At 40.7% G+C, this 144,179-nt stretch overlaps 2 pseudogenes; both read right to left on the bottom strand.

Annotated features, from left to right (window-relative positions):
* Window positions 1–36,450: 36,450 nt before the first annotated feature.
* LOC142451565 (septin-14-like) lies at window positions 36,451–138,048 on the bottom strand (annotated as a pseudogene).
* Window positions 45,734–45,894, bottom strand: LOC142451985 (U2 spliceosomal RNA; annotated as a pseudogene).
* Window positions 138,049–144,179: the final 6,131 nt, after the last annotated feature.

Genomic DNA, 144,179 nt, shown 5'->3' with positions numbered 1-144,179 from the left:
AAGCCCATCTGTAGGCGATTGTAAATCTTTATGGGACCAGAAAGCCTCACCTTTCCCTCTTAGAGTGGATGGTGGTTTCAAAGTGTTGCCCAGTATGTAACCCACTACACCACTCCCAGAGTCTTCAAATCAATGACCTCATAGCTGAGACACAGAAAGTTGGGGTGCATAGTGCCCAATGTTACAGAGTAAAGGCAAGGGGGAAATCAAGATATGGGTCTGAACAGTTGAACAAGACATTGATATGCCTTGGCAATGAATATTGTCTCTAAAAGTAAGAGGATACTACGTACTATTTTAAGCTAATTATAAAGATCTAGTGGACACCGTAGATAAGCGATGCAAAAGTGGGTCAGAGGTCAGTTGGGTGGCTATGTATTTTCAGTGGTCCAGGTGATGTGCTATGAATGTCTTCAGTAGGGTAGCAGTAGTGGAACAGAGATCAATGGTCAAATTCTAGAGTTACTAAAAACATCAAACCTGTAGGTCTTGGAAACTACTTGATTGTGAGAAGTGGTAGAGAAGCAGTAATCAGTCATGACAGCCAGATGTTTGGCTGGACAATTGAATTGTTGGTGATCAAATTGCTGGTTTTAGTGCTCAAATCCTGGGGGACTTCATAGAGTTCAATTCTTAGGGGCAAGTGGCAGTTGTTCAAAGACTGCACTCAATCCTTGCAGATGACTAATTGCTTTACACTTTCCCTCCAGTAATATATACATATAGATGACTCCTTTCTCCTTAAACTTTTCATTATACTTTTCTACACAAATTGAAAGTAAACATATTTAAGATTCACTATCACATCATTCAGTTGATTGGTGTACCCTCTTCAGTGTAGGGTGAAAAAGTTATAGGCTGATAGCCTATCAGTAGCCATTTGGAATTTTTAAAATATATAAGAGATTAAAATGTTCTTTCCATCAGCATCTCTGGAATAATGATCTCTGGTTTAGTTATGGTTTTCTGTGATTCCAGCTAACTGGTCAAAATTTAAAAGTAAAATTTCAAAACTTTGCGGAACTTAAACTATTTCTCAGACATGCTGTTAGGTATCCTTAATTAGGGTCTATGCTGCTAATCTTCAAAGAACATCCCACTGCTAAGCTGGTGCAGAGGGCTCAGCATTGTTGTGCTCACCATAAGGTTAGCAGTTCAAATCTACCAGCTGCTCACAGAGAAAAAGATCTAGTCTTGGAATCTCTGTGGAACAATCCTGCTCTCTCCTTAACAGGTCACTGAGAGTCCGGATGGACTCCAGGACAATTGACGAAGCAGCATAGCCATTTACCTGCTTAATAAGATTCCAGGAGGACGGAAAGTCCCTAGTGCACTCAATTATCTTTCTTTCTGGACTAAGGATCGCTGGTGGTACAGTGGTTAAGTCCTGGGCTGCTAACTCGACAAGCCATGATCGGAACACACTAATCACTCTGCAGGAAAAGATGTGGCTGTCTGTTTTTTTGTTTTTGTTTTTCAAAGATGTCAACCTTGGAAATGGGGGCAGTTTTACGCTGATAAAATTACTATGAGTTGAAATTGAATTGATAGCAAGAGGTTTGGACTAAGAACCATTTCTGCCTAGTCTGAATGCCTTTGCAAAAGTCACTTGCAAAACGGGATGTTACAGTGGAAAGCTCTCCAACCTCACAGCCAGAATATGAAACTTAAAAATCAAGTCATCCAATGTGACCAAAGGAAAGTCCCTGACCCTCCCGGAGATTAATTTTACTCGTTTTAGAAATAATTTGCCCATCTTCCCTACCACTCAAATGGTTTGTAAAGTTACAAAATGAAGGACGATTGGGGAAGCACTCTCTACTTTCATAATTTTTCATGGTTTCCATACCACTTACAGCCACTGCTGTCATATTACAATTCATTTCATTAGATAATATGGTGGGGGGATTATTCCAGAAGCTATTCCTTAAATGTAGCTGGAATGACAGTTAATTGGCTTAATAATATTTAGTGATTTTGTTCTACCTTTTTTGCCATTCAATAGATTTTTCAGTTTCAGTTTTGTTTTGTTTTTTAATAAATCATTTTATTGGGCCTCTGAGGTCTCTCAGCACACAAGCTAGTATGCTTCTTCAATGTGGGCTTTGTTGCTTCCCTGCTAGATGGCCACTTGTTTATCTTCAGGCCTTTAAGACCCCAGATGCTATATCTTGTTATAGCCAGACACTATCGGCTTTCTTTACCTCATTAGCTTACACACCCATTTTGTCTTCAGCGAGCATGTCAGGTAGGTGAGCATCACAGAATGCCAGGTTATTAGACCACTCCTGGCAGGAATGTTCTTGCATTAAGGGAGGACTTGAGTAGAGGGGCCCAATGCCTACCTGCTACCTTAATACTAAACATATAAATTTTTGTACATAGACCTATATCCCTATCACTTATATTTACATATGCACATACCAATGTTTATACCTCTATGAATGTCTTTTGCCTCCTGTTTCCTCTACTTCATTTTACTTTCCTCCTGTCCCACTATCATGTTCGGCCTTCCTTTGGCTCTCCAGCAGGCGTTCTCTGCCCTCCTCAGCATCTCTTGTTGTACCCTTGTCCCTGGGTCTGCTGGCTCCCACCTCCTTTTCCCCCACCTCCTCCTCTCCTATGTCCACCCCAGCACCATCAGTTCCACTGTTTTCTCCTCGGGCCTGTTTATCCTGCCTATCTTACATACACAGACATGAAAGGGAAAAAGCCTCTAATTCCAGGTCTGTTTGCTGACCCTTATGGTTTTCCAATTGGGTCTGCTGAGGTGCCAAGCTCTGAACCCCAAGTCTGAAATCTATTTTGGGGATTCCTCGGGTACTTTATTACTTTACTCCCCTTGCTGCTCTATTGCACTCCCTTTGTGCTGTACCCTGGAGTGTGTGTTGGGGTGGGGGTGGAGGCAGACTAGGAACAGTCCTCACACTGTGTCTCCAATGCTGCTCCCTGCTGCTCTGTGGGTGAGTAAGAGGACGTGGTGTCTCGTGGTCAGGCCAGTCTCTCTGTGCATTGGCTGCTCTGAGCAGAAATATCATCCTCAAGGCTTGGTGGGCCAGGATGCCTCTCTCTCTCTTTTCCTCTTAGTTTGCTCCCATGTGGTCTGGGCAGACCTGCCACTTCCCCGGGTTGTGCTGTCCTCTGTCGTGCTTTCTTGTGGGGAAAGGGGGTCCACATAGCTGGAGTAGGGGCTGGCCCACAGACCTCTCTGTTAGCTCACTGCTTCATGCGGGTATGTTGTCCTCAAGGCTTGGCACGCCAGTTTGAGGTCTGGTCCCCTTCTCCCTTTTCTATGGAGACATAAACAATATCCTCCCCAGGGGTAGATTAGTGCCATTCCCCCTCCTGCCTTTGTGGCCACCCCTTTCCTTTATGTTGGCATGCCGCATGCATCATTTGGCATGGTCTGTCCCCTGCCTGTGTGCCTATCCCTCAACCTGTAAATGATGCATTCGTTTTCTTCGGTAACCACTGTGTTGATTGGACCTATCTCCGTGGACTCATGCTGGACTTATCCTTTTGTGCTTGGCTAACTTCGCTTTGATTTCCTTAAAATCTTCCCTTGCAACAATGTGCTCCATGCGTTCATCACTGTTTTTCAGATGCATAGTGCTCCATTGTGTGTCTGTGCCAGAGTTTTCGAATCCATTCATCTACTGATGGAAATTTAGGTGGTTTCTAGATCTTTATGATTATGAATTGTGCCTCAATAAACATTGGAGCACAGCTGACTGGTTGCAGTCTATTTCTTACTTCTTCTGTGTATGTGATAGTTACATAATCTTGTGTCGATTTAAGGATTCAGAGTGAAGGGGTGAAATCTAGCCTGTCAAGCAGGTCATAGTTTGATTACTCATTTAGAGGCACTAAGGAGATAAATAGCTCACTGAAGACAGGACACATGCTCAGTCCCTGTGAAACATTCTTGTTGACAAGCCACATGGAGACAGACTGATGACAGCTAGAGCCACAGAGCTAGAGAAACCACGTGGAGACCCCTGCCAGTGCTGAGATACTTACACTATCACTGGATCCACAAGACTTTCCAACCACTGACCTGTGACCATCCTGCATTCAGTATCATTGCATGTGTTTTGTGAGTCTGAGGAGGACTTTATAGATAGGTATCAAACATATGGGCTAATATCGGACTTATGGACTTGATCTGGGCTGGGATACTTTCTCAATATTCAATTGCTCTTATATAAAAGCTCTTTCTGATACACATATGAGTGTATTGCTGGATGTTTCTATAGTCTACCTTGACTAAAACAGGGTATATGCCCAATAGGGGTATGGTTGGGTCATAAGGTAGCTTTCCATTTGCTTCAGATCTAGCCAGATCATTTTCCACAGAGGCTGTATGTATCTACAAGTCCACCAGCAGTGGAGGAGAGTTCTTATCTCACCATATCCCCTCCAACATTTATTGCCCTCTGATTTTTTTAATTGGGCTACCCTTACGGTGTTAGGTGGTATCTCATAGGTGTTTTGATTTGCATTTCTCTGACAGCTAAGGATCGGCAGAATTTTCTCGTATGTTTACTGGCCACTTGGGTCTCCTCCCTAGTGAAACTTCTGTTCAGGTCTTTTGCCCACCTCCTCAGAGGGTTCTGTGAAATGTTCTTGGGCTATTAGGGTATTGTAGATTTTAGTGAAAAGCCCTTTGTCTGATGTGTCATTGCTAAAGATCTCCCAGTCTGTGAGTTCTATTACTCTCTTTGTGAAGTCTTTCAATGCACACAGATATTTTACCCCCTTGTCAATTTCAGTTCCGGGGTGTGTGTGTGTGTGTGTGTGTGTGTGTGTGTACTTCCCCATTTCAGTTAGCCTATATATTCCATGTCAAGGTTCTCAGGTTTGTCTGGATTCCTTCATTGAAGGCTTTAATAGTCTGGGGTTTTACTTTGAGGGCTGTGATCCACCTTGAGTATTTTCTTGTACATGGGGGAGGTAAGGATCTTGCTTCATTTTGCTGCATGTAAATGTCCATTTTTTCGAGTACCGCTTGTTGAAGAAGGCATCCATTTGATGTCTTGGGGCCCTTATCGAAGATCAGTTGTCTATATGCTGCTGGTTCTATTTCTTGATTTTCTGTTCTTTTCCATTGGTCTGAGTAACTGGCCTTGTACCAGTTGGTTTACTGTCTCGATCATTGCATAGAACCTGGGGTTTTTAAAGCTTACAAAAAGCCATCCAGGCCATAACAATTGGTCTCTATTTACCTGAAGCAACAGAGAAAGGAGAAAAGCCAGGAATAGGATGTGAGAGGTGTGACTTATTGCCGCCAGAAGCACTACCCTCTTTCCATGAGATCAGGAGACTTGGATGGTGCAGGGCTATCATTTCTCCTTAGCATTTTATCTTAGTGCACCACATTTTTATGCTTGAAAATTCAATTGTGGGTTGTCTTATTTCTCTGTATCAAAAATCTATACACAGAAAGCACTGTATAGCCGATTATATCAGATGTAGTTAGGTTAAATATAGTAACTTATCATTAAATCTCCCTTTTGACCCATTTTAAAGTTGGTTCAGTACTTATTGTTTTCTGCTCTCTTTTCTACTGAGGTTTTCCCTCTATTTTGTCTAGTAAATATTGTAGAACTTTTTAGTTTGTTTTTTGCTTCCTGTTTGTGTTTTGTATGGTTTTCTGTATATGAGATCCAGGAGAGGTAAATCTATAGAGACAGTAATGGGATTAATAATTACCTAGGTCGCAAGTGAGTTTGGGAAGGAATTGGGAGTTAATGATTATTAGAGGAAAATGTTCTGAAATGGATCATGGTGATGACTGCACAGCTCTTCTTAATATGACTGAAGATTAAATTGTATGAAGATGTGAAATATATGCCAATAAAACTTTAGAAAAATAAATTGATCATAAAATAGCCCAACACAGCAAATGAGATCATAGCTAATTTATACAGAGAATGGCAAAGCAAGAAGACTCTACAGAACTAGGGAACATATTAACAAATTTTACTTTTAGAATATTCGGCGTATAAAAGACCATAAAAATGTAAGCACCGTGGAAACCTTATCTAGGTAGCAAGGATACTTTTATGAATTGTCACAATATCATAGTCGAATGAAAATGCCTTGAAGTCATCTGAAAAGTCATTCTGAGAATCATTCTGCCTGAAATCCATGGGGTGCCTGCCAGTCCAAAGCCCTGAGTAAGATCAGTCAAATTAGTAAGCAATCGGTTGTTAAGTATGATATTGATTATTTGTATTCATCCAGAGGCACCTTGGAAGAAAAACTTGGTAATCCACTTCCAAAAAAATCAGCCATTGGAAGTTACTCCAATAATGAGTTTACTCTAATAATCACTGGACTGACATGAATAATTGATTCCACTGCAACGATTTTTCCTATTTGTCATTTTTGTTCACTTATGTTGGAGACAGAAGAACTAAAGGAGGTGCATGTTTCAGAAGAAACCAGAGAAAGAAGGTGAAAAATGATGATGGTGGAATATTTGACTTTCCCTCTACTGACTGCATTGGTCAGGAATAGACATTTGGACAGACTCGTGTGGAGAAACTGTGGCTGCTTCATCAGAGCCCTCTGCTAAGGCACAGTATTGCTTTATTCATCTATATGTGTACGGATCCTTGGGAATTGAAAGCAGGGACTAGAAAATTCATTACCCAATATCAAATTGCCACTGGAACTACCAGAGAAAGAGAAGAGGGTTTTTTGGTTTGTTTGTAGTTTTTTTGGTTTGGTTTCTGTTTTCCCTTTTCTAGCCACCAGATGGGAAATTGCCACATCCCAAACGCTTTGGCAGCTAAGATGGTATAATTTGAAGACAGAGGCATATCTCCAGACACCAGTGCCAATGGCAGTCAGTTTTAAGTTGCTGAAGGATCTCTCACTGTTGGCAATGAAAACTAGTAGGGCAAAAAGAATTGCTCTTTAGTGTCCTGCTTCAAGTGGTGCCCAGGGCATGGGTTTTATTCTCGAGACCTCTCTTTGGAGAGCAGGGAGTCAGTGATCAAAGGATCATGTGGCAACAATTCCTTACTGATGATAGAACACATGATAGAAATGATGGCTTGGGGAGGTGAGTTCAGAACACACGGGTGTTGCAAACTATACTTGTTCTCATCCATACGTCTCATCCATCCATTCTTAGTTCTCTCAGAACAGGCTGAATTTTGCTAGAGAGGTAAGAATAGCCTGATTCTCAGACTTGAGAGATAAGAAAGATGTCCAGGAAAATCCATTCCTAGCTAAGGGGACAGGAAACAGTTTTTACACCAGAGCAGAATCCAGCAGAGATCATTTTTCTCTTTGGCGATAAAAGATAATTTTACAAAGTGATAGAAAACCTGAAGAAAAATCTATCAATGAAGTCTCGCAGTTAAAGATATCCTGACAAAGAAAAACAGAGATTGAAAACAATGAAATGCCATTATTAAGGACTGGTGAGTTGCAAATAGAAATATCAATTAAAAGGCTTGATTAAATCACATTGGAGAAACACAACATATAAATATTTTATAAAGTGTTTCAAGTACAAGGGTAAAAGAGCAAAAATTTGAGTTTTAATCACCCCCTCAAATAATATTCAAGATTACTTATTTTTCCAAAATATATCATTGCAATCTATGTAAAAAACTATGCCACGTGTCATTGTTAAAATATATATATATGTAATCAAACTGGTGAACCACTGTTTTAGCAAGAAACAAATTTTGAAAGTAGGCTGCAGAAACAGCATAACAAAACTAAACAAAAGAATAATTAAAAATTTAGAGGGCAAAGAAAGTTGTAGAAAATTATTAAGTTTTATAAGGTAGGCAAAACCTATTAGATATAAAGGGAGAAGTAGGCAAATCTACTGTTATAGTTGAAAACCTCAGCATCCCCCTATAAATAATTGACAGATGCTGCAGGCAGAAAATCAGTAAGGATACAGTTGAACTGAATAGCACCATTAATTAATTGCTTATAATTGGCATCTAAAAATTATTTTATCCAACATCATGAAGCACATTCTCCTCAAACTCTCATGGAATGTTCATTCACCTAGATAAATCACTATCAGCCATAAAACACAGCTTAATATGCATAGAATAATAGAAACAATACAAAACATGCTCTCTCACTATACTGGAATTAAACTAGAAATTAATAATTCCTAGTTCAGACAACTAGAAAAATTCAAAATATTTGGAAGCTAAACAAGCCACTTCTGAAGAGTACATGGTTCAAAGAAGTCTCTAAAAGACTAAAAAGTATTTTGAACTAAGTGAGCATGAAAACACATCCTATCAAAATTTGTATAATGTAGAACAATACTTGGGGAGATTTTGCAAAGAAGTGTATGTATATATGATAAAGCTCAAAATATCTAAATTCAATGTTCTAAACTTCTACCTGCAGTGAAAGATGTCGAAGCCACATCTGACCTCTGGTTACACAGGGAGAAGAAAAATACATCTCTGCATCTGCCCCCGGCTGATTGCCACACAGAAGGGATCAGACACCCCTCTTCCTTTACCCTATTCTGACACCCCCTGTTCTCCCCACAGGGCTCTACTTTTACTCTGGGTTCAATAGCCCAATATAATAGCCAAACTGAACTCACAAACACTGCTCATGATTGCGGAGAATGATTAGGGAAATAAACAGGTTACCACAAACTATGATCAAAAAGCATTAAGAATGCAGTCTTTGGTCCACAGCAACACCTCTAACCAGTAGTCAAGTCTCTTTATCTTCAGTCTCTCATCAGTGTGGTGCCTTAGCTTCTGCCTCTGAAGCCTACAGGCTGCTCCAGGTGACTGTCTCACAGCCTCAGCAGGGAATACCCTAGGCTCAGCTCCATGGGCCTCCTTTGTTCTAAGCCCACGGTCAGTCTCTGTCCCTCTGCCTCTGGTCTCCGTGTTGGATGGGCTGCCATTTCAGGCAAGGACAGGTCTTGAATGTGCTCCACTGGTGGCTCTTTTTGCTTGATGTTCTTTGGACGATTATCTCTGCGCTTCTGACATGGCTCTCTTAACACAGAGGAATGGCAAACAAAACTGACCAAGTCCCTCGAGGAGTGTTTCACACACTTATTTGCATAGTTGCACCCAATTTTTTGGTGGGAGTTTTAGAGACATGGATAGAGAACCCATATTACGAAATTTGACTTCATCACACTCCCCTAAGAAACTAATGGGGGAAAAGATGATTACATCTAAATTAAGTGGAAGAAAAATACAGCAATACCTTGGTTGTTGAGCTAGATTCACTCCAAATTTGTGATCAAACATTTAAAAAGTTCAAGAGGCAAACATTTTTCTGATAAGAAATCATGGAAAACCAAATTATTGGCTCCAAAATCACACTGATAAATTCATTTTTCAGGACGTTAACAGAAAGTTGTGGAAATACCCCCTTAGACATCTAGGTTGTGGAAATACCCCCTTAGACATCTTCGCACAATAAATACAGTGCATTATATATCAAAACATAAGACAGACAATAAAAGGAACTTATTTTGCATTCAGTTTTGCTGTTCAACAACCTGTGGGTTTTCTGAATGCCACATTCACATGGGCTTCACTTTAAAATCCCAGCAGCATTTAAAATCCCACACAACAATAGAGGGAGCCTATCTTTCACAGGCATGTGGCCTGGCAATGCTTCTTCCTCTTTCGTAATGAAGAGTCTATTGGACATCCCCCTAAATCATAGTTGGACATCTGCTGGGGAACACACCCTCAGCCTGTACATATTCAGCAAATTCAGTCGCAATTTATCAGCTTCATCTTTACTTGCACTCCCCTCTTCTCCATGCATCCCTGCCCTGTGGATGTCTGTTCTCTGAGTTTTTCAGAACAGCCGTGGCTGCCCTTCAACGCGTCCAGTTGCTCAGCACTCCCTCCTGCAATACTTTCCATTCCTTCCCTCTGGACCACTGGCTGGCACCATCAAATGGTTTCTGATTCGTCCAAATTAACAGTGACTTTCATCCTCTTCAATGGTCTGGGTTCTTTGCCTCATGGGTATCAATTTCACACCGTTCACTACATTAGCCACTTCAACCACATTTTTTTCATTTAAAAATGTTGATAATGTTGACTTGTATTCAGCCGCCAAAGCAGAGAAGCAGCAGCCCGATCCAAACTTCGTAATGATTTTTTTTTCTCTCTTTAACTAGATTGTGGTTCTCACACTTTTCCTCTTAACTTTTGTTCCTGGTATTACTGGCTTTCTTTGGCGACATGATCACGATATTTTATGCAGAAAAGGCACAAAGCACGCACAGTGACCAATGTGTTGAAGCACTAGCACAAGCACCCTCAGTGGTCTGAAGCAGACCAGTGATTCGACTCAAGGGTCGCCCCTCTGTTTCACTCACCCTTTGGTTGACTATGGAGCAAAATTACAAACAAAGAGGAGATTTTTTTTTTTCTAAATTGTGGGATTATAAAGAGACTTTTCCCTAGCTTTGCCTCCCCCAAAGACATGCCAAACATTAGGGGCTTTTTGCTAACATATGGGGGGAGGTCAGATGCTTATAGACATCCTCCCTGGAGGCAGTCAGTCACCAGATTACATAGGCCCCACTCCCTGCTGTTAAGAACAATGGTCTACTTCTCTCTAGAGGCCTGCAGTCATTGATTTGATTCCTGTAGGTGGAGTTTACACCCTACTGATAATTGAGCCAGGAAACAGGTCAAACCAGCTTGATGACATCCAAAGTTAAGCTGCCATCCTGAATTTAGGATCCACCCATCTTGTCATATGTGTACCCCAATCCTTCCTCTTCCTATTGCATGTATGTCCCTAGATTGCCCCCCCCCCATTGCTGTATGACCTATAGTGCAACCCCTTCCTGTGATGTATGTCTTTACCTGTAATTAGTGGGCTCGCACACCCCCAAAGATATATAGGCCTAGGTTAGCAATAAAGATCCCTTTCTCGGCTCCTCCCTTGGCCTCTCACTGGCTCCCCCTTTCCTCTCCCATCCTCGCTCCCCTGTTCCCCTTCCACTTGTCCTCCTTCCCCTCCCCCTCTCTCCACATGGGCCACCAAGCAGGGCTGAGGTGAGCATTGCTACTAGGAAATGTGTCTGACTCCATTATTTCAATCTCTCTTCTATCTCTCATGCTCTCAATGACTTTAATATAATATTTATACTTCTCAACCATACAATTGTGCCTATCTAACCCATGATTAGTGGTGGAAGCTGGCATCCCTTCCAACCACACTAAATTTCCTGGAAAGTTTGAGCTTAGAGCCATTCAACAACTGAGTTATTGCTGTACAGAATAAAAGAGCACAAATGAATGAAATTTAAACCAAAAAGTTAATAGAGAAAATCAGTAAAACTACTGGCCAGGCTAGCCGAGAGAAAATGATAGCTGACACAAATTACTAATTTCAAACTGAAAGAGGTGCCATCACAACTGGCCCATGGGCATTTAAAAGACAATAAGGAAATATTCTGAACAACTCTATTCTCACACATTCAATAATTTAGATGAAATTATCCAACTCCTTGAAAGACCAAAACCATCACAGTTCACACAAGGAAAAATAGATCATCTGAATATAGCTTGTACCCACCCACCTTTTAAATTGAGACAACAGAAACAACAGAAAACACTAGGTCTAGGGCATTAAATGTTGAATTCTACCAAATATTTAATGATCCCAATCCTCTAATCTCTTCCCAAGAACAGAAGCTAAGAGACTACTTTCTAATTTATTTCATGAGATTAGCATCTAGCATTACCCTTGAAACAAAAGCAGATATATACAATACTAGTAAGGAAAATGCAAACCATTAGCTTTCATAAACATAGTTACAAAAATCCCCAACAAATTATTACCAAATCAACACTTCTTATATTTGTTCATGGAAAAGACAATGCCAAATGCAGGTGACATCTCCACAACTTGAACAAGGTAAATGATGACGCTGAGGAGGACAGAAGAATAAGCGATGTCTTTGGTAAAGAGTAAAGCATATACAATTTGGCATCAACCACAACCAAAAATGTGTCTGGTTGCAGAAGTAGATATTTATGTATATGTAGATGTCAGATGCTGTCACTTGAGTCAGTTCCAATTCATAGCAACCTTATGTCCAACAGAACCAAACACCACCAGTCCTGCCCTGTCCTCACAATTGCTCTTAAGTTTAAGCCCCTGGTGCTGCCATGTGTCAACCCAGCTTCTCAAGGGCCCTCTTCTTTTGGACTGTCCCTCTACCAAACATGATGTCTATTTCCAGAGACAATTCTCCCCGGATAACATGTGCAACGTATATGAGACAAAGTGTCGCTATCCTTGCCTCTCAGGAGTATTCTTCCCCAGCACTGCATTTCAACTACTTGGATTCCTTTTTAATTTTCCTTATCCAATGTCCAACTTTCACATGCATCGGGGGTAATTGAAAGTACCATGACTTGTGTCAGGTGCACTTTAGTCCTAAAAGTGATATTGAATTTCAACACTTTAGGAGAACTTGTGCAGCAGATTTAGCCTGTGAAATGCACCCTTTGATCTCTTGATTTACCCAATGCAATGCTTCATGAGCATTAATTGTGTATCCAAGCAGGATGAAATCGTTGACAACTTGAATCTTTTTTTTTTCCCCATTTATGATGATTTTACCTCTTAGTCCAGCGGGGAGGATTTGGGTTTTCTTTCCATTGAGTTGCAATCCACACTGAAGGCTGCAATCATGGATCCTCCTCAACAAGTGCAAGCCCCCCTCACTTTCAGGGATCAAGGTTGTGCCATCTGCACATCTCTGGTTGCTAAGAAGCCTTCCTCCAATGCTGATGCCCCATTCTTCTTCATGTAATCCAGCTCCTCTGGCGGTTTCCACAGCACACAGGTTGAACAGAATTGTGAAAAGACACAGCCCAGACCCACACCTCTCTCTATGTTCAACCACGCAGTATTCTCATGCAGTCATGTGTGGATAGGAAGGCACATGTGAGTGCATGTGTAAGTGTGTGAGTGCATGTGTAAGTGTGTGAGTGCATGTGTAAGTGTGTGAGTGCATGTGTAATTGTACGCATTTATTGTTGTTAAACACCGCTGAATTAAGCACTGACTCCTAGCCACCCTGTGAAAAACAGAGTCCAACACTACCTGGTTTGACAGCGCCTCCCAATTGTTCTTAAGTTTGAACCCATTGTTGTGGTCATTGTGTCAATCTATCTCATTGAAGGCCTTCCCCTTCCGCCACTGCCCCACTTTTTTCTCACCTTCTACAGGCTTATCTGTGAATGTGCATGCGTGTGTGTCTGTGTGTGTGCGTGTTGCAAAGAACGCAGGGAGCATAATTATAGATACCTCCCAGTGATAACTAAATACCTGCTAGGGTTGGTTCCCTGGGTTAGAAGAACTAGGACCATAGCCTCGTGAAGCAATGCAATCAATGGGCATGATGTCGTTTGTAAAGTTCTACACTCTCATTTGACTTGTAGCGTCTGCAGTCTGAAAACTTGAGAACAGACATCTAAGAGCAAACTACTAGTCTCTGCTCATTTAGAGGAAGAAACACAGGAAACCAAATACTCAAAGACAACAGGAGGAATAGCCCAGATGGAACATGGCCTCTTCTACCCTGAGACCAGTTCTCCCTGGCAATATTGTTTTTTATATGACCTAGTGAGAAATGAGAAGTCTCACAAAATCATCGATATGCCACCAAATGGTCAACAGTTACCCTAAAGCAAAAATTAAGAAGGGATGGGAGGGAAAATGGAATGCTAGATTAATGGAAATACAAAAGAATGGAAGTAATTAAAATGTCGGCTGTTATGGAAAATGTAATCAATGTCACTAACAATATGTATTGAAGTTATTAAGTGGGAATCTAATATACTGGGTAAACTTTCACCAAAAGCACAACAGGATATTATTTTTTCAATTAGAAAATCAAATGTAATAACATAAAAGAATTAGACACATAACCAAATGGAAATTATTCCAATTATGCAAAGCGGTTCAGCACCTAAAAGACAATCTATTAAAAAATTAATAGTTTGAACTTCTTTAAAAGTTTTTTCATAAGGCATTATGAGGATAACAACATCTAAAATAGTGGAAACAGTGCCAGTTCCTTCCTACCCTAAAACAAAACACAATATATATGAGAAATATATGCATGTCTGAACAATATGCGTATGTCTAATATACTTGTACAGTAGAACCCCAGACCTCGATGCTAAACCGTTCTAGAAGGAGCATGGAGATGTGATGTAGTCAAATCCAAATCAATTTTTCCCATAAGAAATAAGTGAAAACAGATGAATCCATGCTCAACCACCAAGTTTTTACCCTAACCTTGCCTTTTTACACAAAACATTGCACAGAAATTTCAAAGTAAGTAAGTTCAGAGTTAAAGGATATAATTTAAATAAGGAAGACAACATTTAAAACGTTTTTAACACCTACAGTTTGGCCCAACCTTGAGATTGATGAGGATCTGGATCTGTGGACACGGATGTGGAGAGGAGGGATGGAGAGAGTCATTGTTTGGAAGGGGAATGCAAACAATGGCTTTTGGATTTTAGCTACTTTTCAGGAGTTTAGCTGCTTTTAGGTGCTTTTCAGGAAATTTTCCCCTTCTTTGCCTTTTTTAACTAAGACCTAGCTGGTTTTTCTTAAAAAATAAAAAATTTTTTTTTAATCTGTCTAATGGGGTCAGCTGTTGGCATTTCCTGAACTGTTTTCTTAAAGGATTTACTAAATTATCAACAATATGGATAACACAATTAACCAGTTCCTTATCATGATGACTCTTTCTTAAAAAAAAACTTTTTCTTAGGATGCTTTTTAAATGTAAAAACAGTACAAAAAGCCACAAAAACTAAGAAAATTATAGCAATGTGCTTGGAACACAGCTGCAAAAGGTTTAAACATCTTGTACTAACAACGCAAACTAACGCTGAGTGACCCAAATACAAACTGGTTTTGTTTACAAAAATCATGTGCTCGGGTAGATTCTGATGTTTTGTTTGAGCTCCGATGCAAAACTTTTGGGTCAAAATCAAATTATGCCGAGTACTGATGCGGTCGAGTAATGAGGTCTACTGTATAATGTATACATAGACGGGAACTTCAAAAAGGTTGTGCAGGGGGGGAACCTTTAATCCTTTAATCCATTACCTTTTAGTTCCCCTTTTCTGCAAACTTTGTGAAGCTTCCTCCTAAGAGAAAGCAGAGGAAATACAGAATAACAACACAGGCATGTACTTATTTGCATGCATTGATACTTTGGAACGTGACACCGTAGGGCCAAGCGCACATGTGAAAGTCACCGTTGTGGTGGTTTGGGCACAGCTTTTACCTTCCCCGAGGGAGATCTTGGGTTCATTCATGACCAATGCATCTCATTTGTAGTCGCTGCACATCATTCAGTGAAGGACTGTGTGTTGCGACGGCACTGACCAAGCTTCTGCATAGCTTCCAAACTAAAATAGTCTAGGAAGAAAGGTCTGGTGACCTCCTTCTAAAACTCAGCCAGTGCAAACCCCTCTGCCTCTCAGTGGTCTGACCTGCTCAATGACACGTGTCCCCCTGCTGTGCACAGAGTCACGGTGAATTCAAAGTAATCAGCAGGCATGGGCAACAGCCTGTGTGAGGTGTGCTAAATAGTTTACTGCTCTGCTTACCTTCATGAAAAATCACAGAAAGTATAGCCCTGTGGGAGCAAGTTACAGAGTAGGCAAATCTCTTTGCTATGACTATGTGCAGATGTGAGCATGTGTTTCATAAGGAGAAGCTTTATCATGGCGTGGAGGAAAAAATAAATAAATAAATAACATTAAATGCTATCACATGTGAGACAGGTATACGCTGTTATAGCTCAATAGCTTTTAACTCTTCACTCTCTGTATCACTTACTACTCGCGATGTCCACCAAGTTGTAAAAACTGATGGCCTAAGCAGAAAGTTGTCATAATAATACTGAGGGTTTCTGGGGAAGATCTGATGTCACAAATAAATTTTTATGACAATGATAAACAGAGACTTTTATCAGTGGTTAGTTTTAAGTCAATAGGGGAAAACTTTGAAGTTTTAACATTTTATTAAACTTAACATTATATTATTTATATTAGACACTGTCTCCTATGAACAGTTTCAGTGACTTAGAAATTAAGATGCTGATATCCATTAATACTTTGCTCAATCTAATAGATCTGATTCTCCATTTCAAATACTGCCCCTAGCTCACCATATACTGTTGATAATTAACTTTAGAGACTTTAAGAAACATAAAAGCTTATTAAATGCCTATTCATATATTTTTCATGATTATTGCTATATCATTATTGGCAGCATGATGACCATAAATCAAATGTACTCAAGCTATTCTCCCTCCCAAATGAAGTCCTTGTGGCCCCACTGTTTAAAGTAGGATACCTGGTAAAGAAGATCAAGGTACAAAAGTAAATTAACTTAGCATTACCTATACATCCCCTACTGGTATAATGAACTGGTTAAATAGCTTTTTGACTATGTTTACAATACTTTAAAGTTCTAGGAATATCTTCTTATTGAACCAGACACACGAATCAACAGTAATCCTTATTCCCAAACTTCTAGAACTCTTGGGAACAAAGGGTGACATATCATTGAACATAGCTTTGCATAAAAATATTAGAATAGAAGGTAATCTAAGAGAATTATCTGATTTATAACATTCAATCAGATTATAACATTCAAGCATTACCAAGGCATTTCCACTGAGTTCAATGCTCCGATAGCACAGCCAAGAAATGTACACACCATCAATGGTTATCACCAAAATGCACAAAGAAAAGACACCCCTGCCACAACCCTCCCCTTGCACATCCTGCTGTCCTTCTGCCACCAACCTTAGATGCATTACACTTGATGCGCTCTTGTTGTGTGCGTCATTTTAAATTGAGCGTGAAGGGATTTGTAGCTCTGCTGATAACCTTATATAGAGGCCGCTTGCCATTTATTCCTTTTGTGGATTTTTCTCCCCCCACCCCCACCCCCCAAAATTCTGTTTTTGGTTGTTTCTTTTCCTGATTGAGTCAGCACACTCATGAGTTTGGGACTTTGAGCTGGTTAATATTCATGATGCATGAAAAAACTCACGAGTCTATACTGTGTGACCTGAACCACGTAACGTTGCGTGCTTAGCTGTTTAGATACACACAAGGATACAGAAAGACAAGTCAAACTGTAACTATGGAGTCAATCAGCAAAATAACTTTGGAGCCTTTTGTGTGCTTTGCTTTTTGTTGTTTGCTTTTCAATTTCTATAATGCATAAAACAATTCTTGAAGAGGAAAAAAATGTTACTTGCATTGAGTCCACATTGCCTGTAGAATAAAGGTAACTTGATGACAAATAAATAAATAAATAGGTGTTCGTTTCTATTATTCTAATCATGCCCCACCTTGAATAGATTAAAGTTCCTCCTTTAAAATACAAAACCAAAATACACATTCCAATGATCAAAAACTATCCAACAAACAAGTTTCAAAATGTTGTTTCAACTGAGCTTGTGAAAACGTGAAAGCAAAAGAAAAACGAGTCTGGATTATCTGACTCTGAAAAGAGTAGCAGGGACCAACCCTTCTGCTGTTTACAAGGTAATGGTTATTATATATATTCCTATGTAATCTAATGGTTTTTGTAATATTTTATTTCTTTAGAGATGCCCAACCACAATCACCCTCTAGAGCAACTTTTTGGCAAGTGATAAAAGCTTCATTTAGTGATGCCCCTTTCTGGAGGATACCCTGAGACACCTCACAAACACTTCTGATGGAGAGTGTGGCCATCCAAACGGAACTGAGGAAGACATTTCTGGGGAAAGAGTAAGTATGTAATAAAGGTGAAGAAGCAAACACAGAGCAGAGTCGGGATAACAACTGCCAGTCACTGGACCAAACTGCATACAGCTTATTCCTCCTCAAAGCAGCCTTCAGAGGTGGATGCATGTTCCTTCTTTACAGGTGGGTAGAGGCTTAGGCTAGTACGTGCTACAAGTCAGGCTTTAAAGCCCAAGTTTAAACGACTTAACATTCTGCTCACACAACCTCTTGAAAGTTATTTTTAATGTGACTCATAATATTATTTCCTGTGTGAAAACAGTTGGAACCATGCCAGTTCTTGAATGCCCTCAGACAAAACAATAGCAAATGTTTATTTCAACAGACCTCAAAAAAAGTCCTCCTTTTCTTTTTGATTTTATTGAACACAGGACCCTGGAGCTATATAGGGCAAGAGAATTGCAGATGCTGACACAACACAGCTGCTCTGACTAATTTTGTCCATGAGCACGTCTCGGCATTCTTCCCATTGTCGTGAGAATCATGATGTGGTCCCTGCTAAAGTCCATACGTGGTTTTTGCCCAAACAAAGGGTCATACTTTGGGTAGTCATCTTAGAATCTTAAAAATTGAATATGATGGATTTATTTGTAAAAGTAACCCAAGTTCAAAAACTACAGGGAAGATCAAATCAATGAAAAAAATTTTAGATTAAATTGAAATTCCTAAACTCATACATGGCTTCCAAGATTAAAGCTTTATGGGAAGAGGCAGTCTCATTTGTCTCTTGCATCAAAACTAATAGAAAAAATATATTGAAAAAATTTGGTTTCCCCCAAAATAGGATGAATAAAGAGAAATCTGATAATTAAAAGTAACAAACAAACAAGAGACTTAAAGAGAATAGCAAACTGAGACTCTGGTAGTAAATTATTCAAAGAACAGATGGATTATAATTTGACAACTTTCATCATAGTAATGATGGAAAATGACTTGTGTTCCCATATAACACTCACAAAAATAGATATATCTGAAGCAAATAGAGGTATTTCAATTCTGTGCAAGAACACTATAAAGTATTGTACAGATTTTTTTAGAAAATGTTCTTGTTTCTTTTTAAAAATCTTCTCACCAATAGATATTTTATCCAATTCTTTAACACGATCCTCTTTTCTCAAAAGTATGTTTTCATGTTTGAGTAAACAATCAGCTTATATTAATGGATAACATTACAAATGGAAAAAGAAAGACATTTTCAAATATAGCTTTTGATATGAAATTTAGGAGAAAGAGCAACATCAGTTAAGGGTAACCTCCTAGACTAGCAGATCAGGAGAATCCAGTAGCACACGAGGACAAATCGATTTGTGTAACCACATACTCAGAATCAATACGTGCCTCTAAAGAGCGCTATGTCCTGACTTCTTGCAATCCAGAACACTTAGTCCTTTCAGCAGTCCACAGAGCTTTCAATCGCCTCCTCCAGCACAATTCAAATGCATCAATTCTTCTATGGTCTTCCTTATTCAATGTCCAACTCTCACATGCAGGCACACCTTAGTCCTCAAAGGAACACCCGTGTTCTTCAATACTCTAAAGAGATCTTGTGTAGCAGATTTACCCGACTCAATACATATTTTGAGCTCTTGCCTGTTGCATCCAAACCCATCGATTGCGGATCCAAGTAAGATGAAATCCTTGCCAACCTCAGTCTTTTCAGAACACGCTCCATGGTCCTGCTCCACCCCTACAATGGTTCCTATGCTCCAGGCTGTCTTTGCAGCCACGGTGTCAATCCACCTCACTGAGGGCCTTCACAGGCCTACTGCTCTGCCTGGGAGCTCCAACCCAGCTTCCAAGAGTTAGTACCCTCGAGAAGGAAGAAAACCAAGGACTATCAGGTTTCCCCAAACCAGTGGCTCCTGTCCCAAATTGAACTGAAATGGAGCCCACGATCCCAGAAACTATAAATTTAAAATTGCCTAGATCTCTATCAGTGGATTTTTCTCACGAATAGTTGAAACAACAGACTCAAACACACCAAGGATCATAAGGATGGCAAAGGACCGGGCCACAATTCATTCTGTTCTACAGAAGGTCGCCATGAGGCAGAGCAGGTGTGACAACCAACAATATGTTTATGAGGTACAAATCTAGCTTTCATCTTCGGTCTCCATATGTTCTGTGAATGTAAATAGCTAAAGCCTCCCTAAGCCTTCTCCCCGCAGCCCTGGCTTGCTGATGGATATTGTTTTCAGATCAACCGTAAAAAGACCAAACTCTTAATATGTTTGTTAACCCTTTGTGGGGATGTAAGGTAAATGGCAGCATGCAGGGACAAAGATGATAGTTTGGGGGGATGGGGTGCACTCACAAGTTAACAGGAAAATTCTCCCACAAAGCTCACATTATACTCGATTTCTTTTGCATATATACCAAATAAAATCAGATGCAGATACCCTTTCTCAGAAAAAAACAAAAAACAAACCTGACTTCAGGTTTAGGGCTTTCTTTTATAATGTTAAACGAAAATGAATTCTGGTTCCCTCCAAGCACTCTGCAATTATTAATTTAGCGAGTTTTATTTATGAATTGCTTCGTTGTTTGTAAATTATTTCTTTATGAGAAACTCCATTTCCTCCAGAAATTAATCTAAAGGCACCAAATCACTTATGTTTAATTAAAAGCTAGTTCCCCATAACAATGAAGAACTGGCAGGGAAACAATAAGGCTGGTGATCAACGAAATGGCCTCAGTTGCAAGACTTTGATTGCTCTTTGTTAGCACTTAATAAAGGAGAGGAACCAAAGGAGGCCAGTCCCGCGTACATGGGATGGCAAAATTCATGTACTCACAGAGAGAGCACTTGAAGGGGCGAGTGCCCGCTACCTTTACTTCCTCCCCCGCGCCCCTGGAAACAGCCTGTGGAGTTCTCTTCTGCAGCTCATTTTATATGGTCTGCAGAACCGCGACTAAACAATACAAACATGAAAATAGTGCATCAGGTTCACAACATCGCTATGTGCAACAGAAAAAAACACTGCCCGGTCCTGTGTCATCTTACACCTTTTCTGTTTTACCCCAGGGTGGCTAGCAAGGCTCCAGTAGAAAGCCAATGTTTTGAGAATGATGATGGCAACAAATATACAAATGTGATGGATGGATTGTGATAAGAGTTGTATGAGCTGCCAATATTACTTTTTTTTAAAAAAGAAAGTATCCCTCTGCTTATCATTAAAAGCATGTCTAGATTCTGAAGAGATAAGCAGAGGTTACAGATAACTTTTTTTAAAATCAAAATAAACTGCCATGGGAAAAAAATACCATTCTCATGTGGTATTTTTGACAAAAAATTGGAATATGAGCATGTCCATCTTTATTATTATGTTTCATGTTTTCACTCATTTCAACTGTAAAGACAATAATTATGTCTGTTTTAACAAAGATTAATATTATAGATCAAAACTCCAATAGTTAAAACAAAGAGGAAGACAAAAGCTGAGATTGTGTTATTGGTTTTAATTTTAGATTTTAAGATATTTGAAAAACCTAACTTTGGGAAGATAAAGTATTGCCAATATTCTCCCCAATCCTAACTGAGGGCGGGTCATGATGTAGCACTCCTAGAGAGCGCAAAACAGGGATGCAAAAGGAAGCCTCGTTTATTGCAGCACCACTCCCCAGAGTCAGAAGCAAACCACCTAGACATCCTTCAACAGGTGAGTAGATGAACCAAACTAGGGTATACGTACAAAGAAATATTATTCAGCCCTACAGAGAAATGAAGTTCTGATACATGTTACACCACGGTCAAATCACCAAAGCTTTATGGTGAGTGAAATAAGTAATCCACAAATACTACAAGATCCCTCTTATATGAAATAGACAAATATATAGATGTAGAAGTTTACTAGTGATGGGAGGAAGGGGCAAGGGGATGTCATTTGATATGAGTTAATATGTTTATGTAATCTATCATTTTTTTAATTCACTACCATCAATTCTGACTCACTGCGACCCTATTGAATAGTATCTAACAGCCTCTGTGGGTTGTCAGAAACATAACTCATTCTGATAATAGAAAGACTCATTTTTCTCACACAGAGCTGCTGATGGTTTCAAACTACTGACCTTGCAATTAACAGCTCAACACATAACCCACTATGCTGCCACGGCTACTATCCACATAGTTTTATATATGTGCATAATTATACATGTATAGATAGATGTTCATACAGTCTATTTAATCAAACATATAAAGTATAAATGCATTGTATAATTACATAACATGTTATATAGTATATATTCAGATATACAATTTATTTAAATAAAATACTTCATGTATATATATATATATATATATACACACACACACACACACACACACACACACACAAAATGATAAAAAAAAAGAAGCCCATATAGTGTGTCAGGCACTCCTGTAGGTAACCTAAATATATTAACTTATACACTTCTAGGAGCAAATCATTATAATTCTGATTTTATACATGAAAAGAACTAAGGTCTAGAAAGTATATTTCATTATTACCTAACATTGTCTCCCCTACTTAATCCAATCATGAGAAAATACCTGAGTTTTATGAACATCAGACAACATTTGAATGCCATTAGTTACTTTTCAATTCATTCAAGTTCTTCAATGTTTACAGCCACAAATTCAGCCAATATGCCAACAATGAAAGCAACTCAAACTCTCTGAGTATAAGCAATTACCTTCTCAAATGATTAGGTTAAAAACTTCAGACTCATATATCACTTATTAAATAAAATTCTTTCTTTGTAGCTAATCAGTCTTCACATCCTACTGATTGTACTTTCCCAAAGGCTCTTCAATCTGTGACCTTGGTTCTTGCCTTGGCAGTAAAACTTACCCTTACCACTCCCTTATCTCATCTTCCCAACTCTCAGCTCTTTTCATCATTCATTCACTCTTCAGAAGGTTTCCTTCCAAGCGAATCATCTAGCCACTTAATATCTTCAATAGCACCCAGGGCCACCAGAGGTAGCAGCTGGGACAAGACATTCATTTGGTCAAAGGATTTGAGAACCAGTTCTAATTCCAGTACTTAATGTTTCTGTGATATTGGACTTGATATTTCTTTGAAGTTAAATTTCCTCATGCTTATAATTATATTTTATAATACTTGCCTGATAAGTTTCCATGGCATTTTTCCTGAGCAGGAAACAAAATTTCATAGCTTCATGCTGTTCTCTTAAATTGCCCATGACGAAAATGATGTTCAAGAAAAACTGTTTTATGGGGAAAAGAATTCCCTGTAACCAGAAAGATCCTCCCCAGGCAATGCCACTGATGCACTAACTCAGAGAGAGCTTGCTGGATGCCTGCCGAGGGAAGAACATGCACACTATGAAAGCCCTGCTCTGCCCAGTGTGATTCCAGGTTTGGGTGGGCACCCCTCACATGTAGCTGTTTAACAGAACCAATTACCCAATAAGCAAGGTAAATATGGACTTACTTGTGTTTACTAATATGTAGGAAGCAATTTTACATAGGTGGCAAAAAACACATGAGACTATTCACTACAGATTAATCAGTGAGCACAAGGAAGCCCCTACTGGGCCACTTTACTGGATATGCCATCCCTGTGGGAAGCTGTGACTAGGAGAAGGGACTTTGATTCTGTTGGAAGTTGCTGGAAAGCTGGAGAGAGACAGATGCCACCATACCTAAAAGCAGAATCTTTGATGTGGTTAAAAAAGAAAGACACACACAAAAAAAAGAAAGACAGTGAAATTGTCCACCACAGATTAATAAGTAAACACAAGGAAACACAAGCTTACCTTGTTTATTCAGTAATCCAACACTGAGCTCTGAATAAAGAAAAAGTCCAGATTTCTTGACTTGGCATTTAAAGTCTCCAAAATCTAACCACAAACTGCATATTCAGATTTAAAAAACAAAAACATAACTCCCTGTCATGGAGTCGATTATGGCTCCCGGCAGTCTTCTCAGACAGAGTAGAGCACCCCTCATGCGTTTATGAGGCTCCACCTCATTTCAGGAGGAGAAAGGTTTGTCTTTCTCCCAAGGAGCACTTGGTGGTTTCAAACTCCTGACTTGTGGTGACCAGCCCAACACGTAACAATTAGGGTATAAAGTAAGACCCACACTTTGGGATCTGGGAGACAGAATGAAAGAAAAGAACCCCGTGGAAAGTATGATTTCCCAATCATAATTACCAGTGTGTATTAGCATCTCAAGCCATTTACAGATTATATAAACACTTGATCCTTTTGTTTACACAATTTTATGTAAAATGGTACTAACAAACTTGGCCCTTGAACTTTTGGGAATAAAGAGGATGAAATCATTCAAATTCCAAGTTCCTAGAATAAGGATCTAGGCAGCAACCCTGGGTATCCGAATAACAACAATTTGAAGATGGCTCAAAAGCAGACAGCTCTTCTTCCACTGCACTCTGACTCACAACTGGCTTGATGGCACCTAACAATGTTTCCTTTAAACAGTAAGAAGAAGATACCTCTGCTACCAGAGGAGCAAAGATTCACTCACATTGTTCAAACTCACTGCCACTAAGTTGATTTGTCTCACAGTGAGTCGATAGGACAGAGTAGAAGTGTCCCTGTGAGTTTCCGAGGCTGTAAATCTTTATGGGTGCAGAAAGCCTCATTTTTCCTCTGAGGAGACTCTGGTGGGTTTCAACCACTGACCTTGTGATGAGCGATCAAAGCATAACCCATGGCACCACAAAGGCTCTAAAGTATAAACAACAGAAGTGCCTTTGAGTTTTCTCTGGGGTGCAATCTTTGAGCAAATAAAGTGCCTCAACTAAGTCTTCATAAACAACTGCATTCCAGAGAGGAACAGAACAACCTTTGATATTCATAGGCAAATTCTGAATATTGTCTAACCAGCACTCACACATGTCGCAGCTATTCCAAGGCTTATGTTAACCTTCAACACCCTACTCCACAGCTACAATAAAAATTTCCTCCTGGGACATTAGACTCTTATCCCAGCATGTTACTTACCAAAAAAAAGAGCATGCACAAGAAAATATTTTCAGTGATCACAGTGGGCAATGTAAAAATAGGGACTATGGGAGGCACCCGGGCATATAATTTTAGTTCTTTAAACCAGTCTGGAAGCCATTAAAGAAATAATAGCCAAAGTTTTAGTATACTGTAATTAGAAGGAGCCGTAAGTGTTCTAGTAGGGTTATGGATGAGAAAAAGGAAAGGAGAAATAGAAAAGAATTTGCATGAAACCATATAGACATTGAACGGCAAAATCTAACTAGAGTTCAAGTTCTTCATGCTCAGTCCAGTGCTTTTCCGAACACAGCATACGCAGGTTCTGAAACAGTGGTACTGAAGTGAACACCTTAAGAAGGAGGAGGAAGCACTCAGGAGCTGTTGCGAAGATAACTGAGAAGGAAGGACACTTACAAAAGCCTGGGCTTGGGAGGGTGACTCAAGGGGAAGAAACTCGAGGCCATTCTTTATGGCTGGAGGGTCCAGTACTGGAAGTGACGTGAGCAGTGAGGTTGGAGAGATGGGAGGGAACAAATGAAACTGGGCTTTTGAGGCTGGTGAAGGAATGTGACCTTTGTTCTGAGAACAGGGAGAGCTAGTGGAAGGCTTTACCCATCATGAGATCTCCTGCGGGCAGCATCAGCGGCACCTGGTATCAGAGAAGCACTAGTGCGACAAGGGGTAATGGGCAGCAAGACAAGGTTGAAGGTCAGAAGTCTGCAGGGCAACATCAGTAGGTGGTGGACAATAAGTATGTGGAAAAACATATGAAATATAATCAGGAGAACTCTCAGAAATACTGAGGAGGTTCTACGGTTAGAAATTAGAGACTCCCTTTAACACGAGTAAAGATAAATGAGTAAAACATGTTTTTAAACACCCATATGATCTTGGTGCTAAAGTGTTTTCTTCATGCATTTTAGTATTCTGCTAATTGGAGATGATTATTTTTTAATGTAGGAAAGTATCCTATTACCTGAATATTTAATTTGGCAAAATAGGAATATTCAGACTCAGATTATATACTTATATATAACTTTAAAAGTCACGTAGGTTTTTTCCACCCTCCTTTCTATTGAATTCATGTAAGATCCTTGTGAAGTAGGCAGGAGAGTGAGCACTGCCACCTATTACCCTCCCGTCTTAGGAGCATTATGACTGTGCTTCTTTTGATACCGATTTATTTCTTTGGGGAATCCAAAATATGGCCGATATGCATCACCGACACCACATCATTCAAAGGCATCATCAATTCTTCTCCAATCTTCTCATCGCTCGGGTTTCCTCTGTCCAAAAAGAACCCTCAATCTTGTAACTTGCGGCTCGAGTGTTTTCTGCGGGTCTTTGTGTTTCAGAAGCGATGATCATGCTCTTCTCTCTTGGCATCCTAACTCTTGAGGTTTTCACATGGCATCACAATATTTTACACCGTCTTCTTGAGCTTTCCTTGACATTTTTGTTCATTTCTTCTAACTCATCATTTCCTCTATTTATTTTACCTGTTCTACAGTCAAGAGCAAGTTGTAGAATCTCTCCTGACATCCACTTTTCCTTCTTTCCTATCTTTTAAGTGATATTTTCTTTTTTTTTCCCATGTATAATGTTTTTGAATTTACCCCACAACTTGCCTCATCTTTAATCATTCATGCTCATTATGTCAAGTCTGTTCTTGAGGTGGTCTCTAATTTCAGGTGGGATTATTTAAGGTTGTCGTTTGGCTCTCATGGACTTGTTTACATTTTCTTCACTTCCAACTTGAACGGTTAATGGTTGATTAAACAGTTGTCACGAAGTCTAGTTTGGGCTGATGATCTTGAACTTCTCTAGTATCTCTTCCCATAGATGTATTTAATTGTTTCCTGTGTAATCTATCTGGTGAGATACATATGTGAAATCATCTTTTATGCTGAAAAATAGTATTTGAAATGAAGAAGTTGTTGGTCTTCCAAAATTTTCCAGGTGACCTCCAGTTTTATTTCTAGCATGAAGACTGCATTTTTCAATCACTGATCCTTCCTCTTTGTTGTCAACTTTTGCCTTCCGGTGGTGAATATTTATCATTTCTTTCTGATTACATTTGACCAATTTTAGACTAAGACCATTGAAAAACTTCTTCAGTTTCTTCATCAGTGGCTTCAGTGGTTGGGGCATCAATCTGAATAATAATTGCCTTAGCTGGTATTCCTTGTTGGCATTTGGATATCGTTGTACCACATACAAAAACAAGCAGCTCAGGTGGCATCATGGTTTAGATATTGAGCTGCTAACATACGCAGTTCAAATCTACCAGTCATGCAGCACTCTAATCCCATATTTACAGCCTGAGAAATCCTAGAAAGTGGTTCTATTCTTCCCTATCGAGTCACTATTAGTCAGAACCAACTCAATGCCATGGTTTGGGTTTGTCACATGTAACATTGTACTTAAAAATAGATCTTGAAATTGATTTTGACAATAAAAATAATTTCCTCTTGAATTTGTCATTCCCAGCAGAGTAAATCATTTATCAGATTCAAAATGGCCAAAATCAGTCCATTTCAGCTCACTACTTCTTAGAATATTGAATTTTATGTGTTACCTTTAATTTGTGATGACTTCTAATTCTCCTGGGCAAGTCAAAGACAGGGCTTTCTACTCCTGTAAATAAAGAGTTACAGTCTCTGAAATGCACAGGGAGAGTTCTACCCTGTCCTATCGGGTCACTATGAGTTGGTGTCCACTCAATGGCAGTGAGTGAGAATTCGATTGCACATTTCACCTTCTGATACTTAATGGATGTTTGTGGCTGTTTATCCTCCATTTAAGTTGTGCCATGTCAGGAAATGAAGGTCCTTAAGCCGTCGACACGTCTGTCATAAAGATGGCAGCCATTTTCCCCAGTCATAGTTTGAACATCTTCCAACCTGAGGAACGCATCTTCTGGCACTATATCTGACAATGTTTGGCTGGTATTCCTGCAGTTTTAAGAAGTGGACAACCTACGAGGGGGTTGACACACACCCCCCTCCAAAAAAATGTCGGAAAAAACTCTGCTGGATGGAACTTTCTTGGCACCCATTTTTTTCCCCCGACTAAGAGAGCATTGAGCAACTCCCTCTGAGTTATTGCACCCAGTGGTATCACCTGGGAACGTTCTCTCTGGTCACAGTGAGAACTGTGACTCGTGAAAGCAATTTGCTAGAGCCTCGTTTGGTTTGATGGCTGATTTAAGAGAACAGCATGCCGCTCTTGCCCCATACATCTTACTCACCTAACCTTGCTCCATGTGACTTTTTTGTGACTTCCACGAATGAAGAGGGACATGAAAGGGCAGTGATTTGATGACGTAGAAGAGGTGACGAAAAAAACAAAGCAGGTGCTGTCTGCCATCCAAACAGATGAGTTTGAAAAATGTTTTCAAGAATAGAGTTGCAGATTTGACAAATGTACTAAGTGTAATGGAGAATATTTTGAAGGTGATGAGGTTGTTTTGTAAAAAAATTTAAGTACATAGTTTTGAAAAATTGTGGGATACAGAAAGATTTCTCCCAGGTTATCTCCCCTAAATATATGCCAAATTTAGCTGCTTGCATTAGAGGTCAATGAAAGTAGGTCAGAGGTTATCCTCCCTAAGGGTTATCAGCCATCTAGAGCAATCAGATTGTATAGTCAGTCCCACCCTAAGTAGGGCCCACTCCCTTCTGATAAGGATAGGAGTAGATTATTTCCCTGCAGGAGAGCCCAGGGAGGTCAAGCCCACTCAAGAGTGACCAAGGTTAGGCTGCTATCATGAATCTGGGGTCCATACATCTTGTCACATGTATACCCCTAGTCCCTCCCCTTCCCAATACATGTAAACCCTCCCCTTCCTGTCACGCTTATGCCTATTGTACAGCCCCTTCCTGTGACGTGTGTTGTTACCTGTAATCGCACCCCTTTCAGTATAAATGGGTCTTGGTCAGAAATAAAGAGACTCCTGTCCTCTCTGCCTGTACTGTGAATGGACCTGGATGGTGAGATCATGGCCATCCAGGAGGTGAGCATGCTACCAGGAAATGTGTCTGATTCCTTTATTTTACTCTCTCCCATCTCTCCAATTTCTCTATGACTTTACTACAATCTTGATACATTTTAACGGTACAATTGCACCTAAAGAACACATGATTAGTAGTGGGGTATTGGCTTCCCCCACAAAAAATAATTTAGGTACGAGGGTACCTCTGCACATTCCTTCTTCCTAGTTTGGAAGTTCCACCAAAACCTACACACCATGGGTGACTTTCCTAGCATTTGAGATACTGGTGGCCTCGCTTCTAGCAACATGTAAGCCACCACAGTAGGACAAACTGACAGCTGAAATAATTAAGCTGGTGAAACCATATTGTCTTTGGGACTGTCTTGGGAAATTGGGGAAATAGCACTCTACAGTCATCATTATCATCATCAAAACAGCTTATATGGTGGCTCACTTGTGCTAACACATCAATCCTAAGCTAAAGTTATGGCCTGGCCTCAGTATTCTTATTATGTCTATTTAGCAGAAAGGGAAACTGAGCAATGAGTGGTCAGTAACGTGTACTAGGTTTCACACTTAATTAGTAAGAAGATCATAAGAGCCCTGTCATACTGAATGAGAAACCATGCCCTTAACCAATGATTCTCTGCTACCTTTCACATTATTGCCAGTAAATTTGGCTCCAACTTCCCAGGAGGATCTTGGACTTCAAACTGTATTCCCAGAAGTAGAAACACATCAGTGATATATGTTAGAAAGAATGCTGACTCAGGATAACAGGATGTTGCTACTTCATTTAGGAAACCAACAAAAAGGCCGCTATATCTGAATCGCTCTGATTAATGAATAATTCAGATACCACTATTAAATTTGAAGAGCAAATACTGGGCACCTACTATCTGACACATGTCAAATAAGATCTATATATTAATTAACACTCTTATGTCACTGTTAATTACCTAGTTAGTATAATTTTTGGAACCTTAAGTCTGCCATGATTTTCAAAATTAAAAGTTCATGAGGGGTGGGTTTTACACTCTGAGTTCACTCAGGGGCCAAAGAAGTTTGGCAAGCTCAGCTTCCTGCAGAGGATCAGCTCTCCTAAAATAGACAGATTGCCTCCCGCCAGCAATTACCAACTCATGGCCAGAGCCCCACAGCAGTGCAGGTGGCTGTGATGAAACGCAGCACGATTTGAAGGGGATAAATAATACCAGCCCAACAAGAAAGGACTCTTGGGCAAAACAAAGCTCATTCAAGGAACGGATCGGGTTCTCCAGGCCACCTCCAACAAAGCTTTAAAGATAAAGAATTTGACTACCATCGCAGACTGGCTAGAAAGTATGGAATTTATTTTCTGTCTTCCTGCATAATATTGCCACATGCCTTTAAAAGTCACTGACCTACAAGAAACCAGAAAACATCAGGAAATCAAGGACAGCAGTCCTTGAAAGACATGACACAAAGGAGAAGAGATCTGCAATGACTGGAACTCAGTATCTGGAGGAGGAGGCCTGGTGCTCTAGTGGTCATGCTTTGGGCTACCAACTGCAAGGTGAGCAGTTCAAAATCCCCAGTCACTCCTAGGAAGAAAAAGAGATTTTCGATTCCTGTGAAGAGGTACAATCCTGGAAACCCACAGGGTCAGTTCTACCCTGTCCTGCAGGGTCTGTATGAGTCACAATCAACTCAAGGGCAGTGAGTTTGGTTTGTTTGTTTGGGCTCTGCCTGGAGAAAGTTTCCAGCTTCTGTACACAGCAGGAGATCAAAGTGGAGCTTCAGGTTTCTCTGTCTTAAGGGATGCAGCTGGCAGTCTCTGGAAGCAATCATGAAGAGATAGCAAAGAACAAAGAGATGCTCAGAGAAAGAACTTCTGCAGATGTCAGCAGTTGGAACACTGACCGCTATTTCACCCTGAGAACGAAAATAGGTGCTGTGTTAAAAGAGAAGAGCATGTAGAATTTTTAAGGTTTCACTTCTAAAATATTTGATGCACATTTGATTTGATTTTGCATTTTCACTCGTACTGAAAGCTCCTTGGGGAAAGCCACAAATAAGATTTTCAAATAGAAATCAGAATCATATTAACTTTAGCAGAGTACAGAAAACATGCATACAAACATTATTCATGTCAGGATTTTAAGGCTTGATTAACATGTCTATCAGTTTCATACATGCAACAAATACATCATAATCATGGTGTATGTAAAAATGAAATACATGCTTCTTTGGGTTATATAATTTTATTTGGAAACTTGTCATTTCTCTCTAGAACTGGGGAAGTACATTTAAGATACACAGGAGAAGTGTACTTTGGAAATTTGCTAAAGAAACAAAAGATCCCAGTCTGGGCTGTACATAATTATGCAGATTTTCAGCTAATTTAGTTCGTGTAATCAAGTCAAACAAAGAATAAGGTGTTTCCAATGGCAGAAAAAAACAGTAAAAATACCAGTATGTTAGGTGGTAATAATCCATGTATCTGGTGCATCTTGAGAATGAATAAGTCGGTACCCAGAGACCCAATGACCTTCCCAGGTCCTTAGGGAGACAATGATGGGATGAGATAAACAAGAGTGCATAGTAATTGCATGACTGCCCAGCCAGCAGGCGAACTACTGAAAATCAAATGCACAGATGAAAAATAAACCAATAGACATGTTAATCAAGCCTTATCACACAGACCTCTCAGTACTTTTTATCCAAAATATGGCTTTTTGTTGTTCTTTTATTCAGACATTTCCTCTTGCTTCCTGTACTAGGTGTCTTCTATGCACCAAGTCATGAGCCCACCAAGCCAGAGAGTGACACAGTGTTCTCATTCACATGCAAGTGTCCTGACACAATTAGCTCGTGGATTGAGTGGACAGCTTCAAATTGCTAATGTCCATCACAGAAACCTGTTTCATCTAATGTTTCTATCTGATATTCAGCCAAACTTTACTATATTGCTGATGTTCTACTACAGTGTTGCTATATTTTGTCTCCAAACTATGTAAATGAAGGTCCAAATAAAAATGTTATTTGTTTTTTTAAAAGATGTAGGAAAAATTCCTTCTTTGCCTAATCTGTGTGTTGCCCCTCCTCTCCCAATGTAGGACTTTTCACAGAAAGCATTTAATACATCAAACTAAATTTATGAAAGAGGAATTTCATTCATACCCTAACTTAAAAAAAACTAATAAAGCTCATATGTTAAATGGTTACATTTTAAATATTTCTTTTAATTTACTATTAATTGGGAATTTATATATTATTCCAGTTCAATCACATCAAGCAGTATTGTACAATTGCTACCATATCAGTTTTCAAACATTCTTTCTCTTCCTGGACTTGTTCACATGGTCTCCCTTTTACACACCACCACCACTACTGTGCCCCCGACCCCCCTGAAACCTTCAGTCTACTGACTGTCCCTATGGGTCCGTCAATCAATCCTGGGCTTCATATACCAAAAGATGGAAAGACATATAACACAACTTCAAGAGGGTGACCTCAATGATATAACACCTCTGAGATACACCCTAACAAACAAAAACAAAACTAAAATACAGAAAATGTTGAAAACCAGATCAGGTCCAGCAGGCATCAGAGAAGGACCAACTGACACGATTTAACTGTTCAAGTCCGGTTTATCCCTTCGCTCTTCTATACTCATCTCTCCACTGCACTCTGTTTAGTAGCCACTTTCCTACCATCCCTCAATTATGGATAACGGGAGATCACCAGAGAATTATTTCCTATGTAGTTCCCACAAGTGTATCTTGGACTCCCACTGTCTCCCCCAGCCTTCTACAAACCAGATTCTCACAATTTAGTGATTAATTATTATTATTATTATTAATCCCTCCTTCAAATTTGGATTATATACTTTACCATCCTTCTGTGACTGATGATGGTGCACATTTCCCATGTGGACTTAGTTGACATCTCACTTAGAGGGCTGCTTGTTTGCAGACAATCCTTTAAGACACCAGACGCTACTTTATCTGATAGCCAAGCACCACCATCTAATGTCTTCGCCCCATTTTGCTACAGCACCTATATGAGTGCTTGTCATAGTCCAGGTAGACTAGAGAAACAAATTTATAGACACTCTTATGTGTATAATAAAGAGCTTTTTATAAAAGAGTAATTATGTGTCAACATTCCAGCACAGTCCAGATCAAGTCCCTACATTCAAAATCAGCCCATAAGTCTAATATCATTCTGTAAATTCTTCTTCAGATTCATGCAACACATGCAATGACACCAAGTGTAGGAAGACCACAGGCCAGTGGGTGTGTCTTGTGGATCCGGTTGTGGTGGAAGACTTAGTGCTGACATGGGTCTCCATGTGACTCCTCCAGCTCCAAGGCTCTGGCTGCCATTACCATAGCTCCATGCGTCTTGTCAACAGGTGTGTCTCGTAGGGAGTGTATCTGGACTCCAGTGGGCTATTTATCTCCTTCGCACCTCAGAATGAAGTCAAGTTGTGACCTGATTGACAGGCTAGATACCACCCCTGTGTGAGTTGACAGGAGATTATGTAACTGCCACAGTGCTGTAGTAAAATGGTTATTTTTAAAGATTTGTTTTGTTCGGGGGGCCTAAACTTTAAGTCATGCCCAAATCAAATTTCTCGGAATTTTCTGGAGTGAAGTTCCAGGTCCCAGAGGTTTCTGCACGTGAAACTAACTGCCATCTTCCATTGAATTAGTGTAAGTGCAAATGAATAAACTACTAAAGACTTACCAAAAGCCAAATTAAAAATAACACTTCCTCCATCTTGCCAAAAAAAAAATTATGTCTCCTCATTCCTTCCTCCCTCTTCTCCCTCTCTCTCCCACCCTCTTTCTCCCCACCACTCTTTCTGCCACACACACCCCTGTGGCATCTATACTCCTCCATTGTATATAAAAGGTTTAATCAAAAGCTAATGTCTCTCCAGTGGAAAATAATAGTTGCACACTGGGCTGATAACCATAAGGTCAGCAGTTCAAATTCACCAGCTTTACCACAGAAGAAAGATAAGGATTTCTACGCTTGTAGAGTTAGAGTGTGGGGAACCCACAGAAGCAGTTATATCTTATTTAGTGAACTGAAAAGCCTCCTGGCTAGTTAGTAGAGGATGTTGCTATTTTAAGAAACGAATTCAAATAAACCTTAGAATATTGAGAAAAAGAATTTTGGTCAATGTTTAAATTACATTATACTTTACTGTATCTATGCTGTCTGATTTTTTAATGTTAAAATCTGCATATATATCATGGTTTTATACTTTTGGAATCAACTTGATTATATAATTGATTATATTAAATAAAATGCAGCACTTCAAGTGTATATTCTTATTAATTTTGGCAGGGCAAAATACATTTTATCTCCTCATTCTCTGCTTCACCTGGAAGGAATCAACCACGGATATACCTTTTGTCACTGTAGATTAGATTTGAATGTTCTAGAAATTCATATAGTGTGTGTTTTTCTGTGTCTGGCTTCTTTCATTCAACACCATGTTTTTAAGATTAAACCATGTTGTGTGTATCAGTAATTGTTTCTTTATTAAGGCTGAGTTGTGCTCTGTTGTATGATCCCACAATGTATTTACCCATTCACCTACTGATGGACATTTGACTTCTCTCTCCTTTGGTTATCATGCATCAAACAGCTATTAACATATGCATACAAGTCTTTTCGTAGGCATCGTCTTTTGGTTTTGTTTTCTTGGGTAAATGCCAAGGAGTATGGCATGGCTGGCGCTTATGTGCAGTACATGCTTAATTTCGTTACAAACTACGAATTCTTCTTTCAAATAGCTGTACCATTTACCCTTTAATAGAAAAGGAGAGCATCCCACTTGCCTCATACTCTGCACTTGGTTCTGCCAGACTTTCGTTTTGACTATTCTAGTGAGGCTGTAGGAACCATGGTGGATTGTGGCTTGGGCTGCTAACCGCAAAGGCAGCAGCAGTTCCAACACACCATTGGCTTTGAGGGAGAAAGATAAAACGGTCTGATTTTTCCCATAAAGATTTACAACCTTAGAAACCCAAAGAGGAGGGTCTACTCTGTCCTGTAGGGTCACTGTGGGTCAGAATCAACACAATGTACTCGTTTGAGTGAGTTTGGGTTCAGTGAGCATATAGTAGTATTTTATTGTACCTTACATTTTTATGTCCTAATGATACATGATATCAAACGTCTTTCACATGCTTCTGGGCCATTTTATATATTTAATTTTGTGAAACACCTATTTAAATCTTGTACTCACTTTATTTAGTTGTATAGATTTTTTATATATTTTTAAACTTTTTATATATTTATAAGCTTTTTTTATATACTCTGAATACAGGACTTCATTAACTGTACTTACTGTGAAGATTTACTCCCCATCTTTCCTTTTCTTCCTCATTTTTGTAATATTTTTTATTTTGATGAAGGACAGTTTATTCTTTTAAAAATTATGGTTAGTGCTTTATGAGTTTATGGAAGAAAGCTGCCTATTCCAAGGTTATGGGTTGTGGCTTTTTATATCTTCTAAAAGTGGTATAGACTTTGCTGTTTTAATTTGTGCCTGTGATCCATTGATTTTTTAATGTTGTTTTGGTCATTGACTATGGACTTGAATTTTTTAATGTGGCATGAGGAAAGAGTAGAAATTTAATTTTTTTCTCCAACTCAATAGCAAGTTTCTATTTCAGGTACTTTCTTTGAATTTTCCCTCTCCCCTAATTTTGGAACTATGTATTGCATACCAACTTTGTTTCTAAGGAGTCCTGGTGGTGTAGTGGGTAATAAATTGGACAGCTGACGTCAATGTCATCAGTTCAAAACAACCAGCGGCTCCATGAGAGAAAGATGAGGCTTTCTGCTCCCGTAAAGATTGACAACCCTCTTCTTCCTTCCCCACTCTCTGGAGCCCTTCCTTCTTTTTTTCCCTTCGAAATATCTTCTATAAAGAATGAAGTCGGGGAAAGAGAACAAAACATTGACAACCCAGAGGGACAGTTCTACTCCGTCCTCCAGTGGCACTGTGAGTAGGCATTGATTCAATGGCAGTGCGTTTGGTTTGGTTTTTAACTTTAGTGCTAGTTTTTTGGTTAGGAGTCCTGGTGCCAGAGTCATTATGCATTGGGTTGCCAACCACAAGGCGAACAGATCAAAATCACCAGCCACTCCTTGGGAGAGAAAAAAATACAATAGGGCTTTCCATTCCTGTAAAACAGTGGTTCTCAACCTTCTTCATGCCGAGACCCTTTAATACAGTTCCTCCTGTTGTGGTGACCTCCAACCATAAAATTATTTTCATTGCCACTTCATAACTGTAATTTTGCTACTCTTATGAATCTGGCGACCCCTGTGAAAGGGTCATTCGACCCCCAAAGGGGTCATGACTCACCGGTTGAGAACCACTGCTGTAAAAGTGACAATCTCAGAGATTCACAAGGGGCAGTTTTGCCCCGTCCTTTAGGGTCACTGTGAGTCGGCATCAACTCAATGGCAGTGAGCTTAGAGTGCGGAGGTTTTAGTTTCAGTGCTGAGAGAGAGCAGTGACAGGGGTGGGGGTGAGGATGGGGGTCGGGGCGAGGGAGCATCAGGTGCCTGCCCTCCGGGAGTTCACGTTCCAGATTGGAAAGATGTACAGTCGACAGCCTTTTACAAAAAGTATCGAAATGACCAAGGCAGAGTTAAGTGCTGGGAGCAGAGGCCTGCAGGAAGGGGGACAGGGAGCAAGGGGCTCTGGCACTGGCAGGAGGGGAGGCGGGGCCACTTCTTCCGCTCCTTGCCCTTCTTGAGGACGCTAGCTAGCTGGGCCTGGGGGCTTGCTGGGAGGGATTCAAAGTCCGCTTTCATCTTGTGGAACTCCATGATTTCTTCTTCCAGCTGTCTTCTCTCTTCGCCCAGCTTCTGTCTTCCCTCTCTGGATTCGCGCAAGGTGCTCGAATGCATCCTGCAGCTCTTTCTCGGTTCTTTAAATCCAGCTTCTGTCTCCTTAATCCGCTGCACAAACCTGTTTCAGCGCTCCTCCTCCCTCTGGCACTGCCCAGAGAATTCCTGAATTTTGGCTTTAAAGTTCTCTTGAAAACTCAAGGGTGGCTTGTCGGGACCCACGACCCTGTAGCCCATTTTCGTCAGCCTGTGGCACCGATACCGCTGGTAGTGCTGGGTGCAGGTGTGCTCGGTCAGGTCCTCCGTGGCGGTACCCACGAGCATGCTGCGCAGCATCTCAGAGTCGCAGTGGCTTTCGGGGTCCACTTAGAACACTCCCCCGGGCACTGGCGGCCTCTGGCTGTCCCCTTCCCAACTCCCCCTTCATCCCTGCTTCCCACCACAGCAAAGGACAGACCTTCTTCACCGACGCGCGCACTGGCTTCATCAATGGCCGGGATCTGGTGGATCTGGATGCCGTTGCCAGCCAATTCGCTCAGGATCTTACTCTTAAACTAATGTAGATCTGTTTTTGAAGCTACATGTGCTTTGGCCATCAGCGGTACAATGTCCACCCTACTGCCAATCATCTTCATGGACACGAGATCCAGTGACGTCAGAGAACGCCGCGTGGGGCAATGAAGTAGAGACACGCGTGGACTCGGGAGTCGTGGAGCTTGATGGAAGCACGCCTGGTCTTCAGCTCTTGGAGAGAGGCCTCAAACCGAGTCTCTACGTAGTCGACGGTCGCTCGCTGGCTTCCTTGTTTATTTGCTCGCCGTAGCCGCCTGTGTTCACAACTGTTCATTTCAAGCGAACGTTACTTTCATGGAGATCATACATCAACTTTAAGTCCAACCCTGGGGTGAAAATGTGAGGATTTGTGTCCTTTAAAATTAGTATTAAACAATGTGCCGATTTTCCAATTCCAGTTCCCCCCACATAGAGAATATTAAAAGCGAATCCTTGCGGAATAGAACTAGGTACCAACTGGCGGGGAAAGCATTCAAAGCCAAACTTGTCAAGTAGAGGCAAGCAAGGGATGTTTCCTTCTGTTCTTGTTGGTTCGTCTTTGGGGCCGCACAACCGTTAGTTTGTCCGCCACGTCAACCAAAGGGTTGCCCGCCGTTTCCGCTCTGCAGCCGTCTAAACCTGCTCGGCCGCCTCTAGTGCTGTTCTTTCTCCTGTCCCCATTTGTGGACCAGAGAAGTATTCCCTGGACTTGCAACAGTTAGGGACAGAGGAGGAGAGATACAGGAGAACACAGTGTTGCGGATTTCTCAGCAGAAGTACCTGAGAGGGTCACACTACCCTACTTTGGAGTGCAAGGGAAAGATACTGAGAAGATGGTATATGTTTTCTTTAGTTCTCCTCTTTAAAATATGGATATACAATTTTTCTAACCCTCTTGGTTAAAAAAATACCCTTTCCTCTATGAAATTTCTTTAGTACATTAACAAATTATGCATACCGTAGTTATTTCTGGGCTTTCTATTCTATTGCATGGACCTAGTCTTCTATTCATAGGCTTGTATTTGTTACAACCTTATGGTAAAATTTGAAATCAAATTGGGTAAGTTCTCTTTCAAAGTGTTTGGGGGCATTCAAAGGCCTTTACATTCCCAAAATTTACATTTAAAATATAATTTTAAAGTAACTTTTTTCTTTCTTTTTTTTTTTCTTTGGAAGTAACTTTTATAAACAAGCCTTCCAGGGCTTTGCTGGGAATGGTGTTGAATTTTTAGAGCAACCATAAAGCAATTAACACCATAGCTGTTTGGAACTTTTCGAACATGGCCTCTCTCTCCATTTTTTTTCTTCATTAATTTTCACAGCAATTTTTTAAATTAGCAATGCAAGGGGTCTGGAACATACTTTATTAAAACTGCCCCTAGGTACTTCATAGTTGTGATAATATTATAAATTCTATCATTCCATTCACTTTTCCAGCTCATTGTGAGTGGATAAAGTAGATATATACTATGTTAACTTAGTTTTCTGTAGCCTTCCAAGCTCATGGTACTTGTAATATTATCTGTAAATATCTAGAGATTCTTTCCATATTGTGATATCATGTTTTCTATGAATAAATTGAGTTGTATTTATTCCTTTCTAACATGTGTGCATTTTATTTCTTTTTCTGGCCTTATTGTTCTAGCTAGTATATCAAATACAATATTGAATACAAGTCATAAGAGTAATAATTTTTACTTTTTGCTAGACTTCATTCACACTTTCACCACTAAGTAAAATGTTTGTTACAGATACTTCTTGGATGTTTTATCGGACTTAAAAAATATTTTCTTTCCATCTCACTGAATGTTTTAAAAATTGTAAATGGATATTGCATTCCCAAATACTCTTTTGCACCTATTGAAATGATCACATAACTTTTTGTTTTGTTTTGTTTGCAAAAAACCCAACTTACTATATTAATTGCCCTTCTGGTGCTGGTATCAGACTACTAACTATCAAGTTGGAAGTTCCGACTCACCAGCTGCTCCTCAGGAGGGAGATAGGTATGGATGATCCTGTAAAGGTTTATAACCTCAGAAACCCTTATACAGGGCCACAATGAGTCAGAATCCACCACTTGTCTGTCATTTTGTCATTCTGTGGTGGCTCGTGTATTATGGATAGTACTGAAAACATTGTCAGATACTGAAGACTAATGAACAGAAGCAGAATATTGTCAGAGATAATTCCAGAAAATGAGCCGCTCAGGTCATAAGGCACTCAAAATATTACTGAGGAAGAGCTGTCTTCTCAAAGTGGAGTTGACCAGAAGGACGCAAATGGAGTAAAATGTGAGGAGCAAAGCCCTTGAGACCTTCATTTTCTGATGGAACATGACTCAAAATGAAGAAACAACTGCAAAAACTCTACGAATAACCGGAACTCGGAACACACAAAGTATGAATCCAGGAAAGTCGAAGTCGTCAAAAATGGAATGGAATGCATAATGATATTCTAGGCATTAGTGAGATGAAATGGACTGGTATTGGCCATTTAAAATAAGAAAATTATACGGTGCACTTTGCTGGGTATGACATAATCAAGAGAAATGGCCTTGCATTCATTGTCAAAAAGGACATTTCAAAATCTATCTTAAAGGATAATGTTGTCAGTGATAGGATGATGTTTATCTACAGTCAAGAAAATCTATTATTCAAATGTATGCCCTAACCACTAAAGCTAGTGATGCCCCCAAATGAGGAATTCTAACCATGTCTTCAGTCTAAAATTAATCACACATGTGAGATGTATTGATAATTATTGATGATTGGAATGTAAAGCTCGGAAACTAAAAGGAAGGAACAATAGTTGGAAAGTATGGCATTGGTGATAGAAAATAAGCTGAAGACCCCATTTTGCAAGACCAAGTTTGCAAGACCAATGATTTCTTTGTCACAAATGCCTTTTCCAACAACACAAATGGCAACTATACACATAGACTTGACACAGAAATAAAATTGATAACATCTATGGGAAGAGACCACAGAGAAGCTGAGTATCAGCAGCTCAAACTAGACCAGGGGCTGTGAAATAGACTGCCCATTGTTCATATGCAAGTTCAGGTTGAAGCAGAAGAAAATTAAAACAAATCCACAAAAGACAAAAATACAGGCTTGAGTATAATCCACCTGAATTTCAAGAACATCTCAAGAACAGATTTGTTACATTGAACAGTAATGGCAGAAGGCCTGATGAGCTGTGGAATGCCATCAAGAATATCACTGATGAAGAAAGTAAAGGTTATTTTAAAAAAGAAAGAAAGAAAAAGGACCCACGTGTCACAAAAGATTCTGCAACTTGCTCTTAATCAGAGAGTAGATAAGGAAGAAATTATGAAGTCACAGAGCTGAACGGAAAATGTCAAAGGACAGCTCAAGAAGATAAAGCCAAATATAATGAAATGTGCAAACATCTGGAACAGCGGTTCTCAACCTGTGGGTCGCAACCCCTTTGGGGATCAAACGACCCTTTCACAGGGGTCGCCTAAGACCATCGGAAAACACCACTCTTCTATCTATCTCCAGGCGGGTCCACCCACCTATAGATACACTCAAATATGAGTACCCTGCATGAAGACTGTTACCCATACTACATCACGCTTCGAGACAAAATTTCATTTATTTGTAATTAGAAATAAATATTTCACAATATATAATTACATATTGTTTTGTGATTAATCACTATGCTTTAATTATGTTCAATTTGTAACAATGAAAATACATCCTACATATCAGATATTTACATTAGGATTCCTAACAGTCACAAAATTAGAGTTATGAAGTAGCAATGAAAATAATGTTATAGTTGGGAGTCACCACAACATGAGGAGCTTTATTAAAGGGTCATGGCCTTAGGAAGGTTGAGAACCATCATCTAGAGTTAGAGAACTAAAAGGAAGAACATGCGCAGCTTCTCTGAAACTGAAAGAACTCAAGAAAAGCCAAGCCTCGGGTTGCAATCGTCAAAGATTCTCTGGGCAAAATCTTGAATGATGCTAAGCCACTGTACCCGAAAGAACAAGTTGACAGTCCACCATTTCAGAAGGTATGAGCAAGAACAACCGATGCTGAAGGAAGAAGTTCGACCTGCACTGAAAACATGAGCTAAAAACAAGACTGTGGCAATTGATTAAATAAAAATGGAAATGTTTCAACAAACTGATGAAGCTCTGAAAGCACTCACTTCTCTATGCCAGGAAATTTGGAAGACAACTACTTAGCCAGCTGACTGACAGACATCAGTATTTGTACTCATTCCAAAGGAAGGTGACCCAGCAGAATGCTCACGTTGTAGAACAATAGCATTTGTCTCACGTGCAATTGAATTTTTGCTGAATATCATCCAACAACAGTTGCATCAGTTCATTGGCAAGGAGATGCCAGAGATTCGGGCCAGATTCAGAAGAGGTCATGGGACAAGGGACATCATTACTGATGCCAGATGAATCTTGGCTCAAAGCAGAGCATAGCAGAACGATGTTTACCGTGCTTTATTGACTGTGCCAACACGTGCACGGTGTGCATCCTAAGATAGCCGTGGGGAAAATGGACATTCCAGAACTCTTCATTTTGTTCATGCAGAACCTGTGCACGGACTAAAAGGTAGTTGTTCAAACATAACCAGGGAATGCTGCGTGGTTTAAAATCAGGAGAGGTGTGTGTGAAGGCTGGATCCCATCACTGAGCTTACTCAGTCTGTATGCTGAGAACTCACCAGAGAAGCGGGACTGCATGCAGAGGCATGTGGCATCAGGACTGCAGGAAGACTTCTTAACAACCTTTGACATGCTGATGACTCAACCTTGCTTGCTGAAGTGAAGAGGAATTGAAGTATTTTCTGTATGGATACAACTTCAGTATGGATACAACTTCAGTATGGATACAACTCAATATAAGCAGCCTTCAGTATGGATACAACTCAATATAAGCAGCCTTCAGTATGGATACAACTCAATATAAGCAAGACAATGATAAATGCAGAAAATACCGATGCTGTCAAAGAGCTTTGTCTCACGTGGATCCACAATCACTACTCATGGAAGCATCAGTCAACAGATCAAAGGACACATTGCATTGTGTAAATCTGGTGCACAAGACCTCTGTATTGACAATAGGAGGTTTCCTGGAGGACCAGAGTGTACCTGACCCAAGCCATGGTGTTTTCAAACGACTTATATGCCTGTGAAAGTGGGACGTTAAATAAGGAAGATCAAAGGAGAATCGATGCATTTGGATTATGGTGCTGGCAAAGAATATGGAAAGTACCACCAACTGCCCAAAGAACAAGCAAACGTACCTTGGAAGAAGTAGTCAGAATGCGCGTTAGCAGCAAGGATGACAAGACTTCATCTCATGTACTGTGGACATATTGTCAGAAGAAACCAGTCCCTGAAGAAGGACATCATGCTTGGTAAAGTAGAGGAGCACTGGCAGTGCTTCACAATGCTGTGTGGAACCAACTCAATGGCACCTAACAACAAGAATGAGTCTGAATCAGCTTGATGGCAGCAGGTTTGGTTTATGTTAGTCTAGTAATATGATGACTTAGAATGGTTGATATATAAACCCTCTGTATGTGTATATATATGTTCACATGGATCAACCACCCTGTACTTCTGGAATAAAATCACTAGGTTGCATACACTTCTATCTTGTTAGACTGAATATAATAGTTTCCTAAGCATGCTTTATAATCTTGGGATGGCCCCACTGCAAAACATGGCCATATCTTGTTAGCATCTTTCTTCATCTGAAACTGCACACACACTCCAGTTGAAGTGCAGATAGATTAGTAAATCTTAGGCCTGACTCCCATTAGTCTTGCTATAATAATAAATACTATTGAACATCTGATCCTTCCTAATTTAAACTTCTTTATTTCTTACACTTGTACTCTATCTCTCATAGGTTTCTGTCAGTATCTACTTCTATTGTGATTCCCCCATTTTTCCCTATATTTATGCCACTATTTTGATAAAGGTAACCCCTAAATCCTGGGTAGTGCAGCGGTTAAAGTGCTAGCTGGCAACCAAAAGGTCAGAAGTTTGAACCTAAATCCCTCCACAGGAGAAAGAGGTGGCAGTCAACTCCTACAAAGATTACAGTCTTGGACAATCTACTTTGTCCTGTAGGGTCACAGTGAATCAGAATCAACTTCATGAATGTGGAATTAGGATTTTTCAGTTTATGTAAGTAAAACATATTAGCCACTTCATATGTACAGTTTAGTGGAATTAATCATGTTCATCACGCTGTCCAGTCAACACTTTCAACCATTCCTGAATTTTCCCATCACCCTTTAAAGAAGCTCAGTGTCTCCTAAGCTTTGTGTCTTCCTCCCCCTCCCTCACACACACTCCTGGTAATCACTAATAAACTTTGATTTCTATACACTTTCAAATTTATGTATTTTAAATAAGTGAGATCTCACAATATTTGTCCTTTGGTGACTGAGTTAGCTCACTATATACATGTGAGCTTATAGAGTCACGGTGAATGAGAATCCACTCAGGGGCAGTGGAATTTTTGTTTTGCTCTATTTTGGGTTATTTCACTCAGCCTAGTATCGTCAATGATCATTTATGTTATAGTCACTTCAGAACTTTATTTCTCGTTATAGTTGAGTAATATTCCTTTGACTATACATAACCAATTGGCATAGCATCTACCTTGATAATCTTTTACCGTCTTTCTGAATATGCTCTATTTTCCCTGGATTCTATCATAAAGCCTCTCTTTATATTTATAGTGTCTACCATGGCAGCCTCTTGCAATAGATGTTCAGAACATATTTATACATGGTAAAAATAGTATATTGTGAAAACTTCTAATAGTTAAGGGGTTAGATTTCCTAAGAAGCTACTTCTACGAATGGCTTAAAATATTGTCCGTTCTTCAAGCATTTATAATATAAAGAAACTGCTTTTTCATTTTCATGTTTCATAATCTAGACAAGAACTTTATAGAAAAACAAGAAAAGGGCCTTTGCTCTCCAGCTCCTCCGATATCTCATTTGGTTAGCCTCACAGACCCAGTCTTGCTTCAGTGACTCTCAACATTCTCACCTTAACAGTTGTTGGGTGCGCCAGAGTCTAGCCCACCTCCCAGAGACCACTCATAGCACGGCCTTTGAGGATGCCCTATGTTATACTTTCTGTGGGAACAGATTGTCAGAGCACAAGCAAGAACCACTGTGAGGATGGCACAGGGCGAGGCAGCGAGTCATTACATTGTGCACGGAGTTGCTTAAACATTGGATCACCAAGCTATCATCCCTGAAACATAAACCGCTGGTATTAACTGTCACTAGATCAAGATGTCTCAGCAGCTTGCCAGACTCTTACCACATCTTCATTACACTGTACATAAGAATATCTCTTATGGATCCTTGGAGCTTGACTTGGGAAGGGTTTGCTAGAGAAATAGAACCAGTGAAATATATAACTGAGAATGGGAAAGAGAGAGGAAGCAATAGATTTATTTTAAGAAACTGATTTACACAATTGCGGGGACTAGTTCGTAGGTCAAGCAGGTTGACTAGAGGAGTTTGCAAGCTTATGTCCCAGGTTTGTGAAGAAGTTCTGGTTTAAAACGTATATTTATCTTCTGGAAGCAGAACAAGCCCTGAGGAAACTCCCTTTTAGCTTTAGGGCTAAATCTTAGTGGGTCCTACTATTGTTTAAGGCCCATACACATTACAGAGAGTAATGCGATTTACTTAAGGCCGATCCATTTAGTCAGGTGTGCCAGGAATCAGGCTTGCCAGGACAGCAACAGGATGGGGTTTTTTGGTTGACCTGCCATTGGTCATATGGCAACTAGAACTGTAATTAACCAAACAACAGGGCATCACCGCTTCACCAAGAACTAACACCCATCTGTTGACTCCAGAGGGAAATGGTGAAGGAAAGGGCTAAACATCTCCTCACTGAAACGAGCACCGTGCTTTGTAGCTGTGACCAATTAGGGTGGTGAGTATTCCCTTTAGCAAATCCTGCTGCTTGCTTGGAATGATGAGACAACACAAGTTAGACTTTTTGATGGGTGGGGTTACAAATCTACCATCAAGCCTGGGAAAAGACCAGCTAGGTCTATGTTCACAAATAAAATCTTTAACTTTGGATCCCAAGAACTTCCTTTCTTTTCCAGACCGAAGTAGCAGGAGATGGAGGAATTGAATGTGGACTAGGAAATTGCTGTCTTTAAGCTACATTTCACAGTGGGACAGCAAAGGCTGCCCTCAGCAGCTCGAGTCCCGACAAGTGCCAGCAAAGGAGTCTTTACTCACGTGCAATGTTGCCTTTAGGTAGATTTAGACAAGATTGTATTATTTTCTCTGACTTTCATAAATCATTTTTATACACATTTTTCCAAAAAAATGGGTACTTCTGCTTTGAGAGGAGAAGATTGTAAGACAAAGAAAATTTAGCCTGATTTTTTATGTATCTTATTAATAAAATCCTATCTGAAAGGACTATAAAATTCTATTAAACCATAAAATATTTTCAACAATGCCCTTTGAGTGCCATGTTACTTTAAAGGCTCTATGTGGAAGACAAACAGCCTATCATTGCACATAAATTTAGCAAAATATGCAGAGAATTACAATGAAATTTGTCTTTTACACTTGATCTTAGCCAAAAGGCCAAGAAGTGATGAAATTTTGTTTTTTTAAAATCATTTATTTTCAAAAGCCAATCAAGAAATAACTACTAATGTTACAAAATTAAGAATACATAAATCATTAAATAGAAAACACATTTTCACCCAAACCATATAAGTGTTAAAATTAACAACAAAACTCATCCTTCTAACTCATCTTTTGTGTAAATGACCAAAAAGGCTTTAAAACAGATCCAACATTCAACCAGAAACTTTCAGTTCCCAAACTAATGGCTCATAACCTGTATTCTTAAAGAGACCGCAGTTCTTGGAGAACTCTGTTTCCAGAGACTCTCGTAAATATCTAACGGTCTATTTTTCTGGTCTCCCTAAGCCCAGGCTTCTCTGTCAGGTCTCTCGTCCATCATGATCTTTCATCATGTTGCCAGAAAGATCTTGATGTAGCAGAAATCATTCTTCTGACTTCCGCGCTTCATATCCTCAACATTTCCCCTTGGAATCCAGAAAAAAATCCAAACACCGCATCACAATACAAAAGGTCCTCTCCTTGTTCTCCTGTCTTTATAGATTCAAGGAATGCAGAGGGCAGGAACTTTTAAAATAGATTTTATTTCTTTGCTCAACACTTAGCACTACCCCACACTGGCTCCTAATGTTCCTAAATGGATGGAACGAGAGATAGATGGATGACTTTATGTGATGACCTTCAGTGAGTTGAAATAACATTTATGCAGAGGATTGTATGGTCCGACAGGATCCTGGGAAGCTTGATGTAGTTGCATTTTCTATAAAGTTTCAGTAACAGTTTAGATAAGAGCTAGGCCATTGGATTATTAACCTAAATTTTTTCCCAATAATTTCTCAAAAGATAGCTATTGAACAAAATGTCAGTTATATACCCCACACAACTTCTTCCTATCCATCCTAGAAATAAGGCCCTTTTCTTCTTTTCAGTAGTTTTGATATAAAATTCATATATCACACTTCCCTAGTTAAGTCTCTGTTTACACGGACATATATGGTCTTAAAGTCTTGAAGTTAAACAAACAGCCATCTAGCAGGGAAGGAAGTAAGCCCACATGAAAGAAGCACACCAGCCTATATGATCATGAGGTGTAGATAAGAACAGGTATCAAAAGATCCAAAACAAACAAATTTTGGAGGGAGGAAAGAGGGGGGTTAAAGTGGAGACCCAAAGCCCATCTGTAGACAATTGGACATCTCTGCATAGAAGGGTTACAAGGAAGAGATGTTTCAACCAGGGTGCAGTATAGCACCTACGAAACACATATCATTTCTCTAGTTCCTGAATGCACACCCCCCCCCCACACACACACACGACTCAATTTTACTTTACAAATCTGTGTAGCCTGGAGAACACACACTGGTACAGATAAGAGCTCGCAACACATGGAATTAAGGACAAATAAAACCCTCAGGAATAGTAGTGGGAGTAGCCACAGCATGAGGGAGGGGGAGAAAGGGGGGAAAGATAGGGGGACTCATCATGAGGTTGGATATATGGCCCACCCCACCGAGGGGGACAAATAACATAAATGTGGGTGAAGGGTGACAATAGACAGTGTAAGACATGAAATAACAATAATAATAATAAATAATTGTAATTGATGAAGTGTTCACTAGGGTGGGAGGGAGGGGGGAAAAGAAGAGCTGATCTCAAGGACTCAAGTAGATCGAAATTGTTTTGGAAATTTTTGTGGCAACATATATACAAGTGTACATAATACCATTGAATGATGGATTGTTAAAAGATTTTTGAGCCACCTCATAAAATGATTAACTGAAAAAAAGAATCATATACACATAATCACAATCATTTCTAGTGTACTCTTCCCCTTTCATATTTATTATTTGCTCCCAATCCCCCCTCAGCCCCCCACACACCGCATCCCTAAAAAGCTATTACATCAGTTGGTGACTCTGTACACCCGCCCTTTCTAAGCTTTATAAACTGGAAAACATTCAGAAAAAAATTAAAGGAAAAAAAAGACAGAAAGAAAAGGGAAGGAAAAGGCCACTGGCAATATTTAAATAAGCCGAGATAAAATTTGATGAAGAATGTGTTAATCTGGGTAGACTAGAGAAACAAATCCATGGACACCTGTATGTGTGTAGGAGAGTTTTATACAAAGGGTAATTGGACATGAAGAAAGCATCCCAACCCAGTCCTGTCTAAGCCCATAAGTTTGACATTAGCCCTTATATCTGATAGCAATCTATAATGTCCTTTTCAGACTCACGAAACACATGCAATGACGTCAAATGCAAGACAATCACAGGCCAGTGGGTAGAAAGTCTTTGGATCCAGTGTCATAAGCATCTCACCTCTGGCAGGGGTCCCTATGTGGCTTCTCCAGCTTCAGAGTTTTGGTTGCATCAGGGTAGGTCCATGTGGCTTCTCCAGCTCAGGGCTCTAGTGTAGCTCCATGTGTCTTGTCAGCTGCAATATCTCCAAGGGAGTGAGCATAGAGAAGGCATTTCTCCCACCTCCAAGGAGGAAATTCCCCAATTTCCAGAACTCTCGGGAGAAGGCCATGCCCACAACAGAGGCCTCATTGGCTATGATCTGATTAACAGACTAGACTCTACCCCTTTACTCTTAATTTTCAAATTGACCAATGATTATATTACTACCTCAGGAATGAGGGAGAAATGTGTAAACTTAGAGCAAATTCAGAGTGGGTCAACCCACCATAATCAAGTTTACAATAATCTCTGTCCGATAGTAAGGCAGCTCCCATCTCTCGTTTGTGCCCAGAGGGGATCTGCCAGAGACTAAACGCAAACTGGTACTCTGCAGATGGATTGCGGGCTCCCGCTGTCCTCCATTGGCTTCTACAAATTGGGGGTTCACAACTTAAGGCCGGATACCTTTCCCTTATCATATTTGTATTTCATCTTTGGATCACACAGGCTGGTGCGCTTCTTCTGTGTGGACTTAGTTGATGCCTCTCTTAGAAGGCTGCCTGTTTGAATACAAGTCTTTAAGACCCGAGACACTATTCCAGTTGACAGGCCGGCACCATCTACTTTCTTCACCACACTTTGCCGTCGTACCTGTCTTTCAGTGATCGCTTCACAAAGGCAGGTATTGAGCAGAGCCATGGCATGAGACCTAACTGTTCTTGGAAAAATCCATTTCTTAAGACTATTTGATATTTCCCTCAAAGGGAAGACTAGTAACTACAGAAAACTGTACTATGATAGACAAAACTGAGTTTATGGGGCCCAAACAACAGTGCCGTGAGCATTCAGAAGAAAGTTGCATCAGGAATTGGCCAGGAATTACTGCAGAGAGAGGGCGAGGTCTGCTCTGAGTCCTGCTGGGAAAAGACAGGTTTGGGTGGGAGGGAAGTGTGCACTCCCACAAGGCAAGCGGTTGAGCAGCCAGGAACAATGGAGGAATGAGCAAGAACAAAAGTAGTTCAATCCTGGTGCTATTTCCTTATGTGGAAACATTAGTGCAATAGGATTACATATTCCTTCTGCCCCACGATTCCACTTTCATTTTATCACAGTTCTAAACTAATTAAAAATATATTCTGGCTCTTCGCAGAGCCAGAATGCTAATGAGGTAGTGCCATTAGCATCCGGGTTTAGTTTGAAGTAATTACTTCAATCTACACTTTGGCTTCTTCACTGAAATGTGGGAATGTGTACAACCAATTCTGGAAACACTTTAAGAGGGGAACATATGCTTTCATCTGGAACACTGGCTTCAGGAATTGTCAACCACTTGGGAACAGTCATGCATAAAAATAATTATTTCTGTTCAAAACGAATGACTATAATCTGCATTCAGGATTTCTGTTTGCTACAGCGGATGACCTTCATTTTGGTAAACTTTTGTTTCTTTACCATGGTTTCTCACCCTTCAAAGCCTTTTTCTCCACAGCCTCTCCGTTTTAAAATTGACAGAGATTTTGTTCTGGTTGCCTTTGCTTTATTGTTTTGTTTGTTTGTTTGAAGTTGTGACGAAAGGAAAGGATTAAGACAAACGAGACTTAATGGATGCACCTTATATGTGGATGTGGAAAGAGAATAAACGATTAGCACAAAAGTGTGTGCTGTAAGCCCATGTGTAGACAGTTGGACACCCCCACAGAAGGGTTACAAGGAAGGGACAATTCGACTAGGGTGCAGTAGAGCACTAACGAAACACACATCATTCCTCTAGTTCCTGAATGCTTCCTCCCCTCCCTCCACACTACCATGACCCAGTTCTACCTTACACATCCGTCTACAGCAGGATACACACATTGGTACAGATAAGATCTCTCCACACGTGGAATCCAGGACAGATAAACCCGCAGGAACAGTAGTGGGAGTACCAATATAATCAGGGTAAGGGGATGGTGGGGGCAGAGGCAGGGAGAAAGGGGGAACCCATCACAAAGCTGGATATATAGCTGCCCCCACCCCCGCCCCCACCAAGGGGGACAAATAACAGAAATGTGGGTGAAGGGAGACAACAGACAGTGCAAGACATGAAATAACAATAACAATATATAATTGATGAAGGATTCACTAGGGTGGGAGGGAGGGGAAAAAAGAAGAGTTCATACCAAGTCTCAAGTAGAAAGAAATTGTTTTGGAAATGGTGATGGCAACATACAGACAAATATGATTAATACTATTGAATGATGGATTGTTATAAGATTTGCAAGATCCCTCTCCAATAAAATGATTCATTAAAAAGTGTATGCTGCTATGTATTTAAAACTTGGGCTTCCTCTTTTTCATCTTCATGGAATTTATGGTAGACATAAATTCTGTTCTGATGATGGAGATTCTATATCATTCTACTCACAGCTTGCAAAGCTGCTACATGCAATTGCTTTTGGTCCTTGCCAACCACCTGTCACCACCGCAACCCCCACCCCACCACCTTTTCCATTTAAAATGTGTCTTCTCTAGTACAAATGTTCAACTATCCCCTAACACTGGCCCCAGATCTGGCCCTTGACCCACTCAAGCCCATAATAGGCAAAGCACTTTTTTTTAATACCCTAGGAGAAGAGCAAAAGAGAAAAACACCGAGACTAGAAAATTACTAGATCTCATGCAATCATGAGTGGCCTCTATGCCATGTGACCTTCTCCATCCTCCTCGCTGACCCTGCTCTCTATTTGACCCTGAAATATCATCTCCCCACAAATATTCCCTCAAGTCTGTCCCTTAGGAGCCTTACTTCCCTGCAGTCCACTCGTCATCTCTTGCCCACCTTCTTCACTTTGCACAGCACCTCAATGAAAGTATGGATCTGGTTCTAATTTGTAAGCTCCCTGGGAGTCTGCTTATGTTGTATTTCTTCTCTGTTTTCTCTCCCTAGAGCGCAGGCGTCCATAGAGATTTATATTTATAACAGACATAAAATTAGCCTCCGTTAGATATTAGTCACTGTGAGGGAACACGGAGACATACTCAATCACAACATATTTTTGAGATTAGATTCTGTGCCAGGTTGTGTTCCTGTGTAGCTCTGTGCAGTGAGGGAGATTTCCTACAAAGCATGTGGGATTTGCTATTATTTTAATTACAGTTTTCCATGAAATTTTGAAGCCCCCTTATATAGAGAGTGATGAAATTATCTTGAGGCAGTGGAGAATGCTGTAGTGAATTGTTAAAGGGCCATCTCACTTACTGCAACAGAACATGGTCTGCATGCTGGCACCATATGAATTTAAGAAACAGAGAGCCGTGCAATGAATACAGTCAAGTGGGGAGGAAATGCTGTATGAAGAGGCATGCAACCAGTACAATATACATTATTCATTAAATAAATCCATGGGAAGCACACACTACTAATCATAATCAATGAAAATCAAAACAGTAATAATTTTATTAAAGTAACTTTAACAGTCATCCAAACCCATTTTCTTAACATTTCAGTCCCAGCCCCTACTCTGATAAACTAACAAACATTGCAAACAGTTGCAAACAGACTCTATGCTAAGAATTCCCTGTCTAAAGGCATTTTGCCCACTAAGCTTTGAGATACATAGCACAATGTAAAGTCAGACTATACTGGAATTTTCTAGTCAGAGCTACAACATATAGCAGGTCTATAAAAAATAGTATTTGTTCCATAAATTCTAAAGACAAGATAGTTTCCTTAGGGTAAAAAAAAAAAAGCCAAAACCCAAACATAAATCCAGAATGTATTCTCCTAGCAATTGGTGTGGGGTCGGGTAGGGTGGTGGGAATCGTACAAAAGAGGAAATGGTCTAGAAAACACAAATCTAAGATGTTTGGGACCTTTGCAAATCAAATCAGCATCTTCAAAAGGGATGAAATAAAAATGCAATGTTATTGTCAGCAATTTTATTTAGCTTGTGCATAGGGAAATAAATGAAAGTTCTGTTTTTGTCAAGAGTACATCCTTTTAGGGGAGTCCCAGAACTAGGAGAAAAATTGGAGGTGGGGTGGGGCAAAGATACAGAATAAGTATAGAAAGGCGAAATGAAAATGATAGGAAACCACTGTTTTCATTTATTTTTACATGGGATGACAAGCAATGCAAATATTCCCTCTATAAACAGAAAGTACAAATGTGAAATTTCCAAAACTGAGAAAAGTTTTAGTGTTCGGGGACATAGTTTTATAGGGTGGATTTAAGAACATGATCTATGGTGTGAAAACTACCTGGATTTGATTAACTGAATCCCTTCCGAACTGGATGTCCTTGGATACACAGTTAACTGTTTGGAGTCTGTTTCCTCCTCCATAAAATAGGGAAAATAATAACAACCTCATATGGCAGTGTGGCCAAGTTAATCGGTGTAAAATATTTAGCACAATACTTGACTCACTACCAAAAGATCAGTGAAAATATTAAAGGTTTCTGTTCATTTGTTTATATGTTTTTTAAGCAATGTCAGAAAGAGTGTAGAAAGAATGGAGAAGAGAAACGTTCACACTATATAAAATTGAGTAAAAATGGAATGGCATGTGTCCATACACAACTGCTGTTTTTAAAGTATTTTTAAATACAACATTCCAGCATCAAAAGATTTAAGGGAGAGGAAATTTCACCTCCAAAAGATATATATAAAACATGGAAAAGAAATCAGAGCCACACCTCCACCCCAGCTCCCAATCCCTACACCTTAGCTCGACTATTTATCCTTTCTCTGACCATCTTTGAGAAATAAAATCCTGGATAAAAATGAAGTCAACCAAGATTGTGCAATACAAATCTTCCAGATCTATGTTTGTTTTAACTTTACTTAACTATCAGTGCTATTGATGCAAATATGTAAGATTACTTTCTTGGGGTTGCTATTATATTTGATATAATGGATGAGGAGGATACACTAAAAAGCAAAAACTGCTATCCAAATGATTCTTCATCATGAGAAATTATATCTGAAGAATATTATGCATAGAAAGATAGGCAATCCACAGCATGAGACAAATGATCTTGAACAAGTATAAACCAGTGGATGGAGAAAAGAACAAGAGAATGATGAAAAAACTAGAGACTCTTTACCAACTAAAATTCAAGAAAGTAAACAATAAGATAGCAAGATTAGACAATCTGGGGAAAGGAGCAGAATAATAGAATCAAAGAAATAGCCAAATTAGTGAACTTTAAGATAATTCCCTCAACTCAATGAAAAACAATCATGAAAAGGGGCAAAGAAATTTTTTTTGAAAAGCCTGAGAATTAAGCAGGACATTATCAAGAGGAACAACTTAAATCTTATTGGATTCCAGAACAAAAATAAACAAAAAATTTTACAGAGAAAATAGTACAAGAAATTATGGAAGAAAACATTCCTAACATCATAAAAGAGGAGGAAGCACTTCAGGAAGGTGAAAGAACCCCAATCGGGATGAACCGCAAAAGAAAAATGTCACATACATCACAGTCGAATCCCCAATAGCAAGGAAAAGGGAGAGTCTTGAAAGCAACTAAGGGAAGAGAACCACCATCTGCACAGGAAGCCAGTAAGAATAAGCTCCGATTTCTCAGCAGAAACCACATTAGTAAGAAGATAATGGAGTATCATAAAATCCCCCTTCCCCCAAGAAACTGCCAACCAAGAATCTTATATCAAGCAAACCTTTCCTCAAACATGAGAGCAAAATAAGTGTATTCCCAGACAAAGAAATATCAGCATTGCCAAAACATTTTAAAGAAATAATTTAGATAGAGAGTCAACAATAACAGCAGACAAATCTGAAAGCAACATACAGGACACTAAACTCAACACACTGAAAACAGTAGTCAAAACAATCAGGTCTTATGATGTGTCCTTCCTCCATACTGGCCCTTGTAAAATGATCACTGAAGTTCGAGTGCTATAGAAAAGTGTCATACAGAAATCGCCAAGAGAAAAGGCTTGTCTTAAGAAATTGAGGAAGAATAAAGAGATCAATAAACACACACACACAAACAGCAAAACATATATAAACCAACATTACTTCTATGTAACTTGATTATAACTTTGCCTTTCTTGTTGCCATGATTTTTATATTTAAAATAAATAAACTTATAGTAAATTTGAACATTGGGCCTTTACTCAAGCACTCCTTCACTGTAAGAACACTTTATTCTAATAATCTGGCATTCTGTGATGCTCACCTTCCCGACATGAATGCTGAAGACAAAATGGGTGCATAAGCAAATGTGGTGACGAAAGTAGATGGTGCCCAGCTATCAAAAGATAGAGTCTCTAGGGTCTTAAAGACTTGAAGATAAACAAGCAGCTATCCAGCTGAGAAGCAACAAAGCCCACAGGGAAGATGCACACCAGCCTGTGTGATCATGAGGTATTGATGGAGTCAGGTATCAGGCATCAAACATCCAGAACAAAAAAATCATATCAATGTGAAAGGGGTGGTGGGTGTTTGCAGAGTGGAGACAAAAAGCCCATCTGTAGACAATTGGACATTCCCTTCCAGAAGGGAAGGAAGAGATGAGTTAGTCAGGGTACAGTATAGTACCGAGGAAACATGTAACTTTCCTTTAGTTCTTTAATGCCTCCTCCCCCCACAATCATGACCTCAGTTCTACCTTACAAATCTAACTAGACCAGAACATGTACACTGCTACATATATGAGCTCAAAACACAAGGAATTTAGGATAGATAAACCCCTCAGAACCAACAATGAGAATAGAGATACCATGAGGGGAAGGGGAAGGTGGGGAGAGAAAGGGGGAACTGATCACAATGATCTACATGTAACCCTTTGCTAAGGAGATAGACAATAGAAACATGGGTGAAGGGAAACAGCAGTTGGTGTAAGGCATGGGGGAGATTTATAAATTATCAAGGGTTCATGAAGGAGGGAGGAGGAGAGAGGGAGAAAAATGAGGAGCTGATATCAAGGGCTCAAGTAGAAAGAAAATGTTTTGAAAATGATGATGGCAACATATGTACAAATGTGCTTGACACAATGGATGTAGGTATGGATGGTGATAAGAGCTGCAAGAGCCCCAATAAAATGGTTTCTTTTTTAGTTTCCAAGTATGAAAAATAAGTAAATTTTCTGAAATTGATTGTGGTGATTTTACAACTCTTCTTAATAGGACTGAACCATTAAATTGTATAATATATGAATTATATGCCAATATAACTAGTTGAAAAAGAAATTTTGAACAATGTGTTGCTAGAATTATTCGCATTCTATATATCAACTAGATAAGTTAAAAGAATGAAAAAACTTTATCGTACACAAGAAGGAGTTTTATGTGATGATTTGTAAAGGGGGTTGAATAAAGTTACATTCAAGATGATACAAGTATAATCTTTCTAGTTTAAATGTAGCATTAGAACCATGTGTTACTATTTCTTTAATGCTCTGTGATGTTCTGCATTGCTCTAAAAAGTCTAATGATTAAAAATGAAATATATTGATCTAAGATATTGGTGTTTTATTTGTGTTTTTAACTCAAACTGTAAACTGCAATGTTATCAGGAGACCAGCCCCTTATAAAAGGACATCAGGCTTGGTGAGATAGTTAAGATTTACTGTAAAAACCTGGCCAATGAACACATGTGGGATTAATTGAAAGGTGGAGAGATAAATGGCTTGGCGAGCCTCACCTAACTTGTCTCTTGTTCTCTGATAGTCAGACCAGTGTGCAGTTACCTTAGCTAGTTCTCTGCCACAGCTGGCAAGGCTCACTTCCTGCGAGACATCCGTGAGAAGCCACATGGACCTACGCTGATGCAGCCCTGGGTGCTGGAGAAGCTGTGTGGAGACCCCTGCCAGCGCTGAGATGCTTCCACTTCACTGATTCGGCTTTTCTCCTGTATTCAGCATCATTGCGTGTGTTTTGTGAGTTTGAGGAGGACTTTGCAGAACAATGTCATACATATGGGCTAAATTCAGATTTATGGGCTTGGACTAGACTGGGTTGGTATGCTTAATGTACAATTTCCCTTTATATAAAACTCTCATAAAATATGAGTGCTTATGAATTTTGTTTCTCTAGTCTACCCAGACTAACACACTGGGTAAAGTAGAAGGGCCCTGAAAACTGGAAATATTTAGGGAATTGAGGTCCCATGGCAGAGTATGAAAAAAAAAATTTTTAAGCGCATTAAGATGCTCCCAAACCCTGTATTCACTGGTTCATCTCAAACATTCTTCTCAGAAGAACTCCAATACTCTCAAATGCATTACAACCGTCTCTGAAATAGGAAAAAGAAATCACTAAATAGAGAGCCCTAAAGAATGAATTACATTTTCAGACCATTCATTTTGCCATAAGTAAGAGCAGTGTTGTGTGTGCAAACTACTTTTTATGCAAAAATAAATAGCCTGAATTAAACATGTTAACTATCAAAGAAAAAATTTAACTTACAATATATGCTCAGCCATAATAGGCATTATTCTATGTCCTACCTTATGCCTGCAGTTTACTCACAGATCTTTCTAAGCACCAGGCTTCAAGGGGGATAAGAACAGAAAACTGAAGCTGGCCGATACATTAATGGTTCAACAGCAGACAGAGAAGGGTGCTCTAGAGTGAGTTCTTGCACCTGAAGTCACACTCAGACTTTCCACGTGTGTTGTTTCCTTATATTGACTTGCCTGAGGTGAACTGCTGTCCATGTATCCCACCATTTCTTTTTCACGGTAGCCATCTCTACTCTTGGTAAAAAGAAGACTAGCCTTTCCGTCAACCAGAAGAGCACAAAGGCCCGCTGGCCTGGACAGTGGTGTCCTCCTGAGAGCACAAATAGAGTTTTCATCGGAAAGAGGGGCAGTTGCAGATGAAAATGGCTAAAAGACAAGAAAACACTTGAAAGTCTGGTGGTCTCTAAATTCTTTCTTTCAATGACATAGAGTCGGTCATCCACTGAAAGATCATTAAAAACATTTTGATGAAAAATTGGTGATGGATTGATTGGCATGTAACTCGAGTATAAACTGAGTTTTTCAGCACATTTTAATGCAGCTTTTATAGGAAAATTAGGTGTCTCGGCTGATATACGGGTCGGCTTAAACATGAGTATATACGGTAAGTGACTTTACCCTCTAAGGAGCAAAAAACACCCTTCCCATTCTCATCTATTGATTTATGTTTAAAGGATCCGTGGTTTTACAATGGAAACAGGAATAGCACTGATACTGAATTCACTCTAGAAAGAAGTGATATTCGTCATACATTCCAACAGTTTTGTACTTTCTGACATGATAACAAATAGCCCTAGGGGCCTAGTGGGCTATGCACTGAGCGGCTAACCATAAGTTCAGCAGTTCTAACTCACTAGCCCCTCCTTAAAAGAAAGATGAGGCTGTCTACTCTCATAAAGATTTAAAGTCTCAAAAACCCAAAGATCAATTCTATCCTGTCTTATCTGTATTATACGGTTTCCATGAGCTATAATTGCCTGAATGGCAGGGAGTTTGAGTGTATGCTATCTACCAGCTTCAAATAATAGCAAATATACGTTCAATGCAGTGACTAGCAGTGCACTACAATGTGCACCACAAAGTGACCATCAGTACAATGCAGTGACTCAGCCTTCTAAATGGAAGCTTGGTAGTTTGAACCCACCAGCCACTCCAGGGATCAAAAGCTGTCTATCTGCTCCCATAAAGATGATAGCCCAGGTTGATCAAGTGCAATACACCTGAGAGGAATTACTCAGATCTGAATTAAGGTAGAACATTATAGTGGCACAGGAGGAAAGTAAAAACAAATAGAGGAAATAGAAATCAAAAGACATATAAAGGTATAAATATAGGCATATATGTGTAAATATATTAATATATAATGATAGGGATATAGGTCTATGTACACATATTTATATGTTAAGTATTAAGGTAGCAGATGGACATTGGGCCTCCACTCAAGTCCTCCCTCAATGCAAGAACACTTTGTTCTAATAAACTGGCATTCTATGATGCTCACCTTCCGGACATGATCGCTGAAGTCAAAATTGGTGCATAAACAAATGTGGTGAAGAAAGCTGATGGTGCCCGACAGCATCTAGGGTCTTAACGGTTTGGAGTTAAACAAGCAGCCATTTATCAGGGAAGCAACAAAGCCCATATTGAAGAAGCAAACCTGCCTATATGATCACGATGTGCTAATGGGATCAGGTATTGGCATCAGAATACCCCAAACAACCATATGAATGTGAATTAGGGGGGTCAGAGTGGAAACTCAAAGTCCATCTGTACACAATTAGACATCCCCTCACAGAAGGGCCACAAGGAAGGGACAAGTCAGCAAGGGTACAGTATAGCATTGATGAATCACACAACATTCCTCTAGTTCTTTAATGATTCATACCCCCCACTATCATGACCCAAGTTCTACTTTACAAATCTGGCTAACCCAGAGCATGCATGTACATTAGATAAGAGCTCTCAAACACAGGATCCAGGACAGATAAACCCCCAGGAACAGTAATTGGAGTAGCAATACTATGAGGGTAGGGCATAGATGGGGAAGAAAAGGGGAACCAATTGCAATGATCAATGTAGAACCCCTGACCCCCGACCCTGAAGAGGATGAACAACAGAAATATGGGTGAAGGGAGACAGCAGACAGTGTAAGATATGAAAATCATAATGATTTATAATTTATTGAGGGGTCATGAGGGTGGGGCAGGAAGGGAAAAAAGAGGAACTGATACTAAGAGCTCGAGTGAAAAGAAAATGTTTTGTAAAGGATGATGGTCACAAATGTACAAATATGTTCAATACAATTGATGTATGGATTTTTATAAGAGCTACAAGGTCCTCTAATAAAACTTTATATCTCCCAGGAACCCCTATAAGACAGTTGTACTTTGTCATATAAGGTTGCTATGAATCAGATTCAGCTCAAAAGCACACAAGTAAAACAATAACATAGGTAAAATATACTCCTAAGTGGGTTTTTTTTTAACCTTATTTAGTTCATATCTTTGGACACTATACCTCTATAAAACTGATGTCATTTTACAATTTTGGTAATGGATGCATAAATTGGTTAACAATTTTCCTCACGTGAAGGCAGCATATCGGCATGAAACAGGGAACCAATAGAGATGTCTGCGGGATCAGCCCATATCACAATTGGGTGGCCACCCCCACCTCCCCTCCCAGAAGAATGCACTACAGAGGACGGCACTGATGCTACAGCTCAGGGAGAGGGGTGCATCTGATCAGAGCACACAGGAGCAAACAAAGAGGGAAGGAGAGTGAGTGGAACACATCCTCGTCCACCAAGCCCTGAGTACGATATCCCTGCTCAGAGTAGACGGTGGACAGAGAGAACCATAGGGCGGGCCCCACCGTGAGATAAGATGTCCCTCACTGACCCATATCATTAAAAGGGACAAAACAGAGGCACAGTGTGGGAATTGTGCCTGATCTGACCCCACCACACTTGGGGGAAACACTAAGGGCATGCAAAAGAATAGCAAAGGGAGCAAAGCAATGAAGTCCCCAGGGAATACCAAAAGTAGACTTTGGGGCCAGGGTGTGGCACTCCATCAGACTCCACCGGAAAACACTCCTAAAGGTCAAGAAATAAACCTAGAACTATTTATAGGCTTCTCTCTCTCTCTCTCTCTCCCCCCCCCATCACTGTTTTGTTTGTTTGTGGTGGTGTTTTTGTTTTGTTTTTCTCTGTATGTCTATCTAAATAAGAATGGCGGGATAAATAATCCAGGGTAGAAAACAATGGAACCGATGGTTCCCAGGGGAACAGAGGAGAGGGGGAGGTGGAGAAAAGGAAATGGGTGTTAGAAAACCCAGGGACAAGGGAACAACAAGTGATCTAAAATCGATGGTGGTGATGAGGGCATAGAATGCTTAGTAGGGCTTGATCAAGTGCAATGTAACCAAGAGGAATTACTGTACCACAAATGAAGGCCAAAAATGATAGTGGGACAAGAGGAAAGTAAAAGGAAATAAAGGAAAGAACTAGGAGGCAAAGGACATTTATAGAGGTCTAAATATAGGCAAGTATATATATATAAATATATTTATATGTAACGATAGGGGAAAAGATTTATGTAAATATATTTATATGTTAAGTGTCAAGGTAGCAGATGGTCATTGGGCTTCTACTCAAATACTCCCTCAATGCAAGAACATGTTGTTCTAAAAACCTGGCATTCCATGATGCTCACCTTCCCGACATGATTGCTAAAGACAAAATGGGTGCATAAGCAAATGTGGTGAAGAAAGATAACGGTGCCCGGATTTCAAAAGACATAGCATCTGGGGGTCCTAAAGGCTTGAAGACAAACAAACGACCATTAGCTGAGAAGCAACAAAGTCCAAGTGGAAGAAGCACACGAGTCTGTGTGATCATGAGGTGTTGAGAAGATCAGGTCTCAGGCATCAAAGAACAAAAACTCATATTGTGACTGAGGGGGAGTGTGGAATGGAGCCCAAAGCCCATCTATAGACAATTGGACATCCCCTTACAGAAGGGTCCCAAAGAGGGGACGAGCCTTTCAGGGTGCAGTATAGCACCAAGGAAACATACAATTTTTCTCTAGTTCTTTAATGCTTCCTCCCCCCACTCTCATGACCCCAATACTATCTTACAAATCTGACTAAATCAGAGGCTGTACACTGGTACAGATAAGAGCTGGAAATACAGGGAATCCGGAACAGATAAACCCCTCAGCACCAATAATGAGAGTAGTGAAACTACGAGAGGAGGGGAAAGAAAGGGGGAACCAATCACAATGATCTACATATAACTCCCTCCCTGTGGGACTAATAATGGAAAAGTGAGGGAAGGGAGATATCGGTCCGTGTAAGACATGGAAAACTAGTGATTTATAAATTATCAAGGGTTCATGAGGGAGGGAGGGGGGAAATGAGGAGCTGATCCCAAGGGCTCACATAGAAAGAAAATGTTTTGAGAATGATGATGGCAACAATGGTACAAATGTGCTTGCCACAATGGATGCACGCATGTATTGTGATAAAAGCTGTATGAGCCAACAAAATGATCTTTAAAACAAATAAACACACACAAAAGAAATTTGCTCAAGGCTAAACAGCTGGGTAGAGCTTTTGAATTTTTTGAATTTAGGCAGTCTGACTACAGAGCTGGTGTTCTTAATCATAACCTTGTGTTACCATAATTTATTTATAATATGTATATTTAAGTTGTTTACATTCACAAAAACAGTCCAGAAACATTTTCAATATTTAAAGCCTTATGTTAATATTGTTGTTCTTAGGCACCATTGAATTGATTCTGACTTATAATGACACCACATACAACAGAACGAAGCACTGCCTGGTACTGCCCTCCTCATGATGTTTGAGCTCATTGTTGGAGCTAGTATGTTAATACATCCCATCGGGTCTTCAGTGTTCCTTTAAATTTTTACAGAAAAAAAATGGTAGAGTACACAATGGAAAAACATTCAAGTAAAAAATATTTATTAGGATAACATTTTATAAGGAGTTAGGCAAGGTTCTGTAGAGAAACAAAACCCAGACACTTGAGACTATATATATTTATATGTATATTATACAAAGGAATACAACAGCTAATTAGTCCATACAGCAGTACATAGGGCTCAGTTCAACTCACTGCTGTGGGACAGTTAATGTACTGAAGGTCCTTCAATTCAAGCTGGCTGCTGGTCCAAGGCCAACACTCCTCAATGCTCCAAGCTGCAGCAGGAACCTCTGCCCAACCTCCGCAACACCAAAGCAGGCAAACCTTCTGGGTCACTCCCCTGAGAGGGAAGCCACAGGAGGATAAAGTGGTAGGTTAATTCCATAGTGAAATAAGCTATAGGCAGTTCAAAGAAGCATTCCTACAAGTCTCCCAGAGAGAGTCAGTGCTCTTCGACTGCCTGGAAAATGGCACCTGGCTCATCTAAAACAATGCAATGCAAGGCAAACAGTCATCAACCCCAACAACCTCAATGAAAAAACAGGAGAATCAAAAAGCAATGGCACAAGATGTCCTGAATATAATGACAGGCATAGAAGAAGCAGACATTGAGCTGTCACACAAAGAAATTTTCAAATGCTACTTGGAGTCATGCAGGATATGAGGGAAACAATACAGAAAAAGGATGAAATCATAGCAGAGGTAAAAGCCATAAACCAAAGAGAAATACAGGAGCTTAGGGAGGAGATAACAAAAACCAGTAGCAGACTCAGGGACCTCGAGAAGCGATTGGAGGAATCAGAGAACCGCATCAGTGACTTGGAGAACAGCCAAGCAGACTTTAACAAACGCAAACAAAAATCTAATAAGATCATCAGAGAAGCTGAAGAAAACTTAAGAGCTATGTCTGATGCTATAAAGCGGAACAACATTAAAATTATTGGCTTACCAGATGAAGACACAACAAAGAAGTCATCTGCAACAATAATGAGAGAATTCTTGGAGGAAAGCTTCCCCAGCTTAATGAATGAAAACCAGGCAATCACGTTCAGGAGGCTGAAAGAACACCAGCTAGATTGAATGCCAAGAAGACGTCACCAAGGCACATAATGGTTAAATTATTCAACTGTGAGGAAAAGGAGAAAGTCATGAGAGCAGCTAGGGAAAAACAAGCAATCGCATATAAAGGTTCCCAAATAAGAATATGCTCAGACCTATTAGCAGAAACTATGAAGAAGAGGCGAGAGTGGAGTAACATATTCCAAAAATTGGAGGAAAATAATGCAAACCCAAGAATACTCTACCCAGCCAAATTATCGATCAAGATAGATGGAGAAGAGTCTTCCCAGACAAGAAAAATCTCAAAGAATATGTTACAAGAAACCCAGTCCTACAAAAGATCCTTGCCGATTCAGTATGAGCAGAAGAACAACACTCACCAAGCATAAATAAGAGACCACCACATAGAACAACCTCACCCTAGAGGGCAAAAGGGAGAAAACAGACCTAAGATAGCATTGACTTAAATATAGAAAGACTTGAAAGTCTGGTGAGGTAAGCTTAAAAAAGGGGGGGGGGAGGCAAAAAGGGTATAGGGAAAAAGCTACATTATACATACATTCCTGGGGTGAGGACCAGGTAATATGGCAAGGACCAGACCAAATACAAGGATACACATGGTAGACAACAAAAAAGGATTTGAGGAAAGGGAAAAAATGATAATATAAAAGAAAAGGGAAGAGGGGGCATGGGGCACTAACCCACCCAAGGGGAGGGTATTGTTTGTCTCTCCACAGGGAAAGAGGGACCAGACTTCAAGTCGGTGTTCCACGATGTGAATGCAACATGCCAGCGTGGAGTAGGGAACTAGTGGAGAAGTCTGGGGGGCTGGCCCCAATACCAACTACTAAGTGGACACCTGCCCCTCCCCTCAGAAGAATTTATTTCAAAAAATGGCACTGAATCTACAGCTCCAGGAGAGGAACATATCTGATCAGAGTACATGGGAGCAGATGAAGGGGAAGGAGGAGAGAGTGAGCACATCATGGCTCACCAGGCCAGGAGGTCGATGTTCCCAACTATACCAACTAGTCGGCAGAGAGGATCACATGGCCGCCCCCAATGTGAGACATGACGTCCCTCGCTGACCCACAGCCCTACAGGGGACAACACTGGAGACAGAGTGTGGGAATTACACACAATTGTATCCCACCACACTAACACAAAACATTCAGGGGGTGCAACAGAACAACAAGGGAATGGAACAGCGAGGTCTCCAGGGAATTCTGAAGGAGTACTTTGGGGCCAGGACATGGTGTCGCAACATACTGAACTGGAAAACACTCCTAAAGGCCACCAAACAACCCTTAAACAAACTACAAGTTTTTCTTTCTTATTGTGTTTTGTTTTGTATTTGTCATTGGTTTGTTGTTGTTTTCTTTTATATTGTTGCTTGGTTTTGCTCTGTCATGTTTTTGTACATGTCATTATCTCTGCAGGTCTGTCTAAATAAGATAAGTTCGATGAACAATCTAGAGGAGAAAACAACAGGACCTATAGCTCCGTGGGGACATGGGAGACGGGGAGGTAGGAGGAAAGGTAGTGGTGTTAATAAACCCAGGGACAAGGGAACAATAAGTGATCCAAATCGGTGGTTAGGAGGGTGTGGGAGGCCTGGTTGAAACCCTGGTGGAGACTGAGCATGATAGTGGGGCAGGAGGGAAGTCCAAGGAAATAGAGAAAAGAGCTGGGAGGCAGAGGGCATTTATAGAGGTATAAAAACATGTACATATGCAAATATATTTATACATGAGGATGGGGAAATCGATCTATGTGCATATATTTAAAGGGTTAGTAGTAAGGTAGCAGAGGGACATTGGACCTCCATTCAAGTACTCCCTGAATGCAAGAATACTTTCTTCTATTACATTGGCATTCTATGATGCTCACACCTTCCCTACACAACCACTGAAGACAAAGTGGGTGAGCAACTAAATGTGGTGAAAAAGCTGATGGTGCCTGGCTATCAAAAGATATAGCGTCTGGGGTCTTAAAGACTTGAAGGTAAACAAGCAGCCATCTGGCTCAGAAGCAATAAAGCCCACATGGAAGAAGAACACCAGCCTATGTGACCACGACGTGCTGAATGGATCAGTTATCAGGCATCAAAGAACAAAAGAATCATATCATCATGTGCTTACCTCCCTGATATGACTGCTAAAGACAAAGTGGGTAAACAATTAAATGTGGCAAAGAAAGCTGATGGTGCCTGCTTATCAAAAGATACAACGTCTGGGGTCTTAAAGACTTGAAGGTAAGCCCACATGGAAGAAGCACACCATCCTGTGTGATCACAAGTTATCAAGGATCGGGTATCAGGTATCATCAAAACAAAAAATCTTACCATAGTAAATGAGCGGGGGAGTGCTGAGTGGACACCCAAAGCCCATTTGTAGGCCACTGAATATCCCCTTACAGAAGGATCTTAGGGAGGAGACCAGATAGTCAGGGTGCGATGTAGCAATGATGAAACATACAACTTTTCTCTAGTTCCTAAATGCTTCCTCCAGCTCCCCCACTGTCATAATCCGAATCCTACCTTGCATGTCTGACTAGACTGGAGGATGTACACTGGTACAGACAGATGGGAACTGGAAACACAGGGAATCCAAGGCGGATGATCCCCTTAGGACCAGTGGTATGAGGGGTGATACTGGGAGGGCATTTGGAGGGTGGGTTGCAAAGGGGGAACTGATTTCCAGGATCTACATGTGACCTCCTCCCTGGGGGACATACAACAGAAAAGTGGGTGAAGAGAGACGTCGGAAGGGCAAGATATGACAAAATAATAATTTATAAATTATCAAAATTTCATGAGTGAGTGGGGAGTGGGGAGGGAGGGGGAAAATGAGGACCTGATGCCAGGGGCTGGGATGGAGAGCAAATGTTTCGAGAATGATGAGGGCAACGAATGTACAAATGTGCTTTACTCAATTAATGTATGTATGGATTTTGATAGGAGTTGTATGAGCCCCTAATAAAATTATTTTTAATAAATAATTTTTTAAAATTTTAAAAGAAATATGAGATTGAGGTGAAAATTAAATAATAAAACAATTAAACTGTTAAAGGAAAATATTTTTTCTTCATGTATTTTATTATTTTGTAATAAATTTTACAGTGAATACCCATAAAACTCCATGAAGACCCCATTATCATGGTGGTGTTGTCAGATGTTATGCCATAACAGCAATGGAGTCCATTCTAACTCAGAGTAGAACTGCTATTACAGTCTGTCAGATTTAGTTTTTTAATCATAAATACATACTTCTATTCATCCATCTATCCAAATATTTCCCAATCTGCTTTTTTAAAGTTATTGAGGTATTATTTACATACCATTGAATTGCACCTTTAAGAACACAGTTTGAGAATACCTAATAAAAGTGTAACAATTCTGCAATCATCTTCACAATACAGCTTTTAAATATTTCTATCCCTCCAAATATTTTGGACATGTAGTTTGCAATCAGTCCCCAGTCTTGCCTGAGGCCCCAGGCAAGCACTGATTGGCCTTTACAGCTTTGCTGTCTCTAGAAATTTCATATAAATTGGAACATTTGCAACCTATTTTTTGTGACTGGCTTCTTAGCATTTTTTTCATCTTTATGTTTTGCATACTACTCTGTCATGATTACTGTGGTGTTGTACGGATGGAAAATTTTAAAATCAGGTAGTATAAACGCTTACTTTTTCTCACTTTTCAAAAGTATTTTGACTATTTTAGACCTTTTTAATTTCTATTATAAGAGGATCAAGTTACTAATTTCAACAAAAAACCTGATGCTATTTTGATGAGATTATGGAATCTATCAACTGTTGGTGGGAGAATTGCCAACCTTACAATATAGAGCCTTCCAGTCTATTGACATGGTGTATGTCCGCATCATCTAAATATTCTTTAATTTCCCTCAGCAATAATTTATCATATTTCTGTGCAAAAATAAAAAGTTGAAAATTACCAATTGTAATGATAGCACAATAGCGTCAAATGTATGCAGTATGTAGGAAAACAAGTCATTTGGGGAGGTAACTGTGAATTAATATGTACCATTAATATGTAAATAATTTGGAAAATATATCATTTTCACAGTAAGAAAGATTGAATATCTCATAGATATCAAGTCTCCCCAAATTTATCTATAACTTTAATATAATTTTATTTTAAATTTTATACATTTGAAATAGTAAACATTGCAAAACAGTCAAGAAGCATATGACAATAAAATAGACATGAGTACTAAAATATTGGTAAATATTATAAGGCTACAACAATTGAAATCATGTGATATGAATACAAAAGCAAAGAAATTAAAAAACCAATCTCATGACTACTGAGTCATTGCTGACTCACAGTGACTCCTTATGGGTTTCTTGAGAATGTAACTGTAGACAGGAGTAGCTAATAGCCCAGTCTTATTCCCACGAGGGTGCTGCTGGTTTCCATCTGCCAACCAAGAGAATCGGCACTTGTAACCACTACATCACCAGGGTTCCTCACAACAAAAGTAAAAACAGATGCAGAGATACATGAAAATTTCATTGTGGGAAAGGCTAGACTTTATTTTGATAAATTATACTGTCATCATTTGTTTTTCATATAGTAAAAAATAATTGCAATCCCAATCGACTTTATACACATTTTAAAAATCAACTGCAGATTAAAGGCTTAAAAGTATATATATATATATATGTGTGTGTATATATGTATATATATGTGTATATATATACATAGGAGGGTATCTTCATTACTTCAGATTGAAAAATATTTTTTCTTACTTAAGAAATAGTAAATGCAAACCATAGAACAAGAGAATGATTAAGTCTACTCTATTAAAAGCAACAGAAAAATGAGACAAGACAAACAGGCATGTCACAGAAAAGAAAATACATCCAGTCGATATTTAAACAAAAAGAAACTCACTGCCTTCGAGTCAATTCCAATTCATAAAACAGGTAGAATTGCTCCTGTGAGTTTCAGTGACTACAAACCTGTACAGGAATAGAGTCTCATCTTCCTCCCCTTGAGCAACTGATAAATTCAAGCTGCAGACTTTACATTGAACAATCCAATTCGCACTCAACTATGCCACCTGAACACAGAAAAACATGCTGCATCTCATTAGTGTTCATGAGAAACCAAATTCGCCCACAGTGACATACCATTTTATGTACATTTAGTACATGCCTACTAAATCGAGCACAATTTTAAACCTGAGAATATGAAGATTGGCAAGAACATGGATCAGTTGTATCACATATAATCTAGTGATGGGAACACACATTGGCAAAATAACTCCGAGTAAAAATTTTACTTATTAAATGATGTTGAAGAAATGCAGGCTCTTTGCTTCACAAATGCCAATCAGGAATATTAACTAGAGGAAGTCTTGTACATTTACAACAATGAGCATGATGTAATGTTTTTTATTGTTATTAATAGCACAATTTGTGGTGGGAAAAAAAGAATAAAAACTCAAATCTCACAATAACATGTGTATCCACAATGACACAGTGGTACAATGAAATATGAATTAGTGGTTGAAAGAAATAAATTGCAGTCAAGTGAAAAAAAACTGTAGGTGACCCTCAGGAACATAAAGGTGAATCAGAAAAGTAACTTCCAAAATAGTGACTACAGAAAACCTGACTTACATAATTTTCAAAAACATCCAGGAAATATTCATCACACATTCTTTAAATTCACCCCCCAAATTAAAATGTTTGTCATCTGTTCAATATTTAAGGAGCCCTAGTAGTGCTTCAAAGAGCCATGGTTATGTAAGGGGTTATGCATTGAACTTCTAATGACAGGTAAGCAGTTTAAAACTACCAACCACAGCACAGGAGAAAGATGTGATTTTCTATTCCTATAAAGATTTACAGTCTTGGAAACACACAGGGTAAGTTATATTCTGTTCTACGGGGTCACTATGAGTCTGAATTGACTCTATAGCATTGAGTTATTCTGAGTGGTGTTGTTGGTTAAGTTTAAACTGCTAACTACAAGATCAGCAGTTCAAGTCTATCAGTTGCTCTGATGGAGAAAAAGAACTGCACCTGTAAAAATTTAAAGCTCCATAAACTGTACTATGACTTAGAATCAACTTGATGGCAGTAGGTTATTCAATATTTAAGGAGCCTTGGTGCCATGGTGGTTATGTTAGACAAGGTTCTCTAGAGAAACAAAACCAGGACACTTATGATTTCAGATAGAAGATAGATAGATAGATAGATAGATAGATAGATAGATAGATAGATAGATAGATAGATAGATAGATACAGCACAAAGGAATATAATAGCTAATTAGTCCACACAGCAGTACAGAGGACTCAGTTCAACTCACTTCTGTGAAATAGTTAATATACTGGAAGTGCTTCAACTCATGAAGGCTGTTGGGTCCAAGGTAAAGGAAGCAGGCAGCTGAGTCTTCAGTAGGGGAATACAGGGAGTCCAACCACAGGCAGCAAACAGTCAGCCAGATGACAGGATCCAACAATCCCCAGCTCAAGCAGTGTGGTGAAGCAGGTCTCAAAGGAACCTCAAGCTCTAGGGACATGGGGCTTGCTGAGCCATTTATCTCTTTGCCCTCCAATCAAACTGTGACCTTATTAAACCCACATGCTCCTATTGGCCAGGTTGGCACAATGAACCTACCTATCACAGCGGTTAAAATGTTTATTTGCTAATTCAAAGGTTGACACACAGTATTTATTTGCTAATCCAAAGTTTAAATACACAATGGTAAATATGCTGCACAACACTCTTTAACATGTTGAGAAGCAAGGATGTTACTTTGAGGACTAAGGTGAACCTGATCCACACCATGATATTTTCATTTACCTCCTAAGATATGTGAAAGCTGGAAATTGAATAAGGAAGAGGGAAGAAAAATGTATGCACTTGAACTATGGTGTTGGTGAAGAATATTGAAAGTCCGAGGGACTACCCAAGAACATAGAGAATGTTCCTTGGAGGGAAGGATGAAGAGATTTTGTCTCGTGTACTTTGGACATGCTGTCAGAAGAGAACAGCCCCTGGTGAGGACAGCATGCTTGATAAAGAGGAGCGGCAGCCTAAGAGAGGAAGACCCGCAATGACATGATTGACGCAATCGCTACAACAATGAGCTCAAGCGTCAGAACTATTTGGAGGATGTTGCATGGCCAGGCAGTGTTTCACTCTGTTGTATATAGGATGGCAGTGTTTCACTCTGTTGTATATAGGATGGCAGTGTTTCACTCTGTTGTATATAGGATGGCAGTGTTTCACTCTGTTGTATATGGGATGGCAGTGTTTCACTCTGTTGTATATAGGATGGCGGTGTTTCACTCTGTTGTATATGGGATGGCAGTGTTTCACTCTGTTGTATATAGGATCACCGTAAGTTGCAACCAACTTACTGGCACCTAACAACAGCAACAGAGAATATGTGAGAGAAAGACCTGGCAACCTGTTTCCAGAAAGATTACAGCCTAAATGTAGCAGACTACAAGATCAACATATAAAAATTAATCCAATTTCTGTAAACTGAAGAAGATAACTCTGAAAAGGGTATTAAGAAAAGAGTTGCAGCTAAAAGGATGAAATATTTAGGAATAAACCTAGGCAGAGAAACAAAAGATTTGTACAAAGAAAATTACAGAGCATTACAACAAGAAACTAAAAAGGACCTACATAAGTAGAACAATGTTCCATGTTCATGGATAGGAAGACTGTGTAGTTACATAATTTCATGTCAACTTGAAGATATATTAAAGATTAGGAGTGGTATTCAAACTGTCAGTCAGATTACAGTCTGATGGTGCCTCCTTGTGGGCATGGCCTTCTCATAAGGAGGGCCCTGAGAACCTCTCTCTCTCTGTGCCTTCACAAATTATTGTAATAACAATCCCTCCCTACACTATCCCCAACGGACATCAAGAATCTCAACAGGTATATAGCAATAGAAGAAATACACAAAGTTATCAAGGGATTACCAACAAAAAAGTACCTTGGACCAGATGGGCTAACAGAATTCTACCAAGCATTCAGGGAAGAACTGACACCAATCCTACACAAACTCTTCCAGAACATAGAAAAAGACAGCAAACCCTGTACTCTTTATATGAAGCTAGTAGAATTCTGATACCAAACCATGGCAAGGATCCCATAAGAATCGAGAACAACAGACCAATACCCTTAGTGAACATCGCTGCAAAATACTGACCATTAGAATAGAAAAGTACATAAAAAAATAATTCACCATGACCAAGTGGGATTCATACCAGGGATGTAAGGATGGTTCAACATACAAAAGACCATTAGTATCATTTGCCACATTGACATAAAAATTATAAGAACCACATGATAATATCAGATGCAGAAAAAGTATTTGACAACATCCAACACCAATTCCTGTTAAGACACTCAAGAAGATAGGAATGGAAGGAAAATTCCTCAATATAATACAAGGTATATATGAAAAACCAACAGTCAATGTGGTAGTCAATGGAGAAAAGATGAAATCACACTGGGGAATTGCGCCTGATCTGATCCTGCCACACTGAGGCAAAACACTAAGGAGGTGCAACAGAACAGCACGGGAATGGAGCTGTGAGGTCCCCAGGGAATGCTGAAGGTAGACTTTGGGGACAGGGCATGGTTCCCCGAACAGACTGAACTGGAAAACACTCCTAAAGGCCAACAAACAATCCTTGAACTAACTACAAGCTTTTCTTTCTTGTATTTTGCTTTGTTTTTGTCATTGGTTTGTTGTTGTTGTTTTGTTATATACTGTTGCTTGGTTTTGCTGTGCCTCTTTTTGTGCATGTCATTATCTCCACAGGTCTTACTAAATAGGCTGGATGAACAATCTGGAGGAGAAAACAACGGGACCAACAGTTCGGGGGGGGGGGGGCACATGGGAGAGGGGGAGGTAGGGGAAAGGCAGTGGTGTTAACAAACCCAGGAACAAGTGGAACAACAAGTGATCCAAATCAGTGGTGAGGAGGGTGTAGGAAGCCTGGTAGGGCATGATCAAGGGTAATGTAACCAAGAGGAATTACTGAAATCCAAATGAGGACTGAGCCTGATAGTGGGACAAGAGGAAAGTCAAAGGAAATAGAGGAAAGAGCTAGGAGGCAAAGGGCATTTATAGAGGTCTAAATAGAGGCATGTACATATAGAAATATAGTTATATATGAGGATGGGGAAATAGATCATGTGCATATATTTATGGGTTTAATATTAAGGTAGCAGAAGGACATTGGGCCTCCACTCAAGTACTCCCTCAATGCAAGAATACTTTCTTCTATTAAATTGGCATTCTATGATGCTCACCTTCCTGACACAACCACTGAAGGCAAAGCAGGTAAATAAGTAAATGTGGTGAAGAAAACTGATGGTGCCCAGCTATCAAAAGATATAGCATCTAGGATCTTAAAGACTTGAAGGTGAACAAGCAGCCATCTAGCTCAGAAGCAACAAAGCCCACATGGAAGAAGCACACCAGCCTGTATGATCACGAGGTGTCGAAGGGATCAGTTATCAGGTATCAAAGAACAAAAAATCATAGCACTATGTGCTCACCTTCCTGATACGCTCGCTGAAGACAAAGTGGGTGAACAAGTAAATGTAGTGAAGAAAGCTGATGGTGCCTGGCTATCAAAAGAGATAGCGTCTGGTGTCTTAAAGGCTTGAAAGTAAATAAGCAGACATCTAGCTCAGAAGCAACAAAGCCCACATGAAAGAAGCACATCAGCCTGTGCAATCACGAGGTGTCAAAGGAAGCAGGCATCAGGCAGAATCAGAACAAAAAAATCATAGCATTGTGAATGAGGAGGGGAGTGCGGAGTGGAAACCTAAAGTCCATTTGTAGGTCACTGGACATCCCCTTACAAAAGGGTCTCAGGGAGACGAGCCAGTCAGGGTGCAATGTAGCAACGATGAAACATGCAACTTTCCTCTAGTTCCTAAATGTTTCCTCCTCCCCCACTATCATGATCCCAATTCTACCTTACAAATCTGGCTAGACCAGAGGATGTACAGTGGTACAGATAGGAACTGGAAACGCAGGGAATCCAGGGTGGATGATCCCTTCAGGACCAGTGGTGTGAGTTTTGATACTGGGAGGGTGGGTTGGAAAAGGGGAAGCAATTACAAGGATCTACATGTGACCTCCTCCCTTGGGGACAGAGAACAGAAGAGAGGGTGACGGGGTTGTAGCACAGGGAAGATATGACAAAATAATAATTTATAAATTATCAAGGGCTCATGAGTGAGGGGGCACATGGGAGGGAGGGGTAACATGAGGAGCTGATTCCAGGGGCTTAGGTAGAGAGCAAATGTTTTGAGAATGATGAGGGCAATGAATGTCCAAACGTGCTTTACATAATTGAGGTATATGTGGATTGTGATAAGAGTTGTATGATCCCCTAATAAAATTATTTAGAAAAAAGAATATAATCCCACTGAAAAAGTGGACCAGACTAGGATGCCCCTTGTCCCCACCCTTATTTAACATCATACTGGAGACAAAAATACATCAAAGGTATTGGCCTGGGGAAGGAAGAGGTGAGACTCTATCCTTATTCATAGATGATATGATTTTATATATGGAAACTCCCAAAAGCTCCACAAGGGAATACTGGAAGCAATAGAGGAATATGTCAGAGTGGCAGGATACAAGATCAATGAACAGAAGTCGGACTACTATACACATCGGACAATGCCACAGAAGAGGAGAACAAAAAGGTGGTACCCTTCACAATAACCAAGCACAAATTGAAATATTTAGGGATATACCTGACTAAAAAACAAAAGATTTGGATGAGGAAAAACTATACAACACTATTACAAAAAACCAAGAGCAACCTCAGCAAATGGAAAAATATCCCATGCTCGTAGATGGGAAGACTCAACAGCGTAAAGATGTCAGTTCTGCCCAAGGTAGTATATAAGTTCAACGCAATCCCCATAAAATTACCCTCATCTTTCTTCAAAGAAATGGGAAAACTGATTACCAACTTCATATGGAGAAGAAAGAAGCCCAAAATTAGCATAGAACTCCTCAAGAAGAAGGACAGAGTGGGAGGGCTTGCTTTACCTGACTTTATACAGCCCCAGTGGTCAAAACCGCATGGTATTCATATAATGACAGATACTCAGACCAACAGAAAAGAACTGAAAACCCAGAAATAAAATCATAAGCATACAGGCAACTGATCTTGATAAGGGCCCCAAAAATATCAAATGGGAATCAGTAACAACTAGAGCTGGAAAAAATGGATCTCTACCTGCAGAAAAATTAATCAAGACTCTTACCTTACAAGAATAAACTCAAGGTTTATCACAGACCTTGAAGTAAAACCCCAAACTATTAGGACCATTAATGAGGCAATTAGGACCAACCTGAGACCTTTGGCATAGGGACTGCATAGGCTATCAGAAATAGGGAAGGACTCTAATACAGATGAGTCATAAATAGACAAGTGGGATACACTGAAAATAAAACACCTGTGTACATTGAAAGAATTCACCAAGAGAGTAATAACCGAGCCCACGGAATGGGAAAACATCTTTATCAATGACACAGCAGACAAAGGCCTTATTACTAAAATCTACAATACTCTATTAGCTTCCAAAAAGAAAAATACTAATTGCCCACTTGAGAGGTTGGCAAAGGACCTGAACAGAAGTTTTGCAAGGGCAGAAATCCAAATGGCCAACAAACATATGAGAAAATGCTTCCAATCTTTAGCCATAAGAGAAATGCAAATTAAAACAACAATGAGGTAATACCTAACACCTTCAAAGATAACCCAATTCAAAAAATCAGAAAGCAACAAACGTTGGAGGGACTGTGGTGAGATAGGAACTCTCATCCACTGCTGGTGGACCTGTAGGGACGTACAGCCACTATGGAAATTAATGGCAATATCTATAACAGATGAAAATTGAGCTACCATTTGACCCAGCAATTCCCCTACTGGGTATATGCCCAGAAGAGGCAAGAAACAAAACATACTAGACCATCTGTGCGCCAATGTTCATTGTGGCATAGTTCACAATGGCAAGGAGTTGGAAACAAGTCACATTTCCATCAACAGATGAATGGATTAAAAACTGTGGTGCATACATCGAATGGAGTACAACGCATCCCTAAAAAGCACTGATGAATGCATGAGGGAACACATCATCTAAAAGGAAGAACTAGAGGAAATTATGCTAAGCGAAGTAAGCCAAGCAAAAAAGGAAAAGTACAACATGAGTCCAGTAAGGTAAGATTAAAAAAGCAAAAGAGGCATAGGGGAAAAGCTACTGTATACATCATTCCTGGGGTAAGGTCCAGGTAGTATGGCAGGGGCCAGACCAAATCCAGGGATACATATGGTAGCCAACTAAAGGGGAGGAGGAGAAAAAAGACATGGGTAGCAGGGGAATAGGGCACTAACCCACCCAAGGGGAGGGAACTGTTTATATCTCCACAGGGAAAGAGGGATCATACTTCAACCGGTGCTCCAAGACATGGATGCAACAAACTGGAATGAGGCAGGGAACCAATAGAGAGGTCTGAAGGGCCGGCCCCAATCCCAACCACATGGACAAACCCCCTCCCGGCTGAAGAATTCACTTCAGAGGATAACATTGAAGCGACCGCTCAGGGAGAGGGACATGGCTGATCAGATCACACAGGAGCAAATGAAGGGAAAGGAAGAAAGAGAGGAGCACATCCTGAACCACCAAGCCCTGAGCATGATATTCCTGCTCTGAGCAACAAATGCACAGAGAGGACCATAGGGCCGGCCCCACTATGAGACACAACATTCCTCACTGACACATAGCACTACGGGCAGTGTGGGAATTGTGCCTGATCTGACCCCACAATACAGAGGCGAAACACTAAGGGCATACAACAGAACAGCAAGGGGAGCAGAGCAACGTAGTCCCTAGGGAATACAAAAAATAGACTTTGGGGCCAGGGCTTGGCACCCCATCAGACTCAACCGAAAAAGATTCCTAATGGTCAACAAACAGACCTTAAACTATTTCTACTTTTTTTTTTTTTTGGCCTTGGTTTTTGTTGTTGTTGCTGTTTTATTTTCTTTGGTTGCTTTGTTTTGCTCTGTCTTATTTTTGTACATATTATTATCTCTGCATGTCTGTATAGATAAGATAGGCAGGATAAACAGTCCAGAGGAGAAAACAAGAGGACCGATGGTTCTGGAGGGACATGGGAGAGGGGAAGGCAGGGGAAAGGAAGTGGGTGTTAATAAACTTAGGGACAAGGGAACAACAAGTGATCTAAAAATCAATGGTGAGGAGGGTGTAGGAGGCCTGGTAGAGCTTGATCAAGGGCAATGTAACCAAAAAATTACTGAAACCCAAATGAAGGCTGAACATGATATTGGGACAAGAGGAAAGTCAAAGGAAATACAGGAAAGAACTAGGAGGCAAAAGGCATTACAGAGGTCTATACAGGCATGTACATATGTAAATATATTTTATATGATGATTGGGAAACAGATCTAGGTACACATATGTATAGGTTTAGAATTAAGGTAGCAGATGGACAATGGGCCTCTACTCAAGTACTTCCTCAATGCAAGAACACTTTGTTCTGTTAAACTGGCATTCCATGATGCTCATCTTCCAGACACAATCGCTGAAGACAAAGTGAATGCATAAGCAAATGTGGTGAAGAAAGCTGATGGTGCCCAGCTATTAAAAGATAAAGCATATGGGGTCTTAAAGGCTTGAAGATAAACAAGCAGCCATACAGGTGAGAAGCAACAAAGCCCACATGGAAGAAGCACACCAACATGTGTGGTCACGAGGTGTTGCTAGGCTTGGGGATCAGGCATAAAAGACCCAGAATAAAAATGTCTTATCATTGTGAATGAGGGGGTGTGTAGAGTGGATGCCCAAAGATTGCGCTCGCTCTCTCTCGCTCTCTCTCTCTCTCTCCCTCACACACACACACACACACACACACACACACACACACCCCACTATCATGACCCCAATTCTACCTTAAAAATTTGGCTAGACCAGAGCATGTACACGGGTACAGATAAGAGCTGAAAACACAGGGATTCCAGGACAGATAAACTACTTAAGACCAATATTGAGAGTAGCCATACCTAGAGGGTAAGGGAAGGTGGGGGAAGATAGGTTGAACCTAACAAAATTATCCACATATAACACCCACCCAAGGGTATGAACAACAGAAAAGTGGGTGAAGGGAGACATTGATCAGTGTAAGATATGAAAAACATTTATAAATTATCAAGGGTTCATGAAGGAAAGAGACTGGGGTGAAAGGGAAACAATGAGAAGCTCAAGGGCTCAAGTAGAAAGCAAATGTTTTCAGAATGATGATGGCAACAAATGTATACATGTGCTTGACACAATGCATGGAAGGATGGATTGTGATAAGAGTTGTACGAGTCCCCAATAAAATGATTTTTTTAAAAAAAAGAAGAATAGCAACTGGGGTCTGAAAAACTTGCTTTCAAACAGCCATCTTCTGGCCTCAGCACCAAAAATTAAGTGGATTCCTGGACATATCTGATCAGAGCACACAGGAGCAGATGAAGGGGGAGGAGGAGAGAGTGAAGCACAGCCTGGCCCACCAGGCCGTGAGGATGATGTTCCTGATTAGAGCTGCCAGTCCACAGAGAGGACTACATGGCTGGCCCCACTATGAGACATGATACCCCTCAGTGACCAAGGGCAATACAGGGGACAGCACCGGAGACACAGTGTGAGAATTGCACCTGACCTGATCCCACCACACCGAGGCAAAGCACTGTGGAAGTGCAGCAGAACAGCAAGGGAATGGAGTGGCAAGGTCCCCAGGGAATGCTGAAAGTGGACTTTAGAGCCAGGGTGTGGTGCCCCAACAGACTGGACTGGAAAACACTCCTAAGGGCCAACAAACGATCCTTGAACGAACTACAAGCTTTTCTTTTGTGAAGTGCTTTGTTTTGTTCTTTGTCAGTGGTTTGTTGTTGTTGTTTTGTTGTATACTGATGCTTTGTTTTCCTCTGTCTTGTTTTCGTGCATGTTATTGTATCCACAGGTCTGTCTAAATAAGACAGGCTGGATGAACTATCTGGAGGAAAAACAATGGGACCAACAGTTCCGGGGGGACTTGGGATAGGGGGTTGTGGGGGGGTAAGGAAGTGGTTTTAACAAACACAGGGACAAGGGAACAACATGGGACCCAAAATGGTAGTGAGGGGGGAGTGGCAGGCCTGGTAGGGAATGATCAAGTGTAAGGTTACGTAAAGAAGAGGTATAGCTGTAACCCATGTGGGGACAGAGCATGGTAGTAGGGCAGGAGGAAAGTCAAGGGAGATGGAGGAAAGAGCTAGGAGTCAAAGGCATTTATAGAGGTCTAGACAAAGACATGTACATGCAAATATATATATGACGATGGGGAAATAAATCTATGTGTCTATATTTACAGGTTTAGTATTAAGGTGGCGGAAGGACCTTGGGCCTCTACTCAAGCACTCCCTCAATGCATGAATACTTTCTTTTATTAAATTGGCACTCTACGATGCTCACCCTCCCGACACAACTGCTGAAGCCAAAGCAGGTGAACAAGTAAATGGGGTGAAGAAAGCTTATGGTGCCCAGCTATCAAAAGAGATAGTATCTGGGGTCTTAAAGGCTTGAAGATAAACAAGTGGCCATCTAGCTCAGAAGCAACAAAGCCCACAAGGAAGAACACACCAGCCTGTGTGATTACGTGGTCCCGAAGGGATCAGTTATCAGGCATCAAAAAATCAAATCATTGGCTGCACACCTCCATGATATGATCGCCGAAGACAAACGGGTGCATAAGCAAATGTGGCGAAGAAAGCTGATGGTGCCCAGCTATCAAAAGAGATAGAGTCTTCTGGGGTCTTAAAGGCTTGAAGGTGAACAAGCAGTCATCTAGCTCAGAAGCAACAAAGCCCACATGGAAGAAGCACACCAGCCAGTGCGATCACAAAGTGCCAAAGGGACCAGGGATAAGGCATCATGCAAAACCCATAGTGAATTAAGGGGGAAGTGCAGAGTGGAGACCCAAAGCCCATTTGTCGGCTACTGGAGATCCCTTCACAGAGGGGTTTAGGAGATGAGATGGGTCAGTCAGGATGCGATGTAGTACCGATGAAGAACACAGCTTTCCCCCAGATCCTGGATGCTTTCTCCCCCCAACTACCATGATCTGAATTCTACCTTGTAGGACTGGATAGGGCAGAGGTTGTACACTGGTGCATATGGGAGCTGGAGGCACAGGGAATCCAGGGTGGATGATACCTTCAGGACCAGGGGTGTCAGGGGTGATACTGGGAGAGTAGAGGGTGAGTTGATTGGATAGGGGGAACCAATTACAAGGATCCACATGTGACCTCCTCCCTGGGAGATGGACGGCACAGAAGGGGGGGGTGGAGGAGACTCTGGATGGGGCAAGATATGACAAAATAATAATCTATAAATTATCAAGGGCTCATGAGGGAGGGGGGAGCTGGGAGGGAGGGGAAAAAGAGGACCTGGTGCAAAGGGCTTAAGTGGAGAGCAAATGCTTTGAAAAAGATTAGGGCAAAGAATGTACGGATGTGCTTTATACAATTGATGTATGTATATGTATGGATGTGATAAGAGTTGTATGAGCCCTTAATAAAATGTAAAAAAACCCAAAAAACAGCCATCTTAAGTGATATGCCAACTGAACCCACATGGAAGAAATACACCAACATCTGCTATCCAAGAAATGGAAAAGATATAATCTAAATATGAAGGAGGGAAAGCTTTCAGGGTTTAATTGTGAAATTCTTGTTTATAGATAGCTATGGATGACAGTGGTAGCCCAAAATACATTTGAAGGCTCTACACAGGGAATAATCCTGCAGTGATTCCCCTCTGACCATAAGTGAAAGATAGAAATAGCTGGTTATTGGACAGAGAATATTGGAGAGATGATTATAGAATATTTAAATGATCAATCTGACTTGAAAGGTTAAAACCATGTCATTTGATCTCCCTTTGGATACTCTGAGATTGATCTGATTTTTAATATTTTCTGGAGATTTTGTTGTTTGTTTCCTGCTGTATTTTGTTATTGTTTGTACTGCTTTTGACTCCTCTGTTATGTATCTGTGGTAGTTTTGGGACTTGAGCGGATTAAGAGTGAAGGGGTGGGGTCTAGTCTGTCAATGGAGTCATAGCCAATGAGGCCTCAGTGTGGGCATGCCCTTCCCCTGGGAATTCAGGGAACTCTAGATTTCCTCCTTGGTGGCAGGAGAGACATTCTCTGCCCTCACTCTCTTGGAGACTCTCTACAGACAAGACACATGGCGATATGCCCTGGGAGCTAGAGAAGCCTCGTGGATGTGCCCTGATGCCACCAGACTGCGGGAGCCAGAGCAGCCACATAGAGACCCCTGCCAGCACTGAGATGCTTACAATACAACTGGATCCAGAAGACGTCCGACCCACTGGCCTGTGATCTTCCTGCATTCAGTGTCATTGCATGTGCTCCATGAGTCTGAACAGGACTTTCTAGATTGGTATAGGATATATGGGCTATTATCAGACTTATGGGCTTAGATTGGACTGGGCTGGGATGCTTTGTTAGTGTACAATTACCCTTTATATAAAACTCTATCTTATACACATATGCATGTTTATAAATTTGTATCTCTAGTCTACCCAGACCAACACAGTATCTTTCTAAGCTTTTCAGTGTAGGAAATGCATGTTGGGTGAATACATAGAGACAATAACCAAAATAAGGGTTCCTGGTGGAACAGTGGAGGAGCCGATAGCAAGGAGTGCAATAAGGAAGAAAATGTGTTGAAATTGATTGTGGAAGCAATCGTACTGCTTGATATGACAGAGCTATTGAATGGTATGATATCTGGATTATGTCCTAATAAAATAATTTGTAAAAATAAATAAATATAAGCCCTAGAACTGTATCAAACATTCATGAGAAAATAGAGGCAAACTTAAAGGCCCTAATATAGGGTACACACACACACTACCAAACATAATAGAAAATAGCCACACCACAAAAGACAAAATAGAGGGCTGGGACCTTCTGAAAATATGAGTATAAAGAGGCTTCATCAAAAAATAAAAAGAGGCTCCCCCCAACTACCATGATCCGAATTCTACCTTGCAGGACTGGATAGGGCAGAGGTTGTAGACTGGTACATATGAGGGTTGGAGGCACAGGGAATCCAGGGTGGATGATACCTTCAGAACCAAGGGTGTGAGGGGCGATGCTGGGAAAGTGGAGGGTGAGTGGGTTGGAAAGGGGGAACTGATTACAAGGATCCACATGTGACCTCCTCCCTGGGAGATGGACGGCAGAGAAGGGGGGGAAGGGAGACTCCGGATAGGGCAAGATATGACAAAATAACAATGTACAAATTACCAAGGGCACATGAGGGAGGGGGGAGTAGGGAGGGAGGGGGAAAACAAGAGAACCTGATGCAAAGGGCTTAAGTGGAGAGCATATGCTTTGAGAATGATTGGGGCGAGGAATATATGGATGTGCTTTATACAATTGATGTATGTATATGTATGGATTGTGATAAGAGTTGTATGAGCCCCTAATAAAATGTAAAAAAAAGAGGAGAAAAAAAAAGAAGATGATTAGGGAAAAGAATGTACAGATGTGCTTTATATAATTGATGTATGTATATGTATGGATTATGATAAGAGTTGTATGAGCCCCTAATAAAATGTTTAAAAAATAAATAAGTAAATAAATAAAAATAAAAAGAGGACCCATATGCTGGGAAACATTGGGGACAATGATAGATTGGATAATGAGCTAACCTTTAAAATCTATAGAAAATTACAGCCCATTAATAATAAAAAGACAAACTTTCCAATTAAAAAATGGGTAGAGGACAATTCACCAAAGATAACATCTAAATGGCAAACATAAGAAGAAATGCTGGAGATTGCTAGCCATATAATAAATCCCAGTTAAAACAGCAATGGGATACCCCCTGACACCAGCACTGATAACAATGTTGTTGTTGGGTTTTTTTTAACAAGAAAATAACAAATGCTAAGGAGGATGTGGCGAAAATGGAACATTCATTCACTGCTAGTGGCATTGCAATACTGTCCAACCAAGAAACTGTTATGATACCCCCTCAGATAACCGAGAATAGAAGTAACTTATCACGCAGAAACCCCTCTACTTGAGTACATACCCTAAAGAAATAAAGCAGCAGAACACGAACAGATACATGCACATCCATGTTCATGCACATCCATGTTCACCATTGCACTACTCACAACAGCAGAAACATGGAAACAGTCAAATGCTTGTCAGTGGAAGATGGATAAATAAATGTGGGTACATACATACAACAAAATACTATGCATACTTGAAGAATAATGATGAGACCGTCAAACATATCATTATATGGATGCATTTGGAAGATGTTATGCTGAGTGAAGTCAGTTAGTATCTGAAAGTCAAAATATTCTTTGAGACCACAATGATAAAAGTAAAATCAAGAAAAGATATTTTCACACCAAAAGAAGTGGATCATGGTGGTTACTGGAGATAATGGGGAAAGAAGCATAAATCATTGACTAGAGAATAGATGTGCGTTATTTGGAGTGAAGCTAAAAGTAAAGGGTGGATAGTAAAGGAGAAGGCAGCACCACAGGACCAATTGCAAAGGAAGACACAGGGAGATGCACAAAGAAAACCCATGGCAGTCTAGAAAACTGTACAGGACATGTCTACTCTGCCCCATGGGGTGATTATGAGTCAAATCAATTCTATGGCTCCTAACAAAACCAACATTCCGTATTTAGCAAAATATCCCAAAAATTGAAAAACAGAATACATAAAGCTACACAATAAAATGCAATCTTATTTGAAAATTACAGCTCATAACACAATAAATGTTAATTATTTTGTTAGAAGTAACATTTTTCAGTCTTCATGTAACTGGGCATTATCTCTGCCAAGTTTCAAACAAGGTCATTACACTTTTTAAATCATAAGATCACCATGTGTAATAAACACAGATGGATAGATGTATTAGTGAATCACCTAGGTTGTATAAAACAGTGCATGCAGAGAAAAAAAGAAAAAGCAGTAGAAAGTATATTATTTATACAAAACTCTTAATGAATTGAGTGCCCTGTGAAGACAAAGTGCAACACTAGTACAGGCCTATCATTTCTGGAAGGCTGTTTATCTTATCTACCCCACAACTGCCTACCACGTGCAAGTATATCCTGAAATCATCCACACATTACATATCAAAGTCATTAAAAGGACACGGCGATTGACTTTTAGGGGGAGAACATCATGTAAGGACCTTATTTTTTTAAGCCAAATATTCAGAATCAAAGTGCATGCCAGCCTATGAAGGAAATGAACCTGAATATGAATAACAAGCTGCGTTTTGAAAAAAGGTTCATTCCTTTCTGACTTCAACTTCTGGAAAGTGCAGGGCTTTCGTACACAGCTTCTCCGTAGGTCCTAGATTCCACAGCCTGACTGAGTGGCCAAGTGGTGGCTCAAAGGGAAGACAGAATGCACACCTGTGTGCTCTGGTATCTTATAACTGTTCTGGAAAACACAGTGTAGTCTCAGGGACCCGACCCAACCAGGAAAGTCTCATCATCATTGCAGTCTGCACATCCAGGGTTACTGGGCAAGAGCTGACAGGATACAAGAGGCGAGTCCCAGAAGGGTCCAGCAGCTTCATTCCTGCAAGTTCACTGGAGTTCTACTCTAAACCCCCATTCAATAGATATTCTTGGTACCTTATCAAAACTACTCTTGAAAGACATTAAAAAAAATTTTTTAACTCAAACTCATGGCCATTGAGTCAATGCTGACCCTCTAGAACAGGGAAGAACTGCCCCTGTAGATTTCTGAGAGTGTAACTATTTAAGAGAGTAGAAGGCCTGGTCTTTATCCCTCAAAGGTGCTGGTGGTTTCAAACTGCTAACCTTGACTTTAGCAGTCCAACAAAAAATCACTCTTCCGCTAGGGCTGCTTTAGAACACATAGATTATATAATATAATACTTACTTTTTAAATATGTATTCCACCATATCTCACTCTAACTCAGCAATTCTCAACCTGTGGGTCGCAACCACGTTGAGGGTCAAATGACCCTTTCACAGGGGTCACCAGATTCATAACAGTAGCAAAATTACAGTTATGAAGTAGCAATGGACATAATTTTATGGTTGGGGCGTCACCACGACATGAGGAGCTGTATTAAAGAGCCGCAGCATTAGGAAGTTTGAGAACCACTGGTCTAAATAAAAGGCCAAAGAAGCCCTTTCTCTTTTTAATAGCCATCTTCCGTCTACTCAGCATCCTCAGCTCACCTGGGCATAGAGCGCTTAGTCAAGACAGATTAGCAATAAACACACAAACCAATTCTCTTTCTCTTAAAGGGTTTCTGAAGTTATCCCTAATTTCTCACCACACCCACCACACTCTTAAAACAATGTCTGATACCGGAACTTTTCATTCTTACCGACCCTAAAAATCCAATCCCTGGTTCAATATAGAGCATACTAATTCAAAACCACCGCTGAGATATTCACCGAGTAGCAACACGCCATACTAAAAGCATCCTTGAACGCGAGCTGGAAAAAATAAGAAAGCCAAGTCACTCAATACCTCAAAAACCGAGGTCATTCTAAAGAAGCAGAGACTTGCATCTACTTGGAAATTACATGTACTCTTAAAAGATTATCCTCTGCAGACATCTACATGATTTACAACTATCGCTGGATGTCAGTTATGAGATAATGAATTTCATAAACACGGTAACGGGTCAGCAAACAACCTGCTTCACAACCCTCCAGGGGGCACTGCTGAGCACAGCAGGCAGCTCCGTCCTGGTAAGGCTGAGAGCATCCTCCAACGCGATTAAATAGCCCGAAATGTCCAAGTACAGGAGGGCAAGCACAGCGTAGAATGTTGCGGAACTCTGCATTTGAAGACATGGTTTGCATAGTGTATCAAGGCCAGGCCATAGGCTGCACAATCAAAGCAAAAGGAAGAAAAGCGAAGGGAGGGCTCACTCAGACTGAGACACCATCTGAGAGTCCCACAGTGATGGTCACGCTGCGAATCCCAGCGAAGCCGAGCTCTCCATCGCCGGGAGAAAGCCTGGAGATGTCGGGAACCACAGCAATGAAGCTTTCTTTGAAGAGTAGACAAGGTTACCCTGGGTCCTCACAGCTATTACAAAAGCAACGGAGTTTGAAAACGCTAAGTTTCAATAGCACACTGGTTAGCCTCAGTGGGCTTTAAGTATCTGTCATCTCTTTGTCTAGTAGCCAAAAAAAAAAAAAAACCACCCTTAAAAGTAAAAAAAGAGCTATATTAAGATGCCAGAGGTATCTTCACAGGAACACTGTACTTTTCTGCCTCGAATTACAGGGCACAAAAATAAATGTCACGATGTGATACCTTAAGTACCAGGCTCCACTTTTAGACCCAGCCTCCTAATCAGCTGTGACAGAGAATGAGGATCCGTGAGGCAAGCGTGAGCAGAGCCAGATGCCAGGAGATGCTCAGACTTGGAAGGGAACAACTGATAATGGAGCGGATCCATCCGTCCAGCTGCTCAAGAGTCGGTCGTGAGCATGGGGAGAAGGAGGCACATGCCAGTTTACTTCAACCCGAGGGCCCCCTAGAGAGTCATGGCCAGAAGCCTGCAACAGACAGCCAAACGGAGCATCCCCTGAGCCTGAAAGCAAGGGAGAACAAGCTTTTGCAAGGTTAGATACGTTTTAAATACCCCCAACCTGCTCATTTCATAAATCAAGGAAAGGAGTTAAGAAGAAATTGAGTTGCCGGAGTCTACCTGCTCGCCCTTGAACATCAGATTTCTAACCCCCAAGTTCTCCCAACTGGCCCCACAAAGATCTCAGGCCTACCGAACCAGGAACTGTTATTTAAAACAAGAGTCGCAGGAGAGACGTATGCCTATGACAGTTTGAAAAGCACCATTCTGTGTCACGTTTCAGCCTCCTTCCAGTCCAGGGGCTAGAGACTACTTTCCTGGGTTCAAATCTCAATTCTACCACTTACTAGGTGTAAACTCGGCTTTCATTGTAAAATCATCACAATACATCATAGGGTTTATTGTCAGGGATTAAGTGAGTATGGCAAAATATCTAGCCATAAAGTAAATTCTCCTTACATCTTAGAAAATATCAATATTACTTTCATTTAAGATTATCTGAGGAGAAATACAACAGAAAAGTAAACATCTGTGTGTGTATATATATATGTATATATATGTGTATATATGTGTGTGTATATATATATGTATATGTATATATATATGTATATGTATATATATGTAAGTAAAAAGGAATTGCTATTGAATTCATTGAAAAGTAGATTGTTGTAGATATAGTAAGGTTAAAAATTAGCACCGTATTATTTGATCTCCTTTATGATCCACTAATTTTTTCTACTTTAAAAAATTAAATTTTTCTGCTTTCTTTTTATTGAAATGTTTATCTGTTACACTTTGTTATTCTTGTTGGTTTGTTTTAAAGTGGGGTTTTTTCTGAATATGAAATCCAAAATAGGTAAATCCATAGATAGTAATTGGATTAATGTTTCCTTGGGGTGTGGCAGGGAAGGTCAGAGAGGGGAAATGAGGAGGTAATAATGAGTATAAGAATGAAGAAAATGTTCTAAAACTGACTGTAGCTGATTGTACAACTCTACTTGATGTAATTGGACCACCCAAACTATGGAATTATATGATATATAAATTATATGCCAATAAAACTGTTGAAAAATAGTACTACAAATGCTAACTCACTTCCATAAAGTTGATTCTCACTCCTTGCGGCACTGAAGGACAGAGTACAACTGCTTGATAGGCTACTGAGAGCACAAATCCTCCTGAGAGCAGGCCATCTTCTCCTGCTCCTGCAGACAGCTGGTGGACTGGAGCATTCACCAGTTAGTTAGCCTTAGGCTCCTTTCCATTCACACAGCACAGGCGTGGTAAACACCAAAGTGTTTACACATGTTTATGTGATTAGTGGATTACTGCAGACCCGGTCTCCAGGTAATGGAGTAATATGCTTCTCTAGAGTATATTCATTATACCCTAATACCTCATTAGGATGCCTAAAATAAAGTCCAAATCTAAGTGGCGGCTTCTGAGGGATCTGCTGGACCAGTTATATTTAATGTAGCGAAGCTGGCTGAGATTAATTATGACTGTGTTGTTGTTTTTGTTGTTGTTGCTGCTTTCACTTTTTATTGTGAATTAGGTAAAGGTTTGCAGAGAAGTCTTCCATTCAATAATTCACACACATTTTAGTTGTTCTTATTGTAATTCTTACAAGGCAGCATGGCCTATTTGTCTAGGTCATGCTGCCTTGTAAGAATTACAATAAGAAAAACTAAATGTGTGTGTTTCCTGTTTCCCTCCTCCTTTCCTAAACTCTGAGTTGTGGCCGTGGGTAAATAAAGGCTCCATGGATTTGGGTGTTCTGTTTTGTTTGGGGATTCTACTGAGGTCACATCGATAGATTTTTCTCAAAGGACATAGTAGGATCCTGGACACACAAACTTTAAAAAACTGAAAACCACATTGGTGGGGGGAAATGGCTGAGTGGTCCTTGGTCATTTCCCTCTCCCCTCCATCTTGACAATTTCCCTGTTTATTCCTCAATGGTAATAAAGACTGACCTGCAAGAATTTCATTGGGAACCCTTACCTCATCGGTTCCCGTCAGACTTCTTTTTGTTCCCCAAACTCAAAGAGCATTTGAAAGAGACATGATTAAGTCCCTGGAGGATGGCAAAACTGCCGTTTTATGGTATGTAAATTGAAGAGTGCAGAATTTTCCAGAGAAGGGTTAGTGAGATGAAAACACCGCTTTAAGACGCGTATTCACCTAGATGGAAGGTAGGTCAAGAAACAATAGCTTCACATTTGGATGTTTCTGTTTAGTAAAGCCTTCTATTACGTATAACAACAGTGTTGCCCACTCATGTAGATTTTGTAATATTGTATCTTCAGAAAATAAGAGAAACTCCCCTGCCCGCTGCGAAAGGCTGGGGACTATCTCGTCTCTGCTTGCAGCTCCAGGTTCCTCTCTCGCGACAACTCTCACGGCGTTCCAGACAACCCCGCAGGCCAAATAAACAGGTGTCAGGACACCCACAAAGCAATCCATGCCAACGGCCCCCTCTAGAAAAACAACGGGAAAAGTCCAGCTCTGTGGATCCAGTTGTCATTTGTACAGTCAGAAAAAATCCAAGGAAAGCTATTTTAATGTGGGGATGCCATAGCTTTGGGATTATTTCAAAATGTAACACCTCTTTCCAATATTTTTGCCTGTTAGTTCATTTGCATGCCTAATTACACTAACTAGAAAAGTCCATTTTCAGTTTAGCTGCATTCACAGGAGCATGTTTACCTCTTCCAACCACTGAAGTCCTGCCAAAGTACCATATTCTCCTCAACTTGGTGTATTTCTACACACTTTACTGTTAACCTAAAATGCCTTTTCTCAGTTTTAACAAATGTCAGCACTCTCCAGCCAAACATGAACTAATAGTATATTTGTGGTTGAACCAGCTGAGTATGTGCATATTACTCATTAGCATGAGGAGAGTATGAACGATAGGAACCATGGAGCACCTAGGTAGGAGTGCTAGAAAGAATTGATCGGTCTCCACAGGGAGAGTAGGACCGACTTCAACCCAGTGCCGCAAGGTGTGAATGCAATATCCCTGCATGGAGGAGGGAACCTGTGGAGAGGTCTGGGAGGCTGGCCCCAGCACCATAAATTAAGTGGATTCCTGCCCCTCCCCCAAAAAGAATTTGTTCCAAAGGACGACATTGACTCTGCAGCTCCGGGAGATGAACATATCTGATCAGAGCACACGGGAGAAGATGAAGGGGCAGGAGGAGAGAGTGGAGCACAGCCTGGCCCACCAGGCCGTAAGGATGATGTTCCTGAGTAGAGCAGCCAGTTCACAGAGAGAACAACATGGCTGGTCCCTCAGTGACCAATGGCGCTACAGTGGACAGCACCGGAGACACAGTGTGCGAATTGCACCTGACCTGATCCCACCACACCGAGGCAAAGCACTGGGGGAGTGCAGCGGAACAGCAAGGGAATGGAGCGGCAAAGTCCCCAGGGAATGCTGAAAGGGGACCTGTTGGTGCCCCAACAGACTGGACTGGAAAACACTCCTGAGGGCCAACAAACGATCTTTGAACTAACTAAAAAAAATTTTTTTTAAAGAATTGATCGGTCTTGAGCCAGTATTAAGTGGTTGTGGGTCGGATTCAATATTTGTTCCAGATGAGATGTTTCGGGAAAGTTGGTGGAGTCTATGATTTTGGTATCTCCAATTAATCTTATCAATAAGGAGAAAAGATGAAGTAATGGTCAGTAAGTGATTTGTAAAGAAACAACAGCCATTCATAATACCCAGGATAGAGAGATCTTTGGTCATTTTTGTGTGATCAGCCATGATTATAAAGTGTTCTTATTTTCCACTTGACACCAACAGACAGATGTGTCAGTACTGTGTTGGTGATATTCTGTTGAGCTGTTTATGTGCAACAGAAGATTGTCAAAGCTTGGACTTGATGACCGGGCCAATTTCTCTCTATCAATAGTGAATTTTCTCAAACAGAAAATTACTCAACATTTGAAATTCAGGAATTCCTCACAGAAGTTCCTGCGACCTGACTCACACTGAGGTAGGTGTCTGTCTGTCCTGAGGGTTCCAATTGCACGCTGTGGGCAGCACTCTGGGGCACCTGTCAATCCGGGCTGTCAGCAGTGATTTCCTCTTCTGTCCTCGCAACTAGATTAGAAGCTCTTCCTGACCACACATCTGATCGCTATAATTCCTGTTCCTAATAAAGATATTTTATCTACCTTGTTCTTCCCAGATTTCTATTCAAACAGCTGCGCTATAGTGCTACAAAATCGTGTTTTCATGTTCTCTGGCTTCCTGTTTAGTTTCAGTGGTGAACTCTGACAAGATATGACAAGGCAGAAGTGAAGGGAGGTCAGGTGTTTCTCCCCTGTGACATTTCCCGCAAGGTTGTCCTGGGATGAATACATCATTTCATTCGCATCCCAAGGAATATTTTTCAAGATTCTCTCCTTCTAGATTTGAACAATTCTTCCCTTTTCTCCCCTTCATATCGAGAAGTAATAGCAGCAACTCTTTTGACTATCATGGTATCGCAAGATCCTCTGAGTCTGTGTACGTGCCTTGTAACTAAATTCTCCTCTATTTAGTCTGATTTTATTATGCCCCCTCTTTCCTCTTGTGATGGTAATCCATTTCTTCGTATCCCCATCTGGTTATCTGTCAACTCTGGGCCAGGTATGGGCCTCACAACTAAGAATACAATCATGAGAAGACAAAGACCCTGACTTTGTGGATTTATATTCAGGACCTACCCCCATGTCTAGTTCTCACTTGAAATGAATGGATATATTTATTCCTCTGAGTTAAATGTTTCTTTTCATTCCATATTAAGAGTGCTTTCCACTTGGAGGGGAAAGGGACTGTTGATTATTTCAAAACTGGTCTCAATGAAGTGAACGTTAAAGATGCCCCAAAGTCCAACTTTTCCAAAATACTATATGCAATAGTTAGGTTTTGTGCCAACTTGACGGGGTCAATTTTCTAACATCATACTATGTAGTCAAGTCTGTGCAATTGTGGAAAGATTAAGGTGTAGTGCTACCCTCTTGATCAGGTCACAGCCCTGATGCAATTAGAAGAAAGTTGCATCAGTGATGTGGCCTCTTCTTCCATAAGCTGACACTTTGGAGAAACTAGCTTACATCTTCTTACTAATCTAGATGCTGCATCAGGTTCGTAGGCACACCATATTCCCTACTGACACTGGGAGCTATCAGTGACCTGCCATATTACCTGCTGATTTGGGATTCATTTGGCTCTGCAGCCACAAGGCTGATTCATCTTCATGTTTCTGGTTCTTTAGCCCTGACAGCTACACAAGACAGGAACAGCCACAAACCTGACTTGCTTACCTTGGATTTATTTGCTTCTGCCTTCTGGCATCTTCCTGCTTCTTGGTTCATCAGCCCTGACAGAACATCTACCCTACAGTTTTGAATAATACTAGACTCAAATGACTCTACAACTGTGGAGATATGGAAAGAGCCCAAACTAACTCTCTCTATCATTCAACTACCCTGCTGTCAAAAACCGCTCCTCCTTTTAGTTTTCTCCCTCATGCCCAGGCTTCTTCAGTTTGCTACAATGTCTCACAGAATTTACAAATCATCAAGGAAATAATTCTCAAGGTTGTGGAGGCTGAAAAGTCCCAAATCTGAAGTTCAAAGGCCCACTTGAAGGATTCAAGTCAGGCTGTTGACTCATAAGGCTGTGGAAGCTGGTGAATCAGGTCAGAGGATGGCCTCTAGCCACAAGACCCAAGTCAATTGTCACGGGAAGACAAGCCAGATGCAGGACCCAGAGAAGACAATAAACTTTGCCAGTGTCTTAGCAGAAGTCAAAATGGCACCCCAAGTCCTTAGCCAGTGATTTTCCTAGGATGATACCTGGCATCTGATTTGTGCTCATCACTAGGTGACTCCACACGAATCTTCTGTGTATGCTCAGCCATGAGGTTGAGGGGTTGGAGGAATGGTGCAGCACAAAGGTGGCATTTTACCTGTGTCCAGGACTCGGATGGGGTGTGGCTTACACCTTCTGATGTCCAAAGTTTAACTAAAGGACACGTCCATGTCTATGTCTCATAGGTAGGTAAAGTCTAGTCGCAAACAGTTCTGTCATCCCAGTCACTTGGTTTTGTTAATTAAGCATACAGCTGGGAGTTTTCCTATTAAGGGAACAGTTTGAAACCAGAACTTTATCCTTGTTTTAACCCAGAATTCAAAGATGATAGCTAATCTGCAAACCATACTCCCAAGAAAACAAAGGGTGATGACTTGAGTAATACTTTCTAATAAGGACTCAAAGCACATCCCACTGTATTCCTTTATCATTAGCATAACAGATAACTCACTCCAAATGGGCCTAGAACTACTAGGATAGACTAGATTTTTCAACACATTACAAAATAGAGGAGTATGGCTAGAAGAGCCATGTTAAGTAATTAACTATACCACGGTTATATACTGTAGGTGGTCCCAATAAGACTAGGGGTAGAATGGGCAATAAGACACCCAACAGGAATATTCCTGGAACCAATAATTTGGGGGGGGGGGCTATCAGAAGGTGTTTTCAGCTGACACTAAAACTAATTATTTTTTTCAATATTCACATCTATGAACAAATTGTATCTCAAACAAATGTACCATATATACTCGAGTATAAGCCAACCCAAATATCAGTCCAGGCACTTAATTTTATCACAAAAAAACCTTTAAAATGTGTTCAAAAACTTGACTTGTACACAAGTATATATGGTATGTTGAAATCCTCACCCTGTACTTATTATCTAAAGAAATAAAGTTGTTTTGTTTTATTGTGTTTTTCTTTCTGTTAGTATCAGTTAAACTAAATGAGGTCATCCTAGAGTAGAATACCAGTAAGTCCTAGTTCTTAACCCTTTGGAACGATGTCTTGGAGGAAAAATAAAAACAGATACTGAGTCACAAAGAAGAGAGAGATCATTTGGAGATCCATCTACAAGTGCCAAGAAATGCTCAGAGCTTCCAGAAACTAAAAGGCAAGTGGGCAGATCTTACACTAGGCAGAAAGAGCGAGTTGAGCCATGAGTTTGGGTTTCCAGGCAGTTCTTTGTGGCATGTTGTACTGACAGCCTTAGGAAATGAAGGTATGTATCTACTAACTTCAATGTAAACATTTTATCTGAGTACATGTGATGTTTACAATTAATAAAGGAAGGTAGTTTCATGACCAATGATTGCAAAGCACCACCCCCAGCATTGTCTCAAGAATTCTTTTCCATACAAAAGTTCTAGTTGGCTTTTTCAAAATGCACTTTGTCCAAAGTAGTCACGTTTCTTCACATAGGAGACAGATGGATTGAGCTAAATGTATTATTAGGAACATAGATCACTTACGGCTCTGAGCTTGAATGCCATCTTTCCACACCTGTCTGCAATTTCAGCAAAATAATGCATATACCTGGAGACCAGGGAAGGCTATCTCCTACTTATCAGATTTGCTACAAGCAAGCAGAGAATCAACATGTAAAACGATCTTTCATTGCAGTAGGACAGCATTGCCATCTGCAGCTGAGGATGGTGGGTATTAACACTAAGATGATTTAATTATTTCTTGATGCCAACAGAGGTTTTACCTGATCATTCTCCAGCTGTTCCCTATTAAAATAAATTGCATACATTTAAAAGATCCAGTAAACAGGGTAATAATGATTTTCCAATGCTTTCACATCTTAAAAGTCAACTTTGCAAAGTTATTTTGGAGTATAATTGTGGCAGGAACCACATTGAGAAAGTCCACATTATTTTGATTCAAAGGTAGGGAAAAGCCTCTTTGAGAATGCCATTTTCTAATTCTGTTTTATATAAGGTGATAGGAAAATAATATAAAATAATTACATAAGTCCTTTAAAAACATTTGCAAGCAACATTGGGAAGAAATTTTAAAAAGAGAAAAGTCTTGTGATATTTAGAGATCACAGATTCTGCAAATACCATCTCTTGGGTTTATATAAGGAGCTCTGATGGTATAACCTTGGGTTGCTAACCTCAAGGTCACCAGTTTGCAACCACCAGCCACTCTGTACTGTAGGAAAAATGCAACACTGTTTACTCCCGTTAAGACTTACAGTCTCAGAAGTCTATAGGATGACTTTGAGTTGTAAGTGACTTGGTGTCAGTGAGTATGGTTAGTATATGAAATTTGAGTGAATTCTACATTTTCCTAAGAAGGTTTGAAGGGAAAACATGAGAAATAAATTAAAACCAATGAAAGCATGGGTTCTTGCTTTCACTTTTTATTGTGAATTGTGTGAGGGCTTATGGAGCAGATAAATTGTCTATTCAGCAATTAATACATGTTTCTTCACCTCATTGATTAAAATCCCCTCAATGTAGCATCACTCATCCCACTTCTTCCTTGTGTTTCCTATTTCTATTCCTCTTTCTTCCTTGTGTTTCTCATTTCTATTCCTCTTTCTTCCTTGTGTTTCCTGTTTCTATTCCCCCTTCTTCCTGTGTTTCCTGTTTCTATTCCCCCTTCCTTCCTAATTCTTCAGAACTCTGTTTTCGAGTAAATGTCACCCTTTTGATCTCAAACGGTTGATTATTCTGAGACATGCCTACCTCGCTAATGTTATTCCCCTTAAAGGCCTATTATTTCACTGAAAATTGAGCCACCAGGGTGAGTCCATTTCCAGATTTGAGGGGTGACTAAGCATCATCATCTAAACAGTTCCACCAGTCTCTATACAGCCAGTAAGGCTGGGTATTTTTTTTAATGATTTTTATATTTGCTTCATATTTTTATCCCACTCTATCTAGGACCTTCTTATATACTCCCTTCCCTTCAAAGTCGGGAGTGGTAGCTGGGCACCATCTAGTCTTCTGGTCTTGGCATCAAGATGACTGATGTTTATGTGGTCCATTTTTCTACTGGACTAATTGTTTCCAGGTATATCCAATTTTCATTATTCTTCTTTCCTTCAGACAGAAAAGGGCTGAGTCACACCTTAAATAGCTGCTCACAGGCTTTTAAAAACAAATCTGAGTTTCTTAATAGTCTATCAGTAACCCATCATTCTTATTAATAGATTTAATTCAGCAACCACATAAATTGCTTAAATGGTAGCCTAAATGTCTCTCAAAATCTAACTCTCTGCCACTGAACCAACTCTGACTTGTAACAACCCTATAAGGAAGGGTAGAACTGTCCCAGTGGGGGGTCACAGTCTATAAATCTTTATGCTCGTAGAAAGCCTCATCTTTCTCCCTCAGAGCAACATGTGGTTTTGAACTGCTGACCTTGTGGTTCGCAGCCCAAGGCTATGCCACCAGGGCTTCAGTGAAGCAAGTATTTTTTAAAAATAAACCAAAGCATAATGTCAGAGCTTTGTAGAATAATAAGTCATTAGAGCAAAAGAGAAAAAATCTCTATACATATTTCAACCTATGTGGCTGTTCCAGACTTGTTGGATCTGTGCAAACAAATACAATAGAAGTCTCAAAATCGAATTATGCTTTAAAATTATCATTCTCTTAGTTACTTGAATGATGTACAATAAAATAATTCTATGTTGTATTAAATGTTTCTTTAGAGTAAAGGTAATTTAAAAACAAGTAAGAGTTAAACACTTGGAAGAAAACACATAAGAGAAATAAAATGGCACTTTATAAGCTGTATATGTTATTGATTTTTCCCGTCACTTTAGCCACTGTATTTTGTTACACATGCAAGAATTTTTGGCAGACAGTTAAGCCTTCCAAGTTACTATGTCAATTCCTATATGATCTTGGTATGCGCTTTCCATCCCCCCCCCCCATTTTTGTTAATAGTTTTTCCCTTGGCTAAACTCTTCGGTGATTTTTCTGTGTTAGAAGCACAACAGGACTCATGCTTCCAACCATTTGCTGTATGTACTACGTGTTAAAAGAAAGCCCTCTTAGTTTAGAGCAGCAGTTCTCAAGCTGTGGGTTGCGACCCTTTGGGGGACAAACAACCTTTTCACAGAGGTGGACCGATTCATAGCAGAAGTAAAATTGGAGTTCTGAAGTAGCAATGAAAATAAATTTATGATGGGGTAGGGGGGACCATTACATGAGGAACGGTATGAAAGGGTCGTGGCATTAGGAAGGCTGAGAACCACTGCCCCAGAGGAAGACAGGAATCTTGGTAGAGTGGACGGGCAGCAAAGAGAGGCAGCCACAACACGATGCATTAGCACAGTGGCCGCAGCAATGAGCACAAGCAAATGAACCACTGAGAGGATGGCAGAGGAGAGGGCAACCTTTCATTATATTGGTCATAGAGTTGCTGAGTCACAACCAACTCGCCAGCACCTACAAACCTACAACAAAAACAACAGGACGTATGCTTCTAGCAATGTGCTGAATTAGACCTTAAGAGAAACTCCTATTATTTCAGAGCAGAGGTTCTTAACCTGTGGTTCACAACCCCTTTGGGCGGGGGGGGGGGGGGGGCAATGGACCCTTTCACAGCGGTGGCCTGTTCATAACTGTAGAAAAATTAGATTTCTGAAGAACACTGAAATAATTTTATGATTCAGAGGTCACCACTACATGAGGAACGGTATGAAAGGTTTGTGGCATTAGGAAAGATGAGAACCACTGCCCCAGAGGAAGACAGAAATCTTGGGAGAGTAGAAGGGCAGCAAACTAGAGGCAGCGCCCAAAAGATGGATGATCACAGTGGCTGTAACAATGAGCCCAAGCAAAGAGCCACTGTGAGGACGGCCCAGGACCGGGCAGCATTTCCTTATGTCATGCATACATTTCCTATGGCCAAAAACCACTCAATGGCACCTAAAAACATAGAGAGCAGGGCTTATGCTTCTAACACTGTATTGAAGTAGACCTTATGAGAAATCCCCATTACTTTAGAGCGGCGGTTCTCAACCTGTGCTTCGATACCCTTTTTGCCGTTCATAACTGTAGAAAAATTAGTTATGAAGTATACCGAAAATCATTTCCTAATTGGGCAGTCACCACTACATGAGGAACCGTATGAAAAGGTCGTGGCATTAGGAAAGTTGAGAACTACTGCCCCAGAGGAAGACAGAAATCTTGGTAGAGTAGACGGGCAACAAATGAGAGACAGCCGCCAGAAAGACGGATTAGCACAGTGGCTGCAACAGTGAGCGCAAGCAAAGACGCACAGTGAAGATGGCACAGGACAGGGAAGCATTTCATCATATTGTGCATAGAGTGGGTATGAGCCAAACCCCACTAGACGGCACCTAACAACACCAACAGGACTTGTGCGTCTAACAAGATGCTGAACTATATCTGAAGAGAAACGTCTCTTAGTGTAGAGCAGTTCTCAATCTTTGGTCATGATTCCGGTGGGGCGTTGCATGGCACTTTCACATGGCTGGCCGATTCATAACAGTAGCAAAACTACAATAATGAAGTAGCAATGAAAACAATTTTATGATTGGGGGGTCACCACGACATGAGGAACCATGTGAAAAGGTCATGGCAGGAGGAAGGTTGAGAATGCGCTAGAGGAAGACACAAATATTACTACAATAGAAGGGCAACAAAATAGAGTCAGCCCTCAACAGGATGGTACAGCGCAGTTATGCTAAGAATGAGTGCAAGCCCAAGACGCACACTGCGGACGGCACAGGATAGCGCGCGTTTCATTATATTGTACAAAAGGGGGCTATGAGTCAACACCCACTCGTCAGCATCAAACGACGAAAACAACAAGACTTGTGCTCCTAACTATATGCTGAAGTAGACCTGAGGAGAAACTCCCATTGGTTTAGAGCAGCAGTTCTTAACCTGTGGGTCGCGACCCCTTCGGGGGGACAAAGGACCCTTTCACAGTGGTGGCCCGTTCATAACAAGAGCCAAATTAGAGTTATGAAGTAGCAATGAAAATAATTTTATGATTGGGCGGTCACCACTCCATGAGGAACGGTTTCAAAGGGCCGTGGCCTTAGGAAGGTTGAGAACCACTGCCCTAGAGGAAGACAGAAATCTTGGTAGAGTAGACGGGCAGCAAAGAGAGGCAGCTCACAAAAGATGGATTTTCACAGTGGCTGCAATAATGAGCGCAAAGAACCACTGTGAAGATGGTACAGGACGTGGCAGCGTTTCATCATATTGTGCATAGACTTACTATGAACTGAAACCACTCAACAACACCAACAACAAAAACAACAGCACTTGTGCTTCTGACAGTGTCCTGAAGTAGATCGTAAGAGAAATTCCCATTAGTTTAGAGCAGCAGTTCTCAACATGTGGGTCATGACCCTTTGGGCTGAGGAACGACCCTTTCACAGCGGTGGCCCGTTCATAACAGTAGCAAAATTACAGTTATGAAGTAGCAATAAAAGGAATTGTATGGTTGGCGGGCACCGCTACATTGGGATTGTATGAAAGGGTCATGGCATTTAGAATGTTGAGAACCACTGTCCTAGAGGAGACACAAATGTTGGACAGTAGAAGGGCAACAAAAGAGAGGCAGGCCCTACACATGGAGTAGCACAGCGGCTGCAACAATGAGCACAAGCAAGAACCATGTGAAGATGGCACAGGACGGGGCAGCGTATCATTATCTTGTGCACAGAGTTGCTCTGAGCCGAAACCCACTTGATGGCACCCAACAACAATAACAACAGGACTTGTGAGTCTAACAATGTGCTGAAATATACCATAAGAGAAACTCCTCTTAATTTAGAACAGTGGTTCTCAACTTGTATGTCCAAACCCCCTGTTGGGGCGAACCTCCTTTCACAGGGGTGGCCCAACTCACAACAGTAGCTAAATTACATTTATGAAGTAGCAATGAAAATGATTTTAGGATTGGGGTTCACCACTAAATGAGGAACAGTATGAAAGGGTCATGGCAATAGGAAGGTTGAGAACCATTGCCCTAGGGGAAGACAGAAATCTTGGTACAGTAGAAGGGCAGACTAGAGAGGCCGCCACAACAACATGGATCAGTACAGTGGCTGCAGCAATGAACGCAAGCAAATGAACCACTGTTACAATGGCCGAGGAGAGGGGAAACATAAATTATATGTGGCACAGAATTGTTACTAGTCAAAACCCACTCGACAGCACCTAACAACTTCAAAAACACTAGGATTGTTCTTCTAACAAGGTCCTGAAAGAGATCTTAAGAGAAACTCACATTAGGTTGAAGCAGCGGTTCTCAACCTGTGATTTACGATTCCCTTGGGGTTGAGGAACGACCCTTTCACAGTGGTGTGCCATTCATCACAAGAGCAAAATTAGAGTTATGAAGTAGCAATGAAAATATTTTTATGATTGGGCGGTCACCTCTCCATGAGGAACGGTTACAAAGGGTCGTGGCATTAGGAAGGTTGAGAACCACTGCCGTAGAGAAAGACATAAATCTTGGTAGAGTAGAAGGGCAGCACTAAAAGAGACACAGCCCCCAGAAAGGTGGATTATCACAGTGGCTGCAACAATGAACCCAAGCAAAGACCCACTGTGAAGGCGGCACAAAACAGGGAAGCGTTTCATTATATTGTGCGTAGAGTGGTTAAGAGCCAAAACACACTAGACGGCTCTAAGCAACAATAACAACAGGACTCGTGCATCTAACAATATGCTGAATTAGATCTTCAAAGAAATGCCTCTTGGTTTAGAGCAGTAGTTCTCAATCTTTGAGCACGACCCCGGTGGGGCGTTGCATGACACTTTCACATGGCTAGCCCGATTCATAACCGTAGCAAAACTACAGTAATGAAGTAACAATGGAAATAATTTTATGTTTGGAGGTCACCCTATGTGAGGAACCGTATGAACAGGTCATGGAATTTAGAAAGATTGAGATGACTGTGCTAGAGGAAGACACAAATATTACTACAATAGGAGGGCAACAAAATAGAGTTGGCCCACAACAAGATGGTACAGCACAGTGGTGCCAACACTGAGCGCAAGCCTAAGAACCACACTGCGGATGCCAGAGGACATGGCAGCCTTTCATTATATTGTACAAAAATTTGCTGTGGGTCAAAACCCACTTAACAGCACCTAACAACACAAACAACAGGACTTGTGCTTCTACCAGTGTCCTGAAGTAGACCTTAAGAAAAGCTCCTATTAGTTTAGAGCAGCAGTTCTCAACCTGTGGGTTCCGACCCCTTTGGGGGGACGAAGGACCCTTTCACAGCAGTGGCCTGTTCATAACAGAAAATTACATTTATGAAGTAGCAATGAAAATAATTTTGGATATGGTTCACCACTAAATGAGGAACTGTTTGAAAGGGTCATGGCAATAAGAAGGTTGAGAACCACTGCCCTAGAGGAAGACGGAAATCTTGGTACAGTAGAAGGACAGCAAAGAGAGGCAGCCCTCAAAAGATGGAGAATCACAGTGGAGACAATAATGAGTGCAAGTAGAGAACCACTGTGAGGGAGGCACAGGACGGGGCAGCATTTCAGGATATTGTGCATGGATTTTCTTTGAGTGCAAACCCACTCAATGGCACCTAACAAAAAAAACAACAAGACTTGTACTTCTAACAGTATGCTGATTAGACCTTAGGGAAACTCCCATTAGTTTAGAGCAGCGGTTCTCAACCTGTGGGTTGTGACACCTGTTGGGGGGATGAATGTCCCTTTCCCAGTGGTGGCCCGTTCATAATAAGAGCAAAATTTGAGTTACGAAGTAGCAATGAAAATAATTTTATGATTGGACGGTCACCACTCCATGAGGAACGGTTTCAAAGGGCCGTGGCCTTAGGAAGGTTGAGAACCACTGCCCTAGAGGAAGACAGAAATCTTGGTAGAGTAGAAGAGCAGCAAAGAGAGGCAGCTCCCAAAAGATGGATGATCACAGTGGCTGCAACAATGAGCGCAAGCAAAGAACCACTGTGAGGATGGCCCAGGACGGGCAGCGTTTCATCATATTGTGCACAGAGTTGCTAGGAGCCGAAACCACTAAACTGCAGCTAACAAAAAAAAATACTTGTGTTTCTAAAAATGTCCTGAAGTAGACCTTAGGAGAAATTTCCATTAGTTTAGAGTAGCATTTCTCAACCTGTGGGTTGCGACCCCTTTGGGTGGATGAACGCCTCTTTCACAGGGGTGGCCCGTTCATAACAGTAGCAAAATTAGTTATGAAGTAGCAATGAAAGTAATTGTATGGTAATTGACAGGCACTGGTACATTGGGATTGTATGAAAGGGTCATGGCGTTAAGAAGGTTGAGAACCACTGTCCTGGAGGAAGACACAAATGTTGGTACAGTAGAAGGGCAGGAAAAGAGAGGCAGCCCCTTCAAGATGGAATAGCACAGTGTCTGCAAAAATGAGCACAAGCAAGAACCACTGTGAGGACGGCACAGGATGAGGCAGCGATTCAATATATTGTGCACAGAGTTGCTATGAGCCAAAACTCACTCAATGGCACCGAACAACAGAAACAACAGGACTTGTGAATCTAAAAATGTGCTTCAATATATCTTTAGAAAAAACTCCTCTTAATCTAAAGCAGTGGTTCTCAACCTGTGGGTCCAAACCCCTTGGTAGAATGAACAACCTTTCACAGGAGTGGTCCAACTCACAACAGTAGCTAAATTACATTTATGAAGTAACAATGAAAATCATTTTGGATATGGTTCACCACTAAATGCGGAATGGTTTGAAAGTGTCATGGTAATAAGAAAGTTGAGAACCACTGCCCTAGAAGTAGACAGAAATCTTGGTACAGTAGAATGGCAGCAAAAAGAGGCAGCCCTCAAAGATGGAGAATCACAGTGGAGGCAATAATGAGCACAAGCAAAAACCACTGTGAGGGTGGCACAGGAAGGGGAAGCATTTCATAATATTGCGCATGGATTTGCTTTGAGCAGAAAACCACTCAATGGCGCCTAGCAACAAAAACAACAAGATTTGTGCTTCTACAATATGCTGAAGTAGACCTTTAGAGAAACTCACATTAGTTTAGAGAAGTGGTTCTTATCCTGTGGGTTACGACCCCTTCAGGGGACAAAGGCCCCTTTCCCAGTGGTGGCCCGTTCATAACAAGAGCAAAATTAGAGTTACGAAGTAGCAATGAAAATAATTTTATGATTGGGCGGTCACCACTCCCTGATGAACGATTTTAAAGGGTCGTGGCCTTAGGAAGGTTGAGAACCACTGCCCTAGAGGAAGACAGAAATCTTGGTAGAGTAGAAGAGCAGCAAAGAGAGGCAGCTCCCAAAAGATGGATGATCACAGTGGCTGCAACAATTAGCACAAGCAAAGAACCACTGTGAGGATGGCCCAGGATGGGCAGCGTTTCATCATATTGTGCACAGAGTTGCTATGAACCGAAACTACTCAACGAGAACTAACAAAAAAACAAGACTTGTGTTTCTAAAACTGTCCTGAAGTAGACCTTAAGAGAAATTCCCATTAGTTTAGAGCAGCAGTTCTCAACCTGTGGGTCGCAACCCCTTTGGGTGGATGAATGCCTCTTTCCCAGTGGTGTCCTGTTCATAACAGTAGCAAAATTAGAGTTATGAAGTAGCAATGAAAGTAATTTTATGGTTGACGGGCACTGGTACATTGGGATTGTATGAAAGGGTCATGGCATTAAGAAGGTTGAGAACCACTGTCCTGGAGGAAGACACAAATGTTGGTAAAGGGGCAGGAAAAGAGAGGCGGCCCCCAAACGATGAAGTAGCACAGGGGTTGCAACAATGAGCGCTAGCAAATGAACCACTGAGGGGATGGCAGAGGAGTGGGCAGCCTTTCATTATATTCGACATAGACGTGCTATGATTCAAAACCCCCTCCACAGCACCTAGCAAAATACACAACAGGACGTATGCTTCTAACAATGTGCTGAATAGACCTTAAGAGAAACATCTATTACTTCAGAGCAGTGATTCTCACCCTTTGGGTCACGACCCATTTCAGGGTACGAAGAACCCTTTTACAGCACTGGCTAGTTCATAACCATACAATTATTAGATTTCTGAAGTACTACCGAGAGTCATTGTATGATTGGGACATCACCAATTCATGAGCAATGGTATGAAAGGGTTGTGTCATTAGGAAAGTTGAGAAACACTGCCCCAGGGGAAGAAAGAAATCTTGGTAGAGTGGACGGGCAGTAAATCAAGAGGCAGTGCCCAAAAGATGGAGAGTCACAGAGGCTGCAATAATGAGCACAAGCAAGAACCACTGAGGATGGCCCAGGACGGGCAGCATTTCATTATGTTGTGCACATGTTTTCTATCACAGAAAACCACTCAACAGCACCTAACAACAAAACAACAGGACTTGTGCTTCTAACAATGTGCTGAAGGAGACCTTAGGAGAGACTCCCATTAGTTTAGAGCAGCGTTTCTCAACCTGTGTTTCACTACTGCTTTTGCCATTTATAACCGTAGAAAAATTAGAATTATGGAGTACATTGAAAACAAATTTGATTGGGTGGTCACCGCTCCATGTGGAACAGTATGAAATGGTCGTGGCCTTAGGAAGGTTGAGAACCTCTGCCCTAGAGGAAGACAGAAATCTTGGTAGAGTAGACGGGTAGCAAAAGAGAGACAGCCCCAAGAAAGATGCATTAGCACAGTAGCTGCAACAATGAACGCTAGCAAAGAACCACTGTGAAGATGGCACGTTACATGGAAGCATCTCATTATATTGTGCGTAGAGCAGCGATGAGCCAAACCCACCAGATGGCACCTAACAATAACAACAGGACTGTGAATCTAACAATATGCTGAACTATATCTTAAAAGAAGCTCCTCTTAATTTAGAGCAGCAGTTCTCAACCTGTGGGTCCAAACTCCTTGTTGGGACGAACCACCTTTCACAAGAGTGGCCCAACTCACAACAGTAGCTAGATTACATTTATGAAGTAGCAATGAAAATAATTTTAGGATTGGGGGTACACCACTAAATAAGGAACTATATGAAAGGGTCATGACAATAGGAAGGTTTAGAACCACTGCCCTAGGGGAAGACAGAAATCTTGGTACAGTAGGAGGGCAGCAAAGCCAGGCAGCCACAAGATGGATCAGCACAGTGGCTGCAACAATGAGTACAAGCAAATGAACCACTGTTACAATGGCCGAGGAGGAGGAGGAAAACTTTCATCACATTGGGCATCGAACTGCTATTGGTCAAAACCCACTCCTCAGCACCTAACCACCACAACCACAACAGGATTGTGCTTCTAACAATGTGCTGAAGTAGACCTGAGGAGAAACTCCCTTCAGTTTAGAGCAGCTGTTCTCAACCTCTGGATCGTGACCCCTTTGGGCTGAGGAATGACCCTTTCACAGCAGTGGCCCGTTCATAACAGTAGCAAAATTAGAGTTATGAAGTAGCAATGAAAGTAATTTTATGCTTGGGGGGGCAACACTACATGAGGAACCGTATGAAAAGGCCGTGGCCTTAGGAAAGTTGTGAATGACTGCCCTAGAGGAAGACACAAATATTACTATAGCAGAAGGGCAACAAAATAGCCCCCAACAAGATGGGTACAGCACAGTGGTGCCAACAATGAGTGCAAGCACAAGAACCACACTACGGATGGCACAGGACGTGGCAGTGTTTCATCATATTGTGCATGGAGTTACTACGAGCTGAAACCCACTCAACGGCACCTAACAATAACAACAGCAGGACTTGTGCTTCTGACAGTGTCCTGAAGGAGACCTTAAGAGAAATTCCCATTAATATAGAGCAGCAGTTCTCAACCTGTGGGGCACGACCCCTTTGGGGGGAATGAAGGACCCTTTCACAGTGGTAGTCCGTTCATAACAGTAGCAAAATTAAAGTTATGAAGTAGAAATGAAAGTAATTGTATGGTTGGGGGGGGCACCACCACATTGGAAACTGTATGAAAGGATCATGGCATTTGGAAGGTTAAGAACCACTGTGCTATAGGAAGACACAAATGTTGGTACAGTAGAAGGGCAGCAAAAGAGAGGCAGCCCCTACAAGATGGAATGGCACAGTGGCTCAACAATGAGCACAAGGCAAAGAATCAATGTGAAGATGTTACAGGAAGGAGCAGCGTTTCATTTTATTGTTTATAGGGTTTCTATGAGCCAAAACCCACTCGACAGCACCTAACAACAATAACAACAGAACTTGTGCTTCTAACAATATGGTGAAGTAGATCTTAAGGGAAACTCCTCTTAGTTTAGAGCAGTGGTTCTCAACCTGTGGGTCACAAAACCTTTGGGGAAACCAACACAATTCAACAGGGGTGTCCCAATTCACAACAGTAGCAAAATTACAGTTATGAAATAGCAATGAAAATACTTTTATGATTGGGGGTCACCACTACATGAGGAAGGGTATGAATGGTCACAGCATTAGGAAGGTTGAGAACCACTGCCCTAGAGGAAGACAGAAATCTTGGTAGAGTAGAAGGGCAACAAACAAGAGGCAGCCCCCCAAAAAATGGATTAGCACCAAACCTGAAACAATGAGCGCAAGCAAAGAACCACTGTGAGGACGGCCCAGGAACGGGCAGAGATTCATTATATTGTGCACAGAGTTGCTCTGAGCCAAAACTCACTCAACAGCACCTAACAGCAATAACAACAGGACATGTGCATCTAACAACATGCTGAACTAGATCTGAACACATTAAAGACCAGATTTATTTTTTACCAACTTACCCACATCGCCATGTATTTTTTCGGCTGCTAGGGTGTTTTTTTTGCATTAAATCATAAATGGGTTTACATCTCATCAACTTTTTATATTTATTTATAACTTTCAGTTTTTTAATATAAATTGTCTCACATTATGAAACAATATTTTGCAATGTATGCAAATGTATTACTTTTATGAACTAAAATTTTCATGAAATTATAAACTTCTTGTAAAAATAATCAGCATACTCCATATTACTTTGAAAAAAGTAAAAATACATCCAGTATATCAAACAAAAATACATTCTTTGTTCCCCAGTGTTCAATTGTTGATATGTTCCTTTGTGATACAATGCACTATTGTTACTGTACTCTACAACCATACTGTATGATTACATTGAGAAACAAAGCCTCTGTGCAAATATTATCCCTGAAACACTGTGCAAAAATTATCCCCTAGCCCTTTGGTTTGATTAGTTGTGGAGACCTTGTCCTAAACAGTGACAATTATTTCATATATTGCAGTTAGCATAGGACTATATATAAACAAAGGTTCCTAGTACTGTTTTAATGTATGGTATTTTGTATACTATATTTCTCTGTGAAGCAGTACCTTACAAAATTTGCAAATATATCTGGTTTCACTTCCTTTTCCATGGGCAACACAAACTCTACAGGCTCTGGTAGGAAATTACTTTTCTCCACTGCTTGAAATGAACACAGGCTCCTGCTGCCTCATGTCCCCGGACAGCCTTCCTGGAGGGTCTTTGCATGGTGCTCTCCCTGCTCTCTGGGGACTGGGCTGGACTTCTCTCTCCCTGGTTCTGAAGAGTCTTCATTTTCATCGTCAGTGTTTTGCCACTAAAGGAGAAACTGATTGTACTTCATTTTTTCTCTGGATTCAGGGCATTATAAATTCTATAACAATGGAAAAGTCCATAGTTTATGAGATAAAGGATGACTTTTTTGTCCATTTCATTGTTTTCCTTAGAATAGGATGATACAAGAGGTACTGATCTGCACAATCAACTCCCTTCATGTGGGCATTATACTGATGTATGCACACAGGTTTCAATGCATCCTCTCCAGCTTTTTTATTGTTCTTTCCTGTATTTGAGACAGAAGCGTCATGAATTGTTGCTGTCATTCTGACACCTCACTTGTCTCTCCATATGAGGAGAAGAATGTCGCCTGTTCTACAGAAAACTGTGGCACCTTTCTTCATTCTTGATGCTTTGGCTTTTAGAGTTAGTGGTAAATCTCTGTTCACTCTAATCGTACCACAGACTCGAGTTTTGGGTTTCAGTAGTAAATCAGCAGTAATTATCCTGGTAGATATGGTGCCACATACCAAAATAAGGGCCAAGAACTAAGAGAACAGTTTCTTCCAATTTCTTCCCTTCACCAGTACAAATTTCCATATTGCAGATATAGCTGTGTCACTCTCACACACCATCCTAACAAGTAAACTAGACTTTGTCATCTTTGCTGGGTTGTATGTTCGAAACCTCAGGCAGCCTCTCCCAAGACAACTGTTGCTTTGGTCTGTAAAGTGTCTTGAATTTATCGAGGAAATAATCCAGCACAGGTTGAATTTTAAAGAGTCTTCCAGAGCTATTGTCCATTTTGTGTTATCATCAAAGTGCCAGAATGGCCATATTTGTTCAAATCTATTATGACTCATGGTCTGCGAAAATACTGGGGTAGCTACTAGAGGATCTGTTGACCGGTAATATTTCCAGGAATCTTTTCTTGTTTTTCCCATTAGAAGAGTTAGGGCTAAGAATTTCTTCATGTCTTTTTTGTGTAAGGGGAGACCACTTAGGCGATTTAGGTCATGTTTTACATTTCACTGACGTTTGATCATGATAAGTTCATAACTCCTTGCAAAACAATTCAAACAAATAGTGACTACTTTATTTAACCCAAATGCACTAAAATGCTAAATAAACAAAAAAAACATGAAGACAATCGAGTTTGATACATTCGCTACTGGTGTAAACACCTAAATAGACGAAGTAGTTAAAATATATCCAAGCAGATGGCACCTGAAGACAGCATGTAGAAATCATGAGTTATCTCATGATCCGTCAGTAACAGATGGCATGTGAAACACCAGTAAACTTGGTATCCATCAAGAGAAACTCCTCTAAATTTAGAGCAGGGTTCTCAACCTGTGGGTCGTGACCCCTTTGTGGGGGTTGAATGACCTTTTCACAGGGGTGGCATGATTCATAACAGTAGCAAAATTACAGTTATGAAATAGCAACAAATATAATTTTATGGTTGGAGGGTCACCACTACATTAGGAATTGTATGAAAGGGGCATGGCCTTAGGAAGGTTGAGAACCACTGTCCTACAGGAAGACACAAATCGTAGTACAGTAGAAGGGCAGCAAACGAGAGACAGCTCCCAACAAGATGGAGTAGCACAGTGGCTGCAACAGTGAGGGCAAACCAAAGGACCAGTCAGGATGGCACAGGATGGGGCAGCCTTTCACTACATTGTGCATAGAGTTGCTATGAGCCAAAACTCACTCGATGGCACCTAACAACAACAACAGGACTTGTGGGTTTAACAATATGCTGAAGTAGACCTTAATAGAAACTCCTCGGTTTAGAGCAGCATTTCTCAACCTGTGGGTCGTGACCTCTTTTGGGGGTTGAACGACCTTTTCACAGGGGTCACCCTATTCATAACAGTAGCAAAATAATAGTTATGAAGTAGCAACAAATACAATTTTGTCATTGGGCGGTTATCACTACATGAGGAACTGTATGAAAGGGTCTTGGTATTAGGAAGGTTGAGAACCAATGCCCTAGAAGAAGACACAAATCTTGGTAAAGTACAAGGACAGCAAAAGAGAAACCGTCCCCAAGAAGATGGATTAGCATAGTGGCTGCAACAATGAGCACAACCAAAGGACCACTGTGAGGATGGCCCAGGATGGGTCAGCGTTTCATCATATTGTGCACAGAGCTGCTATGAGCCGAAACCCACTGGACAGCACCCAACAACAATAACAACAGGACTTGTGCTTCTGACAATGTGCTGCAGAAGACCTTAAGAGCAACTCCTCTTAGTTTCGAGCAGCAGTTCTCAAGCAGTGGGTCGTGACGCCTTTTGATGGCAGGGCGCGGGGTGTGTCAAATGTCCCTTCCACAGGGGTGGCCTGATTCATAACGGTAGCAAAATTACAGTTATGGAATAGCAACAAAAATAATTTTATGGTTGGGGATTCATTACTACATGAGGAACTGTATGAAAGGGCCATGGCATTAGGAAGTGTCCTGGAGCAAGACAAAAATTTTGGTGCAGTAGAAAGGAAGCAAAGAGAGGCACTCCCCAAAAAGATGGGTTAGCACAGTGGCTGCAACAATGACCACAAGCAAAGAAGCACTGTGAGGATGGCAGAGGAAGGGGGCTCGTTTCACGATATTGTGCATACAGTTGCTGAGAGTAAAAAACCACTCGGCGGCACCTAAGAACAACAACAAGACCTGTGCTTCTCACAATATGCTGAACTATGTCTTAAAAGGAACAACTCAGTTTAGAGCAGTAGTTCTCTGTTGGGAGCCATCCCAGCCACGCTGTCTAGCAAAGCTCCAGCCTGGTGGAAGGAGCTTCCGCAGAGCAGAGCTTCCCAGGGAGGGTTTCCAACATACCTCATATATTTACTGTTGTTAAATCCATTCTTGAGAATTTCATGCATTGCCATGTTTACTGCACCTGGAGTGGATGCGAGGGCAGTATTGAGAAGTACAAATGAAAACAGATCTAAAACTTGCTTCACTATGACGGCATTGGAGAGGCATAGACAGTGAGACATCTTTGGGAATTCTGAGAAGGATATGTGGGAATTGAGTGAGGAAGAAACCCCAAAGTTGAGGTCAGAGGAGAAAATGAAATCCACCAAAAACCCTTGGATTCCATCCAGATTAGGTAGTGGGGGACTCTTTTGGCCTCCCCTATATAGATGACCTTATAAACTGCCTTCCCCAACTGATGCCCCTATACCTTGGACAGGGGCTTACATAGGAGAAAGAATGGTTAGCATTAATAGAAAACACGTAAAAGGGAAAACATCAAGTCTTTGGTAAAGAATCTGACGGTTTGGCTCCCCGTGGTGCCTCAGGAGTATAAAAAAAAAGAGACATAGGTACACAATGGAACAATTACCATGGGAGAGTTTGTAAAGGAAAATATTTGAGAAGCATTTAACTCTGCTTGTAGATATTAGGCTTTGAAGCAGCACATGAGGTAGTTTCATTGTGTTAAGTTAGTCAACGAGAAAAGGAACATTGTGAGCAAAAAGTAGGGCAGTGAGTAGGAGATGCGTCTAACCAAACTTTCTGAACACCTCAATCAAGAATAGTGTGTGACGTATAAGACAAACAGTACAGGGGGAAAGAACCAGGAAGAGGACAGAAAGTGACAGAAAAAAGTACAGACCTTATAATAGTCTTTGATCAGATTTTAGTGGAAACAATAAGCGTGACTGGAGTTAATCATGAGGCATTGTTTTTATGTAGTGGTCTGAAAAACTTTTTATGGTATAAATCAAGCTGTTTCGAAGAACTCAGCAGAGATTGCTTCCACCAGAACATCTCTCGTGTCTGTCTTGTCTGCATTTGCCGACTTCACACCTCCTTCAGGTATTCAGTTCAACCCTCCCAGAACTGGACTCCAACAAGTCACGCCCAGAAGGGGGACCTGAAAGTAAGCTTTTCTATTTTTCGGTGTGGATAGGTCTTCACCTAGGGTACTGCAGCCTCCCTGGCCAAGGCAACCAGGTAAGTAGGGGTGAACAGATAAGGAACCTGAGAAGGGTGGGCCACAGTGAGTCTAAAAAGAGACAACTGTTGTTTGTAGAAATTCTAAAGCAAATTCTTAACAGAAAAGGGTTCCATGTGTTGACTCATCAGATAACAGGGTTTTTAAATTTTGTCCAGCGATGCAGTCCATGGTTTCCTGAAGAAGGTTCCGTCAGGTTCAACACATGCACTAAAGTAGGGGAAGAATTAAGGGAACACTATCATGAACATGGGCCTGAAGAAATCCCTGTAGCAACATTCTCCCATGGAGCTTAATTAGAGATTCCTTAGACCCCTTGCAAGAGGTTACTCAACTTTCCAAGAAACTCTCTTTGCAAGATGAGAAAACGCCTCTAAAGGCGGAACAAGTGGAGAGGGAACAGATTTATACTGTTGAAACTGACTCAGGGGAAAGTGATGATAAACTTTCGCCTGAAGATGAAGCTGCCCTAGAAGAAGCAGCTGCCCGATATCATGACAATGATTGGGATTGACCCTTAGTTCAATAAAAAGGTCATTGTGGAAAGCTCCATTATAGCTCAAATGAAAAATTTGGCAATTAAATCTAAAATTAAGAAGTCTAAAGGCCAGCCTCCATCCCCGCCTCCTTTGGGCTTTAAAGAGCCCTACCTTGTGTCAAAAATATGTAATTACAGCCTTGCAGTCAATTAGGGATAAGTATTTAGATTCTAAATTTTAGAAGCTTATGTTATCCATTATATGGATGATAGTCCCTTAGCCCATCAAAACCGTGGGATATTGCAAGAGATTTTACAAGATCCCATAATGGCTCTAACTCAACAGGGAATAAAAATATCCCCAGAAAGAATACAAACAACCCTCTTTTTCTTATTTGGGGAGGAAAATATTGGGAGAGAAAATAATTACTCAACCTATACAATTAAGGCAGGATGCGTTAAAAAACTTAAATGATTTTCAAAAATTATTCGGTGATGTTAATTGGATTCACCCCTTTTTAAAGTTAACCACCAATGATTTGAAACCTTTATTTGCCATGTTACAAGGGGACCCTAAAACCCTAAAACCCCAAAACCCTAGGGCATTGACTCAGGAAGGAAAATTGGCCATTGAAAAGATGCAAAAAGCAATAATGAATAACCAATTAACAAGATTATACTATTTAAAACCTTGGTCTTTGATTTTGCTACCTACTGTCCATTCCCCTATGGGATGTTTGTGGCAGAATGGACCCCTGGAATGGTTATATTTAGCCTCCAATTCTCCTAAAATGGTCACTCCTTATGCTTCCTTGATAGCATTGCTTGTCATAAAGGGAAGAGAAAGGAGGAGAGAGCTGTTTGGTACAGAAGTCCCCAATATTATATCACCTCACAATGCTCATCTACTTGGAAACCTTTTGCAACCTGATCCAGACTGGCAGGTTGCCCTTGCAGGATATACAGGAATCATAACATCTCATTCACCTAACAACCCTCTGTTACATTTTATAAAAGAACACCCTGTAATCTTCCCTCAAAAAACCTCTAAGGAACCTTCTGGCACTCCACCGGCATGCCTTGTTTTCACTGATGGAGCCTCGAATGGCACTGCTGCAGCTATAATTGATGATCACAAGACTTCATTTTCTACTAATCATAAGTCCGCTCAAAAGGCTGAACTTATGGCACTAATATATGTATTTGAAACATTATCTAATACTTTGTTTAATCTTTATTCAGATTCACAGTATGTGGTTAAATGGTTTCCATTCATAGAGACAGCATCCATTCCTCCCCCAGAAAAACCACTATATTTGATTTATTGACCAAATTATAAAATTTAATAAGCAAACATAAATTCCATTTTTATAGGGCATGTTAGATCTCACAGTGGTCTACCAGGTCCTATACATGAAGGGAATAGGCAAGCAGATGCCTTATCATGACCCATGATTTCATCCATGGAACAGGCCTCCAAGAGTCATGCTTTGCATCATCAAAATGCTCCTGCTTTGGGATTACAGAATCACACAACCAGAGAAGCCACACGAGGAATTGTTTTAAAAAAGTGTTCCGTGTGTCCAACTCAGGCTCCAACCATACCAACTAGAGTCAGTCCTTGAGGATTGATGCCTAATGACATATGGCAGATGGCCATTACTCATATCCCTAGTTTTGGTAAACTTTTCTTTGTACACGTATGCATAGATACTTTCTCACACGCCATCATTGCCTCAGCCTGTACCGGAGAAGCGTTTAAGGATGTAATTCAACACTTGTTTTACTCTTTTGTCATTTGGGGACAGCCTAGAGAGATAAAAACTGACAATGGCCCTGCTTATACCTCTACCGCTTTTAAGAACTTTCGTTCCACTTTGGGGATCAAACATATTACAGGAATTCCATACAACTCTCAACAACAGGCCATGGTAGAAAGAGCGCATCAAACACATAAAAACCAAATCCAGAGTTTGCAGGAAGGAGTTTAACTATCACTCTCCACATCACATTTTACAGCTTGCTATGTTTGTAATCATTTAAATTGTAATTCAGAAGGATACACACCCATGTATCTACATTTTCAGGGTCCTGACATTAAACCTAAACCACTGGTAAAATGGAACGGTTTATTAACTGGGACCTGGATAGGCCCAGACGTCTTACTTACTTGTGGACGAGGATATGCTTGCATCTTTCCACAGGGTGCTGACTCTCCTGTGTGGATTCCAGACGGATTCATTCGCCCCAATGACCGGGCCGGCCACCTCCTCCGCCTTACAGCAGTGTTACCTGGTACTTGGAAACCATAAGGGAAAAGGCTGACTCCTCTCTGGATGAATTCCGACAGGCTCCGTGTCCAGCCCCTCCAACTAACACTCCAGAGCGCTATTCATCTCCTCCCCTCATGGGAGGCGTCATTCCCTCCTTGGTTCTCCTTTCCAGCATTTGTCTCTTCAGCCAAGTGTAGAGAATCTGGGCCTGGGCCTATTGGTCATCACCACGCCCTCTCCAGCCGCACTATCTTCCCACCGACCTGAGGACAACTGAAGAAGCTCAGCAACAAAGCACTTGACATTGTTACTTCACAAGGAACGGCACTCACCCCTGAGGTTGTTTTCACTGCTATGCTAGCAGTTATCAGGTGCCAAGTATTATTCTCAGGATTAGTTGCAGCTGAAACCTATTGGTCATACATACCAGAACCTCCGGTTTTGCACCCTGTCGCCTGGGAGACAGCCGAAGTGCCAGTATTTTACAAAAGATTCCTTCCTCCTCGGGGGTGGGGGGGGTCACACAAGTGCCTTTATTAATCCTAAAAGTTCATATAATGTTACCTACAGGGGTAATACTTCCCTGCCTCCTATTTGCGGATCCCATCTTCGCACGCCACTTCTAGGGCCTAGTGTGTCACTGGGGATTAGAACCCTGGTCACAGATTCCTGTTACTAGAGCCAAGCAGAGACATCTTTGGAAGGTAGCACTTACAATCCCCTCATTTCCAGATTTTAAATTCATTACTACTTCTACTTTACCTCCTGATCAAATTCCTGGGTGTGACCCTTATCCAGAAGCCGATGAGAGTTGGTTTGCTGTCAATAGGAAAACAGGATTTCCAAAAGGGCATGATTGTGCCATTGTGGGAGCCACATTAGACAGAAAAGGAGTAAGCATCCTTTAAATGGTACAGATTTGTATGTATGGGATTATTTCATTACATCTCCCACTGACGCTTACACGATTTAGTCAAACCACGTGCAAGATTGAATTGGTCTGATGCTGATTTGCCCGCTCCTGAACCTTTGGCCAGCTGGTTTACCCCAGGCTGGGTTTCTCCTATTGTGACCTTTTTTCGGCTCCAATGGTCCCGTATTTCAAAGATCTTTTGGAGGTTCTGTATGGCTACCCAACCTGCTGGTCTAAAAAGACCCCCAAAAAGAATACAGATACAGAGTCCTTCAAGCTTGCGTGCGCTCCCCCTTTGCTGTTCTATATCCTGGTGTTTTGGCACATTATAGATATTTGAAAATAATGGGGTCTTTGTTACTCATTGTAAAAATTCTGTTTTAACTCATTGTACTTTTTCTAGTTTGAATATAATTTTTTTTGTCATTGTTCAACAACCCCCTTATGTTAGGTTGCCTTTAAAACTGGATACCCCTTGGTATGATGATATGGGACTACAGGCCTTACAGTTATTTTGCAAGGGAAAAGAAGATTTGTTGCCTCTTTAATTTTATGTATTGTAGCATTATTTGCTATTATAGGTTCCTTGACAACCTCTGCTGTAGCTTTGGTCCAAGGAGTACATACTGCTGAACATGTTCATGAATTCACCAAAAATGTTACCATAGTCAGCAAAAAATCTATCAAAAACTCGACCCAGGAGTTAGTGCCTTAGAAGAAGCAGTAGTATGGAGGGGTGATCAGATTCAGGCTCTAAAAACTAGAGTGATGATTAGATGTCGCTCACAGTTTAAATGGGTCTGTGTCACTCCTTTAATTTACAATGAATCAGAAGCCCCATGGGAAAAGCTTAAGAATCCTGTTTTGGGAGCATGGAACCATTCAGACATTTCTTTAGATTTAGCCTCTAACACGCCAGTAAAACAGCCATCAGTCACTCCGGAAGCTCTGTACTACCAGCTTCAGAAGGGGCCAAATCTTTGTTAGAAAAAATAACTGGACATGTTACAAGAAAGTCCTGGTTATCGATTTTGTTAATCTGGGAGTTGCTCTTTCTTCTAGTCATCTTCTAGTCATCCACAGTTTACGCTCCGTACAGGCAGAAATCCAAAGGCTTCATTTGAAAAAAAAATTAAAAAGGGTGAGATGTTGGGAGCCATCCCAGCCATGCCGTCTAGCAAAGCTCCAGCCTGGTGGAAGGAGCGTCTGCAGAGCAGAGCTTCCCAGGGAGGGTTTCCAACATCCCTCAAATATTTACTGTTGTTAAATCCATTCTTGAGAATTTCGTGCATTGCCATGTTTACTGCACCTGGAGTGGATGCGAGGGCAGTCTTGAGAAGTACGAATGAAACCAGGTCTAAAACTTGCTTCAATGTGATGGGGCTTTCCTTAACTGAGGCATTGGAGAGGCTTAGACAGTGAGACTTCTTTGGGAATTCTGAGAAGGATATGTGGGAATTGAGTGAGGAAGAAACCCCAAAGTTGAGGTCAGAGGAGAAAATGAAATCCACCAAAAACCCTTGGATTCCATCCAGATTAGGTAGTGGGAGACTCTTTTGACCTTCCCCATATAGAGGACTTTATAGACTGCCTCCCCCAACTAACACCCCTATACCTTGGACAGGGGCTTACATAGGAGAAAGAATGGTTAACATTAATAGAAAACGCGTATAAGGGGAAACATTAAGTCTTTGGCAAAGAATCAGCCGGTTTGGCTCCCCATGGTGCCTCAGGAGTATAAAAAATAAAAAAGACATAGGTAGACAATGGAACAGTTACCATGGGAGAGTTTGTAAAGGAAAATATTTGAGAAGCATTTAACTCTGCTTGTAGATATTAGGCTTTGAAGCAGCACACGAGGTAGTTTCATTGTGTTAAGTTAGTCAACGAGAAAAGGAACATTGTGAGCAAAAAGTAGGGCAGTGAGTAGGAGATGAGTCTAACCAAATTTTCTGAACACCTCAATCAAGAATAGTGCGTGACGTATAAGACAAACAGTACAGGGGGAAAGAACCAGGAAGAGGACAGAAAGTAACAGAAAAAAGTACAGACCTTATAATGGTCTTTTATCAGGTTTTAGTGGAAGCAATAAGCATGACTTTGGAGTTAATCATGAGGCATTGTTTTTATGTAGTGGTCTGCAAAACTTTTTATGATATAAATCAAGCTGTTTGGGAGAACTCAGCAGAGATTGCCTCCACCAGAACATCTCTCGTGTCTGTTTCATCTGTGTTTGCCGACTCCACACCTCCTTCAGGTGTCTAGTTCAAACCCCTCCCGGAGCTGGACTCCAACAATAGGACGTTCCTATGAGAAATTCCTTGGGAAACCTTACCCATGTACCCCAGAGCCCCGACCTTGCCCCAAAGGCACACAATTTGAGTCCCTTGGTTTGTGAAAATTGTTGGGACATGGTGCAGATTGCAATGTACAGAATTCTTTGGAGAAGGGCTAGATAGATGGAAGCATCACCTTCACAAGCGTCTACACCTAGATGGAGGATATGGCAAGAAACAATTGCTTTACATTTTTATATTTTTATTTAATAAAGTTTTTATGAGTTTGTGGTAATCCTCTGTGACTCACCTTCTTATTACCCAGAAAAGGTTGTTCTCACCTAGCCTCAACTTTCTCATTTGTAAAAATGGAGATAACGAAACCAACTTGTGTGTGTTCTTGTGAAACTTCAATGAGAGAAGGAAAGTGAAAGAACCTCCCCTGGCACCTCACAGAGCTGGGCACGTAGCAGGCCCACTGAACCCACACTGCCGAGATCTTCACAAGCTGCTTAGGACACGGGCAGGCACCAGGTATGATGTAGGTCGAACATCATTACCATGCTATTTCACATATAAGGACACAGGCAATTCAAGGAAATCGTGTTTCACAAGCACTGAATTTCTGTTAATGGTGGGAAATTTGTCAGTGTAAGCAGTGATGCTTACACTGCCTGCTTAATATAACTGATGTTCTGGAATTGTACCGGGGAAAACATTTTAATGTTCCAATATTTAATTGGCTGGTGTTATGCTAAAGTAAAACAATAGCAAATGAAATACTTTTTTAAAAGAAAGAAAGAGGGTTTAAGTAAGTTGCCCCAAATCACAGATGTTGTAGTTGGCAGAGCTGGAGCTAACCGAGCAGCTGAAATTCAGAGCTATTACATTAATCTCTATTTCTCAGAACTCCCCAGGGGCCCATCACACTGGTCAATGTCAACTTCCCCAGGTCCAGGGCCTCACCTGTGAAAGTTACCCAAAGGGCTGCCTTCGGTTGATATAAGAAAGAGATGTTCTATGTGCTCTGGAAATCGTTGACTTATTGTCCCACATTTTCTCCTCCAGTGGTAGAGAGAGGCTCAAGAGTTCAGATCTCCACAGCCCAGGACACGTTTCTTTTCAGAACTAACATGTTTTGGTCAAAATTAATATCTTTTTGCACATTCTGCCTTCTCCTAGCTGCGACCTAATAGAACTTGCCGTTATTTGGGGTTTTGTCTATGTTTGAGCTTGGTTCTGCAAGCCCTCCTCCTCTACCTGGCCTTCATTCAGATTCTGTGCCACAGTGATCTTCTGTAAACGGTGCGCCTGGATTTTCTTCACTTGTTTCAATATTGCTCTGTTCTCTGTATTATTTACCTTGATGAGCTCCCCATTTCTTTCCTTTACTAACACAAAGCCTTTTTAATGACAATTTTCACATAGTATTAATGTACCTGAAACTATTCACTTTATTTCCTTTTAAAAGACCTAGCCAGAAATTTACTGGAGAAAATAAATAACACTTACTTCTGAAAATCAGGCTCAAATCTTTATACCTTTTTAGAGCACACTGATCTATTCTTTTTTTACTTGCTTAAGTGTATAAGGCATTTTACACTGTATATTAAAATGCCTGCTGTCTCCCCAAGCAGCCATCAGCTATCTGTTTAAACTACGATCCATTCCATCTGTCAATTAACTCTCCCTGTGCCTCTTGCATTTTAGGAGAGAGAAACTGTGATGCCATAGGAATAAATAATTTCTTCACAAAAACCTGGCTGAGTCAGCCTCTCTCTAACAAGGTCATATGCTTTTACAGACTGAAAGAAGAGCTGGCATAATCCAAGTGTTGAACCTAGTTTAGGAAACATGACACATATTTTATATTCTGTACCTAGGAAGTTTCTCTGATATTTTCTAAATCCTTCCTTTGTATTCAATAGTAAGCAGAAGGATGACCCGTGTCAATCCTATGGAAAATCCTAAGTAATTTTTAGAGTTTTACAAACCAAATGGAAGCTCCTGCGTGGAGGAAATAATTAAATACTTGCCTACTAACCAAAAGATGGGCAGGCTGAACATACTGAGGTGCCTCAGAAGAAATACCTGGAGATCTATTCCGAAAGATGACAGTCTGGAATGCAATTCCACTCTAAAGCACATGAGGTCTCCATGAGTCCAAATCAATTCCGTACCCACTGATTCTAACGACAAGCCAAATGGGGGGAGGAGGAGGAGATTAGTAAGGATTGTATTTTGAATCTCATTATGAAAATAGCTGAAGAATTCATCTTGTTAGAAGGCAAAAAGATTCGCATTATTCATGTTAGACTGCCACTAGACATTTTTTTTATGAATTGCAATTTTACTTTATATTGTTTTGCTTCAAATTCAGTAGTTAGTATTTTCGGCTTCTATTTTTATTTGGTTCGCTTTTAGCAACTGAAAGAGCCATAATAGATTCATCTAACGAGCACAGATCCTTCTGCCTCAAAGCATTTAGTGGGTTAGTTACAACCACTTTAAGCTACACTGTGATTACAGGGATTACCTGAAACCTCGGGGGTTATTTCAATTCTGTATAAACATTGTCAGAACATACTTTAGTGGATCTGTTTGTGTGAACTGTGCTTCTCAGCAGAATTTGGCTTCTATCACAGCATTAGTCCTCGGGGTTACTGGCTTCTGATGTACGGACTTCATCACAACCACCTCCACTTGCACACGCAGTTTTTAAATCATGGGAAAGGCTCAAACCTTTTCTTACACTAAATTAGAGCTAGGAAGAAGCATGTGCACCTGCTACAACTTACCAATTTGGCATAAAGACATGCTCAAGAATGGACTTTGTGTCTAAGTGAGACGCCTGCAATCCCAGCTCACTGAAAACGTCTGACAGTTGCCCTGGTGCTCCAGGAACTGCAGGTGCAGCTGTGGCCGAGTCCCAGGTGCACGAGCAATCTCAAAAATGGCCCAAAAAGGGCATCAAGAAGTGTGACCACAACCATTTGAATCTCTTAAGGGGGTGGGCAGGCCCTACGTTTCTAAAAACATTTGGTTTGTCAAGAAGCACAACAAAAAGGGCCTAAATAAAACTCAGGCCAATGATGCCAAGGCCATGGATGCTTCTCCGAGGCTTTCAAGGCTCTGCAATGTTTGTGGTGGAATTAGGTGTCCCCGGCTGATATTTAGGCGGGCTTATACTCGAGTATATATGGTACTTGTGTTTTATCGACTATGCAAAGGCATTTGACTATTTAGACCATAAAAAAATGTGGATGCTGGCCCACCAGGCCATGAGGATGATGTTCCTGAGTAGAGCAGCCAGTCCACAGAGAGAACAACATGGCTGGTCCCACTTTGAGAAATGATGCCAATCAGTGACTAAGGGCGATACAGGGGACAGCACCGGAGACACAGTGTGGGAATTGCACCTGACCTGATCCCACCACACCGAGGCAAAGCACTGGGGGAGTGCAGCGGAAAAGCAAGGGAATGGAGTGGCAAGGTCCCCAGGGAATGCTGAAAGTGGACTTTAGAGCCAGGGTGTGGTGCCCCAACAGACTGCACTGGAAAATGCTCCTAAGGGCCAGCAAACGATCCTTGAACTAACTACAAGCTTTTCTTTTGTGAAGTGTTTTGTTTTGTTCTTTGTCAGTGGTTTGTTTTTGTTGTTTTGTTATCTGATTGTATACTTTTTCATGCATGTTAGTGTCTTCATAGGTCTGTCTCAATAGGACAGACTGGATGAACTATCTGGAATAAAACAAACTGGACCGACAGTTCTGGGAGGACTTGGGGTGGGGGAGGGGGAGGGGGGGTAAGGAAGTGGTCTTAACAAACACAGGGACAAGGGAACAACATGGGACCCAAAATGATAGTGAAGGGGGAGTTGCAGGTCTGGTGGGGAATGATCAAGGGTAAGGTTGTGTAGAGAAGAGGTATAGCTGTAGCCCAGGTGGGGATGGAGCATGGTAGTGGGGCAGGAGGAAAGTCAAGGGAGAGGGAGGAAGGAGCTGGGAGTCAAGGGGAATTTATGGAGGTCTAGACAAAGGCATGTACATGCAAATATATATATGAGGATGGGGAAATAGATCTATGTGTCTATATTTATAGGTTTAGTATTAAGGTGGCGGAAGGACCTCGGGCCTCTACTCAAGCACTCCCTCAATGCATGAATACTTTATTTTATTAAATTTGCACTCTATGATGCTCACTCTCCCAACACACTGCTGAAGCCAAAGTGGGTGAACAAGTAAATGTGGTGAAGAAAGCTGATGGTGCCTGGCTATCAAAAGAGATAGTGACTGGGGTCTTAAAGGCTTGAAGATAAACAAGCGGCCATCTAGCTCAGAAGCAATAAAGCCCACATGGAAGAACACACCAACTGGTGCGATCATGAGGTGCCAAAGGGACCAGGTATAAGGCATCATGCAAAAAAAAGTATATATATATATATACCATAGTGAATGAAGGGGGAAGTGCAGAGTGGACACCTGAGGCCCAAGTGTTGACCACTGGAGATCCCCTCATAGAGGGGTTTAGGAGAGGAGATGGGTCAGTCAGGGTGCGATGTAGTACCGATGAAGAACACAGCTTTCCCCCAGATCCTGGATGCTTCCTCCCCTCAACTACCATGATCCGAATTCTACCTTGTAGGACTGGATAGGGCAGAGGTTGTACACTGCTGCATATGGGAGCTGGAGGCACAGGGAATCCAGGGTGGATGATACCTTCAGGACCAAGGGTGTGAGGGGCGATACTGGGAGAGTGGAGGGTGAGTGGGTTGGAAAGGGGGAACTGATTACAAGGATCCACATGTGACCTCCTCCCTGGGAGATGGACGGCAGAGAAGGGGGGGAAGGGAGACTCCGGATAGGGCAAGATATGACAAAATAACAATCTGTGGATTATCAAGGGCTCATGAGGGAGGGGGAGAGGGGAGGGAGGGGAAAAAAAGAGGACCTGATGCAGAGGGCTTAAGTGGAGAGCAAATGCTTTGAGAGTGATTAGGGCAAAGAATGTACGGATATGCTTTATACAATTGATGTATGTATATGTGTGGATTGTGATAAGAGTTGTATGAGCGCCTAATAAAATGTAAAAAAAGAAAAGAAAAAAAGAGAAAATTATTAGGGCAAAGAATGTACAGATGTGCTTTATACAATTGATGTGTATATGTATGGATTGTGATAAGAGTTGTATGAGCCCCTAATAAAATGTTTTTTTTAAATGTGGATGATCTTGAGAAGAATGAGAATTCCACAACTCATTTGGAATTTGTGCATGATTCAAGAGGCAGTTCTGTAGAGAGCACAAGGGAATACTGCATGGTTTAAAATGCCAGGGTTGTATCACACCATCTGGATGCTGAGCATATCATCAGAGAAGCTGGATCATATGAAGAATGTGGCATCAGGATTGGAGGAAGGCTTATGTGGTAGTTACACAATGTGGTGTCAATTTTGGACTTGAGAGGATTAAGAGAGAAGGGGTGGAGTCTAGTCTGTCAATTGGATCATAACCAATGAGGCCTCTGTGTAGGCAAGGCCTTCCTCTGGGAATTCTGGGAACTCTGGATTTCCTGCTTGGAGGCAGGAGACTTTCGCTCTCTGCTTACTCCATTGGAGACTCTCTACTGACAAGATACCTGGCACTATGCTGTTAGACCCCATTCCCTGGGAACTGGAGAAGCCACATGGAGACCCTTGCCAGTGCTGAGATACTTACAACACCACTGCATCCTAAGACTTTCTACCTACTGGCCTGCGATTGTCCCACCTTCAGTGTCATTGCATGTGTTTCATGAGTCTGAAGAGAACTTTATAGATTGGTATTGGACATATGGGTGATTATCGGATTTATGGGCTTGGACTGGACTGGGTTGGGATGCTTTCTTAATGTACAATTACCCTTTATATAAGACTCTCTTATACACATATGAATTTCTATGGATTGTTTCTCTAGTCTACCCGGACTAACAAAGTTTATTAACAACCTGAGACACACAGATGACCCAACCTTGCTTGTTGAAAGTGAGGAAGACTCGAAGCATTTGCTGACAAAAATCAAGGATTATACAGCCTTCAGTATGGGTGACAACTCAATGTAAAGAAGACTAAAATGCTCACAACTAGACCAACAGATGACTTTAAGATTGAAGGAGAAAAGGTTGAAGTTGTCAAGGAATTTGTTTTACTTGATCCACAATCAATACTCACGGAAACAGCAGTCAAGAGATCAAAAGATGAGTGATATTTGGGAAATCTGCTTTGCAAGCTCTCTGTAGAGCATTAAAAAGCAAGGATCTTACTTTGATGCTTAAGATGTGTCTGGCCCAAGATATTATATTTTCAATTGCCTGATAAGCATGTGAAAAGTGGACATTGAATAAGGAAGACCAAAACAAAATAAATACATTTCAATTGTGCTAGAGAATATTAAAAGTACTGCGGACTGCTAAAAAGACAACCCGAATTGTCTTGGAAGCACAGCCAGGGTGCTCCTTAGAGGCAAGGGTGGCAAAACCAAGTCTGACATACTTTGGACATGTTGTCAAGAGAGACCAGTGCCTGGAGAAGGACATCCTGTTTGGTAGAAGGTCTGGGAGGAGAGGAAGGCCTTCAAGGAGATGGATTGACAAGGGGCTGTCACCATGGGCTCAAGCATAGGAACAGTTGTGAGGAAGGCACAGGACTGGGCAGTGTTTCATTCTGCTGTGCATAATGCTGCTATGCTTTGAAACTGACTCAAAGGCAACAATATCACCACTTTTGTCTCACCAAATGCAAAAAGCTAAACTGAGCTTGTGTTAGTTGGGAACTGGTAAAGCCTCTCTCAGCCATTCAAGATGCTCTTGGTCTCTACCCATCAGAAGAAAGAAGGAAATAATTCTCCTTAAAGTGTATAGGGCTACTAGCCTACACAAACCACAGTCTTATGTACCCTGAGACCAGGCGAACTAGATGATACCCTGCTACCCCCTCCAACTATTCTGATCAGGGCCACAAAGGAGGGGTCCTCAAAGAATAGGAGGAAAATGCAAAGCAGAATTTAAAATCTTAAAGCTTGCAGACGTACTTGATTGGTTGACTAGATGAGAGGACTCCCTGCCACTGTTTCTCCGAGGTGCTCTGCAAACCTTGAACCAGAACGATTCCCTGAGATCCCCTGTTAAAGAAACATTAGATTGGCTCAAACTAAAGACTATCATCCAGGCAGGCAGAAGTACTGCACAGTCTCCATGAGGCCAGACGTAAACAACTGGTCTAAAGTAAATATAAGATGAGAGGTAGGGATACTAGAAGAGTGGAAACAGAACAGCCATAATGAATTAAATAGAACTTTTTTACACATTAATATATATATATATATATACTTAACAATTTATGTAGAAATTTTCAGGTGGAAACCTAATTTTCTGTGCAAACTTTTACAGAAATTACCATAAAATATTATAATATATACTATATTATATAGTAATACTATTAATTATATAGTAACATATTACATTATAGTACTATGTTATATTATTACATTATAGTATATAAATACTATAGTATATTATTAAAAAAACATAAAGCTAAACTTCAGAGTCCCGAAGGACTTCAAACTTTTGCAGTCTAACAGAGGCATGGTGGCAGTCACCTTCTTATTTGGCCTCCAGTGATCTTCAGGCTCCATTAATCATAGCTTTGTTAGCCCTCTGCTTTGATGAATCAGTATGCATGACCAACAGAATATTGTAGAAGTGATGCTGTGTGACCACCAAGACTGGGTAATAAGAGAAATTACAGCTGTCACTTAGCTCTATTTGCTCCCTCCACTGAAAACCAAGCACCATGCTATGAAGACATGCAGGCAGCACCATAGAGACCCAGTTTGTCATCCAGCTGCCAGCAATTCCAATTGATATGCACCTTAAGTTCATGAGTCTCTCAAACTACTCCAAACTGCCTGACCAACACAAACTTGAAATAACTCATTTCCTAGTAGCACCGTGGCCAAGAGGTGAATGGAGGCCATCTGATAATCATGTGTTCTCTCACAACCATGGAGTGGATTCTGAGTCACAGCGACCCACAGGACAAGGTAGAACTGCCCCTGTGGGTTTCCAGACTCTCAACTGTTCGCGAGAGAATAAGACCTCGTCTTTCTCCCACGGAGAGTCTGATGGCTTCAAATTACTGACCCTGCAGTTAGTAGCCCAATACGTAACCACTGCCCTACCCCACCAGGGGCCGGGACCCTGGAAAAGTAAAATCTAGGAAATTCTTCCATCCCGTTCTTGAATGGAGATGCTGAGAGATACTAGAAGTATGGGAGTACATTTAAAGACTCTCAAACCCTTGTAATCTTGATGTCATTTAGGAAGACAACGCCCTACTCTGAGTTAATTATTAAGAACTTGGGGCTCCCACAGCATCGATCTCTCTGGGAAATCCAAGATCCAGTTAAACTAGGTCTTACAATGCCTTACAGATTTAGGAAACCAAGAAAAGGTAAAATGTGGCAAGCCCTAAATTGTATTTTCTTTTACTTCCAATCTACCCTCTCTGATGGAATTGATCAGATGGCCCGTTAACCAGAGGTTTACGGAAGTTTGCAGGATAATGTGGAAAAGGTAGATATGGTCTCGGGAAGGCAGGCTATGAATAGAAGGTCACACACTCCACTCACCCCAGTAATTGCCTCTGAGAAAATAAAGAACGGAATAGAATTTTTTAAGTGCAGGTTAAGGGAATTTTTTACTGTGTCTGCTATGTTTCATTTTCTGGGTGACTCCAAAGAATGCCCAAATGTTCAGTATTCTTTAATAGCAAGAGGAATATGGGTGCTTATTTTATTTTTCTCCATGCTTTCTCTAATTCTTTTCACTTTTCAGCCTATGAAAGAATTCCTAACAATAATAATAATAAAACTGAATAAGGAATTGTGTTTTGTAGATGAGAAAAAATATTAAGACATAAAAATTAGGGTGGTGGGGCATTTCAAATAAGAAGCATACTAGACCACATTTGCCTTTTTTATTTTACTTAAATTTCCATCTCCCACCCCCACCCCACAAAAAATCCTGATGACTCGTTAATGAGTGACCAGGACCAATTACAAAGAAACATCGCTTTCTCAATTATCCTCACACCAAATGCTTGCCTAGCCACAAGTTCGTAAAGCAGTAAGTCCTCGCATTTTTTTAAACTCCATCCCTCAGTAACATAAAGATATTTCCCTAGGAAACAGCCATCTCACATAAAACCCATCAGATATAATAACCAGGACCCAGATGTCATTCTCTCAGTGAGCTGCCTGTCACTTCACAGCCCTTCAAAATTGTATGAAAGGGCGGCTTAGAGACAGTGTGGCACATTTCACATTTTCTCCAAGGTGAAGGAGGCCTTTCTGGAAAGTGCTGAGCTCAAACCTCTGGACAGTAAAATTCCGCATATCCCCAGCAGTCTGATACCATGGCTAAGCACAAAGCAAATTGTAGGTGCTCAGGACATGCAAAACGGAGGGCCACGCCTCTCAGGCCCCTTAGCACAGGACGGACAGTGGAGAAGAACAACGCCCTCATGTCTGCTGAACGTCTCCAGCTACCTAAGTGCCACGGAGGGCTCTGGAGCAGTGGTTCTCCACCTGTGGGTCGTGACCCCTTTGGGAGTCGAACAACCCTTTCACAGGGGTCACTGATTCATAACAGTCGCAAAATGACAGTTATGAAGTAGCAACGAAAATAATTTTATGGTTGGGGTGGGGGGGGGGTCACCACAACATGAGGACCTGTATGAAAGGGTCTCGCTTTAGGAAGGTGGAGAAGCACTGCTCTAGAACCTGGGGGAGACTTCATAATGGAGTCAGACAGGTCTGGGTTTACACCTTCTTCCACTTCTACTTGTGCATGGCGGAGAAAAAGAGAGAGAGCGCGCCCTCTGATGGCGCCCTGGGTTGGACGGTTCAAACCCGCCAGCCCTTCCACGGGAATGTCTGCTCCCATAAATATGTACAGGCTCAGAAATCCTGTATCGGTTTGCTAAGAGTTGGAATGAACTCGATGGCAGTGAGATGCAAAATATACAACCTTTCTGAACCATGCCTGCCTTGCCGCACCTTTCCCAATATTATGATCCGTGCATTGAACAGAACACTTTTCTGATACCCTATCCACTGTCTCTGACTACCGGAGAAATTGGTCAACTCCATGAGGGTTATAATAATGCACAGCATTAATGAATGATAATTTAATGCTTAGATTGTACAGTCTTCAGCTAATCAAATAATTTACATGCCCTAGCTCACTAAAACTTACAATTACCTCATTAGTCGACAGTGCCATTCCTTCTATTTTAGGGATAACATCCTAAATATATACTACCACTATTTGACAAAAACGAGACTTGAATCCAGTCCTTCTGATGCCAAGGACAGGGCATGTGTCCAACCATTATGCTATGCTACCATTCACGCCATTGTTACTAAAAATAAACAAGGAAGGAAATTGCAGAACTCCTTTTCAGGAAAGATATATCAGTACTATCCTTTGAGTCATTTGCAATTTTTTTATGTGAAAATGAAACTGTTTCCTACTATCCACGGTCTAATTCTAAGGCTTTGATATGATAGGTTTCATCCAACAACATCATGGTGAAAGTTAACTGCTGATCGTTAATGGCTGCAGTCGGGGTCGAGTGGCATTTGTGAACATCACAAAGGAAAACATAGTTAACATTAGGTTGCAGGGCTTTCTGAGGATCAAGTCAGGAAAATACATGTATCTTGCATCTGTTTATTTTCTTTGACAAATAAATAAGCAGCGTCCTCTAATGCAGTTTCCAGTCATCCAGATGCAACAAGCAGGAGTTAAGTTCCATGCCCAACTATATAATTAGGTAAGCTTGACACATCAGCTAGGTATACAAGGATAAACTGAGGGAGTGTGTTTAATAAATCACCTTTATTTTCAATTTTCACTGACACTACCACTAATGAAACATATTCTCTGTTTCATCCCCTTATTCTTCAAGGGAATCTAGATGTGTCTTTAACAACATAAACTAGCTACTATTTTACTATTTCACTTATAATAATAAAAATTATCAAATTGGAATTAACAAACTTTGAAAGTGAGGTTATGAATTTTAATGCATTTATAGTAACAAGAAAACAAGACATTAATTTCCATTTACCAGTTTTGTGAAAATATATTTCTCTTCTTTCAACCAACATCGCAAATCTCATTGGTCAGCACACAGCTCTTATTTTACCCAACTATATTCCTCTGTAGCTGTTTGGAGTGATATTTATTAAATGCCAGAAATGAATGATAAGATGAGCATTTTTAATAAACAATAAGGAAGTTTCCGTTCATTTTTAGGTCTATTGGAGGGAAATCAGAAACGTTAAAGGATCAAGTCACTTAGTGGCATAGATAATGGCATCGTGTCTCTGTACCATAAATCCAGAAACAACTGCACTGCGGAGGTTCTTGTTACTGGTCGTTGCCATTGAGTCATTTCTGACTCAGGAGAGCTCCTTGTACAAAGAGAACCCGGACTCGTCCAGGGTAATCCTCCTATGACCTCTATTGTTGCTCTCACTGTGTCAATCCGTCTCCTTGAGCGTCTTCCTCTGTTCCTTTGACCATCTACTTTACCATTTCTTTACTTTTCACTCAAGCTACGGATAGGTAGTTAACTAGAAGGCACTGCCTATCCATTTCAAAAATATAATTCGTTCCCTCAAGAATCTAAATAAAAAATGAGTGTGCCATGACATTGTCGCCCTTCCGGAAGTAATGTGCATCATTACTCGAGCTGTGCAGCTGAGCTGGAGTCTCTCTGACATTTCCCTCAATTTCTTCTGTGACAGGGTCCTGCCAACCTCTGTAGCTTCATCTCCCGCTACTCATATCCTGACCTGTTGGCACACACACGCACACACACACACACACACACACGCACACGAGTAGAAAAGAAGCCTTAAAATTTCTGAACAAACCAAGCATAAGTCAGTTTGGACCTGGCCATTTCTAAGGTCCAGAAGGAAAGCTTCTTTGAAATTCTCGTGTACACTTCCCATAAAAGTCTTTGTTTTGCTTAAACAATTTTGAAAGTGTTCCTAACAAGTTAACACGGAGCCGAATTCAGATGAACGATTTGATTAAGGTCTTGCTGGCGGGTGGCACCATGCACCTGTGCACCGGTTGGGCCATCCTGCTTGGACTTTTTATTTTTAACAATTTTATTGGCATATAATTCACGTATAATACAAGTCAATAGTTTGATGATAGTCAAAAGAGTTGTACAATCACCACCGCAATCAATTTTAGATCATGTCTTCTTGTTTGTACTTCTTGTTAGCAGTGCCCCACTCCCCATGCCCGCCAACTTTGCAGGCCATAACCCCCAAGACACCATCAGTGCAGTAACTGTGTCTCTAGCTTCACCTATCCTGGATTTTATATCCAGAAAAACACACAAGTAAAACAACAACATCGACTATAATACCTAAGAAAAACACAGAAAAACCTCAATGGAAAAAAAAGCAGAAATATATTTTCAAATAGAGCAGACTTCAAATGGACCCAAAGGGGAGATTGTATGATAAAGTTAGTTAGTTAGTAGGAGGGTTTTACAGAAGCTGGAGCCTAAGGGGCTTTGGGCTTTTGCAAGAGCAGAAATAGATTTGCTCTTGCTACATTATGCTGGGCGGTGGAGTTGGGCTATTCTGGGTGGTGGAGGGGTGAGTGTGATTTGTTCTGGATTCATGTGCAAAGCAGATTTTTATCTCTCATTAACTTAATGAATCAGTAGACAGCCTTTCGTGTTATTAGGTCAGGAAGAGATGCCTTCCTTGTACCCAACACTGAGCAACCTATAACTTTTAAAAGACAGTTTTAAATGAAAAACTCAGTGGATTTTTATAGCGCTATGGAGATAAGAGACCTGATAGCACTGTCAGGTGTGTATTGGGTGCTGCGAAGTGCAAGGTCAGTGGTTTAAGCACACCAGCCCTTCCTCAGGAGACAGGAGAGGCCATCTGCTCCTGAAAAGAGAACCTTATATAGAGTCGACATGAATCAGAATCAAGGGGGGGGGGGGTTGTTTTGCTTTGTTTGGGTACGAAAATAGAACTGTATTTTAGAATGGTCAGTAATTTCAACTTCTCCCAATTTCCAGTATTATAAAGATGAGAAAATGCAGTCCCAGAAAAGTAAAGAACTGGCCCAAGATCACATAGCACGTTACTGTCCAAATAGAACCCAGATTACCTATCAGACGTGCCATTTCTCCTCTCCTACCTTATATTTTGACTCGGACACAGCCAAGAAAACATCTGTGCTGTGGCCTCAGCTTTCTGAAGGGCAAAAGCAGTGAGTGATTGCCCAGCCTTCAGGATTTTCAGAAGAAATGAAGGTCAATAAAAGTTCACATCTCTAAGATATTCTGTCCCCTTAGTCATCAACCACTCCTTTATCTTTATTTTAAAGAAGGACCAGAGGGGCTCTCAATCTTGCCTTTTGGAGGAATGTTTGCATCTCATTTAGAGCTGTAAATGTTGTGACTTAAACAAACTCAGGGACAAGGGAACAAGAAGTCTGAGATCACTGGCAATGAGGACATCAAATGCCTGGTGGGCTTTGTCAAATGCCATGTAGTTGAGAGGAACTATGGAGAGCCGACTGAAGGTCAAACATGATCGTGAGACAGGAGGAAAGTAAAAGGAATAGATGGAAGAATTAGGAGGCAAAAATATGTATAGAGGTATAAATATGGGCATATATATGTAAATATATTAATATAACTATAGGGATATAGGTCTCTGTACATATATTTATTTATATGTTAGGTAGCAGATGGACATTGGGCCTCTACTCAAGCCCTCCCTCAATGCAAGAATTCTTTGTTCTAATAACTTGGCATTCTGTAATGCTCACCTTCCCAACATGATTGCTGAAGACAAAATGGGTGCATAAGCTAATGTGGTCAAGAAAGCTGATGGAGCCCTGCTATTAGAAGCTATAGCATCTGGGGTCTTGAAGGCTTGAAGTTAAACAAGCGGCCATCTAGCAGGGAAGTCCACATGGAAGAAACACACCAGCCTGTGTGAGCACAAGTTGTCAAAAGGTTCAGGCATCCAGCATCAGATCCCCAAATAACAATAATATTGATGCAAATTAAGGAGGGTCGGAGTGGAGACCCCAAGCCCATCTGTAGACAATTGGACATCCCCCCCCCCAGAAGGATCACAAGGAAGGAACAAGTCAGCCAGAGTGCAATATAGCACCAATGAAATGCATAATATTCCTCTAATTCATTAATGCTTCTTCTCCCCCATCCTCCAATCATAACCCAGTTCTACCTTACAAATCCGGCTAGACTAGCACATGTACATTAGTACAGATAAAAGCTCTTAAGACATGGGGCCCAAGTCAGATAAACCCCTGGGGAACAGTGATGGGAATAACAATACATTGAGGGTAGAGGGAAGGTGTGGGGAAAGGGGGGGAAAGGGGGAACCAATCACCATGTTCAATGTATAGCCCCACCCCCAGGGGAATGAGCAACAGAAATGTGGATGAACAGAGAGAGCAGACGGTATAAAATATGAATATAACTATTATTTATAATTTATCAAGGGTTCACCAGGGTGGGAGGGGGAGGGAGGGAGGGAAAAAAAGAGGAGCTGACACCAAGGCCTCAAGTAGAAAGAAAATGCTTTGAAAATGATGATGGCAATACCAGGAGGGCAAGAGGAAGGGGTTCCAGGGTGGAAGGGGAAACTGATCACAATGATCAATCTATAACCTCTTTCCAGGAGGATGGACAACAGAAAAGTAGGTGAAGGGAGACAATGGTCAGTGTAAGACATGAAAAAAATAATAATTTATAAATTATCAAGGGTTCATGAGGGAGGGGTGGTGGGGGAAGGGGGAAATGAGCTGATACCAAGGGCTCAAGTAGGAAGAAAATGTTTTGAAAATGATGATGGCAACATATGCTCACATGTGATTGATACAATGGACATATGGATTGTTATAAGAGCTGATGAATGCCCCAATAATTTTTTTCTTTTTTGTAGCTTGATGAATACTCATCAGACAGAAGCAAACTACAAGGGGTGTTCACCACATAAAAACTTTTTTTTTTAATTTGGTCAAAGATACATATTTAATTTTTTTTTACAAAACAACTTTATCACCTTCAAAATACTCTCCATTATGCTTAATACATTTGTCAAATGTGCGCTTCCATTCTTGGAAACATTTTTCAAACTCATCTGTTTGAATGGCTGACAGCACCTCCCTTGTTTTTTTCTTCACCTCTCCTATATCATCAAATCGCTGTCCTTTCATGTCCCTTTTCATTCGTGGAAACCAAATGGAAGTCACACAGAGTGAGGTCGGGTGAGTAAGGGGTGTACACGGAGCAAGAGAGGTTTGCTATTTTTTGCCAAAAACTAGTGCACTGAGATGGTAGTGTGAGCGGGTGCATTGTTGTGGTGGCAAAACCAGCCCCCCATCTGCCACAAATCAGGCCTTTTTTTGTGGCAGACTGTTATGCAATCTTTTCAGAACCTCTAAATAGAAAGCTTGATTAACAGTCTGACCTGGGGGGGGATGAACTCCAAATGTACTACGAGTCAACATTTCCATCTGTCCAGAAGTTGATGGACACGCAGAATGAGGTTTGTCATAATTGACACTTCACCTTTTATGAAACAAGAAATCCACTATACTCTTGAGTTTTTTTCCACAGTGCTGCCCTTGTCAGCTGTGGTCAACATCACAACAGTTTCTACAGCTTTTTCCCAAGCAGGAAACTAAATTTCACAGCCACACGCTGTTCTCGTAAATCTGCCATCACAAAAAGTGAGGTTTCGGCAAAACCGCTTTTATGAAAAAATTCACTGTAACCGGAGATAACCTTCCCACGAGACACCTGTGGGTGCACTAACTCAGAGAGAGTTGCTGGATGCTCACCTTGCGGGGGGGAAAATGGGTACCAGAAAAGCTCTACTCCACCCAACTCAATTCCAGATGCTTTGGGGTACCCCCTCATACAATGGTATAGAGGTCTCTCTCGCTCTCTCATATAAAAGCCATGCATAGTTATCAAATTAAATTAAAAAAACATATTTTAACCAAAACATATTTGTGCCTCTTATTTCTAGTACAGTCCATACTTTCTTTCACAGTCACATTTTAAAATTACTTAAAACTAAATGGGAAGTACTAGAGAAATATCTGAAAAAAAAGCTTAACTGTTACATAAAGCTCTATTAACCAAATTACTTAAATATGTTGATTATCCCTCAGTTGGAAAAGGATGCGTAGCCCTTAACCTCACACACACGCATTGTCCTTCCTTTCATCCAGCTATGGGTAGCTGTTCAGAGATTTTTAATTTAATTTTTGAAATATGATACATTAACTGCTTCTACCTCCAAGAAATCCTGATTTATGTTCTCTTTAAGTACTTGCCGATATTTCTAGAGGTTAAATCAATGAGGGCAACTCTTTAATGTCAGTCCCCCCATGGAAACTGCTTCATACATTGATTTGAAAATCAATATGCATTTTCTAGTGCTAATATAACTAATGAAGGCCTGGGCTTGCATAATGCAAACAGCATTCATCTTTTTAAATCTACACGCAGAAAATATGCCTTTCTAAATAAAAATAAACTGTGTCTACCTAAAAATCAGCAAACCATATCTCTGTTTATTTATCGAATGTTTCTTTAATTAGTGGAGACTTTGAAATGTCAAAAGGGCTTTGTTTCTACCTGTTTGTTACCAAAAAATAAAGAGCAAGCAAGTTCTTTTTCCCAATCAAAGTATAATGAGAATGGCCTTTATTAGTTAAATAAATATCCCCTTCTGTTAAGAATGTAGGGTTCACTCAGACACTCTACTCTATGAGCATTCTGATAGCTGGCAGACTCCTACTATTATTCCAGAATACTTGCTATTATTTTTTGTTTCATTGCTTTTAAAATATCATAAAATCATATAAAAAGACCAAATGGTTTCTACTGTAAAAAGTCAAACTAAGACCATATCAGTTCCCCTAATTAACTTAACAGAAAGAGATCAAACCTTGTATAAAGAAAATTAGTCTTATTAATAATATTCCAACATTAAATTTGGCATAAAATAAATAAAGGAAATTCTTGTGCTGCTACTTATTAGCTGCTTTTGCATAGCAGTGTGATTTCAGCCTTCTCATCTATTAGCTTCTTTATTCCCCACAACAACTCAATGGGGCAGGGATTAACGTAACACGGGCCAGCACACATTTTGGTGCCTCAAACATTAGACTTGTTTCCGGGTATATTTGACCTGCTGATTCCAAAACTGGCAACAGACACCACATCCCCCTCTGCACTGTGCTCACCCGTAAGAATTCAGGACATGCTAATGTAGTGTCAGCTAGCCTGAACCGGATGGCATATATGCTCGCTTTATGTAAAGTAGTTCATGTTGTCCATAATATTTAGGCCGAGTTATACTTCACATGGTGTTCTTAAACCAAGGCTATATTTGAACAGTGAAAATTACATGAACTTGGAATTTTCCCCAGGTATCACTTCCCCTTGATTAGGAACTGAATAGCAGGCAGTTCCAGTTTGTTATTTTTTAAAGGAGTCAGAAATAAGAGTTACTGTGCAGTAAATGAAGAGCCTTGCTGGCGTCGTGGGTGATGTGCTTGACTGTCAGCCCCAAGGGCAGCTGTTCAAGCCCACCTTTCCTCTGCATGAGAATGCTGAGACTTGCTGCCCCACAAAGATTCACAAGCGCAGAACCCACCGTTGAAACCTGTGGGGTCTCCGTGAGTCTTAATTGGCTGGCTGGTAGTGTGTTTGGTACAATCAATAGATATTCATATGTTCTGAAACCCTAAATAGGTTTTTCAGATTTCAAACTCCTTCATCAAATTAAATGTTCCGGTTTTGTTATAAGACAACACAACTTCCCTGCCTGTGCACAGAAATTCTTAAAAGTTAGAATCATTGTTATCAAGAAACTGAAGCAACCCCACCTCTGAAACATTTAACATGAATTATCCATTCATTTCTATATATTAAAAATGTTCTGAGTGTGTGTTGCATAGTTTAAAGAAGAAAAATGATATCTTCAAAATATTGATGAAAATTATTATGAAGTCTTACATTTTCAACACTCTAGATTGCCTTCATACCTTCCACATATGTGCCTCTTCTATTTTCTTCTTTATTTTCCACTCTTCTCCAGCTGTCTTATTGGCTTTACAGTATCCAGCTTACGGTGTCTATTTTTGCACAGCCTCTCACACCAAAAAGAAAAACCCCAGTGTTTTCTAATAAGTTCTAACTCATCGTGACCCTATTGTACACAGAAGAAGTGCTTCTTTAGATTTCCAAATTGTTTAATCTTTTAAAGACTACAGAGTGACTGGTGGTTTGAATCAATGACCTCATGATGGGCAGACTTAACCAACTAGCCACCATGGGTTCATCTATGGCTTCCCTTGGATTTCATGCCTAATCCTTTTGCAAATATCCCTTACCTTTTTGGTCTTGTCCTGTGATTTCTGAGTCTGAATTCTTCTCATATTTAAAACTAGGTTGAGATATTAATAAATTAGCATAACTTAATAGCTGAAATTTTAGTGGCACTCCATATCTAAGAAACTCGAGCCGATGCAGTCTATCCAATGCTCTTTTCTAAATCAGCACCCTAAATAACCTTGGAACAGATACCAGGAAAATCAATTATTGGGCTGTGATTAACTTGACACAGTCTTAGAAATACACCCATGATCCTTTGCCTGGTAAATGGGAAGAGTATTAATCCAGGCATTCTGAAATGATTCCATGCTCTCAGACACTGTGTATACTGCCTACTTCATGGGGTTTTTTTTGCAAGTAAAACTTTTAAAATACTTATAAATCAATTGGCACAGTTCAGAACCTTCAGTAAGCTCCCAATTCACAGTAGCGATGGTGGATGTCATATGGTTATCATATTGGTCATCGTGATCATGAAGTGTGATGCTTATTGCTGGACTATAGGCATATTTCTACTTATAATTCTAATTTCTTTCTGCTGAAAAAACTTACCTTCTAGTTATTCATTATATATTTTATATTTCAAGCATATGGATTTCTAGAATTTTTTTTTTGAAACACCTGATAAACCTAGTATCACTCAGTGTTCAAAGTACGTCACAGAGTTAACAGAAAGGTTTGAGACCTGGGATACTCTACCGAGAAATTGTTATGGCAAAGCTGAATTTCAAGGAATTCCTACATTCCCAAAATAATTCTCTTGATGCCTAAATGAGATTAGACATCATTGAGAAGAAGAAAAAATATCTTCCACTGAAGGAAATTCATATGGATGACAAAAAATGGCCAAGCATGATACCCAATCAGCAGCAAGCAAAATAAATCAAGGATAGTCCCAGTGGGATCTTCTAAAATGTTGTCCCTACATTTTTTTTAAATGTTGTCTCCTTAGCATTTGATTTATTTGGAAGAAGTTAAAAGTGCTCATTTCTGAATGAAGCCAAAAGGCATGTTATTGAAATGTACTATTTTCGTGTTGAGCTCAATTCAAGGATCAACATAATTTCCAATCAGCTTTCAGATGAACACATAAACATAATTCATGTTTTACAACAGTCTGTGGTCTTGATCAGAGGAATAAAAACATTCTCTACTAAAAGCTAGGAGATGCTGGTTTGATTTTTTTTTTAATAAAACCAAGCCTTTCTCAAGTCCTCTGCATTTCCCTAAAAAGAAATGTGAGAGTTCAGCTTAGCTAAACGAACCGCCTGAAGCACAACATGCTATTACCCTCTTCCTGACGGCTACTCTTCCAGGGAAGATGTCTCCCTAAGTCAGAGCACCAGCAATACCCTTTACTGTGTTTTTTGCAAAGTTTACAAATGGCCCCATCATTTTACTTGTCACAAAGTAGGTTCCCTTGCCATATTTTCAGTTACGTATTTTCTTGCCTACTTAATTGGGACAGTTGCCAGGGCATCCTTAATCATCTAGCCACCTCTCTAATGCCTTAACGTATACTGAGAAAATCAGCACTGTAGGGTACCACAAGTCAACACGGTCGATGGACAGTTCACGAATTACAGAAAGAGAGAGAGAGAGCGGTGCAAAAGCTTTCCATGCCATCAGGGTAATAATGGGAAAAGGTCTGTAGTCATTATGAGGTGCCGTGGGGTCAGCTGGGACTCACAGAGACCCTCTGTACAAAAAACAAAGCACCGCCTGGCCTCACATCCTCACAATGTTGGATTTGAGCTCCTTCTTGTGCTTATTCTGTCACTCCATCTCATTGAGGGCCTTCCTCTTTCTCATGGACCCTCTAGTCTACCAAGCATCATATGCTTTTCCAGGGAAGTATCTCCTTATGACCAAAGTATGTGAGACAAAGTCTTGCCATCCTTTCTGCTATTCTGCCCATATTTCCTCCAAGACATATTTGTTTGTTTTTCTGACAGTTCAAAGTACTTTCAATATTCTTGACCAACACCTTAATTCAAAGGCATTGATTCTTCACTGGTCTTCTCATTCAGTGTTCAGTCCTCACATGCATATGAAGTGATCAAAAATTCCATAGCTTGGGATATCTTGCTCCTGAACATATTAAAGAACACTGAGGGTGGATCCAAGCAAAATTAAATCCTTGACAACGTTAACCTTTTCTCCATTTATCATGATGTTGCTTATTGTTTCAGTTTTGAGGATTTTTGTCTCCTGTAAATTGGGCAGCAAATCATACTGAAGGTTGTAGTCCTTGATCTTTATCAGTAAGTGCTTCAAGTTCTCTTTGCTTTCAGTAAGCAAGGTTCAGTCATCTACATTTCCAGGTTGTTAATAAGCCTTTTCCAATCCTGATGTTGCGTACTTCCTCATACAGTGCAGTTTCTCTATCATTTCTCAGTATGCAAATTGAACAAGTATGGTGAAAGGATAAAATCCTGATAGAGGCCTTTCCTGATTGATTTTAAACCACATAGTATCCCTTTTGATCCAGGTGCAAGTTCCTCATGAGCATGGAGTGTTCTGAAATCTCCATTACTCACAAAGTTATTCAGAGTATGCTGAGATCTATACAGCAGAATGCTTTTGCATAGTTGATTAAATACAAGTAAACATCTTTCTGGTGTCCCCTGCTTTCAGTCAGGACCCGTCTGATGTCAGCAATACTATCCTCATTCTGGTTTGGATTTTTAGAAGCTTTTGCCAAAACTTTTGCTTTATACTGCTGCAATTGTTGTTTAATTATCTTCAGCATGTGGTATTAATGGCATTCTTGATCATTTCCATTCTGTTGGGTCACTTTTGCATGGAATGAGCAGAAGTATGGATCCCTTCACATTGGTTGACTGCGTATCTGTGTTCCAAGTTTCTAAGCCTAGACGAGTGAGTGTTTCTAGTACAGCATCACTTTGTGGAAATATTTCAACAGGTATTCGTTATTTCCTCCAGCCTGGTTTTTCACTAATATCTTCAGTGTAGCTTGGAATTCTTCACTCAGTGCCATCCATTTTTCATCATATGCTACCTGTTGAAAGAGGTGCATATACACCAATTCTTTTTGGGACAGTGACTTTTTATATTCCTTCCATCTTCCTGCATCATTCAGTATTTTAGACTTAGAACCCTTCACTATTTCGACTCAAGACTTCAAACTTTTCGTTAGTTCTTTCCACTTGAGAGCCCTGACGGCATCGTGTGTCATGGATCGGGCCACCAGCCATGACGTCAGCAGTTCAAAAGGACCATCTGCTCCCCAAGAGAAAGCCGAGACTTTCTGCTTCTGTAAATATGTACAGCTTCGGAACCCCAAAGAATCGATTCCATCCTGTTCTATAGAGTCATGACGTGTCAGAATCATTCAATGACAAGGTGTTTATTGTTTTTTTCAGCTTGAGATACGCTGGCCATGTTATCCCTTTTGGTTTTCTAGCTCCAGGTCTTTGCACATTTCATTAGACTTTACTTTGTGTTCTCTAGCTGCCTTTTGGAAATTTCTGTCCATATCTTTTACTTCACCAATTCTTTTATTCAGTTTAGCAGCTCTACATTGCAGACCAAGTTTCAGAGTCTCTTCTGACATCCACTTTGATCTTTTCTTTCGTGCCTTTTAAATTGCCTTTGGTATTCTTCATGTACGAGGTTCTTGATGTCTTCCACAACTCATCTGCGCCATTGAGGTTGACGCCTCTTTGCGGAGGCGGCTGTTCCACAGTCATTCTGAATGCCTTCTCACCTGGGGACTCATTGTCTAGCACAGTCTGACAGTGTGCCAGAGCTATCCCTAAGGTTTGTAGGGGCTAAGTCCTCACATATGAACAGACTCCGATATTCATAGTCCTGCTCCATAGCCTGTGCTTAGTTTGGAGTCCTGCTGAAACCTCTTCGCTCTGGGTGACCCTATTACATTTGAATGACTACTGGCATTGCCACCAGCATCACAGCAACACATAAGCCACCAGAACATGACTAACAGAGACATGGGGATAAAGGCCAAAAAGATATCACATTATTTAATTCATATCATAAGAAATGTTATAAAGAATTTTTTCCCTTCATAAATTGTTTAAAGTAGCCAGGCTAGAATTCCAAAGAATGCCAAAATGGGACACCAAACATATAACTCACTGCCATTGAGTCAATTACAACTGCCCCTTTGAATTGATGAAACTAATTTCTGATACATCAGGCAGCCTCACCCCTCTCCCTCAGAGTGGCTGTTGGTTTTAAACTGCTGACCTCATGATGGGCAGCTCAATGCATCACCCACTTTACCACCAGCACTCCTTCCCCTTTACAGATTGTGGAAGAAAAAGAATTACCGTAATAAAAATGAAATTTCCCAGAAACCACCTTGGAACCAGTTACGCTTGGAAGCAACCTAATTGCTAAGATATTTCTGTCTTGAGAACTCTGCTTTTTTCAAAGATTTGTCTATGTGATCAAATTGACAGCAGCGCCTGGAAAGGTAGATAACGGTTTTATTGATGGAGGCGGAGTCCTTTGGAAAAGGAGCACTAAAAGGTTTGTTATACAACTTGAAGAACATAGAAACACCAATTCGTTGCACATGTACAATTTGTTGAAATTGTATTATCTTTTGCTGTGTATATTTTCACCCCAAAGTACAAAAATTAAAAGAGTAAAAACAGTAAATTTATGAGTCAAGGGTGAAATTTTTATCAAAACAGTGAATTTGAGTGTGGACTAGACTGTCAGTTTAGCATCTCTGGAAGCCCCAAACTACAGGGAGTCTGTCATTCACCAGCTGGTACATGGCAGCCAGGGAAGGGATAGGAACCATAGCCATCTGCAGCTGCAGGAGCGATAAGAAAGCTGCTTGAGGTAGTTAGTTTATTGCGCCAACCTGGCCAATAAACTCATGTGGGATTAATTGAAGGGCGGAGAAATAAATGACTCAGTGAGCCTCACCTTTCTTGTCTCTCGCTCTTTGATCATCAGACCAGTGTGCGGCTGCCTTGCTGGTTCTGTGCCTCAATTTGCAAGCTACCCTAACTGTGGGACACCTAACCCATAGACTATGTCACTGTAATTTGAGGTTCCTTCAAGACCTGCTTCACCACACCACTGGAATTTACATCTCTTGAGCTGGGGACTGTCAGATCCTGTCATCTGGCTGACTGTTGGTGACCTGCCTTGCTGTTTGCTGCCTGTGCCCAGATAGCCTGAATTGCTCTACAGAGGACTACCTGGCGGCCCTCAAGGCTTGAAGTACTGCCAGTGTCTCACAACTGTCTCATGGGAGTGAGTTGCACTGAGCCATCTGTACTGTTTTATAATTTAATTAACTGTTTATTTCTTATTTTATATATCTATCTATCTGTATAAATATATATATAATTATTCGCATTCTGATGTTGTCTCTCGAGAGAACCCTGTCTAACACACTGCTTATGGCAAGAATCCTAAACCAAGCGATATCTTCCCAGTGGTCTTCTACCACTGGGAGAGATGTGTTCCCCCATAAAGCCTCTGAGGCTATTGTGGGGATAGAAATCAGATCCTAAGAAAACTCCTTCCCCAACTCAGGACCCTGATAAGACTAAGCTAGGTCGGTAAAACCAAGAAGCAATTCCTGTCTTCATTATAAATCTATAACAAATAACAACAACAAAACAGCAATTTGCTGCCTTAGGAGAAGCCAGGTCCTAGGGGGGAAACCTCTGAAGCGCAGGCATGAGGTCCTGTGGATGGCTCAGAATCGGTCACCACCACTAAACCGATGTCCGCCAGCAATCCAGGTCTGCGGCACCCACTCCATATGGCAGCCCACCCTGAGGAACTGAGAAAGACGGTGGTGCACAGGAAATCGTTACAGCAGCAACAACACTAAATGAAGGTCCCGAGCAAAGAAGTGTGAGCCCCTTTTCAGGCATCGATAATAGCTCTCCTCATTGTTGACATGAAATATCCAACAGTGTTTAGTGAAAAAATCATGACACGTGCAAAAAGATACGTTATGAAATGATAATGCAGTCAATAGAACCATACCCAGAAATGACTCTGCTGGTAGAGATACCACACAGCAACTATAAGATAACTATGATTAAGGTGTCGATGGATTTAGCACATGCAAAAGAAAATGATGGACAACATGCATTCAAAATGGGAAAATTCAGTAGAGAGATGGGAACTATAAGAAACAATCTATCAAAATGAAGTTATAGCTATTCTAGAAGTTATTTAGATAAGAAAAACAAAATGGAAAGAATGCATCACCAATAGAACTACATGAAAAGAAACGTTAAGAGGAGGTTTCAGGCAGGACTAGGTTAATAGATGAGCGTTGTATCTGTCACACAAACACAGAGCATCGGAAAATGGCAGTAGGCGTAAGACATTATCTTCATTTTAATCTCTTTAAAAGACAATGTGTGAAGTAAGAATTGTTAAACTTCCTTGTCCATTTCATAAAATTTAATGCATAAAATATATTGGCCCAATAACACAAAGAATAAAAAAGCAATAAAAGGACTTGTGTTGTGCTAAGGTTCTTAGACGATACAGAAACTATGATCATACTATTTGAAAGTGAGCTGTGGTAAGATAAAGATATGTACGTATTGATCACTCTAGAGCAACCAAAATAATTAAAGGACGTGTAACTAATAAACCAATTCCCGTTGCTGAGAAGTCGGCTCCATCTCACGGCGTCCCCATTTGTGTCATGGTAAAACTGTGCTCCCCGGTTTCCAGTAGCTGACTGGGGGGAGAAGATTGCCAGGCTTTTCTGTGGAGGCACCTTTGAGGAGACTCATATCTTCCACTCTTCAATGAGCAGCCAAGCACGTTAACCATTTGTACCACCCAGGGACTTCAATAAAGCAGCCGTGAGAAATTACACTATAATAAAGATAATACTTATTTACTCCAAAAGAAGGCAGAAAATGTGGTGGGAGCCAAAGAGCAAAGGGGGAAGAAGAACAATGGAAATTTTAAGCACTACACTAGTGGCATAAACATCTCAATTAAAAGATAAAGATTGTTGGATTGGAGTGTAAAAGCAAGACAAAATTTACATTGTTTGAAAGAAACCCAATTGACATATAGAGACAAAAAGAGTAAATGGATGGAAAAAGATATACTATGTAATTTTTAACCAAAAGAAAGCTGAAGAGATTATATTAATTTCAGACTAATTGGACTTATCCTTGATAGAGAAGAGTGCCTCATAAATAATAATGACATTAATTCATTAAGAACACATAATGATCCTAAATGGATATGCTCCCGATTTACAGAGTTCAAACACACAACAAGTGATATTACAAGAGCTTGGTTTGGTTTGTTCCAGTGAACAAGTGCAGCCTCAAGTGCATTTTGTATTTAGGGCCCAACATTACCTCCCTCCATCACAGGACCTTGATGTAGCCATCACAAGGTATACAAGTAAAGGCTGAGATACTCCTTCCTCCCAAGAAAAGAAAAAATGCATAGCAATCTGTGTTCTCACATATCTTTTGGACAAAGAATATTCATATGAGAATAAATAAAGGGAAGTTCAAAGAAACCATACTTGACACTTAGGGAAGTTTGGGGACTTTTTTTTTAATAATCTGAAATCAAATCCCCTTCCATGACGTTGTTTGTGCTATGAGTTGAGAATATTCATTTGTTGTTGTTAGGTGCCATCCAGGTTGCTTTGACTCATGTGATCCTGTGCACAACAGAAGAACTGCCCTGCTGCACCCCCTTGTTTTAACTACGACGTATTCCCTCGTTCTGTTGGTTCCACATGAGCACAATGAAATACCCTGGAATTATTGTTCTTCCGAAGTTATCCATAGTTTGTGATGATCCACACAGTCTAACATCTTTGCATAGTCAATGAAACACAAGTAAACATATTTCTAGTATTCTCTGCTTTTAGCAAAAACTATACCTGAGGTCCGCAATGATGTTGCTTGTTACTTGTGAATCTTCAGCTAAGTTTTACTTGCATGTTATCAATGACATTGTTCTATAACTGAGCACCCTATGTGGCCTCCTTTTTTGGAGTGGGTATAGTCAAGCAGCTGCCTCCCAAACTTCTTGGCACTGAGAAGTAAGCAGCTCCAGTGCTCGTTAGCATATGAAAACATTTCAACTGGCATGCCATCGATCCCTGAAGCCTCAGGGTTTGGGGCTAACGATTTTGGTGTAGCTCGAACTTCTAACTGCAGTAGCATTGGTTCCTAATCACATGCTCCTTGAAATGAGTGAGCGTCGACTAGTTCTTTTTGGCGATATAATTCTGTGTATTTCCATTTTCTTCTGATGCTTCTTCCATCGTTCGATGTTTTGCCCACAAAACCTTTCTATATTGCAACTCGAGGCTTGAATATTTTCTTGAGGTCTTTCGATTTAAGATATACTGAGTATGTTCTTCCTTTTTGGTTTTCTAACTTTAAGTTGCACTTACCATTATAAGACTTTACTTTTTATTTTAAGGTTGCCCTTTAAGTTTTCTGTTCAACTCTTTGACTTCATCATTTTTCATTTACCTTAGCTACTCTATGATAAAGAGCATGTTTCAAAGTCTCTTTTTACATCCACTTTAATCTTTTCTTTCCTGTCTTTTAATAACCTTTTGCTGTCTTCATGAATGATGTTCTTGATGTGACCTCACAACTGATCAGATTTCTGTCACTAATATTCAATGCATCAAATATATGCTTGAATATTCTTGAAATTGGTGTGGGATATATTCAAAGTCATACTTTGGCTCTAGCGGACATGGTTTAGCCTGAACTTGCATATGAGCAATTGATGGTCTGTTCACAGAATGTCCCAGCCTCATTTTAGCTGCTGATATGAAGTTTCTCCATCTTCTCTTTCCACAGATGTAGTCAATTTGATTTCATTGTATTCCATCAGGGTATAGTCTCCATGTATATTGTTGACAAAAAGGCATTTGAGATGTCAGTGGTCTTGCAAAACTCTGTCATGCATCCAGGTGCATTTCTATCACCAAATCCTCTTTTTTTCAACTACTGTTCCTTCCTCTTTGTTTCCAACTTTTGCATTCCAATCGCCAATAATTATCAATGCATCTTGGTTGCATGCTTGATCAATTTCACACTGAAGACATTGGTAGAATTCTTCAATTTCTTCATCATTAGCTTTAATGGTTGATATTTAAATTTGAATAATAATTATTCCTTGTATGTAAATAAGAGTTAACCCTGCACTGACAGCATTGTACTTGATGACAGATCATTTTGAGGTTTTTCTTTTTTATTTTTAACACATAGAGCAGGTGATATATGGTTTATAAATGCTAGGCAGGCTCTCTACTTCGTGGTTGAGGAGATTGGATTAGAAAATTACAGGACCGGAGCAGAAGCCTGCCTTCATCTTGGCGCTGATTCTTAGAGCAGTGGACTCATACAATATCTGTCCTTTAGTGATAGGCTAACTTCACTCTGCATAATGGTTTCCGTGTCACTAGGTGTTTCATGGTATCATTGCTGTTTGTCAAGATAGCTCTTGAAATGTCTTTTTGGATGATGAATACAACACCATTACTTTTGAATCTGTTATTCTCAGCATACGAAACCATGAGTTTCTGATTCAAAAGTGGCCAATACCATTTTAGCTCACTAATGTGTAGGGCGTTGACCTTTCTGTGTTCCGTTTCATGTTTGTTGACTTCCAATTTTCCTAGAGTCCTGCTTAGTGTACTCCAAGTTCCAGTTACTAACTGATGTCTGCAGCTGTGTCTTCCCATTCTGCGTTGTGCCCCATCAGCAAATGCAGGTCCCAAAGGCCTTGTTCTTGCAGACTTTGCTACGTCCATGTCACATGGACTGCCCCACTTTGAGAAAGCAGGCTTCCTCACTCAGATTGA

This window comes from Tenrec ecaudatus, chromosome 6 (assembly GCF_050624435.1).
Source record: "Tenrec ecaudatus isolate mTenEca1 chromosome 6, mTenEca1.hap1, whole genome shotgun sequence".
Taxonomy (NCBI): domain Eukaryota; kingdom Metazoa; phylum Chordata; class Mammalia; order Afrosoricida; family Tenrecidae; genus Tenrec; species Tenrec ecaudatus.
This window is presented reverse-complemented; position numbering and strand designations above follow the sequence as displayed.